Source organism: Urocampus carinirostris, chromosome 4 (genome assembly GCF_059441175.1).
Source record: "Urocampus carinirostris isolate Australia breed hairy pipefish chromosome 4, RoL_Ucar_1.0, whole genome shotgun sequence".
Classification (NCBI taxonomy): domain Eukaryota; kingdom Metazoa; phylum Chordata; class Actinopteri; order Syngnathiformes; family Syngnathidae; genus Urocampus; species Urocampus carinirostris.
This window is the reverse complement of record NC_142352.1, coordinates 545,548-660,931: the sequence shown is the minus strand read 5'-3', so window position 1 is coordinate 660,931 and position 115,384 is coordinate 545,548. Positions and strand designations below refer to the sequence as shown.

Here is a 115,384-nt window from a genome sequence, read left to right as displayed (position 1 = left end):
AGGGGAAAGATAGGAGTGGGTTTAAATAGGGACAGGGAGCCAATCGGAGTCTGAGGCAGTTGCTGTTAAAGGAGGGCACAGGTGAATCATATCGGTAATCATGACATATGGCTTTTTTAAAATGCGTTCCCTTCCTTTCTTTTCTTTTCTCTCTTCCCCTTTTCCTCTTTTTATTCTCCTTTTGTTTCTGAGCGTTTTACTTTCTTTTTTATTTTCGTATTCTTTTTCTTTTTACTCCGTCCTGCCACTTTTTTTTAAAAGTCATTTTCTGCATCGTTTTACGTCGTAGCGAGTACGGATGAGAGCGACGAAAACAATCCGGAGAGCCGTTCGGGAGCCGGCTCTTTCTAGCCCGCGGGGCGGAAAGAGCCGCTTCTGGGAAAACTCGCTGCAACTTCCACATCGACTGCAAAATAGCGCGTTTACGACCCGGCACCTTACCCGGGTCGCGTTAACTTGTTTTGGACGAATTTGATGGCGAACTCGCAACGTTTACGACCTGAGTTTTATGCGCCGGATCGGTTTTCTCGTGCGCCGAGAAGGTCTGGCCGGCGGCCAGGGCGCGCAGCTCGCATCGCCGGCTCCCCCGCTCCACGAAATGACTCGAACTCCGCAGCCGTCGGGATCAAAGACAAAAGTCGAACGGTTTTGAGGAAAGTCAGTCAAAGTAGATCTGCGAAAGACCCACCAGGTAGCAGCCTGCTCCCAAAATGGCATCCACGTGTGGCCACTGTCAAATCACAGGCGAGAAATGACGCCTACGCAGAAACAGAGTGTTAGCCATTAGCCTAAGAGAAAAAGAAGTGAATATGATACTTGGTTAAGATGTGACTTTAAGGTTCTCTCTCTAGCATACAAATGTTTGCATACCCCCTCCTGTTCCTGCACGGGGCCTCCGGTCTACTCGTGATCCCAAGAGCCAAGAAGAAATCCGACAGTGTTTTCCATTGGGGGCCTTGGTGCTGTGGAACGCTCTTCCCCCTGAGATGGGATCTGCAACCTCAGTGGAAAGGTTTCAATCTAGACTTAAGACGTCTATTCAAAAGCTTATGATTGATGCCCACCTCATATTTTGTATTGTCCTGTCTTTTTCCGACCGCCTGGCTGGAGGTGGGACGAAGGAGAAGGACAATTTGAGACGAGTCGGCGAAACAGGAGAACCCAATAGCGTGACGTACTCACATGTTATTAGGGAGAGGAGGAATGCGCGCACACTCGATCCGGGGATCGACGGTCGCGGAAGTGGAATGAAATCCAAACAAAGGAGAGGTCAAAATCAAACAAATCGAGCCAAAAAGAAAACAGGATGGAACGCAGGCAAATTCACAGAACTAGGCTTTTCACAGAGTTTAACAGGAGTCTTGCAGAAGTTTTACAGACGCTCAGACAACTAATGGCTCAAAGGACCGCGTTTAAGTACTCCCAAGGAGAAAGCAGTCAAGGCGTCTCAGCCGGTGTCCATGGACGGGGCCAACTGGGCGCCATGGCAACCGTGACAGTTACCTACTGTTTGAGTTTTTCCTTGCCCGCATGTCGGTTTCAGATCAGGGGATGGCGTCAGTGCGATCCTGCGCAATCTATTTTGTGATTAATGGCATCACCAAGAAATGGGACTCGTGATCTCCCACCTCCAGTGTCATTTTCAGTGATATTTTCCTAGTGGGAGCTTGAGGAATGCGCCAAGGTGTCCTAGGTCAGGTGAGGTGTTCGGGGAAGGCTCCGCCCCCCAAGCCCAGAAAAACAATGGCGAGCTCGCTCGTCCACGCGCACTGCCGGGACTTTGATGTGGTCCCGTCTGAACTTTTAGTTTGTTTTTCTTAGCCCCGTTTGTGGCGCTTGACCAGAACCGCCCACCCAAGGTCGCTTTGACCCAGAAATGCCGACATCTTTTCCGACGCCGTCTTTCGAAATTCGGGTGTAGGTAGGTGGACGGCAAAAGGGCGGCACGACGTGAAGGAGATGGTTCGCCGCGAGAGAGCCGTGACGTTCACCGGTGACTCTGACGGGCCAGGTGACAGAGAAAGGGCCGGAAAGTTGAAGTCTCGGTGAGACCCTGGCCGAGGACGCTTCGTCTTATCGGTTCCATGCGGTGTGTGACGGTCAAGCCGAGCTGGGTTTCCCAAGGGTAAGGGCCTTCCCCCGTCCTCGCCCCCTTCCTTCCCCCTTCTTTCCCTGTCCGGCAATCATGCCCTCGTACCCGGTCGTCCTACCCGGGACCTTTTTGGGCTCTTTTGGTTCTCGAGCCGTTTCCCGCGAATGCGTCTCCCGAACAAAAGCCGCGTTTGTTTTGAACCAGGGGACAGGACAACAACCGGGAAGGGGGAAGGGGAGAGGGGGGCTCCGGCGCACGTGCGCTCATTTCCCAGAACAGGCAGTTCCCAAAAGTCCATTTTCTTCACGCTCGTAAACGCTTCAAGCCGTGGGCCGCACAGGAACGCGACGCGGAAGCGGGGTTAGGGTCGGCTGGCGGAACATCCCGTCCGGGACGGGCCCTCGTCCAGGAACACTTTCAGGTCTCCCCTTTGATAATCTCCAACCGTCCGTTCTCGGGTTTTCCAGCTCCGGACCGTCCAGGGGATTCCATTTAACTATGAACACACGCTTCAGAGGTCCAAACTCAAGATAGGATGACTGTTTGGAAATGTACGCATAGCAGAAACATGGGTCTGCAACGAGATACCCGAAACTAAAAACCCGGGCTAGCTCACCAAAGACGTGGTCTTGCAGCCGTCACGTTCCATGACCGTAGGCGACCGTGGCCTCCAACCTCCTCGTATGCGTGAGAGTCTATTGAATTCGAGTCTGTCCAACACGCCATAATGCCCACTGATAAAAAAAATCCGCCTAAAAGCATGACTGCATCGATAGATGTTCCTCATAGCAGTCTGTCAATTTCACCCCATAATTCCCTTTTACAAGTAAACGGATTCTTAAAATCATTTCAATACAGCGGTTAGCCTCTCAACCAATAGCAGGCTTTATTTCACGGACATCGCCTCCTTTAAATATCTCTAGCCGGTAGTGATTGAAACATTGGTTAGCCAATGAAATCCCCCAAATGAATGCATACTGATTTTTGACGAGTATTCAGATCAGAGCAGAAAATAAACGTGCTTAACGCCACTCGTGAATCATTTCTATGAGCCGTTATGAGGCGCAAGTGTGCGCCGCCTGGAAAGAGAAGTCAAACATTTACAACTCTTTCATCATATCTTAGAATTGGCTGAAGTAAAATACACATTTTGCAAATGTTTTAGTGTTGTAAACCGGTCGTCTTCATACGGCCACTTTTGGAAACGCCCCAAGCTGCAATCTGCAATCTGACGGAGTGCTATTTGACACGGAGGCCACCCGCTGGCTTGTGTCATCATTGCAGCTTCAGTTGTGATGCGCGTGCAAGTACGTGCATTTCTAAAATGCGCTTAAAAAAACGTCCCATTTTTGGGGGTTTTCGGGAACAGATCTTTTTCACGATGGGCTCACTGCAAAGATGGGCATAAAGTAAACTGGACCTGACTTAAAGGATACGCCGATCATTTTATGACAAAAAAAGAGGATCCTCCCTGGGGGGTGTGGTTGTCAAAGAACAGCAACCCGATTGGCCCATCGTGACGATGATGTCCAGGCTTCGTAAGAGTCCAAATCCCACGCCGTCTCCTCAGACTTCGTTCAATATTTGAAAGAGACCGACTCGGTTCGGCGGTCCGAAGCGGACATTTCTCGGACGAGAGGGGGCGTGGCCCTGCGAAAAGGGGGCGTGGCCTCAGCACGGCTCACCCGACCGAATCCGGCGAGCGGCGGGTCCTTCCGACGAGCGCAAAACGACCATACTTGGTTTTCCTCGCCGCATCCCCGGTCATTCCAGGGATTGGCCCCAAAAACCCTGATAAGGCCCCGCGGACGCTTTGGGACGGACACAAAAGGGGCAACGTAACCGCTATTCCCCCAACAATCCGCATGGACAAACCGTCCTCATGACACAGCAAGGACAATTAGCCGTTTGTTGAGGAGACCGACGAAAAGTTTCTTGTTTGAAGACAGAGAGAGAGAGAGAGAGAGAGAGAGAGAGAGAGAGAGAGAGAGAAAAAAGAGACACAGAAAGAGAAAGACAAAAGAGGGAGAGAGAAAGACAAAATGAAAATGAAATAGCAATAGAAAGAAGGACAGACAAAAATCTAGAAGAAGAATTGAGAGACAGAAAGACAGAAGAGGGAAAGAATAAGAGAAAATGGAATCCCTGGGGGGGGCTGGCAAAGAGTTGGATCCAAATTTGGAGACCCCCAAAAAGTACTCTTTTCACGTATCTCATATATAAGTCGCAATATCATGAGTCAAGGGTGTGCGACTACTTAGAGTCGCCAGGGGGCGCTGCATCAGGTTCCAAATATAGACCCACGGGCCCAAGCTTAAAGACCGATCCCCTATTTTCCTTCAGGAAGAAGTCTCCACGATTCCTTTCATCAAATGGCAATTCAAGCAAATATCATATGCTTTAAGTACTTCAATCATCGTGGACTTTTGTAGTATTACTGTAGTTCTATGTTTTTCAAGTAGTTTTTGGAATCGTTCTGCAGTCGTATTTTGTAGTATCTCCATAGTGGCGTTTTGGTATTTTTTCTTGCAGTATTTATGAAGAATTAGTTGTATTTCCATACAAGTATTTTTCAAGTATTTCCACAGTAGTATGTTTTTAGTACATCTGTAGTAGTTTTGTAGTATTTCTGAAGTAAAATTTCTTTAGTAGTATCTTTTTATTATTGTGGTACTGTAGTGGTAGTTCTGTTGTATTTTTGTATAATTATTTTTGAAGTCAGGGGTGTCAAACTCATTTAAGCTCGGGGGCCACACGAAAGAACAAACATTCTCTCAGGGGCCGGACTAGTTGATTAGAGAGAAGGAAATAAGAGAAAGATAGGGAGAGAAAGATAAAGAGGGTGGGACAAAAAAGAGAAAGAGAGAGAGAGAGCGTGAGAAACAAGAGATAAAAACAGAAATGGTAAGAGAGGGGGAAAGAAAGAGGAAGAATTAAATCCAAAGAGAAATAGAAAGAGAGAAAAAGAGGAGCGAAGGAGAGAAAGGGAGAAAGGGGAAAGACAGAAGGGGAAAGCAAGAGAGAAAGAGAAAAGAGAGAAAAGGAAAAAATGAAGAGAGAGCAAAAGAAGGTAAAAGACATAGAGAGAAAGAGCCAAAAAGGAACAAAGAAAGAGAAAAATAAACAGAAAGAGTGAAAGAGAGAGATAAAGAGAGTGAGAGAAAAATGGAGGAAGAGAGAGAGAAAGAGAGATTAGAGAGAGAGAAATACAAGTGCAGCGTTTGTGAGAGGCACAGCAAGTGGACCTATTTCAACCGACAGCTCTCTTTCTCTTGCGCTTCTCCGAGCGTCATCTCGCGGGCCGGATCCAATCCCTTAGTGGGCCCGATCCGGCCCGCGGGCCGCCTGTTTCACACCTGTGTTCTAGGTAGAGATTACAAATTTATCCACCTATCAAAATGAACATTTCTAAAATATTTTTTTTTACTGAATGAAAGTTCTTGGCACCACGAGGAGGCCCTGAATATGACACACTGTCCCTTTAACCACTATGCCCCGTCCGCCTCCTTTAGTGTGTCAGCGTTGCCACGGCAACCCTCCCCCCCTTTCTTAACCCCTACCCCCGAGTGACCTGGGAAATCCCCGTCCCACTGACCTCAATCGGCGACTAATTGGACCGGCCGGGGCTTGCGTGCCGACACTTTCGAGACGTTTTGTCCCGGCTGCCGTCACGGCTGCCGGAGGGCAGGACGGGGCGGGGACGGGACGGGGACAGGACAGATACCAGAAAATAGAGAGCTGCCGGCCAGCTGGCCCTAAGCGGATCACTTCCTGCTACTCTAGTAATCTCTAGCCCCGCCTCCATGGCGTCCAACAGCCAATGGAGCGACACGAGGAAACGCCCATCCGTTCGCAATAAGGAAGTGAGCCTCGCGTGCGGGCCGAGACATGTATATTCGCGGGAAGTGCCGCGGTCCACTTCCTGTTTGGCGGGAAGTCAACACGACGAGAAAGGAAGTGAGCCCGACCGGCGTCGCGTCCGCTCAAACTGCGTGTCGGTCACCGCGTCGAGACGCGCTAACGAGCTAAATCGTCGCGAAGATGATGTCAGCGTCCCCGTGAGCGAGAGGCGGGGCTCTCATTAGCGAACGGTGGCCGCAATCATATCTGGCAGCGCTAACTGCCGCTAACGGGCCATTGTCTGAAACCGGCGGCCTCGTTAGCGTCATGCGGCCTGGCCGCGGGCCAAAACCTGTCCGTCACGCAAAAAGCAGCGGGAAACATCCCCCCCGTCCACTTCCCGTTTGGCAGGAAGTCAAAACGGCAAGATAGGTAGTGAGCCCGACCCGCGTGGCACCCGGTGCGTCGGTTAGCGATCCGAGTTGCGCTAAAGGACTAATTCCACGCAGGGACGACGTTAGCGTGCCGACGAGCGAGGAACCGTCTCTCGTTAGCGGCCGGCGTGCCAAAACAATGGCTACGTAGCGGCGCTAAGAGGCCTTTGGCGAGCCGGGCGGCTCGGTGAGTGAGTGTCATGCGGCGCGGTTCACGACGCCTTTCGAGCGCCGTCCGTTACGGGGGAAGTGGAAAGGAACAACTTCCTGTTTAAGAGGAAGTCAAAACGGCAAGACAGGAAGTGAGCCTAACGTGCGGGCTGAGGGCTCTCTCTCACGCAGGAAGTGGCAGGCAACATCCTGCCGTCCACTTCCTGTTTAGCGGGAAGTCAAAACGGCAAGACGGGAAGTGAGCCTAACGTGCGGGCCGAGAGCTTTCTGTCTCGCAGGAAGTGGCAGAGAACAATTTCCTGTTAGGCAGGAAGTACAAATGGCAACGGGACGGAGCTCTCGTGGTCGCAGCCTCCCAATTTCCCCAGGAAACGCCACGAGTCGGCCTTCGCGCGTTGCCGGGACGTCTCCGCGTATTCCGGATCGGACTCTTGCCAATCCCTGCCGTTTTGCAACGTCGGCCGGCCCGGAAGTCGGAAAGTGTGACGGGCCGCGTCACGGCAAACTGACATTTTGACTAGCGTCAGCAGCGTAGCGAAACCGATTCTTCCCGCGCCCTGTAATCGTCGAAGCATTAGGAACGCCGTCCCGTCACGAGACGAGCGTTGTCCTCCCCCCGGGGCCGAAAGGAGCAAGCCGTGCCGCGTGTTGAAGTCCCCTCCCCCCACGTGGATTCCGTTTTCGGCAGCAAAGGCAGACGCTTGCTCGATTGCACTGATCTAAACTTTGCCGGTGCCGGTCTGAGCGCCCGCCCGCCTGCCCGCCCAAAACATAGCACCAACGACGAACAAACAAACAAACAAAAGCTGCCGTTAATTCTGGGGTTTGGTGCGCTCCATTTCTTGTCGGTTACACGTGCGCGCGTACTCGTGGACACGGCGCCTACTTCTAGACATTGTTACGTACGTGAAGAGCGCGGCACACGTGCGCCGTCACGTGACCGCCAGCCCGTCGTCTCCGTCGACGGCGGCCATCGAAAAGGACGGCCGGCGTGAAGGTCGGCCACTTTCTGAGACGGGTCCGTGCAAACTGCCGCAGGATGTTTGATAACCACGCAAACTGCCACAGGATGTCTACTAGGCATGCGAATCGTTTCAGTATATCCGCTCACCGTACAAACAGCAAACGGGCCTCGAAACGGAAGTTCCGGACACCCATCCGCCCGGACAGACGCTGAGGGGTCAGAAGACAAGATGGCTGAAGGGGGAATCGCTTCAGATGAGATTCATTTAGCTTACGATCGAATTCGGCGGTTACGGAGACGATCGGTGATTTGGATCGCGATTGATCAATCCGAAGGAAAAATAGATATACGCGCAAATAAATAACGCGACGTGCTTTGATTTGAAACAAACTACGATTTATTTACACTGCGCACACTCGAAACGCAACCGCGACGTTCTCCGATTCAAAGAATCTCCGATTCGTGACTTTCGTCCTACGAGCACACTTTGAGTTCAGCGGTCCGCAAACAATAATCCGATTCCTACCGCAACCTTGATGCGGAGCTCCATGATGAAGCGCATCCTCGCAAAATTCCCGACCCGGGTTATTTCACAAAATTTCTCGATCTGTCGTTCGCGGCGAACAAAGATCAAAAGCGTACCGACGCCGGGGTGTCGATTGTTGAAGCTCGGCGGCCATTTTGTAGGGAAAAACTATCCCACGAGCCAGGTTAGTATAACAAGCAGAAGAGAAAGAAGGAAAGAGAGAAAAGAAGACAGAGAGTGAGAGAGAGAGGAAGAAGAAGAGAGAGAAAGGAGACAAAATAAAAACAGAAAAAGAGTAAAGAGAGAGAGAAAGACAGAGAGTGAGAGTGAAAGAGTGCGACAGAGTTAGGTTTTTTTCCTTTTTTCTTGGGTTTTTCTCTCGTCTTTTTTTGGCCTTTTTTGTATTTTTTGATCCTTTTTTTCCCTGACTTTCTTCTCTTATTTCCCTTCTTTTCAAAAGTAACAAGGTGTGTTCTTTTGCAATTTCTGCTTTTAGCACTCGTTTCTGGCGACCTCCGGTGGGCAAGTAATACCCTTTCGCTTTCACGCGAAGGCGGGGGGCCTCGACCGCCATCGGTCCCCGGGCCGCCGGTTCGAGACCCCCGTTGGACGGGAGTCTCATCGGCGCCGATTTTCCCTATTAGCCGAGGCCGCTAGCGTAGCCGCGACCTTTTCGCCCGCCCCCCCCCCCCCACGACCTTGTGCAAGACGTCCCGAAAAGACAGAAAACAGACGGCGTTCCGTCAACGGTCGGAACGTCCCGAACTCCAGAGAGCGCGATGCCTTCGGGCATCCTCCTAAAAATCAGCTTTATGAGCCTCGCGCCGAGGGACCTCCGACACGTCTCCTCCAAATCGCCGACCTGGGAATCGGGCGCGTCCGGGGAGGGGGAAGCGCACGGTCGTCGTCTCCTCATTTTCCTCTTTGTTTTTTTCAGGCTTCAAAGGGACAGTGTGTAAACCAAAGGCAAATGACAAATCCTTAAAATCGTGTATAGATTTTTTTAACCATAGACTAGAGCCCCAGGATACAGTCGTCCCAGGATACAGCCACCCCAGGGGGCAGCCACCCTGGGATACAGCTGCCCCGGGATACGGCCACCCTGGGATCATGTCACCCCTGGAGACAGTCGCCCCGGGATGCAACCACCTCAGGATACGGCCACCCGGGGAGACGGCCACCCCGGGATACAGTCGTACCAGGATACGGCCACCCTGGGAGACAGCCACTTCGGGATACAGTCAGCCCAGGATATGGCCACCTCAGGATACAGCCACCCAGGGAGACAGCCACCCCGGGATACAGTCGCACCAGGATACGGCCACCCTGGGATCATGTCACCCCAGGAGACAGTCGCCCCGGGATGCGCCCACCTCCGGATACAGCCACCCAGGGAGACGGCCACCCCAGGATACAGTCGCACCTGGATACAGCCATTCTGGGATCAGGCCACCCCAGGAGACACCCGCCCCGGGATACAGTCGCCCACAAGATACAGACACTCGGGGAGACAGCCACCCCAAGATACGGCAGCCCCGGGATACAGTCGCTCCAGGATACAGTCGCCCCGTGATACAGTCACCCCGGGATACGGCCACCCAAAGATACGGCCGCCCCAGGATACAGTCGCCCCAGGATACGTCCACCACAGGATACGGCCACTCGGGAAGACGGCCACCCCGAGATACGGCTGCCCCGAGATACAGTGGCCCCAGGATACGGCCACCCAAAGATACGGCCGCCCTGGGATACAGTCGCCCCAGGATACAGCCACTCTGGGATCAGGCCACCCCAGGAGACAGCCGCCCCAGGATACAGTCGCCCAAGGATACGTCCACCACCACAAGATACAGACACTCGGGGAGACGGCCACCCCAAGATACGGCAACCCCGGGATACAGTCGCTCCAGGATACAGTCGCCCCGTGATACAGTCACCCCGGGATACGGCCACCCAAAGATACGGCCGCCCCGGGATACAGTCACCCCAGGATACGTCCACCACAGGATACGGCCACTCGGGAAGACGGCCACCACAGGATACGGCCGCTCCAGTAAACGAGCACCCAGGGGTACAGTCGACCCGGGAAACGGCCGCCCGGGGATAGCCACCCCGCCTTGCCACATTTCCACTTAAGGGTGTCTTTTGGCCCCCTCTTTACGCCATTTCCCCCACTTGACCACAAACTACTTTTCTAGCAAAAGAAATCCTGTCTATAGGAAGCCCGTCTACTGTCGGTCCAGCTCACATCAGACGCCGACCCGCCATCGGTCGTGTCGGGAAAAGGCCTATACGGCCGAAGTACCTCCCACAATGCCTTTCCCTTTGTTCATTCACCGGAGGATCTCGTGCGCACGGCAACACAATATTGTATCTGTTGTACGTTTTTATTGGCCGCGGTCCCGAGACTCGCGCTCATGCTAAAGCCAGATGCAAAATCACGATAACCGTGGAAACGCGAACGGCCGTGACCGAGGAATAAGAAGATCCGGGTAGTGTGGCCGGAACCCGTTCGCCGTGAAGATGATTCTTGAAATCGAAATGCGAGTTAAAGCCGGGAAAACATCCTCACGAGCGGAAGCTGAAAAATCTGTTTTCGTTGAAATGTACCGTCGCCTTGCCCTTTTTGCATCCGCTCGTTACTTCGCTGTACCAGTCCCTTCACACCAAAGGTAAATCAAATGTCTCTTTTCCTTTCCATGAGCTTCATTATTTTGAGGGACTTCATCCAATCATAACTTGTTTTATCTTAATACACCGTCACCCCCTCCTTCTGCATCAATCTGTTACTCTACTGTACCAGGTCAAGTCCCTTCACACCAAAGGTAAATCAAATGTCTTTTTTCCTTTTTATGACACGATCCCTTCGGAATCCACCGTCTCCTCCGACCTATGCATCCGCCCACTACTCCGCCTCACCGGCTCAAGTCAAGTCACATCGAAGGCCAATCGAATGCTACCTTTTCTTGACGCGCAAAATCGTGTCATTTGTTTTCTTGACACAAGTTCCATTTTTTTCAGGACCGCATCCATCCAGAACATCTTTAAATGGAATCGACTATTTCCTACCCCTCTGCATTCACCCGCTACTCCACTTGACCAGCTCAATGGAAGTGACACCCGAGGTAAATCGATTGTCACTTTTCCTTCGCACGGGTTCCATTTGTTTCAGACCTTATCCATTCCAATCTTGAATAAAAAGTCAACCCCGCCCCCATTCTACATCCACCTGTTACTCTAACATACCAGCTCAAGTGAAAACACACTGAAAGTAAATCAAAAGTCATTTTTTTGTCTTGACACGCGTCCCGTTTTCTTTTCTTTTTTTGAGGGCTGCAATTGCCCCCCAGGCTGCAAGTTTCAGACCCCTGACGACTTTCGGAAAACAAACCCAAACAAAAAAGACCTCATTGCGCCTTATAATCGTCCACAAAGTGCACGACAAGCGCACACGCGCATTCCCAAAACAGGCATGGTACATGACGAGCGCGCACACGTGTGGTCACGGGCGGGCGCGTGCACCCACGGTGACATGGATTGGAGGGAATGCGCGCGACCGATTGGCGCACATTCACGCCGACGCGCACGCGCAAAGTCAAATGAGCGCAAGAGCGCACACACTTTGCCTTGGATTGGAGGCGTACACGCGCACCCGCGCACTACCACTTCAGGGGGCGCGCACGCGTGCTCACGAGCGTGACAAGAAGTGAGCGCTTGGCGTCGGGTGCGCGCATTTGGCCGTGCGCACGCGGCCTATATAAGGGGCGTGAGCGCGTCCACACTGACAGTCCGGCAAAGGAAAGAGGACGCCCAGGAACGGAACTAGAAGCAATACCTGAACCAGGACCAGAACCAGGACCAGGAGGAGGTCCGAGATGGAGGCCCGGGCGCTGGCATGGATGGCGGCGGCCCTGGGGCCCTTGGGGGCCCTGGCGGCCTTGGCAGCCTCGGCAGCGGCCTCGGCGGCGGCCTCCTTGGCGGCCTCCTTGGCGGCCTTGGCGCGGAGCGTCCTCGGCCTCGGCCGCACGCCCCCCCGGGGTCCGAAAGCGCGCGACCCCCGGCTACTTCCCGCCGGCGGGAAAGCCGTCGTCATTACAGGTGAGAATTACGCGCGTGCCCAAACTTTGGACTTTCCTTCGCTCTTCTTGGACACGGTTTAGTGCGCAACCAATTCAAGATTGGATGACATTTCCAAAGTCAAGAAAAGAGAAAAATGACGTCCGAGGGGGTCGTTTGTGGTCATTTGTCATGGAAATGACGCTACTTTTTAGGAAACTGGCTCTTTTAGCCTGATTCACTCATAAAAGTCGGAGCCCAAACGGCTCTTCGAGTTTTTTGAGGGGATACTTTCATACATATATTACCATTAATAATGAGACATTGTGCAGATATTTAAATATTTGTGCAGAAAATTGAACTACACCCTCTTTACAACGAGTGACTCAAAAATCGTTTTTTTTTGGCTCGGCTCACTAAAAAGAGTCATCTCTTTTAGTCACGGTCGGTATGTTACCAATAATAATGCAACATGATGCAAAACATGAAAAAATATCTTGAAAAGAATGTATTATACATTTGCACAGCGAGTAATGGGAATTAAAACTCATTTTAGTGTCCTGGCTCTTTTGGCTTGGCTCGTTCGAAAGACTCAGCTTTTCACATTTTTATTGATACTTCAACATTGTAACGTTTATTTAGTTCGTCGTTTTAAAAAACTAGACGACGCGATCTCCACAATGAGGGAGGGGATTTCCAGCTGGCTCGGCTCACTTAAAAGACTCGTCTTAGTTTTGATCTGTATATTGCAAATGATAATGTCACATTTTTCCTTAAATGGAATCATAATATTACAATTGGATTACACAATATCCACGATTTGTAATGGGAATTGTAACTCTTTGTAAGGTATTGGCTCTTTTGTCTTGACATACTAAAAAGAATCTTCAGATTTGTGTTGTTACTTTATTAAATATATTACCGATAATAACGTATCGTTATTTAAGTCATCGTTTTAAGAAATATTCGACAAAATCTCAACAATTAGCGATAGGAACTGTAGCTTTTTTAGACAATGGGCTCTTTCGGCTCAACATACATCGGTACATCTACTTCCGTAACGAATCGGCTCCGGGAGTTGCTTTGTAACCTGAAACATTTGTAAGTAGAGACGCCTTTCCGACGTAAATTTGTTCCGAGCCCCGCAAAAGTGTGTTCTTTTTTTAAATAAATCATCAAAGTGCATCAGAACATGAAACAAATACGTATTCAAATGAGATGACTGCACAATAAACATGAAAGGGGGCATATCAAAAACAGAAAATCCAAATATTCAGGTACCTTTTAACCTGTCTCCTTGTTTACTGGTCCTCAGCAGTGTTTTTTGCCTGTCCTTTTTTGAAAAACGGATCCAATGACATCCGCTCTTTTGACAATCCACGGGAAATCGTAATGAGCGATAACCCGATCCGCCAACACTATTCTGGGTGCTTCCTCTCCAAAAATTCCGAGACTTTTTTTGCCAAAACGTCTTAAAGACGTCTGAGTCTTCCTCCTTGTCCACACACACACACGCTTCCATTTTTCACACCTGGCTTTGTTTGGATGGCCAGAAAAAGTCTCTTCCTCTTCTTTTCGACATTTCTCATATGGCGTCTGTTGTGAATGAAAACTCCCGGTAGCGCTACTACCCGGTAGAGTATTCACGTAGCATTCCGGGATTTCCGCGTGTGCACCGGGTAGAACTCCGGTAACAGGCCTTGTATCCTGCAACCACTTTGTAACTAGAGGCAATATTTTCCGGTTCAGGTATTTTTTCACCCGAAACTTTTGTTTGTAAGTAGAGGTCCCGCCGTACTAAGAAGAGTCGTCTTTTGATACTTGAATAAAAAGACGACCGAAATATGAAGACGTTTTCCTTTTCATTTAAAAAAAAAATGGACTAGACGATCTCCACAACTAGGGATGGGATTTCCAGCTCTTTTTTCAGGGACGGTCTCTTTTCGAAACGAGACGTTTTCTAAATGGTTCTTGTTTTGTGTTGGGCGTACGAGCGATAAGAAGGTGGCATTAAAGGCGAAAGGAAAAAAACGATTTGGGGAAAGTTCTTCTTTTGTCCTCGTTTGACCGACGGACGTGCGCGTGCGGGGGCGCCTATCTTTACTGCCGCCGGGATCGTTTCCTCTTCGCGCTCTTAAAAAGCTTTCAATTATTAAACCGTCCCTGCAAAAGTACTACGGGTCGAGCCACGCGCCACCATGCCACGCGCCTTCGGGAACATTGTCGATATTCGTTTTAATAAGAAGCAAAAAAAATGAAAGTCACGTTGACACGCTAGCTACATCCAATTCAACATAGATCTCAGTGAACAAAACTTTTCTGTTGCAGGACCTTGACACACTACATCAGGGGTCAGGAACCTTTTCGAGCCAAAGAGCCATAAAAGCAAAACATGTTTCAAAAAGAAATGGAGAGAGCCACATCATATCTTTTCAGACAAAATTGAAAAAACTGCCAAACACGCTCTCTAGACAAAAGCAGATTTGATTTCACTGTGTGTCATTTAATGATTTCATCAAATGTATGAAATGATAATCATGCCAAATCCTGTGTCCCAAATCAATGTCCATATGCCATTTACAATTTGCCACCTTCAGTTAAGAGTGTTGATGCAAATTTTTGCCATCAAAATTGTTCTTTAACAGTTTCAAAACAGTGTGCATGCAAAGTTCTTTGGTAAAAATGTCACAAATGACTGCAAACGATAAGCACATGGTCATATTCACTTGCACTTAGCGAGAGAGAGAGAGAGAGAAGGAAGTGCCTTGCACTGTGTGCAGGGATCCGCCCACCCGTACTGCTCACCCAATCAAAGTCAGCGTTTTTATTGATCAGTTTAATGGTTTCTTATCAAACTCCTCCATTATATGGAGCAAAATGGGGATGAAATCACTTGACTTTGGAACGCCACAGAGAGATGTGCAATAGTTGCATTTTATTTCGGAGCCATACGTACTCATGAAAAGAGCCATGTATGGCTCCCGAGCCATAGGTTCCCTACCCCTGCACTACATAGAAGTGAACAAAACATGACAGTAAGACGCAATATTCCCGGTAAGCCACTAACCCGATCTCATTGATGAAAAACACAAGACCCAACATCCTTTCTTCTTTAGCTTGAAACACTATTTACATCTAAACCAACAAAACATGAAAAGAGGTGCAACGTCCCTGACCGCTACAACACTATCTAGATCTAAATCCACAAAACATGAAAGGAAGGCTAACCATCTGTGTTGACATGCTAACTAGCTCCAATTGAACAAAATATAAAAGAAAGATGCGACACACCCTCTACACCAATAACTTCATCTAAACAAACATAACATGAAAACACGAATCATCCCTCTTAAATCACGTACAGAAAGTAGATTTTACTGAACAAAACCTGAAAGGGAGACGCGGCATCCCTAAAAAAATAGATTGTCATACTATCTAGATCTAACTGAACCAAACATGAAAGGAACCTAATTCCCCTGCTAAATGTGACTCTCGGTGAGGTCATCAGATGTTTACAACATGAAAGAGCAAGATGAGCGTGTAAGGGGAATGACCTCATGTGTGGTCCCTTCTTTAAGGTTTCTGAGGTTTTTCCTTGCCCTCATGTAGGTTGCAGATCAGGTGATAGTGTCATAATAGTCCGTGGTCCTTGCAGCCCTTTGAGACTCCTTGTGATTAGGTGCTATCCAAATAAGCATGACTTGACCTGGGCCCCGCCCCCTTTTCTTTTCTTCTTTATGTAACGGAACCAAACCTGAAAGTTAGACCCAACACCTCGCTTAATCTGAAACGACTCGCCATATGTTTAGAACACGAAAGAGCAAGCCCGAGCGCGTCTTGCCCCCCCTTTCTTCCTTTTCTTCCCTTTTTTTCCTTTTCCTCCTTAGGCTGCGATTCCGGTTTCGGCCTAGCGACGGCGCTGCACTTGGACGGTTTGGGCTTCCGCGTGTTCGCTACGGTCCTCCGCCAGGAAGGAGAAGGGGCGCAAGAACTCAGGCGGAAATGCTCGCCCGCCATGACGGTCCTGCAGGTGGGTGGGCTCTCTCTTTCTTTCATGTCCTTGTTCTTTTCTTTCGTCCTCCCTCAGAAAAAAAGTCCTTTTGACGCTTTGCGCAGGTGGACATCACGCAGCCGGCTCAGGTGCGCCGAGCGGTGGAGGACGTGACCTGCGCCCTCGGCACGCAAGGTAGGACCCGCCCACCGGGCCACGCCCACCCACGCTCACTCAACGTAAAAAGAACGAGCTCCAAATAGACAATTACAGTATTTCTGTACCCTAGTATCACTCAGGTCGGGTTTTTTTTTGTATTTCTGTGGTATAACCTAAGCAGTATTTGTTGCAAGAAGTATTTCTGTAGTAGTAGTAGTAGTAGTATAGGGTATTCCTCCGGTATACAATGTAAGCGCGACCTTTTCTACTGGCTTGGCAAGCGCCTCAGATTGCCTGGTGCGCATGCGCAGCAGTAAACAAACCAAAAGACGTCCTTCCAGTATGTAGTGAATGTGCGGCCTCTAGCGGTTCTTATCGGGATTATACCACCAATTTGAGATAGAGAGATGGAAAGAGAGAGAGATAGAGAAATAGAGACAGATAGAGATAGAGATGGATAAAGTAATAGAGATAGAGAGAGATGTCCTTCAAGTATGTAATGAAGGTGCAGCCTGTAGCGGTTTTTATCGGGATTATACCACCAACTTTAGATAGATAGATGGAGAGAGATGGAAAGAGATAGAGATATATAGACAACTAGAGATGGAGAGAGATAGAGAGAAATAAAGATAAAGAGATGGAGATAGTGAGAGATAGAAATAGAGATATATAGAAATAGAGTGAGATAGAGATTCATAGAGAGAGATAGAGAAATAGAGAGAGATAGAAAAAAATAAAGAGAGAAAAATAGAGAGGGATAGAGATAAAGAGATAGAAATAGAAAAAAATAGAGATAGAGAGAAAGAGAGAGAGAGAAATAGAGATAGAGAGAGATGTCCTTTCAGTATAGTGAAGATGCGGCCTCTAGCGGTTCCAATCGGGATTATACCACAAACTTTGTCGATTTTTATTGCTTATTGCAAATCGAAAAACATACTGGATTCCAATTTTTCGAGAAAACAAAGTGCTGGAAGAATACAGAGAAAAAAGACGAATGTGTAAAGGAATACAAGGGGGAGATTCTCAAGTATATTCGAAATCCCTTGGACAGCCAGAGTCTCCATCAAACTTATTTTCCTGGAAAAGCAGACCCTCTCCGAGCGCCCCAGACCCCCAAATGCATAAAACGCATATTTTAAATAGTGTAAATAGACTATTGACACGAAAACGGCGTCTATTGATTGCAAATTGTGAAGAGAAGAGCCATATCGAATAATAACCGCACTCCGGATGACGTCATCATATCACGACAAGAAAACGTTTCCGGGTTTTCTCGATCCCGAAAGGCGGATAAAAACGGGATCCGCCATTTTTATCGTTTGCGCTGTTGGGAGAACACAAGGCCTCGTTTTATGTAGGGCCATTGCGCCCCCTGCCGTCGAAGGCGTCCTTTTCGCTCACCAGTCCGGGATGCGGTCGCGGGTGTCCACCGGGGGGCGCTAAAGTCTGCTTGTCGCCGTCAGCTCTGTGGGCCTTGGTGAACAACGCGGGGGTCTGCGTCAATTTCGGGGAGGTGGAGTTGTGCCCCCTGGACGACTTCCGGGGCTGCATGGAGGTCAACTTCTTCGGGACCCTCCACGTCACCACCGCCTTCCTGCCCCTCCTCAGGCGACACCGGGGGAGACTCGTCGCCGTCTCCAGTCCCGCCGGTAAGGAAAAGGGGGAGAGGGAGGGAAAGGGACTGAAAAAGAAAGAAAGAGCGGAAAAAAGAGAGAGGGAAAGAGACAAAAAGAATGAGACAGTAAAGAGAGAAAGAAAGAGATAAGAGAAAGAAAGAAAGAGAAAAAAAGTGTGATGGTAAAGAGAGAAAGAGCGATAAAGGGAGAGGGAAAGAGACTAAAAGAAGGGGAGAAAAAAAAGACTCATGGTAAAGAGAAAGAAAGAGAGAGAGAACAAAAAAAGAAAGATAGAAAAAAAACTTTCATGGTAAAGAGAGAAAGAAAGAGAACAAAAAAAGAAAGAAATTAAGAGAGAAAAAAAGTGTCATGGTAAAGAGAGAAAGAAAGAAAGAGAAAGAAAGAAAGAGAAAAAAGTGTGATGGTAAAGAGAGAAAGAGAGAAAGAAAGAGCGATAAAAGGAGAGGGAAAGAGACTAAAAGAAGGGGAGAAAAAAAAGACTCATGGTAAAGAGAAAGAAAGAGAGAACAAAAAAAGAAAGATAGGAAAAAAAACTTTCATGGTAAAGAGAGAAAGAAAGAGAACAAAAAGAAAAATAAGAGAGAAAAAAAAAGTGTCATGGTAAAGAGAGAAAGAAAGAGCGATAAAGAGAGAGGGAAAGAGACTAAAATAATAGGAGAAAAAAGTGTCGTTGTAAAGAGAGAAAGAGAAAGAAAAAAAGGAAAAGAGAGAAAAAAAGACTGCCATGGTAAAGAGAGAAAGAGAGAAAAAAAAGAAAGAGACGGAAAGAAAGAGAAAAAAGGAAGGAAGAAAGAAAGAGAGAGAGGAAGCATGTGAAAAAAAGAAAGTGAGAGAAAGACAGAAAAGGAAGCTCCTCAGCGGGTCCACCCCAAAGCTGCTCCTTCGCCGAAACGCCCGATCGGAAACCCGAGCTTTTGATTGAGGGGTGACGGAGGAGGGAAAAAGGCCTTTTTTTTCCAGGTCCTTAAAGGGACAGTGCGTAATATTCGACCACTAGCTGTCATACGGAGTGCTAGAAAGCAGGAGGAAGCTCTTTTTGAGTAAGCCCCGCCCCCCTGTCCTCAGGCGACCAACCGTTTCCCTGCTTGGCGGCCTACGGGGCCTCAAAGGCGGCCCTCAACCTCTGCATGGAGACTCTGAGACACGAATTGGCCCCCTGGGGCGTCCACGTCTCCACCGTACTGCCGTCCTCCTACAAAACAGGTAAGACTAAACCGGGGCTGTTCAATAAGGGCCCGGGGGCCGTCGCGAGATCAAACGGGCCGCCTTTCATATGCGCTCTGTACCGCCGGCGGTCGGAAATCGGCGCCGACGCCGCAACGACCCAGGTCCGATTCCTGTTGCCTCGGGAAGCCGCGTTTATTTTCAGAATAGACGATTAAAGCCATTATATCTCAAAATAATTCGGGTGGGCCCGGTGAAACCCTGGAACCCTTATCTCTTTTCATTTAAAGCGGGGGTGTCCAACTCGTTTGAACTCGGGGGCCACACCATAGAACAAACGTTCTGTCAGGGAGCCGGACGAGTAGATGAGAAAGAAAAAGAGAAAAGAAGAGAGAGGGTGGGACAAAGAACAAAAAAGAGAGAGAGGGAGAGAGTGTGAGAAACAAAAGAAAACAAGTTGTGAGAGAGGGGGAAAAGAAAGGGAGAGGAAGAAAGAAATCCAAAGACAGGAGGAGAGAAAAGAGAAAAGAAAGGGCAAAGGGTAGGAAGAGAGAAAGAGAAAAGAAAAAAATGAAGTTACAGCAAAAGAGGTTAAAAGACACAGAGAGAGAAAGAGACAAAGAGCAACAAAGGAAGAGAAAAAGAGAGACACAGAGAGTGAGAGAGACAAAGACAGAGCGGGAGAAAAGGGGTGGAAAAGAGAGAGAAAGATAACGAGAGAGAGAGAGAAAACGAGAGACAGGGAGAGAGAGATAACGGGAGACAGAGAGAGAGAGAGAGAAAACAAGAGAGAGGTAACGAGAGAGAGAGAAAGAGAGAGAGAGAGAGATAACCAGAGAGAGAGAGGTAAACTACGTCATTTAAATGAGTCGATGGTTTTCGCTGCGCACCTTGATTAAATCCTGACTGAGAAAAAGCGAGAGATGCCAAAGAGTAAATGCTAACAGCTGCATGCTAACAAACACACGTTAATGAGTAGATGCTAAGGACCACACGCTAATGACTTCATGCTAACGAGCCACGCTAACAGCCACATGCCAACGAACACACGCTAACGAGTAGATGCTAAGGACCACACGCTAACAACTACATGCTAACGAGCCAAGCTAACAGCCACATGCTAACAAACACACGCTAACGAGTAGACGCTAGCGAGTCACACTAACGTGCCACATGCTAACAAACACACGCTAACGAGTAGATGCTAAGGACCACACGCTAACAACTGCATGCTAACGAGCCACGCTAACAGCCACATGCTAACAAACACACGCTAACAACTACATGCTAATGAGCCACGTGCTAACAAACACATGCTAACGAGTAGATGCTAAGGACCACACGCTGACGTTTCTACGCCCACCTCCCCCGAAGGAATAATAGAAAGCCCCAACCGGAACAATGTTGTCGTTTCTTCCGGTCCACATTTGGCCCCGGGGGCTAACCCCCTTTCTTTTTTGTGTTTTTTTTGGGGGGGGGTCGGAGCAGCTCACTGCAGCGACACGGCCTACTGGGAAGCTCAGCACCGGCGTCTTTTGGAGTGGCTCCCTCCGACGCTCCTGGAGGATTTCGGCCAGGACTACGTGGCGGAGAGCCGGGCCCTCTTCCGGGACTTTGCCCGTCGCGCCGAGCCGGACCTGGGCCCGGTGGTGGCCACCCTGGAGCGGGCCCTGCGCGAGCCCCGGCCCCGCAAACGCTATTTCGCCGGACCCGGCGTGGGCCTCATGTACCTGGTGAGCGGCTACGCCCCCGACGCCGTCCGGGACCGCTTCCTGCAGAGTCTCTTCATCAAAAACCGCTCGGCGCCCCGGGCCCTCCGGGGAGGGGGCATGGTCCGACACGGCCACGCCGAAGAGGGCCCGCCCTGCCCCCGCCCCGCCCCTCCTCGCCAAGACGACAACAACAACGACCGGGACAAAGTCGAGTGACGGGAACGTCCCGTTCCTGGACGTTTTTCCCATCCGTTTTGAGGGGCGGGCGGGCGGTCGAGGGCGGGGCGCGCTACCCAGAATGCAAAGCGGTGCCGGCCGACGACAAAGGCCTCGCGTCCCATTGGTTGTGAAATCCTTCAAGCCGCGGCGTGTCCTATTTAAGATTTTCACGGGTAAAGGCGGACGCTTAGCGATGGAAAGAACGGGAGCCTAAACTCTAGCCCCGACAGAATTCGGGGACCCTCAAACCCGAGCTCCCGACCCATTTTGGAACCCTACATTCACTTCAGAACCCCAATATGGAACTCAAACCCTAGTTCCTAAGCCTACACCGAACTCCAGCCCCAACCCCATTTCAAAAACCTATATTCAGTTTAATACCCTAATAAGGGGCTTAGACCTTAGTCTCCAACCCTAACCCTACCGTGGAACTATGAAATAAGTTAAACCCTTATTCAAAGCTCAAACCCAAACCCCTAACCTAAGAAACATGGCAACGATTTCAAGAATTGACAAGTTCGAGCACAAACTTTGCAAACCCCACATTCCAATTCAAGCTTTTTTTAAGGATACCAAGCACCCGTACGAACCCTGTCGACGGCACCGTCGTCTCATGCGAAGGAAGGGCCGTGCCACAGAGCACAGTGTAGCAGCAAGATGACAGACTTCTAGAGAATTCACATTTCTCCACCTATGCTTTTTTTATGATCAATCTTAACACTAGTACGATGGTTTGTGTATTTTTGCCTAGTTGATTTTTTTTTCCACGAAATGAAAGTTTTGTTTTGTACCACTAGGAGGCGCTCAAGATTAGACACTGTCCCTTTAAGAGGACAGTTCTGTCGTGTTCTGCAAACGGAACTTTTTCTTCTTCAAAATAAAAAGTACCTAAAAAATAAGCAGCTATTTAAATGTTGGCCTTTAGCACAGAAGACATTGAAGGGGCAGTGTGTGTTTTATTTGACCACTAGATGGAGCCGTATGGTGCAGTGCAACTGAAAGCCAAGCGCTAAAAAGCCCAAGGAAGAGTACAAACTACGGAAGCTCAAGGTGACCAAAAGGTATTTTTGGCCCGGTCTTTTTGAGGCGTTTGGGTACCCGGAGCAGCAAGACGGCGGACAATGATTTCAGCTCCTCGTGTATAAAAGAAATGCTTATTTCTCAACTGAAGTGTATATAAAAGTATTTTGATAAGTATTTTTGTTGATTATTGAAATCAATATCACACTGTCCCTTTGATGCTTTATGAAAAGCATATTTTCCGTTTAAAGCCGAGGTGGGCAAACTACGGCCCGAGGGGCCACGTGCGGCCCCCCTCAGGGCTGCCGAACCAAAACGGTCAAATTCTAAGGACAATTTATATGATAGTAAATGAAGTACAACAAATGAAAACGTTTTTTTTTGCCAATTTGGTCTGGATTGTCAAGAACAAAAATACTACTACAGAAATACTACAAAATAGTCTATAACTAAATATCAAATTTAGTGCCTAAAACAGAGAACCATATATATATATATATATATATATAGTATATATGAATATCTATTTTGCTTTCATTCTGAAAAGAAAAAAAATACCATAGAAATACTACAAAAATACTACTTGCAGTAATACTGATACAAAAATACTACTACCGAAATACTACAAAATAGTCTAAAAATAAATATCAAAATGCGGTGCCTAAAACAGGGAACCATCTCTCTCTCTCTCTCTCTTTCTGCTATTATTTTGAAAAGAAAAACAAATACTATAAAAATACTACAAGAATACTACTTGCACTAATACGGATTCAAAAGTACTACTACAGAAATACTACCAAATAGTCTAAAACTAAATATCAATTTTAGTGCCTAAAACAGGGAACCATATATATATTTTTTGCTTTCATTCTGAAAATAAAAATAACTAAAGAAATACTACAAAAATACTGATAGAAAAATAAGACTACCGAAATGCTACAGTAATACTTTCATTGAAAAATATGACGACAGAAACAAAAATACAACAGATGTACCGGAAAAATTATTCTGTGGAAAAACTTGAAAAATACTACAATCTTACTAGAAAAACACAACAAAAATTCTCAAATCCAAGCACAGTAATACTAGAAAAGTTAAGATATTGAAAGGGAGAAAGCCAGACAAAGGGAGAGAGAAGGAGAAAAAAACAGGAAAAATGAGTGAGGGTGAGACACTGAAAGAGAGAGAGAAAGAAAAAGAGTGCGGAAGAGAGAAGGTGAAAAAAAAGACATGGCGGAAGAGAGAGGGAGAGAGAAAAAAAAGAAAGTGAAAGTGAGGAAAAAAATAGTGCAAAAGAGAGAAATAAAAAGAGAGGGTGAGAAAGAAAGAAGAGAATGAAAGCAAAGCAAGAAAAAGAGAGATAGAAAGAGGGAGTGAAAAGTGAGAAGAAGATAAGAGAGCGTGAGAAAGAAAATGAGAGGAAGAAAGAGGCCGCTCCAGTTGTTTTGTGAGTGGCACCTGGCTTTGGCGACATCAAGTGGCCATATTTCAAACTTCAACTCATTGTTCTATTGTGCTTCATTTTGGAATGTCTCACGGGCCAGATTCAAAACCTTGGCGGGCCCGATCCGGCCCGCGGGCCACATGTTTGACACCCGTGCGTTCGTAGAAGCTAGCCTCACCGCGCAAACTGTGATTCTATTCTCGCTCACTATGTGATCAAAAATAAACTTTTGAAAAACCAGGTTTTTTCGGCACGCATTGCAAAATCGAGTCCGGAATACTTTGGATGCGGGGGTGTCGGAGGACCAAGAACCGCTGTGAGAAACTTACTCGGGTCTTTGCGAAAAACAGAACTCGGACCGGTTCCCGGATTCGAAAGCTGACCGTCGAAAACGGTGCAACGTTTCCCGCTTAATCCATCATTGACTCAAATACGGCACCTTTATGATCCGGTCGCCGTTGTTTTGGGATGAGACCGCAGTTTCGAGGGCGTTTTCCATTCGTGTCCTAGTGCTGTGGAACCTTCTGGCCTCTGAGATTCCAAGTCTTTCAATCTGGGCCAGGGGTGTTCAACTCGGGGGGCCACACCATAGAACAAACATTCTGTCGGGGGCCGGACTAGTCGATTCAAGAGAAAGAAAAAGAGAGAAAGAGGGAGGGAAGGGACAGAGGGCGGGACAAAGAATGAAAAAGAGAGAAAGAGGGAGAGAGCGTGAGAAACAAATGCTAAAAAGTCGTGAGAGAGGGGGAAAAGAAAGGGAGAAGAATGAAATCCAAAGAGAAATAGAAAGACACAGAGGGAGAGAAAAGAGCCCGAAGGGTCGGAAGAGAAAGAGAAGAGAGAAAAGGAAAAAAGGAAGTTAGAGCAAAAGAAGACAGAGAGAAAGAAAAAGAGCAACAAAGGAAGATAAAAAGAGAGACACAGAGAGTGAAAGAGACAGAGAATGGGAGAAAAGGGGTTGAAGAGAGAGAGAGAGAGAAATAAATAGAAGTCCAGTGTCTTTGTTGGAGGCACCTGGCTTTGGCAACATACAGTTGCCATATTTCAACCCGCAACTTGTTTTTCTCTCGTGTTGTTGTTTCGGTGGCCGGATTCAATCCCTCGGCGGGCCTGAACTGGCTCTGGAGTTTGACACCCCAGCGTTAAGCGCACAGGCGGGTCGGGGCAGCGTTTCCTGTGTTGCATCTTGGGCAAGTACAGCCTGGTGGCGCCCATCCAGAAAAGTGCAACATCAACAAACAAGTGTGAACAAATGAAATGGCAGGAAACGAATCGACGGACGCGATTGAAGGCCCGGCGGCATTTCTTCTTTTCCTTGCGAGCGTTCCTTCACTCCTTGCACCCGTTTACTCTTCAACATAACGCACTCCTAGATGAATCGTGTCCATCCCGGTTTCAATGAGAGATAACGAGGAGTCCCAGAGCGCGTCGAAAATGAAGAATCGATTTCGGCTTCTCGACGCGCTCTTCGTGCGATCTCGAAGGAAGCGCGTCCCGTCCGTCACCAGGAAAAGAAGGTTTGGGTTCGACTCCGCAGACGCCGGTTCAAACTCGAGCACTTTTTGTTGCCCGATCTCGGTTTCCTCCGTTTCTTTTCCTAGGTCGCTTTAAACACAATTTGGCAATTGGATTTCGGTCTTCTTACCGGAGTCATTCAAAAGTCATCCGGAGTCATCGACTTCCACGACTTTCAAACGAGAGTATCGGGAAGACGTTACCCGCGATGTTTTTCAGCATATCGGACGCCGTTTGAAAAGTCGTCCTCTTCGCCCCGGCCGCGGGCAGGCGGGCCTAAAACCTGCGTCTGCTCCGAAAGGCCCGACCGAGAGCGCATGTTGCAGATCGGCGAATTCTTCAAAATGTTACAAAATCTTTTGACTTCAAACACGTCCATCCATCCACCCGTCCATGATCTGCACCACTTAACGTCTATGTCTATCTTATGGTTAAGTTTACCTTGTTACCTTATTTATTATTTTAGAAGGTTTTTTACGGGCAATACTGGGAATTTTGGTATCGGCCCGATCCAAGTAAACACAAAGTAATAAAGATCTTTAACGATAGTTATTGCTTAGAAATGTCATGATCATTCAATATGTGAACCCCGCTCCCCCTTGAGTCAGTTTATAATTTTGATCGAAACAGTACAAAGACTTGCACTAAAAAAAAAAAAAGTTCTGTTTTTGATTAAATAACTTCATTAAGTTTAAACTTGTGTCGACATTTAAAACGAGAAGAGAAGACATTAATGGATGTTGAACTTGCTAGGAGGGCTGTGAGAGAAGCCTTCAGATAAGAGAATTCCATCCCTGCTCTCCCTGAGCCATCTTCCATCCATTATCTGCACCGCTTATCCTCAGTAGGGTCGCGGGGGTGCCGGAGCCCATCCCAGCTCTCTTCGGGCAGGGGACACCTAGAGACAATTTGGTTAGGCCAATTCACCTGACATGCATGTTTTTGGAATGTGGGAGGAAAGCAGAGTGCCCGGAGGAAACCCACGCAAGCACGGGGAGAACGTGCAAACTCCACACAGGAAGGTTTGATCTCATCACCTTGAAACTGTGCCGCACACGCGCTAACCACTGTGCCACCGCGCTGCCCACTTCAAACACGTACCATTCTTATTCACAGGTTTAAGACTTTGGAAAATCGGATCGAAGATATTTGGATCGAGTCCTTATTTCTACAATCACGAATTCAATGCCTTTGGAGACTTTTCAAGGATCCGCCGGAATCCTGACATCAACCCGGAAAATCGTGGATCGGTCTGTTTCTCACCCTGTTTTGGAGGCACGTTTAGTCAAATCGGAATGACTCCACCTACAAGTGGTAAAAAATGCACCTTCGGATGAGAACTTGTGTATTTTATTTTTGCTTATTCTTCTTTTTACCACTAAGAGGCGCTAAATAACACACAATGACTTTTTAGAATAAAGTGTTCTGGTTTGCCCGCGTCCCTGCGTCCTAGACGCGTCATTTTTGCAGGGGACGCATCGTCGCAAATCAACGTGCGTCCCCAGGACGCAACTTTTTTGACACAAAATTGTCATTATTACCCGATTACTTTTTTTGTTTTTGTTTTTTTTAAACACAGATTTACCTACCGCACTCCAAACTTTTCGTCAGGCAGATCCGCCATTGTTGTTTTGATCTCGCGCCGATCTCGGCCAACGAGAACTCGTTGCTTCGAGATGACGTCATTGTTGTGGTGGTTGTCGTTGAGTGAAAGATAAGTATGCCTCCGTAAAAACAGTTGGTATTAAGTGCAAATCAACAAAAAAATTGTCATTTCTTCAGTGTCGGTAATAAGTCGAAACATAACACAGAAAGTGGTAACAACGGCAATATTTCCGGCACGAAAAAACGGCAGAGAAATTCTTCAGAAGACCGCGAAGGCAAGGAAAACACGTGTTTTGAAGCCAACGATTCCACGAAAGATAAACAAAAGAATACTCCTCGCAAGAAATGGACTTTTCTGCCAAAATGGACTCAATTATATTCCTGGTGACGCTATGAGGAGGATGATAATGGAAGCTACATGTTCAGTGATGCGTGCACCCAGCGTGACAAAAAAACTGGATCGCATAAATCATTTCGCAATACGAACTTTCAGAAAAGCACAACAACGACAATGAAAAGCACAAATTAGCTATGGAAATTCCCTTGCTGCAATTGGACCTTGAGAAGGCATTACAACTGTGGCGGGACAGCAAACCACCAAGAATGTATGAACTGAAAAAGTGATTGAAACTGCATGAATATATAGACTAATATTTCAGCAATGTTATTTTGAATAATGTACAATATTTTTGTGGACTGAAAAATTTGAAGTGATAACTGCTTAGTATTACCAATTGAGTGCGATGATTAAAAGTGAATGAATATATAGGTTTATATTATATATTTGTCGCCGATTTACAATTTCAACCTCGCTAACGCTAAATTTTGGGGAGCCGTAAATCTCTGTCGGGACCCGTAGATTTTTGAGCACGCGAGTCCCCGAGACCCATCGCTTTTCACAGGTAAAATGAACACTGATAAAGCCCCGGTCAAAAGTCCGATTTTTCTTTTAGTCATACTCGGAACCATCAAAAATGTGATAACGCGTTTTATCGTTTTCTAAAATTGTGATCCATTTATTGCGGGGATTGGGTTTGCACGTGTGACTCTCCAAAAAGTACAATTGATTTTGGGAGAAAAATGTGAGTCTTTTGAGTTTCCCGAGAAAGAAAAATAAAAGTCGCTTGGAAAAAGGTGGAAAAAAGTCACCTCGTCCTGCTGACAAATCCAAGCTGTAAATGGCGCCAGAGCTTTCCTTATTTGGGGGCGTCGGCGAAGACGAAGGGGCGGGGTCACCGAGGCTCCGGGGGGCGGGGTCACCGAGGCTCCGGGGGGGCGGGTCAACGAGGCTCGGGAGGGCGGCGTCACCGAACGTCGGGGGGCCGCGAGCCCTTCAACCTGGACAGAAAGCACCTATGTCAAAGGGGTGGCACGGGGGCTGGAAATGGCCCGCGGGAAAATTTTCTACGGCTTCTGAAACGATCTCGATCTGGGGTGGGCAACTCGTCGGGGGCCTCATCGGGTTCCAAAAAGGGCCCGGGAGACCTATAGCATTTTTTCTTGTATCGAAATATACAAGCAGAACTCTACATGGTATATATTTAGATTTATTTTGGAATAGATGAGTTTCGAAATGCACACAAAGCAAAATCGAAAATCAGGTCCCGGTTTTAAGCACTACACGAGATATTTAGTTGTGTACGATAACTGAAGTTGTTTTTTTTTTTTTTGCTTTTTGATTTTTTGTAGTATTTTTGACCTAGTATTTTTGTATCATTTGCATAGTCGTCATTTTGTAGTATTTCTGTAGTACACTTGAAGTATTTTCATAGTTTTTTGTAGTATTACTGTAGTTGTATTTCTGAAGAGGTTTGTCGTATTTCTGTAGTATTTTGTAGCATGAATGTAGTTGTATTTTTGTAATATTTGCATGTTGGTAACCTTGTAGTAAGCATTAAAATATATTCGCTTTTTGTAGTAACTTAGTACAGACGCTGCCCAACTTATGGATGATCGTCTGGAACCGAACTCGTTCGTAAGTTGAATTTGTTGGTAAGCTGCTCCGGTGCTATATTTTGTATGTTTAAGGTTTATAGAAGTATGTTTAAGGCTTGTACAAGTAACCTGTATTGTTTTGTACTCAAAAATAAACATTTCATCAAATAATATGCTTTATAAAGATACATAAAGTTAAGTTTAACTTACTTTTGGAAGATGGGCCTCAAGAGGTCCTCCTCCGTGGTAAAAAGTGGCCAAAGAAAAGCGCTCCGACCATTTTCTCAACCGCATCAAGCTTTCTTATTCCACTTTCATTTCAAATGAAACGCTTTGCCTCTTATATCACTTTACACCAACCATATCGAATGGTTGCACCAGATATTGAACAATAAATATGTCAAAGTTCATAGCACACTGGAGATACAGTATAGAATGTTTACAAACGAACTAGGAAGTAGAAGGCGGATTTCTTCTTCGTGGTGGATGCTTGGTGAGCTTTCACAGCGCCACACGCCGGTAGTGGCAGAAAGAAGCACTGCAGTAATGTCCTGTACTCGGAAAAAGGTGCACACGATACAAAATCGAATTGACAGCAATGTCCTGATACTCTTCGACATGTTCATATCTGCCGTTTTACGTAAGTCGAATGTTTGCGAGTAGAGGAGCGTCAGTCGTACTTTATTCCCTTTTATTCCTACGCTCATTAAATGCCCGCTGGCCATATGTTGACATAGCCCTCAGCTTGAAAAAGGTCGGGGTATTATGTCGTGTATTTCTGTCTCTAACCTCTTGATCAACTCTTCTGTGGTCCTGGCCTCGTCTTCCTCTTCTTCGCTCTCCTCCGACGTGTCCTCTTGCTTTTTCTTCTTCTTCTCTTTTTTTTTCTTGCTTTTCTTCTTCTGTCCCCCCAAAACACCAAGCAAACGATGCATCACCGTCGTTTTTTGGTGTGTGTTGTTTTGTACCTTTTTGTCTTTCCTGGCTTTGTGCTGCTTCTTGTTCTTGTGCTTCCTGACGCGCGGAGGCGAGGCGGCGCCCCCCGAGGCTGCGTCGGGAATCGCAGCGGCCAATGAGGACGGAGCGCAAAAGAGGAGGCGGGGCTACGATAACTTACCCGGAAGTGGCCAGGGGGGAGGAAGTCTGGGACCGAACTCAGCAGCTTCCTGGGAAGGCGGCGCAGCTGCGGAGAGAGGAAAAAGAAGAAAAGCAAATAAAGCTGGCCATCTATCAAGGTATGGAAGGGAAAACCTGCATGAGGTAGAAATAAACGTGCAAATCAAGATTGCTACAAATATATTGCTTTTGTTGTAAGTTTACGTTTTGTAGCGTCATCAGTTTTGTTAGCTTCTTTTGAATCTGTCTTCTGGGGCTGAGGTTTTGGCTTGATTCCTAACCACTTCTCCATTTTTCTTGCGTTTTCTGTGCGTCTTCTTTGGAAAATGATATGCAAATGAACAACTTTATAACGCTCGGGAAAGTCCGGAAACACGAAGTTATTCGATGTCTTCTGATCGGCTGCCGAGTATGCAAATTGCTAAACGAACCGAACACATAGATAACTGATGTTATTCCTCAAGTAAATATATGACATAAATTAATTTATATCTTCATGCATTTTGTCATTTTTTTTGTTGCGCATCGTGTCGTTTTATTTATTTATGTATTTTTGGGGGGTCATTTATTTTGTCGTGTGTATTGTCTTGTAATTTGTTGTCTAATTTGTATTTAGTCTTTTTTCCATGTATTTGGTCATTTATTATTATTTTGATGTGTATTCTGTCAGAAATAATGTCATATATATTGTCACGAGAAAATGTTCAAATGAGGGGGCGTGTCAAACTGGCTGAGCATTTCACCTATCGGTTGATTGCGACAATACACGATAAAGTACACTTTAAAATACACGACAAAACATATGACACGTGGAGACCCGAAGGAGGGGCCTGGTTGGCCTTTGCCCCCTTGGAAAATGGGAGACAAAGATGGCCGAGAGCCACAGCCTCTGCCCCTCCACGAGGAGGCCTGGCGCACTTCAGTCACGACGCGGGGTATGCCCGTTTCTTTCTCTCTCGATTGACTGAAAAAGTCAAGATGAAGTCGACAAAGGGATGGAGAGGTTTTTTTTTTGCGGAGGGGAGGGCGGCAAGCAAACCCCCCCAGCCCCCTTTCGTGAGGCTCCATCTGACCAAGGTACGCAACAAAAGAAATTTGCAACAAACTGTCTTGGTGCTGGGTATAAATATCAATCTGACACGCTGTGAAGTCATTTCTGATCATGTCTAGTCATATTTATTTGCCACGCCCTTCATCACAAGAAGTCTCAAAGGGCTGTACAGACAACAGACTATTATGATACCATCCCCTGATCTAAAACCTACATGAGGGCAAGGAAAAACTCCAAAACGTCAGCATATGAAAATGAATAAACCTTAAGGGGAAATGAAGAAACCCTAAGAGTTGAGGCTTATGGATCAGTACTTTTAACCCCTACAAAGCCCCGCCCCCTTCCCCTCTAACACTTCGAGTTCTTTATCAACTATGTCCTGTTCTTTTTTTTGTATTTGACTTCGCTTGCAATGTAAATAAATCAAAGTTTGTTTAGAATCAAAGCACCTTATTTATTCGTGCGTGTATCTATTTTTCCTTTGGACCCATCGTGATTATCGACATCCATGAACTGCAAAATCGATCGTTCGGAGTTCAAATGTTTGGAGGATTGCTTCTTTTGGAAAAGAACGAGACTGTGTTTTGGGGACTCGTTCGGGTGGGGAATCGTGAGCGCCCTCTGCAGGTCCACTCTGTAACCAGCGAATTAGATTCCAAACCCTCGATGATAAATGAGAAAATGCATAAATATATCAATAGATTGCGTTGATTTCTTTCTATTGCATATATTTGTAGCTCTTTATTTAAGGACATAAATGTCAGAAGTCACCTGACGGTTGGGAGGAAGTAGCGATTGGAGGAGGAGGAACAGGAGGAACAGGAGGAGCGGGGATGTCGAAGAGCTTTTTTGGCTGGGCCCCCTCCTCCATTTCCGCGTCCTCCTCGTCGTTTTCCGACTCGTCGTCCTGGTCGGAGGAGGCGAAGATGGCCTTGAAGACGTCCATGGGAGGTCGCACCTCCTCCTCCACCTCCTCATCTTCATCACTGTCGTCGTCTTCATCATCTTCTTCCTCTTTGGTCTGGGGGAGGTCCGCTTGGGCTTCCGCAGCGTTCTGGAGATGGAAAAAAAGAGGACTGTTTCATGTTGCAGGGGGACCCCTTTTCATGTCACGCACGCTACCCGCAGCATTGTCAGGGTCAAAGCCAGATTCAGATAGAGATAGATAGATCTTTAGTTAGATATAGATAGAGAGAGAAATAGATAGATCTTTAGTTAGATAGAGATAGATATCTAGATAGATGTCTAGATAGATAGATGGATAGATACTTTATTCATCCCCGTGGGGAAATTCACACTTTCAGCAGTATCCTTGTGTTGATTGTTAACAGGATGGCCTCGGGGTGCCTTGTTGTAGTTTAACAACAGCGGAGTGGATGAGGTCACACGCTAGGCCAAAAGTTGGACGTCCCTGCGGCAGATGGAAATTTTTGTGCCCAGGGTTACACCGCCTCATGTTCACGTAGATAGCGAGTCCACCTCCTTTCTTCTTCCCACAGGCTTTTGTGTCTCTGTCTAACAGCACTGAAGCCGGGTAGCTCCGGGTAGCTCCACGTTAGCGTCCAGTATGCTAGACGTGAGCCACGTTTCCACGGCAAACTGCACTCTCTGTACGCTTTGATGTTTTTCACCGGCACAGCCAGTTCGTCAAAGCCAACTCAACAATTTCTTATAAAAGAAATTGTGTATTTTGCAGATCCGTGAAAAGATCTGCCATTTACCAATGCCGTTTTTAATCTTGCGTGTGCGATTACCGAGACGTATCGTTTTCAGATCTTGGGTACATCGCCTATTTATTGGTGTCAATATTTTTGAGACGGATCTCTCTCTCTTTGTCGGTGTTGAGTAAATAGCTCCCATTTTGAGATTCAGGAAGTTCTTCCCTTTCCGATCCGTCACTGGGAAACGCTACCTTCCTTACTTGCACGGCCCAAAATGAATGTCCAGAACCGAGACGTAATCTTGCAAATTTCATAGTGACCTGTTTAGTTTCAGCGACCCGTAGGAGGCGATGACGTTTCATAGGCGAATGCCGTACAAACTCATGCCAACTGCCGTTATCCAACAAGACGAAATGCAACGATAAAGCCACCGTAGTCATTTTTAAAGAGATGTGTTGTGAAACACGGCATCAAATTCAAAGGCTTTTCAATCCTGGGAACACACAAACTTTAAAATTCAAACATTTTTGAGTTAATAAAGTAAAGTATCGCATGAATAAATCAAGTCATCTATAAATAGATATTTTTTCCAAACAATATAGACGTAGACAGTGAGGATTTTAGTCTCAGTCTGTTTTATCTTTGGCTCTTTCATTGTTAGATGCCGGTGACCCCGCAAAAAGGGAAACGCCTACGAAAAATGCTTCAGCCGTTTCTTGATCTAGACTGGTTCGGACTTCTTAAACGCCTTTTGAAATCAAATTTAAGACCGAGCCGACAAAGGAAAAACGCCATCGGGAGAATACCCCAAACCGCAATCCACGGGGCCTCCTACACCAGAGCCAAAAACATGAAATGTCCGCTTGGACAGAAAGGTCCGAAGTAAAGGTCGCTATTGAGACACGCGTCCGACCGAAAGCGCGTCGCCGTTTTGATAGTTTGGTCTTTGTGGTCACGCCGTGCCGTCAATCTGCCAATTTTCAAAAAGACGATCGATAAACGCGTTTTGAAGACTTTTGCAAGTTGGATTTGAGGATAATGAAGGCCTTGTTTTTACAATCATAAAGTCATGCCTTTTGTTGGAATAATGTACACAAGTTATTCAACTTTACTATAATCTATGCGTGTTATATGTTTGCTTAAAATATTGTGCTTCCAAAATAGGATGATTCTCATAGCAAAAGTTTTCCACTGCACCCTGGCAAGAACTAATGGTGTGAATCAGATACAGATTTGATTGCAGGCCAAGGTTCTTTCCTGAAGATAGCGTGAAGAGAGTTAATCGGTCACATTTCAAATAACAAGTTGTTGTGCAAGAACTGGTTTCAACTGGAACATTTAACCTTCAAACCGCACCCCTTCCGTTTAGCAGTCGAAACCACCTTGTAACTCGGGCGTTCCTGTCTAAATAAAAAGGCAAGCAGAGGGAAGACTGCTTGAGAGTGCGAGGAGGATTGTATGAAGCAGCCTTCCTGTCACTTTCCTTGCAAGAAAACCATACACAATTCTCTGTGTCTTTTTTGTATGCAGGTTTTTGTTACAAGTGCTGGGTTGAACCTGACACCTTTTAAGACTTTTCAAGGATCTGTGGTTCTGTAGTCGATATTTGGAGTATGACTGTAGTATAAGTATGAGTTGAAGCTTTCCAGTGATATGTGCGAGTGACCGGCGACAGCGTTAAAGAACGAGTCGGCTTTATCGATGAGTCGTCGCGGCCCCACTCAGAAGCCTCGTTACCTCGGAAGCCTTTCGGGCCGACTCCGAAGAAGAGGGTTCGGCGTCGCTCTCGGTCGGTTCCGTCTCCCGGTCTGGCTCCGCCTCCCGGTCGGGCTCCGCCGCCTGGTCCCACCTGGACTTCTTGACGGCGGGGGCTGAAGGGAACGGGAAATTGAGGGTCAGGGCAACGGGAGAACAAGACGAGCGCCGCGTCGGGGACGGACGGTGTCGGGCGACGGACGGTGTCGGGCGACCTGCTGGCGGGGCGCCGGGCGAGGCGCCGGGCGGGACGGTCAGGAAATTGAAGACGGAAAACTTGTCCCGCTTGACTTTGGGGACGCCCACCGTGGAGGACCTAGGGTGAGACGAGAGGCAGGTAAAAGCGGGCAGGGTTTAGCAGGGCGGGGTTAGCGGCGCGAGCGTACCCCGGGTAAGGGTGCGGCACGTTGAAGCGCCGGCAGAGGACTTTGTCGGGATGCCACTGGAAGGTCTCCCGGGTCAGTTGGCCGAACATTTTCATCTTGACCGCCGCTTCCTTGTCCGCCGCGTCGCCCTGACCACACAAAATGTACCGGAGTTCAACCGCGTGGACCTTAAAGGGACACCGTGTCATATTCAGGGCCTCTTGGTGGATTAGAATACGAGGCCAAAATACACGTACCCATAAAACACATGACTAAAATTTGGAATCCCCATCTAGACGTGGCCAGGCATCTCGCTGCTACGCTGTGCTCTGTGGCACTGCTTTTCCTTCCGATGAGACAATATAGTGCCACCTAGTGGCCATATATCACACAATGTACCGTAATACAAGTTCTTTGCCACTAGCGGGCACAAAATAATACACAGTGATATTTGATATTTACTTATGTAGCCATTTTGTAGTATTTTTGTTGAAGACACACAAAGGGACGAGGAGGACTCATTTGGAATAGTAGAACTTGACTTTACGTTTTCTATATTGTCATTATATTTGGACCGTTTCCAAAATCAAAGCAAAATCATACATTAGAATGTTGTAGTATATCTGTAGTACAGTATACCTGTAGTATTTCCAAAGTAGATTTATTTGTAGCTTATCTGTAATATTTTTTGAAGTATTACTGTAGTTTTTGTATTATTTATGTAGTAGTATTTTTATAGTATTACTTTCATAATATTCATGTAGTAGTATTGTTGTATCATATCATGACTGTAATGGGATTTTTGGGTAATATTTTTGCAGTAATATTTTGTATTCTAGGATGACTGTCGTCGTATAGTGTAGTATTTCTTTAGACAAACTTTTGAGATATTTCCATTTCAGTATTTTTGCATTATTTCGGGTAGTATTTCCACAGTCCTATTTTTGTAGTATTTCTTTTGTATATTTGTTATAATACCGTAGTTGTAGTTTTGTGTGGAAATATTTTTGTAGAAGCATTTTTGTATTGTAGTATTACAGTAGTCGTATTTCTGTCGTATTTTGAAAGTTTAATCATATAAGAGGTCCGTGTACCTGAGTACTAAACTTTATATTTAGTTTTGTTGTCATTTTGTAGTATTCCTGTAGTAACCTTTTGTAGTACACACACAAAGAGATTGACGCCACGGACAAAGTCGGCAAGCGTAAAAAGCAGGTTTATTTCGATCGGTAGTAATCGACTTCCTACAATAGATTCGCTCGTGATACTTTGAGGATTTTGCGGGCTGGACGTAAAAGCCCAGCGGGCCGCGTGTGGCCCGCGCTCCGTAGTTTGAAAGTGTGGCCGCGATCGCCAAGAAAACCACGACGCTAAATTCGAACCACCGTCGTTCCCGGACTAGAAAGGCCACCGAAAAAGCCCCGAATTGGCCAGAAATTCTAACTTCAGACTGGAAATCGGATGGGAAGACGTAGAAGAAGAAGACGCTCATTTCAGCGTAGAAGAAGAAGACGTTCTTTCTCAGCGAAGAAGGAGAAGAAGACGCTCTTTCTCAGCGAAGAAGAAGAAAAAGAAGAAGACGCTCTTTCTCAGCGAAGAAGAAGACGCTCTTTCTCAGCGAAGAAGTAGAAAAAGAAGATTAAGAAGATGAAGAAGGCAAAGAAGACACTCTTTCTCAGAGAAGAAGAAGAAAAAGAAGATGAAGGTGAAGATGAAGGTGAAGATGAAGGTGAAGATGAAGAAGAGGATGAAAAAGATGAAGAAGATGAAGAGGATGAAGTAGATGAAGAGGATGAAAAAGATGAAGACGAAGAAGATTAAAAAGATGAAGATGAAGATGAAAAAGAAGATGATGAAGAAGATGATGAAGAAAACGCTCTTTCTCAGCGAAGAAGATGACGCTCTGTTTTAGCGAAGAAGAAGTAGTAAAGAAGGAGAAGATGAAGCAGATGAAGAAGAAGACGCTCTTTTTTAGCAAAGAAGAAGGAGTAAAGAAGGAGATGAAAAAGCTGAAGATGAAGAAGAAGATGATGAAGAAGATGAAGATGATGATGAAAATGGGGTTGGTTTACCACATACAACAAAACAACACTCGTTTGGGTTTGCGCTCGAATTCCAAGCTGTTTTTTCTCCCAATTTCAGAGGTCCTTTTTGGGGCTTTTCCTGTCCCGTCTCCAATCCCTTTCCATCCTTTACATTTTTGTGTGTTTTTTCGGGGCGTCGTTTCGGTTTGTGTCTTTCGGGGGACATTTTCGTGTGTTTTTTCCTCCCTGTGAGTATAAGCTGCACCCCGATTCATGAAAAGAAAAAAAAACGGGAAAAACCTCGTTACCTCCCGCCGCTCGGGCACTTCCACGCTCGTCTCGTCGTCATCTTGCTGCTCCGCGCGGGTGAAGCGGCAGGCGAGGACGGAGGAGGTGGGCCGGTAGAGCAGCGAAGCCCGGACAAACTCTTCCTTTTCTCGGCCGCGCTCCCACTCCGTCATGCCGGGGTCCAAAACCGCCTCCAGGGCGTCTGCCGGACAAAGAAAACGTAGGCAATACGCGTCACGCGGCCCAGAAACGGACACCTTCTACTCCTTTCGGACCCCTTAACGTCCAACGGGCCTCAAATCCCCAGTCCATTGAATGCTCTTCTTCAACTCTTTGGAGAATACGATCCCTTTCTGTCTCTTTACAAAGGAAAGACTCTCGACGTTTGGTTCTAAGACATTGCGAAAGAGTTGTAAATGTTTGACTTCTCTTTCCGGAAGTCAATCAGTTGCACGGGTGGCGTTATGCACGTCTATTTTCGCCTCTGATTTCAATGCGCATTGAAAACCCGTAAACATTTATTTTGGGAATTTTATTGGCGAATTGACGTGTCAATCGTCCTTTGAATCGGTCAATACTGACTAACGATATTGAAAGCTGAAGGAGGCGATGTCCGTTTATCGATATATACGAAACGATTTTAAGAGTCCGTTTACTTGTAAAAAGGAATGATGGGGCGAAACAGACGGATAGCACCAAGGAACGTCTAACGATGCAGAGATGCTTTTAGGCGGATTTTTTTCCCCTGTCTGTGGGCATTCTGGTGCGTTTTGGATTCTATATTTGACACATTTGCATTCACGGGACTCGTGTGGATGTAACGATACCGTGTTTTGTTTACGGACACGGATTTGAGTCTTAAGAGTTGAACGTTAAGGGGTGAATAAGATTAGTTTCGTCAAATTGATTTGGGGACACTCACAGTTAAAGTAATATATTACGTCCATGTTTTTAGGCACTCAATTTGATAAGTTAATTTGGTAGTATTTCATACTTTGTCACGTTATTCCAGTATGACATAGTAGTATTTTTGTACCATTTCTGCAGTATTTCTACTCATATTTCTGCATAAGTTACTTTGTAACGTTTTTCTAGTATTACTAAGAAATGTTTTTTTTAGTATTTCTGTCGTATTTCTATAGTAGATTACTATAGTATTTCTGTATCATCGTATTTCTGTAGTCGATTTTTGTAATATTTCTGCATATGTTCATGCATACGTTTTTCTAGTATTACTTAGTAGTATGTTTCGAGTATTTCTGTAGTATTTCTATACTATAGCATTTCTGTAGTAGATATTTGCAGTATCTTGTTGGATTTATTTCTGTAGTATTTAAATAGTAAGATTTTTGCAGTAATGCTGTAGTAGATTTTGGATTAATTTGTGGTATTTCTGTATTCATTTGTGACGTATTATTTTGTTGTATTTTATAGTATTTTGTGGTATTTCTACATTATAGTGTTTCTAAAGTAGATATTTGCAGTATGTTTTTGGATTTATTTCTGTAGTATTTCTATAGTAGGATTTTTGCTGTATTTCTGTAGTAGATTTTGGATTTATTTCTGTGGTATTTCTGTATTATTTCGTTGTATTTTATAGTATTTTGTGGTATTTCTACATTTTTATCGTATTAGTAATATATTTTGAGTATTTCTAGATCATAGTATTTCTGAAGTAGATATTTGCAGTATATTTGTGGTATCTTTGTTGATTTATTTCTGTAGTATTTCTATATAGTAGGATTTTTGCTGTATTTCTGTAGTAGATTTTGGATTTATTTCTGTGGTATTGTATTCATTGGTGACGTTTTTCTAGTATTATTTTGTTGTATTTTATAATATTTTTGTGGTATTTCTACATGACAGTGTTTCTGAAGTAGATATTTGCAGTATCTTTGTGGATTTATTTCTGTAGTATTTCTATAGTAGGATTTTTGCAGTATTTGTGTAGTGGTATTTTTGTTGTAGGTTTTCGAGCTTGTATTTTTGGATGATTTGCACTTTAAACGATTGAAAAATATGGCACTACTTTCAGGAGAGTCACCGGATTACTTTGGAGATACCTTTCTCTCCGAGTCGCAGTCGTCCCAAGAAAGCTTCGTATCTGGCTTGTTTGCCGGCGTTTTTCTGGAAGGGTTTGAACCCGTGCGGCTCGGCGCGGCGCCCCCTCCACGCCGCCGCCGCCGCCTCCTCCTGCCGGCGTTGCAAAACGGACGTCCCCTCCTGCCGCTCTCGCAAAACCGCCGCCGCCGCGTCGGAGGAGGAAGACGGCGGCGCCGAACCGGAGGAGGAAGCCCGCAGGCCCTGCAGTCGGAGGCGGTCCTCGGGGCGGAGCAACTCCATCACGGAGGCGGGGCCTAAACAGGAAGCGGCAGAGACAAACAGGAAACAGGAAAGACATTATTATTATTATCATTATTCAGCTGCTCAGTGTCAGAGAAAATCTTAATTCAGATTCAAAGTGACCGAAAAGCAAGATTTTTCTTTAAGGGACAGTGTGTATTATTTGACCACTAGATGGCGTTGTTCTGTGTGCAAACAAAAACGAGTGCTACAAAGCACAAGGAAGAATACAATGTAAGGAGAATCAGGGAGACCAAACAGTAACATTTAAAATATCGTTTTTGTACGGCCTTTTGTGAAGGCGAAGAGAAAAAAGAATTACCTAGAGAGAACCAATAAAAAAGGAAAGAAAAAAAGAAAAATGAGAAGAAGGAAAACAATGAATAAGAAAACGAAAAAGAGAGATTAAAAAAAAAACAATAAAAACGGGAAAAAGAATAAGAAATAGAAAAGGAAAACAAAAGAAATAGAAGAGGAAAAAGAGAAACGGAGGAAAAAAACAGACAAAAGAAAGAATGAAGGAAAACAGAAAAACAAAAAATGGACAGGAAAATGCATGAAAAGGATTCAAAAATAAAATAAAGAACAAAGAGAAAGTATAACAGAAAAAGAAATAGAAAAGGAAAACAACACACAAAAAAAAAGAAATACAAGAAAAGGACCAGAAAAAGAAAAAAAAAGGAAGGAAGAAAAAGGGAAAAAGAAAAAATGATTTCAAGAAGAAAAAAAAGAGAAATAGACAAATGCTACCTTTAAGAGCGTCCTCCCCCAGCAGCGCCCCCCTCTGGTCAGAGGCCATGTTGTGGCGCCCGGCGGCGGCGGGAGCCTGGTCCTTTTGCTGCCCCCGGGACGAGCTCAGGGCCCGGGCCAGGGCGGCGCTCACGCCCGAAACGTGCGAAACGGCCACCGGGGGGCGGAAGTGGTGCACCGGACGGAAGTCGGACGGCAGCCGCGGAGGGCCAAAAATCTAGGGAAATCGTTTTCAGGAAGGGGCGGAGCCGAAACCTCCCGTTTATCCTCACCACAACGTCACTCACCGTTTTCTCGTGTTCGGCGTTCCGCGCCAAGGTGAAACCTTCCAGGATTTTGCCCAGGTAAGACGCTTCTTTCTCGTCTGAGAAAGGGAAAAATACATCAGAGTATGGAGGAATCAGGAAAAATGCCATCGAAATTTCAAAAATTACGTCATACCAAAACATATGACACACGTGCAATGTATTGACGGATATCCGGCCGCAACAACTCATCGATAAAATTACAATCGATGATGAAAAGCGTCGGCGACCAATTAGCTCCTCGATTGGTTATTTTCCGAGCCACAAAGTCGATGCAAATAAGAGTGCGCACAATTCCGTTGTGACGCTGAGAGTTTTAGTACCAATTTGGTCCGGTAGAGGGCGCCGAGACCGGTTTGATAAAAAAGTCACTTCCATTTTTTTTCTTGAACGTAAATTGGCTTTATTGTTTTAACTTGCGTTTGACGGTTTCACCATAAAACAAAGGAACAGAAAGTAAAACAAACACAAAAATGAGTCAACATGATAAACTAAAAAGAAAAATAAGAATTATGACATGTTTAACTCCACACAGGGGGCAGATTCTTAAGCATATTCAAATATCGTTTACATAATTGAAAGTTTCATAATATTCATCGACAACATTTTTTTTGTGGCTGAAAAATGTTTCTACGCATAAAATGAAACATTTTTTCAATTTTGTATGATAAGTCTGAATATAACATCATGTTTCGATAAGGTGCAAGAAGAAATAAAAATCCAATTTATCAATTAGCTTAACGCGAACATTTTCTTCCACTATGGTGCGGTGCCCCGTTTGTGGGATAAAGCGGCAGACTAGAGACCATCTCAGTGGCCTTAGAGTGGGGCGCATGCCTCGAGACCGGGAGGTCATCGGTCCGAGCCCCGGCCGAGTAGACTTACGACGTTTTGGGGCGAGATGACGTCTTTTTGTCACGTCCTTAGCACGTTTGACTAAATGTGATTCGGATGCCTTCTCCTGTGGAAACACCACGGGTCAACTCACGCGAAATTTGCGGAATCACTCATGGATGCGGAGGATATGGCGCATCTAGCTATTCGAAAGTGATTGTTATCGCCTCTGTGCGTTCGTTTCATGAAACGGTGTCATTTCCGTATCCGGACCAGGACTACGGCGGGGCAGGAAGTAAAAAAAGAATGGATCGTCCACGCTTGGGCAAAGGTGCCTGCCGGGACTTTTGTTCCAGCTTTCGCAAAGTGACTCTCTCTTCTGGTCCGAAACATTACCGAAAAAAAAGGAAGTGAGCACCAAACTCTGCCCATTTTCCCCAAAAATATTGTTTTATCGGTGTTTTTATTTGTCATCGATCCTTTAATAGACCGCAACCAAACTCCCGATTCAGCGATTATTAAAATACAAGGGTACCTCTACTTACCGATGTTTCAGGTGACAAAACACCCGAACGAGACAATATCGCCTGGAGTTACAAAACCCTTTCAGGATACGAAGAAGAAAAAACAGTCCGGGATGCCCCCTAGAGTCCTACCTGGCAAATGGGTGCGTCCTCGCGAATCCCGGCACGCTCAACTTTACGGTAGCGCTTCGAAGAGCTAGCGTTTGCGACCAGACGCAGAAAAGAGGAAGACACTTTTGTCTGGTCATCGAAATGAAGAAATCAGAAAAAACGCAAGCGTGCGTGTGGAAAAGGAGGCGACGCTGCCATCGATTTCAAGAGAAATAAAAAGTCCGAAAGACTGTCGACGGGTCGGGCCGTCGCTCGTTATGCCTGGCGCATTTCCGGCGGATTGTTAAAAGCCTGCGGAAGCAGACGTCATTGGAACAGTTTTTCGAGAAACAATGCTGAGTACCGGTAAACAAAGAGGCCAGTTCCAAAGGGATTTGGATCCCTTCGTGCCTCTCGTTTTCATACGTCCTTAACTTCTTTTATGATTTGTTAAAAGAATATCATCAATTCGCGGGGCTCGGACGGATAAGAGCATCGACCTTCGACTTACAAATGTTTCAGGTGACGAAGCACCCGAACGAGAAAATATCGCCTCGAGTTACAAAAGCCTTTCAGGATACAAAGACCAAAATACAGTACGGGACGCGTTGCCATATGTCGCCCCCTAGAGTCTTACCTGGTAAATGGCCGCGCTTTACTCTATGGTAGCGCTTCGAAGAGCTAACGTTCGCGACGGACCCCACCAAAGAGATGCAGAAAAGTGGCGGAAGAGGAAGAGACTTTTGTCCGGTCATCGAAATGAAGCGAGAAAATCAGAAAAAACGCAAGTATGAGTGTGGAACGCTGCCGTCAAATCAAGGAGATTCAGGCAAAAAATCTATCGCTCATAAAGACAAGGTCTGCCTGGCGCATTTCCGGAGGATTGTCAAAAGCCTGCAGAAGCAGGCGTCGTTGGATCAGTTTTCCAAGAAACAATGTTGAGTACCGGTAAACAAAGAGGCCAGTTCCAAAGGGATTTGGATCCTTTTACGCCTCTTGTTTTATGTTTATTGTGCGGTCATCTCGTTTTCATACGTTTTGATCTTTTACGATTTTTAGAAGAATATCAGACATTCGCGGGGTTTCCGGTCACGTGACTACTCCCAGAACAAATGAAATCGCTAAGTAGAGGTACCGGTGTCACCGTTGGTGGCAGCCATTTCTTCAAGATGGCTACCTCGTCCTCCAAAACCCTCCCCAAATATCTTACGGGTCTTCTTTTTGCCGCGGTCGGGCGCCGTCCATCCGTAAAGTCCGTCGCCGGTCTCGTCCTCCAGCACGGTGTCGTACTTGGACATGGCGTCTCGGTGGTAAACGTCTTCGTCGTCGTCCTCTAGCGCCCCCACGCCGAACGCCTGCCGAAGATAGGACACTGGCGTTTTACTCTTGGTTTTCGGGGCAAAAATGAAGAAATCGTTGACCGACTGGGTGGGCACATGACGCCCCGGGGGCCACGTGCGGCCCGTACGGCTTTTTCATCCCACCCGTCAATATAATGACGTTAGAAACGACAGAAATAAATCAAATTTAGTGCTTCAACACAGCTACCTCTTATCTTATTTTGCTTTCCTTCCAAAAAGAAAAACAATACGATAGAAATACGAGCGCCGCCGTATTTCTATCATACAAAAATACCACTAAAAAAGAAATACTGGAAAAATACAGCGCCGGTAATATTACAAAAATACAAAAGAAATACTAGATGAAAATAAGACTTGAGAAAAATTCTACGACTAGAATACGACCAAAATGCTACCATGGTAATTGTAGAAAAATGTTTGGTTGGTTGGATCCCTTAAGCACAGGGGTGGTAGACAGGCACCACTTCCTGCAAGAACAGCCTGGGGGCGCCCATCTCTCTCCAGGCCAGCATACGTTTCTACCTGGCCTTACCGTAGTTTTAGTTTTGGGGGATTTCTGCAGTAGTATACTTTTTGTTGCCTAGCCGTAGTTACATTTTTGTAGAATTTGTACTGTAGAATTGTTGTCGTATCGGTTGGATCGACTCGTAAAGTGCTATACCAGTGTCGGGCCAGCTTTTTTTTTTTCTTTAACTTTATTGGGATGTAAATATGTACATATCGTGTAAATGACTTTGAGTGCATCTGGAAAGTGTCCAGAAGATGGCTTTTTATACCTCTCACATGCAAACGTTTTTGCATCTTTTACTTTCAAAATGTCTCCGCCCAGGTGGAACAACACTTTCAAAGAATTTTTTTTTTTTTTTTTTTAAATGAAACGTTTGCTTTATTCCGATGTTGAAATCTTCGTTCAGTTTGGAAATTTCGGTTAGTTTGGCAATTTGGATACTCGGCAGCAAATCAGAAGCCTGCATCGAAATAACTTCCGGACCTTATAAGTTCGCCCATTTATACAGTGGGACCTCGGTTATCGTGGTTAATGGGGACCAAAATCACCCGCAATAAGTGAAAATCTGCGAAGTAGCGACGCCCCTTCAAAAATGCTTATATATATATTTTTTTTTTTTAATTATTTTATTTTATTATTATTCATTTTTAGACCTGCGAAGCTCTGAACCCGTGAACGTGGAACCACGAAGTAGCGACACCCCTTCAAAAATGCTTAAATAATAATAATAATAATAATTTAATAATTTTTTGATTTTTACTTTATTAGGCCCGCGAAGCTCTGAAACCGCGAACGTCGAAGCGCGAAGTAGCGAGATCCCACTGTATATCATTTTCCAAAGTAGACGCACAGAGAACGCAAGAAAAATGGGATAAGTGGTTAGGAATCAAGCCAAAACCTCAGCCCCGGAAGAAAGATTTAGAAGAAGCGAACCAAAAGGATGACGCTACAAAACGTAAAGGTACATTTAAAAGCATTGTGAAAAGAGGAGTTCACGTGGCTTGTAGCAGACGAGGCAACGCAAAAATTGCACGAATGAAGATGAGTCAATACAGGGACATACTGATGACAGATGGAAAACATACATGCAATGAATGTTAGAAGTAGATCAATAATAAACTTCATTTTAAAGTGTTGTCCTGTTATATATTCTGATGATCAATCCTTAATACTTTGCAACAATGTTTTTTTGCGATGAGTCGTCTTATTGTGTTTGAAGTTGTGGCAACTTTATGGGTGGGGAGGCAACTTTTCAGAGTGGTCTGCCCCCTGCTGTCCGCTCACTTTTTCTCACGACTTTCAGACACTGGCTATGTAAATGCAGACCATTTACATTTTCCATTTTGAAACTCCTCACGATTACAAATAAACAGGACTTGACTATTTCAAAACAAAAAGAAATCGAACGTGTAGATGTCCGCATGGATATTTATTCATGAACGAAAAAACGGGATCGGCCTTTAAGCTTGGGTCCGCGGGCTGAATTTTGGAGTCCGACGCGTCTCCAAATAGTCGGCCACACCTGCCCTAGGAGATAGCGACGCGTCCTTGGCGAACGTAACGGCTTTATGAACCGGCTCTTTAAAGTCAATCGCGGGAGTCGGCTCCCAACCCACCGGAAGCCGGTTTTGAGACGGCGCAAATGATCGGTGGCGATGCGCCGTTAGTAAACATAACGGCTCTATGAGCCAATTCTTTGAGGTGAATGAGTAGCAGCGAGACGTCAGACAAACATGGCTGCGACTTTTAGGTAGGGATCCCGCCATGTCAAAGAAATAAAAACGTATCCACCTAGGATTTCTTTTTTTATAAAATGGACATTGCATTTATAAATCACATATTTTGGACTAGTATTCCGAGTATGACCGAATGAAAGATTTTTCTATCACTGAGGGGAACTAAATAGTACACACTGTTGTCCCGCCCAGTCAAGGAAGGGGAGCGTCAAACTCACCTGCCCGGCCACGCCCCCTCCCCTGCGCCATCCCCGGGGCGCTTCCCCGAACAGCCTGCTGGTGGCGTCCGAGTGGGGCGAGAACAAGTCCACGTGGCCGTCGCCTCGTCCCCGAAGCGCCAGTCCCGGGTCCAGACCGCTATAGCCCAGACCCTGAAGCCCCGGCCTCGCGCTGAAGTCCACCGCCACCACGTCTTTGGGCGCAAAAGTCACGTTCTCCGGGGCGAACTCGCCGTCGTCCTCCTCCTGAAAACACGCCGCTCGCGCTGTTAGCATCCTGGAGCTAACGTTATCGCTGTCCTGGCGGCCGCCGCTAACGTCATTAGCGTCGACGCGGTCCGCACAAATCGATAATTCGAATTTCCCGTTTATGCCACAGGGTGAGGCATCTGACACGACCGAAACAGCGTCTCTTTTTCGAGCGCTAACGAGAACATACGCAAACGGCGGCATTCGCATCAGCCTACCAGAACTTGTCACGTTTAGAGCATTTTAGTCTTGGTATACCTGATAAAAAGTCGACTTTTTCTGGATTAGAAATCGCACCAGCCAAAAAATTGTATCACTAAGAAAAAACAAATATATTGCGCACTGGAGTATAAGTCGCATTTTTGGGGGAAACGTATTCGATAAAAGCCAACACCGAAAAACAAACATGTTATCTTGAAAGGTAATCTATAATAGTATATTAAGGTTTGGCGTCGAACGTGCGAACACCGGACAAGCTCGTCGGTAACGAAAAAAACATCTAAGGAGTTATTAGGATAACTCGAGTTTGAGAACTACTGGTTTCACTCCGAATCCCAAAGGTGAGAACCACCGGGAAAAGTATGTGTGTGTCTGTGTGCGGAGTCAAACTTTGGAACAATTTACAGATCAAACGATGTCAAACTATTCCCGTGTTCAAATTTAAATACAAAAAAACATGACTGGCGGAATAGAGATGAAGAGAATGGGGTAGATTGGGAATAGTGCGTCTAGAACTATGGTTAATTTTGTGTTATTGTTGCTATTGTTATATCATAACCGTTATTATTAATATTATTACTATTGTTGTTATTATCATTGGTGTATTTCATAGGGAAGATGAAGGGAATATAAGCATCTGCTTTTTACTACCCCTTTTCGAACATATTATGCGACATTATTTTGTTGTTGAGTTATTGTTTTAATTTGAATGTTCGAAATAAAGATTCAAAAAAAATCCAACGAAATATTCATCCTTCTGTGTCACGTGAACCGGTTAACAACTCCCGGTAGGTCACAGAAGTAGACCGCGTGCCGGCTTCCGCTTTACGCTTTGACGTCCGGGTTAAAATGATCAACACGGGGTTAGGGTTAACCCTCCGACTTATAGCCTGGGAAATACATTACTGGCAAAGTTTGCATAGCAGATCTTGCATATTACGGCAGTAGCTTGGTCAAGAAAGGTTTAAAGCGAAAAAACCAAAGGGAGTCTGACTCGCCTCGGTAGGATTCCGATACGCTTTCGACGACGCGCCTTCAATGTTTTATACGCGTATTATTTCACTACAAAAGAGAGCTAAAGCGTTATGCCGGACCGTGCCTGACAAACGGCAGTCCGTAGATGAGAAATTGTTAAAACCTTCAAAAGTTCAGCGATTAAAGGCGTTTCTTGAGAATCGTTGGGTTCTTTTGTGACAGACTTTGCAGCTGACCACCGAACGTACTCGACGAAATCGTCTTCGGTTTGTTTAATGTCGTACTGCTGCGAACGAGCCCGTTCTTGGTTTAGAGGAGAACAAAATGGCGACTTGATTTTTGTTTGCCTTTCCCTAGAAAATAGACTGACACTTATTAATGGTTTCATTTCTATACCTGGCGAGCAGTCGAGCACTGTGCCGAATCGGTTTTGGTATTTTGTTTTCTATTTGGTATCGATCCGCGGCATGTTCGATAAAAGATGTCGTTTCGCTGTACCGCTTTGTTCTCGTCTTTCCTAACATTTGCCACATCATTCAATCGACTTGATGCTAAGATTTAAGAAAAAAATTGTTCGACGAATCGTTTCAATCGCGGGTGACTATTAAAGCAGTCAATAGCCCTATTAGCATCCTGACTAACGCCATTAAGGTCATGAGCGTTTTGCCGACCGCCGCTAGCGACATTAGCATCCCGGCGAGCGCCGAACTCCACCCACCTCCGAGCCCTCCGAACCAGCAGGGGGCGGGGCACAGCCGAAAGCGCGGGCGCCGCCGTCCGCTGCGAAGAAAAAGCCAACGGCGTTAATGCTTACTGTCGAAAAAAGTGTCGTCCGCGCCAACTTACGTGAGCGCCGTCGGCGGGCCCGCCTCTTGACACGAGGCCCCACCCCCTGACCCGCCTTCCAGCCCATCCGAGTGAGGAGCTCCACGCCGATGCACGACCTGACGAAAACCAAAAAAAAACAAGTGAACTCTTTCAGACTGATTGACAGGCGGCAAGCGTCCCAGACGCGGGCAACAAATTGAGTATTGTCATCTGAGATCAATTTAAAAAGAACTAGTGTGTAATTTCTAGAGCTCTCGGAATGCTCTTGAACCTGTGGATTTCTTCTTGGCTCTTGGAATCACTAGAAGTGTGCAGGGACACACTAGTCCAGGGGTAGGGAAGCTATGGCTCGGGAGCCATATATGGCTCTTTTCATGAGTACGTATGGCTCCGAAATAAAATGTTACTATTGCACATCTCTCTGTGGCGTTCCAAAGTCAAGCGATTTCATTCTGATTTTGGTTAGAAAGCCGAAGCAACTTCATGCAGAAGTTCCATAAGAAACCATTTCAACTGATAAATAACGACTTTGATTGGGTGAGCAGTACAGGTGGGCGGATCCCTGCACACCTCGCTCTCTCTCTCTCGCTTTCTCTCTCTCTCTCTCCCGCTTTCTCTCTCTCTCGCCCTGTCTCCCTCTCCCTCTTTCTGTCTCCCTTCTCTCTCCCACCTCACTTCCTTTCTCTTTTTATGTCTCTATTTTTCTGTCTCCCGCTTTTCTTTTCTCTTACACTCTATTTCCCTTTCACATTCTCTCTATTTTTCTCTCTCTCTGTCTCTTTTCTTCTATATACCCCTCTCTTCCTTTCTCCCCCTTTCTCTTTATCTCCCGTTCACATTCTGTTCTCTTTGTCTTTCTTATTCTTTCTCTCTCTTGCTCTTCTTTTATCTATCTTTTGGTCTCCCTTCACATTCGATCTCTCTCTCTTTGTCTTTCCGTCTCTCTCTCTCTCTAGTCTACACCCAAAGTGAATATGACCATATGCTTATCGTTTGCGACATTTTTACAAAAGAACTTTTCACGCACATTGTTTTGAAAACGTTATTAAGGAAAATGTCATGGAAGAAAATGGCCTCAACACTCTTAACTGAAGGTGGAGGACAAATTGTAAATGGCATATTGACATTGATTTGGGAGACAGGATTTGGCATGATTATCATTTCATACATTTGATGAAATCATCAAATGACACACAGTGAAATCAAATGTGCTTTCATCTAGAGAGCGTGTTTGGCAGTTTTTTCCAATTTTGTCTGAAAATATATAATAATAATAATAATAATTTCCTTGTATTGTCATTCTGTGTAACAATGTACACAGAACGAAATGTCGATTGCACCTGACCCGTTGTAGCAAGCCGATGCAGCCGCAGCCAACAGAGGGCGCCGCCGACCACTTTTTAAGTCTTAGGAATGACTCGGCCGGGGCGCGAACCACCGACCTCCCAGTCTCAAAGCGGGCGCCTTACCATCTAGGCTACTGAGCTATAATGTGGCTCTCTCAATTTCTTTTGAAAACTTTTTTTTGCTTTTATGGCTCTTTGGCTCAAAAAGGTTCCTGACCCCTGCACTAGTCTGACGTGATCATTTGATAAATGCGCTGCAGGAATAGCCCAATTTTGTCTTTGCAAACAAAAGAACATGTTAATTATTTTTCCTGGTGATCAAGTAACTGTAACTTTCATCCATATCAGTAGGTGGCAACACGTTACATTTATTCTTTTTGTATACTAATGATTTCCTATGGATGTAGTACAGGGACACATATTTCATCATTTCTTTTGTTTAATCGCCTGTCAAAGAAAAAAAGATATGGACTCAATTAAAAAAATAGTGCAGAATATTTTAATGATTATTTTACTACGCATAAAAATAGAGCTAGTCCACGCAAAATTTTGTATGTTACCAAAAGATCTTTAAAATCACAATTTTATCTGACCGGGAATCCATGGAGCTCAGCTAAAATCGAGTTGATGGAATCAAACTTTCTCTTCCTGGTTAAAAGCCCGGCTGCAGCATTTTGCACAGGCGGCAGCCTTTTGATGCAAGTTCACAGGAGACCGGAGAGTAGGGCATTACACTCATCGAGACGGAAGGTAACGAACGTATACGTTATAATCTCAGCAACAGACCGGGACAGCATTTGTGCCGCAACTACCGATTGTTTTCAGAACAGACCAACGGGTCCATGATTTTTTTCGATGAACCGGACGGTACGACTCACTGCGTCGCAACGGAATTATGTGCACTCTTATATGCATTGATCGAACTTACTTAGAGCTCATAAATCACGTGATGCAACAAGTTGATGATATGGTGCACGGGTGTCAAACAGGCGGCCCGCGGGCCGGATCAGGCTCGCTAGGGGATTGGATCCGGCCCGCAAGACAACGCTCAGAGAAGCGCAAGAGAAAGAGAGCTGTAGGTTAAAATAGGTCCACTTGATGTGCCTCTCACAAACGCTGCACTTGTATTTCTCTCTCTCTAATCTCTCTTCCTCCATTTTTCTCTCACTCTCTCTATCTCTCACTCTTTTTCCTCTTTCTTTGTTCCTTTTTGTCTCTTTCTCTCTATGTCTTTTTACCGTCTTTTGCTCTCTTCATTTTTCCCTTTACTCTCTTCCTGTCTCTCTTGCTTTCCCCTTCTCTCTTTCCCCTTTCTCTTTCCTTTTTCTCTCTTTCTATTTCTCTTTGGATTTCATTCTTTCTCTTTCTGTCCCCCTCTCTCACTATTTCTGTTTTTATCTCTTGTTTCTCACGCTCTCTCTCTTTCTCTTTTTGTCCCACCCTCTCTACCTTTCTCTCCCTCTTATTTCTTTCTCTCTTTTTTTCTTTCTCTCTAATCTACTAAACCGGTCCCCGAGAGAATATTTGTTTTATAGTGTGGCCCCCGAGCTTAAATGAGTTTGACACCCCTGATCTAGTGAGTCGCCAACACTTTTAATCATCTATTGTCATCGATATTATCGATTAGTTTTTGCAGCCCTAGACAGCATAGGGCGAATTTTTTTGCAAAGATGAAGACAAAATGGTTCAGTCATATTCTTAGGGTCCAATAGGACACCTTGATTTTTGAGCCAGTCACCCTGGGTGATATTCCGTTTGTCAAGGTTCAGAGCAGCGTTTGAGAACGAGTCACGATATCGGAAATTTTTCGTTCCCAAATTTTTTGTCTTTGTATAGATAAATCTTTTTTTAGTTTTGTGTTAGACGCAACGTTTGAGGTCTCCCGACCTGTTGGGGGCGATCTCGTGGTAAAATATCACACACTGTCCATTTAAATGTATCGTTACTTTTCTTTGTATTCCTCATTTCGACAGAATCGAAAAGGATTTTTGAGTCCTTGCGTGACAAAATCCTCTTGTTCGTTTTGCGTTCACGGCGCCGTTTGCGGCCTCCCCACCTGTTGGGGGCGATGAGTTCCTGCAGGATGTTGTCTCCGGGGATGACGGCGTTCTGAGAGCGAATGGCCTTGGCGGCGTCCCACGTGGTCGCGGACGGCGCCGCCCGAGGGCCGAAAGGCTGCGTGGTGCTGATGCGAGACGGGGCGATGCCGTGCTCGCCCACGTCCTGGAAACCCACACCACAAAGTCAGCCCTTTTCAAGGGAAGAGAAAGAGCTGCCGAAATACAGACGAGTACTAACTAAAGTAATAACCATGAGGTTTTCATCCCAACACTGGGGGCATCCTATTAAGCATATAGTTTATTATTTGCACATTCAAAGATTTACCCCCAAAAACGAATCGTTTGATATTTTTGGACGGATGAAAAATGTTGCTCCACACAAATTTTGATTCATTGCCAAGTCTCAATGTGATATGATATTTGGGAAAAACATATCTGATACATCTTTATGTATTTTTGTTTATTGTTATTTGTCAAACAATTTGTATTGTTTTATATAATAGAATATTCTGTTTTGGTATAACTATTTTTCCATCTGACCAAAAGATAGATATTTGAAAAGAGGAGAATATCGAAACAGTTTTTGAAAAATCGGATTGGAATGATGGAACGAATAATGGACCTATTCATCAACGATTAAAATAATTGTGAGTTGCAGCCCTGGGTAGAGTCCTCCCTCGCTGTATGCCATTTACTTATGAATGGTTTTCTGCATTCTGATCGGTCTAAACTCTCATCGAATATCAAACAGCTCGAGAAAGGCGCCGATCTTTTTCAATTTTTGGCGGTATGCTGGGAGCACATCAGCGGACAAGAAAAAAATGGACCTAGAGCAATCAACACGGCCCAAAAGATCATCGACCGCGAGACAGCTTATTCCCTGGGCTCCATCACCACCCCAAACGAGCAGGCAAAACTGTGAAAAGATATCTTTTACCCTTCTTTCTCCAACCCAGAGTGGTGTCAGGGGTTATATTTGAAATCATTTTCCAAATCTCTTTTGTTCCATCAAACGGGAATGACGGGGCGAAACAAGGATTGACAAACGAAGTAGGAACGTTTTAAGGCGGGTTCGTTTCATCGGTCGGCATTATGCCGTGTTTTGAATTCAATATTTGACAGGGTTGTATTCTCTGGACTCTCCTTGATGTAACAAGACTACCATCGCGTGTAATCGTTTCGTGGGTGGTCGACTACGGCACTTTTGGGTGAGTTAAGGTTTTGAGGTGTCTTGTTTAAGACCGATGGTGATGTTTCTGTGATGAGTGCGTTTTGAAATGGTCACCCGAATCCCAAGACTTGAAGCTGTCCGATAACACGCTATATTCTTTGTGTCCGCGTCTAACGGGAGTATTCGACTTGTCGGGTTTTGACTATCGGGGGTCTCTGTCAGAATGCGAAAAACGAAAGGCGAGCCTACCTCGTCGTCCATAAAGTCTCTGGGCGTGGCCTGTTGTTTCTCCGCCTTCTGTTGCCGCGACGACACAAACGTAGACGGCGTCCATCCTGCCCGACCAGACGAACGAGATGAATCATCGCCACGCCGACAGGAAGCGATGCCGTCGATCGCCGCGGCGACCGCGACCGATGTCGTCCGTCCCCGCGGCGACCGCGACCGATGTCGTCCGTCCCCGCGGCGACCGCGACAAGAAGCCATGTGGCCGATCGGCACGGCGACGGGAGGCGACAGGACTCACCTTCCTTGGATCCGACGGTGTTAAAATATCCCGCCGAGAAGCCGCCCGTGAAGGCGCCGTGAAACCTTTGGTACCGCCCCTTTTCGTCACGGACCGTCTGCTCGTGGAGGGGGAGGGGCTTGCGGGGGGTCTCGTCTGAATCGAAAAAAATACACGAAAAATTTGATATGAAATATATGCCATCAAAAGAAATCGACGCATCAATAATTCAGGTAACACGTAAATATATGACATCAATGTAATTCTTTTATATATGTGTCTGGTCATTCCTTGTATTCATTTTGTTTTGTGTTTTGCACGTATTTCTTATCGTGTACTTGTTGTACTACGTCATATATTTCTTTGGGAATTTGTCACGACGAAATATTATCGAAAAGAGGGCGGTTCAAAGCGGCTGAGCTGTTCACCCATTGGCTGATCACTGCGGAAACAAATGGGCTACGGGTGAAAAGCTCAGCGGGTTTGACCCGCCCCCTCATTTGAATAACATTTTGTTGTGACCACAAGTTGACACCAAAAATCCACAAGAAAATAACTAGCTGAATAAACAAATAAAAGACAAAGTGCATTAACAGAGCAACAAATTGCATTGATATCATATATTTAGCTATGACATGGTCTATTTATCGGTCCGTTTATTGATTATGGCATATTTTGTTTGTTTGTTTGTACATGATTCAAATTGAATCTTTTCTTCCGGCGCCGTCACGAATGGCAGCCACTCCAGCAGCTCCCGTGTTATTTTCGATTGTTTTGTTCTCGATTGTTCTCAGCTCAGGGATGCTGCTGGAAATGTCAATTTCCCTTCGGGGATGAACAAAGTATCTATCTATCTATCTATCTATATTTAAAGCTATTTATTCATTTCTATATTCCTTGTAGGTATTTATATATTTACACATTTATTTCTACATACGGCAGGATGGATCCTCCGTATACTGGACACAAACTGAAAAGTAGTTTCTACCTGACAGCAGTAATCTAATAGATTTCCTATCTATCTCTCTCTATACATATCTTTCTATTTCTTTTTATTTCTCTCATGCCATTTGTTTCTATTTCTCTCTTCGTTTCTCTCTTTCTTTCTTTATATTTCTATTACTTCATATTTCCCTCCCTCTTTCTTTCCATTTTCTCTCTCCCCTTTTCTCTTTTTTTACATTACTCTATCTCTATTTCTTTTTACCTTCTCTCTGTCTTTTCATTTCCCCCTCTCTCTACCTCTTTCTATCAATTTCCTTCCCCTTCTCTCCCTCTCTCGATTTCCTTTTCTTTCTATTTATCTCTCTCTCATTTTTATTTCTAAGAATACAAAAAAAAAAAAAAAAAAAAAAAGCAACCATCCTTTACACAAGACGGGGATTGTGCAATAGTAATACTTCAGGCTTTTATTTGGATTAACTTTCATATTTGAGCCTTATTATCACTGCTGTTAAACTGTCTTCAGCACTACTTTATCTTCTCTTCTCTTGCACTTGAGGATGACGTGTTTTCATTTCTTTGTGTATTCAACACATAGGCCACGAGAGAGGTAAGCGGGCGCTTAGGGCCCAGTAATCACTAGGGGAACTCCAAAAGCCGTTAACTTCTATTTCATTAAAACATTTGTTGGGTGTTGGTGATGATTACTCTACAACAAAAGTACTTGTACAGAAATACAACAAAATAACTTACAGAACTAAATATCAAATACAGTTCTTAAAAACAGGTACCTCGTGTATTATTTTGCTTACATTTTGAAATAAAAACATAAAATCAAATAGTGTAGGAATAGAAAAATACCCCATAAAAGCATTACTATCATACAAAATACTACTACCAGAAATACTACAAAAATACAACTACAGTAATATTACAAAATACTACAAAAATACTACTCTGGAATTACTTCACAAATACCTCTACAGAAATACTACATAATACTATTGTACAAAACCCTAAATATTACTCTATAAATACATCTACTAAAAGTCTGACAACACAGATACTACAAAAATCTACTATGAAAACTGCCTAAATAAATAATAATAATAATAATTTCCTTGTATTGTCATTCTGTGTAACAATGTACACAGAACGAAATGTCGATTGCACCTGACCCGTTGTAGCGAGCCGATGCAGCCGCAGCCAACAGAGGGCGCCGCCGACCACTTTTTAAGTCTTAGGAATGACTCGGCCGGGGCGCGAACCACCGACCTCCCAGTCTCAAAGCGGGCGCCTTACCATCTAGGCTACTGAGAACTACAGTAACATAAGAATTCTACAGAAAAAAATAGATATACAACAAAGCAACAAGGAAACACTACAACACACAACAGAAATAGCACAAAAAAGGAATACTACAAACCTAAAACTACAAATAAATAATACAGATAAACAACAACAAAAAACAACTATGCAAATACAACAAAAATACTACAGAAAAACTAAGAAAATACTACTATTGAAATACTACGAAAATAACGACAATAATAAAACAAAAATACAACAGAACTCAGCCAAAAAACTGCAATTTTTTTTTAAAAAAGATACTAAACAAAGTACAACTACAACTCTAATACTAAATATCAAATAGATTGCTCAAAACAAGAACTTAATATAATGTTTTGCTTTAAATTCGAAACCAATTTGATGAGATTCATCTCATTAGGAAAAAATATGACATGTCTGCATGGATATCTATCTGTACAGTATATGAATGAAAAAACTGGTACTGGTCTCCAGGATGCGCCTCATGGCGACTCCAAAGAGTGGGCCACCCCTGGAGTAGAGCGTGGGACGAGTTGTAATAAACCGTAAAGGATCAAGGTATAGGGGGACCCCATTTTTCTTAGGGTCCCAAGAAGGCGCAGGCTCACAATGATAATAAATGAAAGAGTGATGTCATCAGAGTGCGACTTAGCCATTCTTGACTTCCTGGGCAGAAAAGCGATGTATATTGTGAAGATTCGTCTTTTGAATGAAACGTAAAAATCCTATTCAGCATTTGACTTTTATCGACACGTTTCCAATACAAAATACCTCTAAATAATGTGAAGAACGCGAGCTAGTGCGGCGAGCGCGCGCTCACAGAAGTAGCAAGAGCACAGCGCAACAGTTTGCGGTTTTTTGGGGAGAAGAAAAACATCTTTAAAAGAAAAAGTAAGCTGAATACGAATGAAACGCGACCTTCGTCGAGAGGCTCGAGCGGTGTTCCGTAAGTCACAAAGTCCGTCGGCTTGGGTTCGTTGAGGTTGAGGTTCAGGTCTTCGTCCGGGCTGTCGTCCTCCATCTTGCTCCAGTGACGTCAGCTACGGTGGCCGAAAAGGGAAAACGGAGGGAGTATAGCCTGCTCAGAGCCCCCTAGCGGCGGACCTTGTTACATCCATCCATCCATCGATTACCTGCGCCGCTTATCCTCAGTAGGGTCGCAGGGGTGCTGGAGCCCATCCCAGCTATCTTGGAGCAGTGGACCACCTCAACGGCTTGCCAGCCAGTCACAAAGATTGACAACCCACTGGCTGATTCCCACCTAGGGACAATTTGAAGCGGCAGAGAGAGAGACAGAGAGAGAGAGAGAGACTATTACATTTGAACAATTTCATGCTAACGACTACATGCTAACGATTAAATGCTAACGAGTAGATGCTAAAGTCGAATTGTGTTTCTTGGTTCGTCCCTCGAAGGCAACCCGTTCCAAAGGGCTGCACAGACCACCGTTAACCCATCCCCTGATCTGAAACAGATAAGCTAACGAGTGGATGCTAACGATGACATGCTAACGAGTAAATGCTAACGAGTAGCTACTAAAGTCACGTTGTGTTTCTTGGTTCACCCCTTAAGTTTCAAAGGGCTGCACAGACCACCATTACAACATCCCCTGATTTGAAACTGACAAGCTAACGATGACATGCTAACGAGTAAATGCTAACAAGTAGCTACTAAAGTCACGTCGTGTTTCTCGGTTCGGCCCTGAAGTCTCAAAGGGCTGCACAGACCACCATCACAGCATCCCAATTACAGCATGCTCCTTCATGTGAGCATCATTAGCGGTTCCTCAAATGTTCTCGGGTTGATAAATGGTAGTCGGCAAACAGAGCTGTAGCACATGTCGTTTATATTCGTGCGTTATTTGCTGTTTTTTTTTTACATCCTGTATTTGTCATTTATGTCGTGTATTCTATCATGTATTTGCTGTGTATTTTCTCATTTATTTTGTATTTTGTTGTTTATTTTGCCACATATTATTCATTTATTATTTTTTCATTGATTTTATCTTGTATTTTGTCATGTATTATTTCGTGTGTTGGCAGTTTTTTTTGCCGTGTCATTTTTGTAAATTCCGTGTAGTCTGTCATGTATTTTGTCATGCATTTTATTGTGTATTTTGTTGTGTATTGTTTGGTGTATTGTATTAAATCTTTTGTTTTCTATTTTGTCTCATATTACCTGTTTAGTATGTCGTGTATTTGCCATTTATTATGTCGTGCATTTGGTCATGTACTTTGGCGTTTATTATTTTGTGTATTTTATCATATATTTTGTCTTCTATTTTGGGGTGTATTTGGTTGTTTATTTCGCCCTGTACTTCGTCTTGTATTTTGTCTTATATCTTGTATTTGTCATTCATTATGTCCCATATTTCACCCAGTATTTTGATGTTTGTCATTTTGAGTTTCAGTAGTTCCTATCCTTCCCTGTACCTTGTAGCACTTGATTTTGGTTGTGCCACACAATCCAGAGACATGTAACAGTCAAATATGACACACTGTTCCTTGAGTTGAAAACATTTTAAAGCGCAAAAAAATCTCTCGGAAAAAAAAACAATCACGCCTAACCTGGTAAATCTGAGGAATCAACAGGGGACGGTGTCGTAATACTCTGTGGTTTGCAATAGTCTGTGAAGCCCTTCGAGACTCCTTGGGATTAGGGTCGTCAAAGATGAACATGACTTGAGGTTTTTGAGTTTTTCCTTGCCCTCATGCAGGTTTTAGATCAGGGGATGGTGTCATAATAGTCTGTGGTTTGCAATAATCTGTGGTCTGTGAAGCCCTTTGAATTTCCTTGGGATTAGGGTCGTCAAAGATCAATATGACTTGTGGTTTTTGAGTCTTTCCTTGCCCTTGTGTAGGTTTTAGATCAGGGGATGGTGTCATCATAGTCTGTGGTTTGCAAGTCCTTTAAGTTTACTTGGAATTAGGGTCATCAAAGATGAACATGACTTGACTTGAGGTTTTTGAGTTTTTCCTTGCCCCTTGTGTAGGTTTTAGATCAGGGGATGGCGTCATAATAGTCTGTGGTTTGCAATCATCTGTGGTCTGTGCAGCCCCTTCACAAATATAGATGACTTGACTTGAGAGAAAGGTCACATTTGATAACTTTATTGTACTTCTTTGGATATATATATCTATGTACAGAACAGAAACGCAAAGTTCTCGCACGGAAAGCAGACACCAAGAATGTTTTTCTTCAGTCGCGGTGACGCGGGAGGAGGCGGGAGGTCGGGACAATAGGAAGCGTCGGGCGGGGCGACGCAGGACGAGCCTAGAGGCCGGGTCAATGGGAGGCGTCGGATGGGGTGCGGCGGGAAAAGCCGGGATGCCGGAACGACTCGGGAAGAGCCCGGAGGCCGGGTGGATGGGAAGCGTCGGCCGGGGCGTGGCAGGAGGAGCCCGGAGGCGGCTGCCGGGGCGACGCGGGAGCAGCCGGGCCGACGGGAAGCGGTCACGCTACGAGGTCAGAGCTCTTCGGCCATTTGCAGCAGCGAATTGACGGCGGCGTTTTTGTGGCCTTGCTGGGCTTCCAGGACGCTTCGGATGACTTCCTGCTCCACGTTGGGGAACATGTCCGCCAGGGCCTTCAGGTCCTCCTCCGTTGAGGCCGGACCCACGTCCGGGGCCACGCCCACGCCGGGGGCCACGCCCACACCCGGCTGGTTATACACCGGCGCCACCCCTGTTACAAAAAGACATAGCTGATTCTCACTTTCATATTGAACAATGCAAAAGAAACTTTTATTCCGGTTCCTTATTTGGACTATTATTAGTCGGGCCCGGTGACGCCTCCAAACAGTGCGGTACGCCAGTTTGGGCCAGCAAGTAGATGCCAAGGACTACACGGTAGCGACCGCATGCGAACAAGTAAGTCCTAACGACAACATGTTAACGAGTAGATGCTGGTGACTACATGCTAACGAGAAGGTAGATGCCAACCAACAAATGCTCACCAATGGGTGGATGCTAGTAAGTGGATGCTAATGACTCCATGCTAACGAGTAAATGGATTCTAACGACTACATTCTAACAAGTGTGCGCTAACAGCTACTTGTTAACAAATAGATGCTGACCACTATATGCTAACGAGTAGATAGATGCCAATAAAAACATGCCAACAAACGGGGGGATGCTAGCAAGTAGATGCTAACGACTTCGTACCAACAGGTAGATGCTAACGACTGCATTCCAACAAGTGTGTGCCAACGACTACATGGTAACGTGTAGATAGATGTTAACAAAAACATGGCAACGAACAGTGGGGATGCTAGCAAGTAGAGGCTAACGGTTCTTACTAACAGCTTCAAGCTAACAGGTAGATGCTAACACCTTCGTACTAACAGGTAGATGCTAACACCTTCGTACTAACAGGTAGATGCTAACAAGTAGATGCTAACAAGTAGATGCTAACGACAACATGCTAGCGAGCAAATAGATGCCAACAGTACATTCCGACAAGGGTGTGCTAACGACTACATGGTAACGAGTAGATGCTAAAAAAGATGATAAGCTTTCAGTTGATTCTTGTCAGATTGAAGTATTTTCCTGGTCAATAGTGATTGGTCCATTTATGCTCGTCTTTTGTCACATTTTGGCAGTTGTCTGTTGTATTTTGGTGAAGTTCTTCATTTGTTTGTTTGTTTTTCATTTTGGGGTTATTTGGAAGTCGTTTTTTGCCAATTCATGCTCCCGTTTGTTTTTTGCCCTATTTTAGTCAATGTTTTGGTAAGTTGCTTTGGTCCATTTTTCTGTTGCTTTTTTGTCTTTTATTGATTGTCTTTTGTGTGTGTGTGTTTTTTTTGGCTTTTGTAACTTCGGACGTTTCATAAAAAGTACTTCTCTCCCGGTCCTCCTCGCAAGCTCACAATCGCTTCACGGATTATCTTTCATTTGAGCGTCGTTAGACCATTCAAACAGGACACTGAATATGAGTTTTCCACTCATGTTAGTTTTAAAACTTACACATCACTTTAGTTTGAATGACCTTCATTTTTCTTTTCCTATTTTTGCTTAGGTTTTACTTTTCGTCATTTTTTTGGGTCCTTTTTTCTCGATTCGTTTTTTTCTATTGTCTAAATGAACAAGGGTCGTTCGGGTCACTTCGAGTATTTCGTCATCTTCCGTTGTGCTTTTAGCACTCGTTTTCGGCGGCGCGACCAAATACGGCAACGTCTAGTAGGCAAATAATACACACTGTCCCTTTAGGTTTCACAAGAAGGCAAGGGCCTCAAACCGTCGCCCCGGGGGCCGCGAGTTTGAGAGCCCCGACCAAACGTGCCGCCTTTCGAGTCAGGCCGCCGGGAAACGATTTCGAGCATTCGCAAGCGCTTCGACCAGAATCCGAGCGCTTTCCAAACCTCGAAAACACACGAAATTAAAATAGAAAGGCACTGACCGGCGATGGGCACGTAGCCCACCCCCTGCTGATAGACAGAGGGCATGAGGACCACGGGCTGCGGCACGGCCCCCCCGGCCGGGAAGGACTGCGGGAGGGGGAAGAGAAGAGAGGTGTTAAGCCCCGCCCCCTCACGCCCCGCGACCCCGCCCCCTCACTCACGGAAAAGGACATGACGATGTTGATCATGCCCTCCTTGTGGTCGCCCTGGCGACCGCTCAGCGTCAGCCATTGGTCGGACGTGGCGCCCTGCCGTACCGATTCGGGGATGCTCACGTGGGTCCACGCGATGCGGTCGTCCATGGAGAACGCCCGCTGGGAAAAAGAAACAAAAGCGCAATTCTTGGCCGCCCGCCCGCTGACCCCCGGAAAACAAAGGCAAAAGAAAGCCAAGAAGGACGAGCTGACCTCGTCGAAGATCTCCAGGTAGAAGGAGTCGACGGCAGGGGGCAGCGTGCACTGGATGACTTTGTTCCATCTCGGGTTTTTGGCGCCGTTGTGCGCCGTCGGCGTCTCGTAGACGGCGTAGCCCATTCGCACCCGGCAATACGGGTCCATGCGCGTCATGCCGTAGTTTTTAGCTAGCTTCGCCTGAACAAAAACACACACGGGCCCCGGTCAGTAAAGGGGGGGCAGATCGACCCAAATATTGATCTCATCGGGTCTGCGACGAACCATTATTTTCATCGTCGATAAATCGCTCGATTATTCCTTTGAATCTGATTTTTAATGTCCTGATCTTTATTCAACTAGTGGACAGAATATTCTGTAATATAAAACAATAGAAAATCCGAGTGTTTGTTAAAGAAATTGACAATAAACATGCTAACGAGTAAATAGATATCAACAAAAACATGGCAACGAACAGGGGGGATGCTAGCAAGTAGAGGCTAATGCTTCATACTAACAGGTAGATGCTTACAAGTAGATACTAACGACAACATTCGAACGAGCAATTAGATGCTAACGACTACGCGGTAATGAGTACATGCTGATGAGTACATGCTAACGAGTAGATAGATGCCAACAAATACATGCCAACGAACGGGGGATGCTAGCAAGGAGATGCTAACGGCTTCATACTAACAGGTAGATGCTAACAAGTAGATGCTAACGAAAACATGCTAGAGAGCAAATAGATGCTAACGACTACATTCCAACAAGTGTGTGCTAACGACTACATGGTAACGAGTAGATGCTAATGACTAAATGCTAACGAGTAAATAGATGTCAACAAAAACATGGCGGATAGAAAATCCAAGTGTTTGTCAAAGAAATTGACACAAAATGCTTACAAATACATGTAACAGATCATATGACACGAATACTTATCATACAAAACAAATCATTTTATGTGTAGCAATGTTTTTATCCACAAAAAAAAAATTCTAAAATGTAAATCCACTTTTTTTCTGAATCTTTAAATATGATAAACATTCCCGATATGAAAATGATTAATAATATGCTAAAGAATCTGCCCCTTGTGTCGAGTTCAACATCTCATTGATATTGTTTTTTACTTAATTTTATTGACTTATATTTGGATTTGTTTCATGCAGCACTTTCAGTTCCCCTGAAAATGCTTCACTTTGTTTCACGATAATACAGTCAAACACGACAAAGTTGAAACTTTCACACCAATTTTGTCATGTTTATAACAACGCTATTGGCGCCCCCTTCCGGCTCAAAGTGGTACTGCAACTCTCAGCGTCAGAGCGGAATTGCGTGCGCTCTTATTTGCATAGATTTAAATCACGACCGGCCCCGTTAATCGATGAGTTGCCGCGGCCCCGTCCGGGAAACCCCTGCCGAAGACGAAAGAGCAACGTGACGGCGGCAAAATGTTTCTTTCCTACCTGTACGACGGTGATGCTAAGGCGTCCGCCGTTTCCGATGGCGCCGGCGTACTGGAGTTGGCGCGCCGCGCGCTCGTCCGATAGGACCTGGTGGTCGTGATGGTCGCGGGCGGGCCAAATGCGCAAAAAGTCCTGCGGGAGCTCGCCCACGTAGACCTGCGCACATCGATTCAAATTCCTCACTCTCGACAAGTGGCCATCGCGGCGTGGCTAAGCCCCGCCCTCGAGCGCCGCCAGCACTTTCAGTGTTCTGGTTTGCCGGCGTCCCTGCGTCCTAGACGCATCATTTTTGCTGGGGACGCAGTCTTAAATCAACGTGCGTCATCGGGACGCAACTTTTTGGACACAAAATTGTCATTGTTACCCGATTACATTTTTTTTAGATTTACCGCACTCCAAATCTTTCGTCAGGCAGATCCAGCAGATGTTGTTTTGGTCTCGCGGTCGAGTTTTCGTCTGCACGCCGATCTAGAGTTGTGTGGTGAAAAGTCCGTCTCTTTTTAGAGAACCGTCTTTTTCGGCTCGACTCATTTAAGAGAGCCGGCTCTCCAACGGCTCACTCGCTTGGATGCATTATATTACGAATGATGATGTTGTATAAAGAAGTTAAGAAAAAAAGGAAGTATAAAAGGAGAAAATGAAAAAAATACAGGTTTGTGGTTATCCCTTTAATAACCAACAATAATTTGATGCAGAAAATGGATTAATAATTTGATGATTAAAACTGAATGAATATATAGATTATTATTATATATTTGTCACCAATTTACAATTTCAACCTCGATAACACTAAATTTTGCCCACATTTCTTGTGCAAATATTGTGTAAATTATAACCTTATCTCCTTTGTTCCTTTATCTTCTTTGTTTTTTTTTATCCTCACTGTTATATGTGACACTGGAGTGCCACGCCCAATTTCGTTGTCAATACGTTCAACCCATTTTGTAACAATGACAATAAAGGTAGATTCTATTCTAGTATTTTAGTAGTTAAATTTTTGTGGATTTTTTTTATAGTTTCATATTTTGTCGTAATAGTTGGTAGGAGCCCTCGAGCAGACGGCAGCATTTCCCGTGGCGTGTCTTGGGCAAGTACAGCCTGGTGTCGCCCATCCCTCTCCAGGCCAACAATTCTTTTGACCCGGTCTTGAACCGTATTCTTACAGTATACCTGCCTTGATACTTTTGTAGTCGTCATTTCGAGCATTTTGATGAAATATTTCTGGAGTAATCTTTTTATATTATAGTAACACTGGAGTGGTATTTATTTTGTAATTCTGGAAAATGATTTTTGAAGTATTTCCATAGTTGTATTTATGTAGTACTTCTGTAATATTTCAGCAGTAGTATTTTTGTGGTACTTCCTCTGTAGGAATTTTGTAGTATTTATTGAGTACTCTTGTATACTTCTGCATTAGTATTTTTGTAGGATTCTTTTAGTATTCCTGCAATAGTATTTTTGTAGTAAAGTAGGGTTATTGGAGCAATTCTGTAGGATTCTTGAAGTAGTTTTGCAGTAATACATTTGTTGTATTCTTGTTAGTATTTCAGCAGTAGTATTTTTGTGGTACTTCCTCGGTAGGGGTTTTGTAGTATTTATTGAGTACTCTTGTATATTTATGCATTAGTATTTTTGTCGGATTTTTGTAGTATTTCTGCAATAGTATTTGTGCAGTAAAGTGGGTTTTTTTGTAGCACTTTTGTAGGGTTCTTGAAGTAGTTTTGCAGTAATACATTTGTTGTATTCTTGTAGTACTTCAGCAGTAATATTTTTGTATTATTTCCAAAATAGGATATTTGTAGGATTTCTGTAGTATTCTTGTAGTAGTTCTGCAATAGTATTTGTGCAGTAAAGTGGGTTTTTTTTGTAGCACTTTTGTAGGACTCTGGAAGTAGTTTTGCAGTAATACATTTGTTGTATTCTTGTTAGTATTTCAGCAGTAGTATCTTTGTGATACTTCCTCGGTAGGGGTTTTGTAGTATTTATTGAGTACTCTTGTTTATTTATGCATTAGTATTTTTGTCGGATTTTTGTAGTATTTCTGCAATAGTATTTGTGCAGTAAAGTGGGTTTTTTGTAGCATTTTTGAAGGATTCTTAAAGTAGTTTTGCAGTAATACATTTGTTGTATTCTTGTAGTACTTCAGCAGTCATATTTTTGTATTATTTCCAAAATAGGAGATTTGTAGGATTTCTGTAGTATTCTTGTAGTAGTTCTGCGATAGTATCTTTTGTAGTAACGAATTAAGAAAGAGGCTGAAATAATGGCTTGAGTTTTTTATTTGGAAAAAATAATCTTCGTTTTTATTCGTCTTGGTCTATCTTGCTGTGAGTAAATGGGCGCCGCTTTGTGTTTATGAAGTTTGTGACCGTTTAATAAGGAGATTTATTCAAAGAAGTCATTAGCTGAGCTGCAAAGAAATGCTATTTTGCGACGAGGCTAATAACCACGGCCACTCAAATCTTTTTCATTTCGCTATCACTTCTTTTTCTTACCTGTCCCCGCTGCGTGCTGAGGGTGGTCGCCATCCTTCCTTCTTTTCCTTCTTTTCTTTCTTTTCTTTCCTTTTTTCTGACAACTGTCGGAATGCAGAAGATGCTAACGTCAAAATTAAAAACAAATCTCGAGACTTCCGGATTGGGCGCTGACCCGGAAGTTTAAGCGGAAGTGACGCAGACGGTCCACCCTCCCACATCAACAGTTCAATAAATGCCCTCAAAGAAAATATTTTCACTGGACCTAATATATTATAATTACGAACGAAATACTACAAAAATACTACTACACAATTATCATGACAGAAATATTACAATATAAGTAGTACAAAATACCACTAAGGAAATACTACAAAAGTACTACAGACATGCTACAAAAATACTACAATGGAAACTTTTTTTAAAAAGTCTACTAAAAATGCCACTACAGTAATACTAAAATACAAAAATACTACTAAAGAAACATTAATAAACATTAAGAAATACTACAAATTAGCAACTACAAAAAATCTACTAGGGGAATAATACAACAAAATGAAAGAATTACAACAAAAATACTACAAAAATGCAACTACTGTTAATTACAGAAATAGGAAATGAATACTAAAATATTTTAGTGAAACATTGTAATAATACTACTATGGAAATACTAAATCACAAAAAAACTACGACAAAAATATTACAACAGAAATACTGTGAAATATGACTATACAAATACTACAAAAATGGAAATACTTCAAAATGACTTTGATAGATAGATATACAAAAATATAACTACATTATTAATGTAATACAAAAATACGACAGAAATATTAGGACAAGAAAAACTATAAAAATGCAATGCAATTCCACCAAAATACGACAAAAACAGGACTTTAGAAGACTTCCCAAATTTTCCACAGAAATACTACAAAAATACCTCTCGAGTGACAGTAAAACAATACAACATAAGTATTACTACAGAAATACTGCATAAAGGCAACTACAGTAATACCACAAAAAATATGAGAAAGTACTACCATGGAAATACTATAAAAATACAACTACAGTAACACTACAAAATGAAACATCAAACGGGGTGCTTAAAACTTGGAGCTAATATATATTTTGGCTTTCATTGTGAGTATTTCAAAATAATTTTGATGGAACTATTTTCTTTATAAATATAACATGAGATATTTTCACATTTCATTATTCCTATTTGAAAAAAATGGGATTTATCTCCAGGATGGGCCCCATTTTCGAACCCAATACGGCCTCCTACTCCTAATAGTTGCTCACCCCTGCCCTAAATGCTATTTGATTCATTTCCTATAGCAGAAAAAAACGAATGTTTTAGTCCCATTCCCGTCGCAGTTCAGCGACTGCAGTCCCCCCTTTCTCCGAAAGGCAGCGCTATTTTCCCATTTTCCAGTCTCCTTAACTCCTCTGTCCAATTCGCCAACCTCTGCAATAAATACTCCAGTTTCACAATTGTCGCCGCCGACTCGTCTTCGAAGCTTGCTCGAGACATTCACTTGCCAAGACGACAAGCTACTCTTCCCGAGACTTTTTCCGACGTCCCCAAACCTTCTTCCCCAGGCATTTGCTTCAAAGTACTCCCGTCTCTTTTTTTAAGACTTTCTCCATCCGAAGACCACCTTACCAAGGTTCTCCCTCAAGTCTTCCTCTCAAGTTTTCCCTCCTCAGCCGTCCTGGTTCCACTCTCTTTGGTGAATACCGTTTTTGTTTACGAATCAAGGTTCTATCGCATCCTGTTTTTTTTTTTGGTCTCCTTGGTGTCCTGCATTTGGGTCTGTCTGACATCGTCTGATACAGTTCAAAGGATTTTATACATTTGACTATAAAGGATTTTATACGATTGACTACAAGTTACATGTATTCAGTTTAATGCAATAAAGATATTCACCGACTGTGCTTTAGTTCAATGTACAATAAAAGGTCAGGGCAGGCTGTGTGGAATGCATAAATGGAAGTTGTTTTGTCTAGGACACTTATGAGGCCTGGGTGTGCTGAAACAGGACGACCAGAGATTGTTGGGCACAAAACAACTGCCTTGGCACGCTCATGGGAGGAGCCGACACACCAGCATGCATGGAGAAGATAACCGATAAGAGAAGGCTAAAGTTAGCTGTAGATGACACATAGCCCATAGAGGAATAGTAGGATGTCTTTGCTTTGTTTGTTGAAATGTATAAATGATCCCGGGCAACTCGGAGGGGGGCCGTCTCCTGTTTACACTTAGATCTGCTGTTAGGAATAATAAAAATCCACCCCAGTGTGGTCCTTCCTGGTCATTTCTCTCTCAAGAAACGAGCGCGCATTATTGTTGGATGAATGTAGATCATGTTTGGTAAAACGGTACATTTTGATAGTTCAATTCCAACAAGTTCTACGTCAACTTAAAAAGTAAAAACAAGGTCATTAAAATGAGCGCAACAGGAGTCAGTAACAATATCGATTTCAAACACCGCACAATTTATTCTTTGGGATTTTTATGACGTGACAAATTTAGGACAGCAAATAACGGAGTCTGCCGAGCATCCTGGAATCGGCTCGGGCGACGATGGCGCTTTTCTTTTTTCTTCGTCCCTTTTAACAACTTTTTGGCAATCCCGAACAAAGTCACCGCTGCCGTAAACTTGTACAAAAACTCGCAAGCGCGAGCAGGAAGACAAAAACGACAATAACGAGGTCATTCCCCCCGAAATTGTGAGAGTCGGGGCCGGGCTCCGGCATACAGTCGTTAGCATGTTGTCGTCGGCAACTCCTCGTTAGCATCCAGTTGTTAGCATCTACTTGTTGGCATATAGTGGTTAGCATCTACTCATTAGTTAGCATATACTCGTTAGCATGACTCGTTAGCATGTATAAGTTGGCACGTAGCCGTTGACATCTACTTGCTAGCATGCATTTGTGGTCAGTATAAGGGACAGTCTCAAAATCACAGCTACCGTAATAACAGAGTAGTAACAGTGTTATGACACAGTGTCATAACACAATAAGAACTGAATGACGCTAAAAGGAAAATTGGTCATCATCAAAATACGAACAGGGCTCTCATGTTCTAAACTACTGAAACGGGAGCGATTTAACTCATCTTTTCAAATTGGAAAATTGCATTAAAATATTGAAAGACATCTGTTAAAGGGACAGTGTGTCATGTATGACCACTAGATAGATAGATATATGTGTAGATAGATAGATAGATGTCTAGATAGATGTCTAGATGTCTAGATAGATGTCGAGATAGACAGAGATAGATAGATAAATAGATAGATCTCGAGATAGATAGATGTGTAAATAGATGTATAGATAGATAGATGGATAGATGTCTAGATAGATAGATAGATCGATAGATAGCTAGATAGAAACTTAGACATAGATAGATAGATACTCGATTCATCCCCGTAGGGAAATTCACACTTCTAGCAGTATCCTTGTGTTGAAAAATAAAATAATAAAATAAAGATATGAAATTCAAAAATACCCAATATAACGTTTTGCTATAGAATATTTAGATAGTGCTACAGAAAGTTAATAATATGCAAATGTGGGGTTAGGGTTTAATGTGGGCTTTTACTCCCTCGGGTGGAGTTAAAGAGCCTCATGGCATGAGGGAGAAATGATCTCAGTCTGATCTCAGTGGAACAAGACTGTGATGGCAGTCTGTCGCTGAAGCTGCTCTTCTGTTTGATACTAGACCGTATCGTAACCAAAAGCGAGTGCTACGAAGCACAACAAAGAATACAAACTTCAGAGACTCCAGGTGACCTAAAAAGCAACGGTTTTTCTTATTTTTTTGCCTTTCACGAGGTTTTTAGGTCTTTGGGGTCGCAGCGAAATGGCTGTTAATGATGTCAGCACCCTCCTCATTTTATAGCAAATCTTTGTTTTTTTTTATTGAGACGTATTAAAAAATCTCATCTCTCATCTCATTAGCTACACCGCTTCTCCTCAGTAGGGTCGCGGGGGTGCTGGAGCCCATCCCGGCAATCATCGGGCAGTGGGCAGGGGACACCCTGAACTGGTTGCCAGCCAATCGCAGGGCACACGGGGACAGACAACTCACTCGCTCATTCACACCTAGGGACAATTTGGACCGGCCAATTCACCTGAAATGCATGTTTTTTTTAATTAAAAAATAGTTTTTTAAATTTGTTTTTTGTTTTTTTTGGACGAATTAAATTTTTTTGACCACCAGGAGGCGCTAAATAATACAAAGTATCCCTTTAACATCCTTTTTGGGTTAAAATACAACAGGATTGATTTCCTCCTCAATGCCATTTGAAACAATTTACAGGAGCTAAGAAAAGGAAGAACATTCACAAGGATTTGCTTCCCTCGAGGTCACCTATCCCTTATTTTACGAGAAAATGACATTTCTAAACGCCTTCCGCTCCTCTCAAGTATTATTCAATTTCCACAAATAAGAAGGATATAACGGTGGGCCTTACGTACGGGAAAACTCGCTAAATAACCTCTTAGAGTTGTTGTCGGAAAAATAGGGGACTAGAGTAGGGTTTTAAAGTGTTGGGGCCCGGTATTTGTGGCGATACTCGGGACTTTTTCTACGGCGGTCCGAGGTGGGCCAGGTCCACGAGCGAGGCGGCGGCACGCGGCGCCCCGGTCGTTGGCACCGCCACCGTCTTGTTCTTCTTGTTGACGTTGAGACTTTTGGAGCGAAGCGGCGGAAAATCGAAGAGGGACTCGTCGGCCCCCTCTTGTGGCGCCTCCCCGCCGGGCACGGGACAGGCCGGCTCCGGGTTTCGGTCGGCTTCCGCTTCCGGGGGACGGGGGGGCGTGACGCCCAAAACGGCCATCGGGGCTGCGAGCGTCGACCCTGAGGAAAAAAACCATGAAAGACCACCCAAAATAGGACCCCCAAAAAAACACCCCAAAAGCAATGATTGCCCCAAATAGGACCAAAAAATGACCCCAGAAAATGAGCAAAACCTTCTGATCACGTTCCAAAAGGAACAAAAACATGATCCCATAAACCTTTTCTATTGATTTGTAACTGGCGTTACGTTTAGCGGTCGACTGAGCCTATTTCAACTATCCCTGAAGAAAAACGAAACGTGAATTGGAACACGAATTCCCCCAAAAACGACCCCAAAAATGAAATAGCCCAAAAAACAAAACACCCCAAGCGATCCCAAAAAATGAAAAACAAAAAGGACGGGTAAACTACCCAAAACAAGTGAAAAAAGACCCCAAAAACCACCCAGCAAATGACCAAACAATGGTCAATACACCAACCCAAAAATCAGAAATGATCCCTAAACATCCTGAACACTATAAACGACCCCTCCTGAAAAACAACTGAAAAAACACACAAAATCCTCGAAAAAAAAGGCCCAACAAACATAAAAGACTGAAAAAAAACACCCCAAGATACAGTATAGGAAAAACGACTGAAAGACAAGCAATTTGACGACACCCAAAAACACAGAAAATGATCAAAAAAATCACCCTCAATAAAGCAAAAACTAAAATAAACATTGAATAAACCGTGAGAAACATATGAAAAACAACGTATAATGGTCCAAAAATATGAACCAAAAATGAGCCGAAAACCTAAGAAATGGTGTGGATTTGCTTTGGTTTTTCCCTACAGAGTCATTTTTCAGTAAAAGATTTTGGTTGTTTGACTTGTTATCAGTTGTGATTTTTTGGTTGTGTTTTTGGGGTCTTTTTTTTCCTTTTAGGATTTTTTCTGTTTTCTCTGGTCTTCATTTTTTGGGGTCGTTTTTTTTTTTATGTTTATGTTTTTGTGGCCTTTTTTTCCCCGTTTTCTCTGGTCTCAATTTTTGGGGGTGTTTTTTTTGCCCCGAAACGCGGTCATTTCCGTCTTTCGGTTACCCGCGGGCGTCGCTTCCGCCGCGGGCCGGTCTTTGTCGCGGCACTCCAGGCGAAATCGGTAGAGGCTGGCGCCGTCCCAGCTGGCCGTGCTCCAGCGGCGGGCGGGCGATTCGACGCCCGGCGCCTCGCCGCCTCCCGCCTCGCCGCCCGGGAGGCCCTCGGGTTCGAATCCCGCCATCTTCTCCAAGGCTCGGACCATGCGGGCCGAGAAGTCCTCCAGTTGGGCCAACCGGAGGTCCACCGTCTGCAGCGAGGCCTTCATGGCCTGCTCCCGCTCGTTGACTTCCTCCAGACGCATCCACATGTTCTCCACCCTACCAAAATAAAAGCAAAGTCAGCACGCAAGATGCCATCCCGGGGACTTTCCTTTCTCCAACGGACTGCGTTTCCGTGGCTTTACAATTCATGCGCTTTACAATGTACTTCACACCTTACAGCAGGGGTGTCAAACTCATTTGAACTCGGGGGCCACACGATAGGACAAACATTCTGTCGGGGCCGGACTACTAGATTAAAGAGAAAGAAATAGAGAAATAAAGAAATAAGAGAACGAGGGAGGGAAAAGGAGAGAGGGCGGGACAAAGAAAGAGAGAGTGGGAGAGAGCGTGATAAACAAAAGAGATAAAAAGTCGTGAGAGAGGGGGAAAGAAATGGAGCGGAAGAAAGAAATCCCAAGAGAAATAGAAAGACAGAAGGAGAGAAAAGAGAAAAGAAAGTATGAAGGGTAGGAAGAGAGAAAGAGAAAAGAGAGAAAAGGAAAAAAGGAAGTTGGAGCAAAAGAAGTTAAAAAGACACAGCGATGAAAGAGACAAAGAGCAACAAAGGAAGAGAAAATGAGAGACACAGAGAGTGAAAGAGACAGAGTGGGAGAAAAGAAGAGAGAGAGAGAGAGAGAGAGAGAGAGAGAGAGATACAAGTACAGTGTCTTTGTGAGAGGCACGTGGCTTTTGCAACATCAAGTGGACATATTTCAACCTGCGGCTTGTTTTTCTCTTGCGCTTCTCTGAGTGTTGTCTCGCGGGCTGGTATCAATCCCCTAGCGGGCCTGATCTGGCCCGCGGGCCGCCTGTTTGACACCGGTGCCTTACAGGCTCACACACCGAGAGTAACAGTGGGAAAGAAACAGGAAGAAAAACGACTGAAAAATGACCAAAAGGACAAAAAGGAAAGAACACAAAAGGGATAAAAAGACGAAGAAAAACTTAAAGGTAAAGCAAAAAGCAAGAGAGAATAGAAAAAGGAAGAGCACGAAATATGGAAGAAATGGAAAGAAACAAAAGATAATTAAATCAAATAAGAAAAAAGAGCAGAAGGTAGCAAGATACGGAGAAATGGAAAGAAAAACCACAACAACATAAATGACAAAAAGAAAGAACAAAAGTAAAAAAAAAGAATAAATGAGGAAAGGAGATGAAAAGAAAAAGAAACGGGGTGTTTCCCCACCTCTCCGAAGTGACTTGTATCCTCTGGTCATTGGAGGACTGCTTTCGTTCTTCCCTCTCCCGGAAGTAATCGTCCAGGCATTGCTCCTCGAACTCGTGGAGGCTCTTCAGTTCCTCCGCGTTGAGGAGGAGCTCTGAGAGAAGAAGGGAGGCTCGAGGTCAGAACCGGGTTTTCCCGGGAGTCGGCGCGGGGGACTCACGGAGACCCCGGTCCCGGCGTCGGCGGCGCAGGCAGGGGCAGCAGAGCCTCTCCAGCAAGATGGCGGCGTGGGGCAAGACGATGAAGGGGGGCGGCAAAATGGGACGGTCGTGGAAGGTCATGATCAACTGGTAGCGCTGGAACTTCCACACCTGGTTGGAGATGGACTTCACCTCGAAGAAGGTGTTGCTGAAAGGGGGACCGACGCGCTTAAATCAAGACTTTTGGGGTTGAAGGTCGGGCGACGGCCTCGCTGCACCCATAACCCCGACCCCGCCCCGGCTACGCAGGCTATACGGAGGGAGGAACTGGCAAAGACGGCGTTTGTCCCCCGGGATACCCTTCTCTCTTGGGTACTGGAGAAGCCATGCCCGTGCCTCATCTCTCTTCGCCCTCTCTATAAAAAGTGTAGTTTTGGAGAGGACGTCGTTGGGCGTCGCCCCAAAATATACGCAGAGACAGAGATACGGCCAAAAGGGAACGTCCTTTATTGCGTCCGTTCAACAACACTCATTCACGCCACGTTCGAAGTTCGTCGAAGAAACGCTCGGCTTTATACTGGGCTCAAAAACATCTCGTGATGTTTTTCTCTGAATCGAAAATGTTTTTTTCGGCCCTGACATGCTCAGTCAACAACTTGTGACTTACTGTAACAACATTATCTCATGATTTATGACTCCCGCCAGATGTCTTCACACCACTGTCAGCTCGAAGGCTGTTGAGTTACAGGTAATCCACAACAGTAACGCTTTCAAAATGATGAGACCGGGTTCCACAGAGTGGACATCAAAGGTCCTCCTTCGTTCATCCGATCATAACAACTTCCTTTTAAAAACAAGATAAAACCCTGAACGTGCTAGTGATGATGCAGTACAAGTAAGATCTTAAGCCTCCTCCTCCCAAGTTCTCACAAACATAATATGAAATTTGGGGTTCGCTCGGGGCTCCATCCCTTAAATCGAGTTCCATGGTCGTGTCACGGACCAGGAACGGAGATGGGACCCAATAGCGCTGGTTTTACTCCGTTTTTATTAAGAAAGAGAGCAGTGCTTGCATCCACGATCCGATGATCGTCAATCACGGGTAGCAGATAGCAGGAACGCGGAAAGCAAAGACGGAAACGAGTCCAGAAAAGAGGTCAGCAACAGGTATCAGGCAAGAAACAGGGCAAAAACATGTCAGTGGCTGGTACAAATGAGCAAAACAGAAACAGGTCCAGAATAGAGGTCGGCAACAGGTATCAGGCAGGAAGCAGGGCAAAAACAGGTCGATGGCCGGGGTGGAGGAGCAAAGACGGAAATAGGTCCAAAAGAGAGGTCGGCAACACGTATCAGGCAGGAAACAGGGCAAAAATAGGTCGATGGGCGGGACGGTGGAGCAAAATAGAAACAGGTCCAGAAAAGAGGTCAGCAACAGGTATCAGACAGGAAACAGGGCAGGATAGTGTCGTAGAGTACAAAAGCTTGCCTAGCTGAGAGCATAGGTCTGCAGACCGTCTGACAGGTTCCTTTCGGAAGACGGGAGTTTAAAAAGAGTCCAACAGCCAATCGGGTCCCGTGGCTACCCACTTATGGACAGCAATGAGCGGGTTGATCAGAACTTTTCGGGCCCGTTTCCCTGAACTGGTTTTGCCGTTTCCGTGCTGCCGATCACACTCATCAAACGCATCATAGAAATTCTTGTTTTCCTGCACGTTTTGGTCCATTTCCCTGCAATATCATGTTCTGTTTCCTCACACTTCTTTGGCCCGTGTCCCCGCTCTTTGGGCGCCGTATTCCAACACTATTTGTGCCATTCTGCCTCACTTTTCGGGCCCGTTTCTTCGCACATTTTTTGCCGTATTCCAAAACGATTCGGCCCCTTACCCTGTAACGATATGGCCCGGTTCCGTTCACTTTTTAGCTCGGTTCGCTGCACTTTTTGGCCCGTCTCGCCACACCTTTCGGACCGGTTTCCGCTTACTCTTTCGGGAGCGTTTCGGCCCGTTCGCCTGAACCGTTTCGCTCGTTTCCCCGTCCCCGTTTAGACTCTGTAACGCGAGGCCATCCCGAAAGGTTTTCCCTCTAGGGTAACGACGGGTACTGACTTGAAGACGGCGATGAGCAGGTTGACCAAAAGGATGTTGGCCACCAGCAGGTAGCAGGCCATGATGGCGGGCGTCAACCAGGCGCCGGGGATGCAGGGCGGCAACTTTTTACCGTCCTCGTCGTACATGTTGTCGCCGCAAGGAGCTGGAAAACAAAATGGCCGTCAGGGCCTTTCCCGGACGACGGGCGGAGGCGGCCATGCTTACGGTTGATCTCCATGGCGTAGACTGAAGGCATGAAAAGAAAAGACAATCTGGGTGGGACGTCCGTACAAAGACCAAAGCCAAGATAAAATAGTCGGTCCGGCTTTTTTTTTCGAGAAGCGGCTCTTTCTGCTCGCTTCCCCCCAAAAAGCCGGCTCTTTTGACTGCCAAACGCTGCAAAAAATGTCTTCTTGACTCCTATACTAGAATAACTTTTCACTCGGCAGAGAACCTTGAAATCGTTTGAACTTTTGTATACGAAGTCAAGGAAAATCCCAAATATGTACGTTTTTTAAATACAAGAATCCACTTTTCGTTTTTCATTCAAAGTAAAGGCTCCCTAAAGATCTTCTCGAATGACTTCAAAATCGACAAAAATACCCCAAATCATTGAATTCAAATGTGTAACAAGATAAGATTTCTAAAGTGCCGACCGAGTCGATGACAAAATACAAGACGAAGCACACGATGAAACACGGGACAAGATACCCGACGAATACGCCACAAAAAAACCCCACAGAAATGAATAATACTCGTCGAGTTTCGCTACAAGATAAAGGAAAAATAAATACACAAATGAATACGTGATGAACTACACGACTAAATAGACGACAGGATCCCGGAGAAAATACTGAAAATGAAATGATAGGTATAGTAGCCAAGCCAGTAGAGCGCTCGACTTGGGACCCGGGGGTCGCATGTTCGATTCCAGGCTCCGAGTTAAATGTGGAAGTGACCTTGGGCAAGACCCAGGTAGGGGCCCTGCATGGCTAACTCCGCTGTCTATGCCTGTGTGTGTGTGTGAATGGGTAAGTGTAAAGCACATTGTAAAGCGTTTTGGGAAATCTTTAGTGACTCGAACGGCGCTATATAAATACAGTCCATTTTGGAATGAAATATTATTTACATTTATTTGTCCTCTGTATTGAACACTCTGTCCTCTAGACCAGGGTTGGTCAACCCGCGGCTCACGAGCCCCATGCGGCTCTTGAACTAGTTTCATGCGGCTCTTTAGGAGCTGTAACATGACATGCATCAAAAATGTTAAGCCGGCGCTGTCATTTGCCTTCCCTACAGCTAGATGGCACACCGACAATGTAAGCCTGTTTGAGTGACGTAAAACGAGCGACGAGAAAAGATTTGCTTGACAAAACGTATCGTAGTCAATTTACGTGAAACGACCTCTTGAAGTGGCAGGTAAAAATGCACAGCCAAACGAAAATATGAAGAAGAACACATGACGTTTTTGCCAGAGTGGGAGTTTATATTTTTTTATTCAACGTAACGGCAAGCCGATCCGCCTTATATGTGACGCAGCATTTGATGGATTTAACCTGTAAATAAGTTATTCTACTGTTGCATACTGTGTATATTCTTGCTTAGTGAGCCATTCTCACCTAGTTCAATAGTAGTAATATTGTTGATACGATAACATGTTGTTGTAAGTTTAAACAGGTGTCGATACGATTAGATGTTGTGAAAACAGATCTCAAACTGTTTTTTTGTCACTCCCCCTCCCTTTAGCAGAAGAAACATGTAAACTAGGGCGTTCCTAATACAATAAAAAGGCAAGGACGAAATAGACTGTTTCAGAGTGTCTAGTAAACTGTAATAGGCAGTCTATGGTCATCTCTCCTTGCAAGTAAGTCATATTCATGTCTCTGTGTCTTCTTTGAGTGCAGGTTTTTATTACAAGTGTTGGGGCTAACCTAACAGCATTAGCACATTTCAATGCTTCTAATCTTCAGCGTCACTTCAGCTCACTCCACCCTAACATCGAACAGGAATTTCCAAGAGGGACTGAACTTCGTAAGAAAAAGTTTTTGACTACGAAAAGCAAGGTAGAAAAACACTTGCATATTTTCCAAACAATTATAAAACATTCGCAGACCCTAACGCTTGCATCATATCAGTTAGCTTGGAACCAGGGTTGGGTAGGGTTAATTTAACTGGATAACTTTCAATTACCTTTGTATTACTCCAATACCAAATATGCTAATAAAAGACAAAAGAAAGTAAATAGGAATAAAATGACTACATTTTGTGCAGGCTTGGGGAGTAACGGAATACATGGAACGGCAAAAAGCTGTTTGGATTTATTTTAATTTTGTTTCTGTAGCATTTGATGTTCGTTTTGCCGGAAATCGAAGAGGTAAAAGCCAGGAGAGAAAGCTTACCAGGTGTTGTGAGTCATCATTTTATTCATATTTAGTTTCTTTTGTCGCTTTATGAGCATATTTGGTATTGGAGTCATCCAAAAGTCATTGAAAGTAATCCCGTTAAAGTAACCCTACCCAACCCTGCTTGGAACATAGCACGGGCTAAAAAATGCCTCATTAACGCTTTTGAAATCTTGGCTCCTGGAGACAACATACTAAAACGGAGCAAGGGGATCCGGCTCCTTATCGGCCAGCTCTCGTTAATGACTCCAAAGAGCCCGCCGAAAGAGCCATCCCGTTGGCGAACGGCACACGGCTCCTCTTTGAGTTCCCATCGAAACAATACGACGCGCGAGTGGCATTTAGAGCAGTCCTTCCCGATCGGCTTTCACTCGATCGGACGTAGCGGCGCTTCCTTTTACCCGAGCGTCCTTCCACGGATCGCGTTCGAGCCCCGGTGAGCGACTGCCGCCGTCCCGCCGAGTGGCGCCTTGCTCGAGGAGCCTACCGCGTCTCGCAACCCTCAAAGCTTGTGTACGGACTCCCTCTTTTTTTAAAGTCATGTCAGGGATTCCAATCTTGAAGTATTGGGGAGCAATGCTTTAGAAAACCGAAAAGGAGCGCTGCTGCCACCTGCTGCAACGGAGGCCCAAATGCCAACAGCACGTAGACTCCAACCAATCTGGCGCTCTGACAGAAACCAACGAAAAGAAACTCGTCCGGCGGGCCTCACGACCCGCAAAATACGCTACATTATAATATAATATTTACCGTTTTTATATAAATGTAGCAGGCGGCAGCAGAGTCTCCTGGGCGCGCGAACGACAAGACCGAAGAAGGAGAACGAGGGCGGGGGGAAGCCTTACTATGAATTCTAGTCTTACGGTCTATGGAGTCGGCAAAGACCTCGCCGTAGATCATCCAGTAGGGCATGTAGAAGATGTTGCGCGCCAGGCGCCAGGTGGGCTCCTCGTCCGGGTGCAGGATGGCCTGCCGGGCCACGCCGAAGCTCATCAGGACCACCAGCATGATCACCACAAAGTACAGCATGTCGATCATCTGGACGGAGAAGAAACCCGGACCGTCGTGTCAATAAACGGGAAACTGGACGATCGGTCGAGCGGAAAAGAAATCGAACAATTATGTCATTGGAAAAGAAAACGGATGATCGGGTGAGTAGAGAAGAAACCAGACGATCACCATCTTGCCGATCATCATGACGTAGGGCCCCAGGTACTTGTTGACGCCGAAAATGTCCAGCACGCGGATGTACCAGAAGATGATGTCCACGCAGTAGATGACCCGTCCGTAACCCATGTAGGGCTCGGCCTGCAGTCGCAGGAGAAGGCCCAGTATGAAGACCAAGATGGCCGCCAGGTCCGTCATATTCCAGTAGTCCTCCAGCCAAACGTTCACCTTCTGCTTAAGCTTGCCCGGCTCCGACATCAGGATCTGAGAAGCGACCGAAACAGAAAAAACTTTTAATACCCCCACGCGTCAAAGAGTCCACATCTAAAAAAAAAAGTTCTTGTTTTATCAGCAGATTAGCGGAGGAGGAGGAGGGGAAGTCAATATATGAAGCGGGTACCTGTCGGACCTTCTCCAAGCCTAGCGTGATGATGTAGGAGATGACCATCCACTCCTGGAGCGAGGGCCAGCGCTCCATCTTTACCAGGATGATGTAGTTGTACAGCATCAGGTAGACCAGGTACGAGATCTGGAATAATACGCGACCGGCGTTGACAGGTGATACCCGATACTGGCCGCCAAGTCCAATCCTGTTTCTTTGTTTGGCCTGTGAAGTTGCTTAAGAATGTTCTATATATATATATATATATATATATATATATATATATATATATATATATATATATATATATATATATATATATTTTGTGTATTTCTCTGAACATTTCCCTATTATTCACTGTCTATATATCTTTTGCTGTTTTAGTCTAATGTCCACCCAATGATGTGTCAGTCTAAAGTCCACCATACTTGTACTAAATAAAGCCAGCTGCGGAGGGGAAGAACCAGGAGGACGATTGTGGAGCCGAGAACACATCCCCTGTGTTTCCCCCCGTTTCTCCCCCGCTGCAGCGGAACGAAAATGTATTGTCGTTACCTGAATTCCTTTTTAGATCTGATGAACGGCCACACGGGGTTTGCCCATAATTTGGACCCAACGGGCCCTTCATCCCGAAATGTCTCAAAGGACTGGACAGGCCACATTGACACAATCCCCTAAACTGTTTCTGACGCCTTCACAAGTAGATGCTAACCGCTAGATGCAAAAGTCAAGTCCCATTTCTAGTTTGGTCCTTAATCAAGTCAAGTCAAGTCAAGTCATTTTTATTTGTATAGCCCTTAATCACACAGAGTCTCAAAGGGCTGCACAGGTTATTGCACAGACTATTATTACACAATCCCCTGATCTAAAACCAACATGGGGGCAAGGAAAAACTCAAAAAGCTCAACATGAGGAAAATGAAGAAACTTTGAGAAGGGACCGCACATTAAAATTAGATTATTTAGAAATGCAAATCATTTAGAACCCTAATAAAAAGACATTTTAGTGATTAAGTAGTCGGTTATAATTCAACTTCACATAAGTACAACCTGATAATGACAGTAATAACACAATAATAGCCCTCAGAGCTTCAAGTAATAAAACAGTAGCTCTCAGCTTCAAAACGGTTGGCGACAAAATCCCAAAATGTCTCAAAGGACTGCGCAAGCCACGATGAACCTATCCCACCGATCTAAATCAGACATGCGGGAAAGGAAAAACTCCAAAATCCCACCAACAATGTTTCCTGTAAACTTCCCCGGATTTGAGCAGTCACGCAGTCTTTGAATAAGAACGGTGAGCAAATGATTAGCAAACGTGACCATAACCCGAGATCACTTGACATTCTGCCGGCTCTCTGGCGGCACTCGTTAGTCTTTCCAATTTGGAAGGAATTGTTTAACGTACTATTGGAAAAGTTGCACGGCCCACACACGACACTTGTTTTGTTTGTTTCTATAAAAAAGTATTTCTTGTTACGTAATACGAACATTTTGTGGATTTATGGAATTGGTGGCACAATAGAGTGATCCATGAGAGCCCCATATATTTTTTTTTTTAACTTTTTTCTTCTTTTGTTCTCCAATTTCCTTTTTAATATAATTTGTTAATTCAGTAGCTTTTTACTTCTTATTTCTTTTTTCCTGCTTTTCTCCCTTTTTCTCTTGTTTCCTTCATTGAATTGTGTTATTTGTTTTTCTTGTTCATGTTCTCCTATTTTATGTCATTTTGTGACACGGATAAAAGCGACAAAAACAATTTAAAGAGCCGTTGAGGAGCCGAAAAGGCCAGCTCCTTTTAGCGAGCCGAGCTAAAACAGCCGCTTCCTATAAAGGGACGCGACCTATCGCAGCAACATTGACATAGTCACGTTTGTAGTCTAACTTTGTAGGCGATCATTAAAGTAAACCACACTTAACTCTCTATTTAAAGTCCTACGATTAAAAAAAAACAAAAAACAATAATAATATTTTTTTAAAGCAGACTACTCAGACGACCCTCGCTAGCCTCTCTTTCACAATAACTTGCTTTCATTGACTCAATCTGGTGCCGATATGGACTGGAAAATACCGCGCTTATAACACCGCATTGGGAACCCGCGTTGTTTTGGCCTTCGCGCGCCGGATTAGCTCGCAAATTCATTTCGGAATAACGAGCCCCCGTTTTCGGGCGCGGGATAGATTTTCCAGACAATCTGGCCAGACCTCAGGGGGGGGGGGGGAACATTGCTCGGCAACCCGGCGATACTTGCCGTGTTAAACCAGAACTTGGTGTAGGGCGCGTTGTAGAATTCGTAAATCATCTTGCCGACGGGAACCCTCCTACCACCTTTCTTCTGGTCGTCTTCCTCGTCCCCTTTTTTGGAGGCGGCGTCCATGTTGGAGGGGGCGTCCTGCAGGTAAACAGCGAGTGGTCAAGGCTGGGAAGGAAGCCAATGGCGGCGGCGCTAGTACTTTTCCGTGGTCCTCTTTGGCACTCGCGTTGCCCCTGGACGAGTGGAAGGAGGACTCGTCGCCGAGGCCAAAGTCCAGTAGAAGAATAGCGGGTGGGAAGACGATTCCTAAAATCACCTGGGGGACAAAACAAACACTGACAAATTTGTTGTTGCTGATTTCGAGTATGGTTACTTCATATACTGTTTATCTATATCAATGATTTCCCGAAGGGAGGCGTGGTGCAGCGTGGCACTGCCGGGATAACAATGTCAAGTAAAAAGCCCACCAGGGCTGCGCGATGAACCCGAATCAAATCGATACGGCGGCTTGACCTAGCGCGATTGCGTCATTGTGTTTTTCCAAGGATCTCGAGTTCCAGTTTGTTCATTGAGCGACAGAGTGTTTGGCCAACAAGAATCTCAGGTTTTAATGTCAACAGCCAATAAAGGCCATGCTACCTTCGCGAGAGGTGTGCGCTCGACCGCGATAGGCTGCTAAAGTTGCAGGTCGGTAAAACCGCCGGAAGCACAACTGGCCACCAAAACAAAGGGGACAGCTCGTAGCTTTAGCGGCTCGTTACATTGAAAAGGAATTCATGGATGAAACGGGACTCTGGAGAAAATCAGAAGAGCGTAAGGAAATGCCGATCGCAACCGGTTGTTACTACATCCATGAATCGACTGAGCCGGCGTCGGAAGAGAAAGCTAACAGCTAGGTTAACAATTCTTAAACCACCGCTGCCGAACGCGTCTAGTTACCGACGCCAAATCCATTACCCATGAAATGGACGACTAGGAGCTACTTCTCGTGGGAAACCGCTACATTTGTGACTCTTGCATTTGAATCATCGCAGAGACATTGCAGAAGTTGCGGTGACCCGACGCTAACGTGTAGCTAGACGGCTGCTCTCTAAATGGCTTTCTTACACTGAAAGGAGAAGCCTTCCAATTCTTTTATACATTAATATAATAATAATAATAAAGACCATTTATTCAACTGCAAATCTGTTTTGATGTGGAGATCTATTTTGTTACAGTTGTATACTCTGTGTCTGGAAGCAATGTTCCCTGTCGTTTTCCTTAGGGGTCAGAGCGTTGACACAAAGTGGGTGAGCAACGCTTGAAACAACAGTGAGCAACAGCAACCGCAAGTGTGGCAACTAAATCAATATCAAACATGTCCAAAACTTGACATTACGTTACATTTTGCTGAGTTTCTGGCAATGCAAAATTATTTGTCTCTTTTGAATGAATTGACTCATGTACGATTGCGAAGGTTGCAGGGCCGACACACATCATTTGTTTTTACAACAATTCTTTCACAAGATTTCTTTTATTCCTGGTATCTTTTGTGGCACATTACTAACATTTTTTGGGGGCTTTTTGAGTCGGTTGCACCATACACAACTGTATTTAATCACATTTTTGAGTGGAAGTACAATGTTGGCAACAAGATTGACTTGGTTCTTTTTTCCGTTTTTTCTATTCTTTAAATTCCTTTAAAAAAATCTCATTGTGTTTATTTTATCCGAGCTGTTACTTTTTTCTTTTTGTTCTCTATTTCCTTTTTTTCCTTTGTTTCTTTATTTTTTTTGTTTCTGGCTTTTTTCTGAAGTTTTCCTTCTTTTTTCTCTTCCTTGTGTTTCTTTTTTTTCTCAGCTTTTCACTTTTTTTTCATTTTGGTATTTTCTTCTTTTTTGTTCTATTTCCCCCCCTTCCTTCAAGTCTTTTTGTGCATAATTTTACATAATATTTGGTCATGTTGAGATTAAAGAAGCAAAACAACCAGAAGAGCCGTTTGGGACCCGAAAGAGCCGGGCCTTTTTAGTGAGCCGAGCCGAAGAAGCCGGTTCTCGAAAAACTCTACTGACTTGACTCAACTTCATTCTACTTCGACCTTGACTTCAAAGTACCGAATTTGGAACACAGCGTCTGGGGAACGCGTGTAGTTTTACCTTCACGCACTGTTATCTATCTATCTATCTATCTATCTGTAACTTTGACTTAATTGGCTTCTTAATTAGCAATTTGGAGCCCTGATTTTTGTGAGCTGGCTAGATTTTCTTCTGCGTGGAAAAGCTCTGGGTAGTGCGCAATTGCGCACACGCGCAGCTTAGAGGGAACTTTGTCTGGAAGGGCGTCATCTGGAGGTAAATTTCTATGATTAAGTTCTGGCAAAACTATCACAGAAAATGCACTTTTCTTTTCAAATGATAAATGGACATTGCAATACAGGTCTGAGAAATCATGCAGGCCTAATGCCAACTTTGGACCGTTTCCAGGCGGACAATTTCCACAAACGGACATCAACTATGCTTCTGAATCTTGTCCCGGTTAGGAGACTTTCAAGTCAGATGCATGGCTGACTCTGCAATCGGTGTGTGAGAGTGTGTGTGAACGGGTTAGTGTGAAGCACATTGTAAAGCGTTTTGGGGGTCTTTATTGACTTGAAAAGCGCTCAATAGATGCAGATCAAACGTTGTCCCCTCGCGCCCACCTTGAGGCTGTTGCTCTTCCCGAAGCGCAAGCATCCCATCCACATGTCGGTGAGCAACATCTGGCTGCAGGTGTGCGCGATGAAGTCCCGATGTTTGGCGGCCACGGCCAGCTTCAGGCAGGTGGAGTTGCTCCAGTTCTTCAGTTCGTAGGTCAGCAGCTTCATGGCCACTTGCTCATCGCGCTTGTACGATTGGTCCAGCAGCTCGTAGGCCAGACGCCCGAACTCGCTTGGGAGGATAAAAAAAAGGGACGCGGTCACCATGCCGAGAAGGGAACCCCCCTGCCGGACCTCACCTGGAGTTGTTCTCCAGGTCCTGGTAGATGTCGTCCACCAGCTCGCTCTGCGAAGACTCGTGGGCCATGGCCTTGTAGAGCTTGCAGGCCACCAGCGCTTTGGCCATGGCCTCCTCGCCGCGCTGCCACAGGAAGAGCGCCATCTGCTGGCGCTTCATCAACACGGCCCAAACCATCAGCTCGTGGAAGGGGTACTGGAAGCGGCTGACTTCGGGGTCTTCGGCGTCCACCTCCACTTCCTCCTCCTTCTTCTTGCTCTTCTTGGCCTTGCCTTTGGGCCGGGGCTCGTCGTCCTCCATGCCCAGCAGCTTCAGGGCTTTGGGCTTACCCCAAAAAACAAAGACACCCGTAAACCTCGGACTTTTCTACGTACGATATATATCTCTTAGAGCTGGGGTTGTGGAAGGGCCGACTAGGAAATGGTTGAGGTGTTTTATCAAACAATGTGTGTGTCTCTTTGACCAAATGAGTCATTCATCATCTAATCAAAGAACTGCATATTGATCAAGAAAAGCGTCGCTTCAAAATGATAGGACGTTATCTGGAGTGATTATTTGGGGTCCTCTATCTAAAATAATTGCAATCAAGACTCAGAAGTTCCAACACAATTTCCTTCTTGTGGCAAAATTAAAAACACTATAAATTGTTATATCGGAATCTGCCAATTTTGCTTCTGGTGTTTTGATTGAAAAAGGTTCTTACCCGCTTGAGTCCGTACAAGTTGTTGTAGAGCGCCCTGAAACTCTTCCTGGTGTAGTTGCAGCGGTAGGCCCCGCCCATCAGGAACTCCAGCACCAGGCCGATGTCGATCAAGGTGATCTGGTAGTCGGGCGGCAGGTTCCCCTTCGACGGCGGTCGCAAACGCGCTCGTCAGACCGCAACGCCTTCCTCCCGACCCCCCCACCTATCGAGCAACTCACCTTCTTGACATCGCGGACCACAAAGTGCAGCGTGTTGGCCGGGCCCAGCTTCTGAAGAACCCCGGAAAACGGACGTCAGGAGGCGGGGCCACAAGTGCGGAACGGGCAGACATATGTCTGGGAATTGTTTTTTTGCCGCTTTTTGTTACCGTCTACTCTTTTTACAAGCACTAACCCTGAAATGATTTTGCTACTTTATCCCGGCATAATTTTTTCTAATTTTTCTCTTTTAAGTGTTTATCCACGAGTGCCACGTCTAATATCGTTGCCTACAATTTTTCACTACGCCGTTATCAACAATGATAAAAACAATCGATCCAGTTCAAAATGTCAGTTGCGGTTCCACGGACCCTGATTGGCTCTTGTACTCTTTTTAAACTCCCGCCCTCCTGAAAACACTCGTCGGAGCATCTGTAAACCTACGCTACACGCTAGGCATACTTTTGTGACTCCTCACTCCATCCTGCCCTGATGTTCTGTCTGATTCCCGTTGCCAACCTTTTTTCTGGACCCATTTATGTTTTTGCTCCTCCGTCCCAGCCATCGACCTGTTTTTCCTCGCTCTCGACATTGCCTGCGCTCGACACGGAAGCGTCACTTCCGCGTTACGAGCGATCTGCTACCCGTGACTGACGATTCCCGGATCGTGGGTCCTTCTAAATAAAATTGAGTAAAACAAACGCAATTGGGTCCCGTCTCGGTTCCTGGTACGTGACACCGCAACTCAAATGGTCTACAAGGGATTAAAGATGGAATATCATTCAGTATACGTTTTGCGATAGGTACTTTTACACGTTGGTCTCTGACACTAAACAGGTGAGGAGAGGTTAGCTTGCACTTGAAGTAGTGCTGCACTTAAAAAGCTAAAGATTTGGGCAACGTTTGTGACACTTATGCTAGCTCAAGAACGTTTTACAACCTCTAGCTAAGCCACTGAGAAGAAGCCGCGGTATCCGAGTGCGACTGAATAAGCGTTAGCGTCCGCGATGGCGTGCTCACCGTGTTGTAGAGCTCCTCCAGCCTGGGGATGGTGAGGAAGTGATGGATGTTGACGCCGTTCTCGATCAGGAGCTTGACAAAGTCCACCCGGTCCAAGACCAGAGCGTCCATCATGGCTTGCTCCAGGGAGTTCACCTGCCGAGCGACAAGCGTCGTTAGCCTCTGTTGGCTTCGGTTAGCCGGGTTAGCCTCACCCAGCTGAGCAGTTCCAACTTCCTGGGGTCCGTCTCCTCCGGGGGCTCGGCTTTGGCTTTGCCGGCTTTCCCTTTCTTGCCTCGGGCCGCTTTCCCTTTGGCCTGGGCCGCCGCCGCTGCCGCGCGCTGGGCCGCCGCGGGGCTTCTGGGACCTTCGCGCAAGCTAGCTGGCTGCGCGCAAAGCAATTCATACCTAGTTTAGAAGTCACTTCATTTTTCTGGTTTAGACATTCTACAGGAGGGGCTTCGATTGGCCAGCTGTTCTTTTCCTTGATTTAATAATTCCGCGTGTTTAATAAAGCTTTAACGCGGTCGTCATTTCAAATGTTCGACATCAATTTTGGTTCCGGGAGTAGCCAACGAGTGAACTTAATTCGAGAGATTTGGAGGATAACCGTAAACTGCTCCACTATTCCATTGTAGGCGCTCCGCAGACTCCACGATAGCCCATGTTTCTCGATTCAATGGACAGGTGCCCCCAAAGACCTTAACTCCCAAGTTTTGGTCTAAAACCGATTGAATATCGGAGATTGATTTCCCATATTTTTGGAAATGCTATCTTTCCGTGGCCCCCCTGATGATCTTTCCACAATTGTTATTCAGGATATTCCTTTTGTGGAAGTCTTTAGACTCACCCGCCTTTAAAGCATGGCAGCATGATATGCTTTTTTTGCACCTGCGACTGCCCCGTTGGCGCCAACAGCCCCGGTCGCTGATTGGCTCCCTGACTCTTTTTAAACCCCCGTCTTCCAAGAGGAAGCTGTCAGACCGTCTGCGAACCTATGCTTTCAGCTTGGCAAGCTCGGCACTATCTGACACCTGTTTTCTCCTGCCTGATACCTGTTGCCGACCTGTTTCCGGACCCGTTTCTGCCTTGCTCCTCCGTCCCGGCCATCGACCCGTTTTGCCTCGTTTCCCGCCTGATACCTGTTGCCGATCTCTTTTCTGGACTCGTTACCGCCCTTGCTCCCCCGTCCCGGCAATCGGCCAGCTTTCCTGCCGCCCGCGAATCCCCTCGCTCGACACGGAAGTGCCATTTCCGCGTTCCTGCCATCGGCTACCCGTGACCGACGATCATCGGATCGTGGAAGCGAGCACTCTCTTTCTCCATAAAACCGAGTAAAACTAACGCTATTGGGTCCTGGCTTGTGACATTTTTTTGCTCCAATGGGAAAATAAAAACAAATTTCATCTCATTCTATACTCAATGGAATGCGCCCACCGGACAACATAGTGTAATAGATTTGGACGTCAGGTACTGCTAATTCTAAATTGGCTTTTATTATTACAATTATTATAATCATTATTATCCTTATTGTAGTGTGAATTTCCCTACGGAGATGAATCAAGTATCTATCTATCTAGCTATCTATATTCTTTCACAGGTTTTGAACCTCGTACCAGGGAAAAATTGTTGTATATCAGAAAGTCTTTGACATGAAGAAACTGGAACTATTTTCAGTTTTCAGTTGAAAATGACTTCCATGTTCTTGCGCGACTTTCGGTTCTGGGCTTCTTTGAATTCTTCTTATGAAATAACATCATCCGCGTGTATATTTTGTGTTTATGGGGGCCCGGGATCCCGAAATAACGCTACTCCCGGTTCCGAAGTGGCGAGGGTGCGCGCTCACAGGCCAAAGACGTCCGTGCACGAAGATCTGACTGCGGGCGATGTCCACGCGGTTCCACGCCAAGGCCAAACTCAGCTGGTCGCAGGCCGAAGCGTTGGTGCCTGCCGACGCAGTGGGGTCAGCGGGTGAGCCGGGCGGACCGCGGGGTCCCGGCGCGGCCGACTCTCACCTTTGAGGAGCGCGGTGAGGATGGACATCTCGATGTCCTGCTGGCCTTCGCCGCCCATCCGGAAGACGGTGATCTGAAAGACAGAGGGTCTCTCAATGCTTTTCGTCTCGCCCGGGTGAGATTTCGGGAGCCTTCGCTTCTATCGCGTTACGAACGATATTAGGGAATCCTCCGTAAGGATCCTTGCCCCCCGCCACCTGAAAAGCCAACAGTCGCCACGGAGGCCAGCGACGAAGGACAGCCTGTCGCCGAGCGGCGCATTTGAGCGGCTTGAGAAGGAAACCGTGGAAAATGACGAGCGCCAGACCGGTGACGTTCGTTCGGGGAAGGCGAGTGAGACCAAAGGACAAATCGGGAGCAGCTAAGGAGGATGACGTCGGCTAGCACTAAGCCACAGGCTGCAGCCCATTGGCTAACATGAGTGGCTTGAGCAGGAAACCTTGGAAAAAAAGGGTAAGATGACGAGTGCCAGACCAGTGAGGTTTGTTTTCGTGTGCAGCTGTGAAAGGCGAGTGAGACGAAAGAATAATTCAGGAGCAGCCAACAAGGACGATGCCGGCTAGCGCTAAGCCACAGGCTGCAGCCCAGTGGCTAATATGAGGGAACTAGAGGAGGAAACTGTGGAGAATAAGTATAAGATGACAAACACCAGATTAGTGACGTTAATTTGCATGAGCAGTTGTGGAAGGCGAGTGGGACTAAAGAATAATTCAGGAGCAGCTAACAAGGACAACGGCTACTAGCGCTAAGCCACAGGCTGCAGCCCATTGGCTAACATGAGTGGCTTTAGCAGGAAACCTTGGAAAAAAGGGGAAGATGACAAGCGCCAGACCAGTGAGGGTTGTTTGCGTGAGCGGCTGTGGAAGGTGAGTGGGACTAAAGAATGATTCAGGAGCAGCTAACAAGGACGACGGCTACTAGCGGTAAGCCACAAGCTGCAGTCCAGCGGCTAATATGAGAGACTAGAGAAGGAAACTGTGGAGAAAAAAGTGAAAGATGCCTGTGTCATGTGTCTTGACTGTGGAAGAAGAGTGACACCAAAGAACGAAAGAAAAGCAACCAAGAATAAAACAGCAGTGAGCCATAGCCTGTCACCGAGCGGCGCATGTGAGTGGCTTGAGCAGGAAACCTTAGAAAAAAGTGGAATATAACAAGTGCCAGACCGGTGATATTCGTTTGCGTAAGAAACTGTGAAAGGCAATTGAGACAAAAGAATAATTCAGGAGCAGCTCACAAGAATGACGGCGGCGAGCGGTATTCCCCAGGCTGAAGCCCAGTGGCTAATATGAAGGACTAGAGAAGGAAACTGTGGAGAAAAAAAATAAATGATGCCTGTATCATGCGTCTTGACTGCGGAAGAAGAGTGACACCGAAGAACGAAAGAGGAGCGACTAAGAATAAAACAGCAGTGAGCCATAGCCTCTTGCCGGGCGGCTCGTGCAAGTGGCTAGGGAAGGAAACTGTGGTGAAAAAACACAATTTTGCACACCTACCAGCGCTTTCTTCTTCATGCACTCCATGACCATGAGGAAAATCTGCTGGGCTTGTCCGCGGCCGTAATTGAAGGTCTTCTGGATGGTGACCAGAAGCTGCTCCTTCACGCCGTCGCTCAACGACCTTGAAAATGGCCAACAGAGGTCAGTCGGACCCATTTTTGAAGCGTGCGAAGAGGGAGCAAAATACAAGGACTCATTCAAATGAGTCCAAATAAGACTCTATTTTGTCCCCGTTTTGCAAAGAACCGTTTCCTCTATTTGTTTCTTTTTTAATTCATGTTGGAGACCCCGGTGGAAACCTCGCCAGAGTTTTTCTTCTTCATTGGTTTTTCAGTGGAATCGACAAGATTTATTCTACTAGGAGAAGTGAAAGTAACGGGCCAGCGAGTATAATCAAGATTCTCGGAATGAGTGCAGACCGTCGTGTGTTTGACGTGCGCCCGGTGGTCTTTCTTTTCGTTCCGGTGAATTTTTCCTGCCGGTGTTTTTGTCATGATTACCGATGCGAGGCACCTGTGCCCGCTCCTTTGGCGCCAACCGCCTCGGTCTCTGATTGGCTCCCTGTCACTATTTTAACACACTCCTTTCTGTCACCTGTCGTCAGTCCGTCTGCGAACCTCAGTTTACTCTAGGCGAGCTTTTCAACCCTGGCTCACTCCTGTTTTGGCTCCCGTCTTTTCCCGGCTTCGACCCTTTTTTTGATCTTGACCACGTCTTCTCTCCTCTCCTGGCTTCAACTCGTTGCTGATCCCGACCACGTTTGGACCCATTTCTGGCCCTGACCACGTCTACTCTCCCGTCCCAGCTTTCAACCTCTTTTTGTCCCCGACCACGTCTTCTCTCCTCTCCTGGCTTTCAACCCGTTGCTGATCTCGACCACGTTTTTTTGCTCTCCTGTCCTAGCGACTGACCTGTTTTTTCCACTCCCGCCACAGAAGTGCCACTTCCGCATTCGGAGCGACCTCGTGTGTGCAATCCTTTCCCTTCTTCCTAATAAAACTGTGAGTAACGTTACGCGAGTGGGTCCTGTCTCTATTCTGGTTCTGACACTTTTACCCAAACGGCGTAATGCCACCTTGGCGAAAAAAAACTCTAAGCGGGTAGATTTAAGGTAAAAAGATGGAAAGAAAGAGAACAAGAGAGAGAAACAAAGGGAGAAAAAGAGAAAACAGAAACAAGAACAAAAAAGAGAACAAGGGTGAGTACTAGAGAGAGAGAATAAGAGATGGAGAAAAAAAGAGTGACAAAGAGAGAGAGAGAGAAAACTAGAGAAAAGACTGAGTACTCGAGAGAGAGAGAATAGGAGATGAAGAAAAAAAAGAGTGACAAAGAGAGAGAGAGAAAAAACTAGAGAAAAGACTGAGTACTCGAGAGAGAGAGAATAGGAGATGAAGAAAAAAAAGAGTGACAAAGAGAGAGAGAGAAAACTGGAGAAAAGAGTGAGTACCAGAGAGAGAGACTTAAGGATGGAGAAAAAAAAAGAGAGACAAAGAGAGAGAGAGAGAGAGAGAAAACTAGAGAAAAGAGTGAGTACTCGAAAGAGAGACTAAAGGATGGAGAAAAAAAGAGTGACCAAGAGAGAGAAAACTGAAGAAAAGAGAGCAAGGCATAAAGACAGAGACAAAGACGGAAAGAGACAGCTATACAGAAAAATAACAAGAAAAAGACAAACTGAGAGAGAGAGAAAAGATATGGAAAAAGCGAGGGGAAGAAAGAGCGCCACCTACCCGTCGGGATGGCAATAGCGGTGGGCGAAGGAGATGATGTCGGAGGCCCGCCCGCTGCCGTCGCAGACCACCACCGGGACGGGTGGGTCGTCCCGAAGACTCTCCAGGACCAGCGAGATCATGTTGGGACCCCCCTCCAGGATCAGGCACACCACCGGGACCCCCTGACCCAGACCTGCAAAGGGAAAGGGCGTATTTAAGACCTCATATTAAATACAGTAATACTATCAAATAAAAGTACTACAACGATGGAAATATTGCAAAAATACGACAGAAGAACGAAAAATATACTACGATGGAAATACTACTGCAAAATAATACAAAAATACTGCCAAAATAAAATCCGAAAAGTACTACAAAAATATAACTACGATGGAGATACTTCAAAAACACAACGATGTAAAAACTACAAAAATACGACAGAAATACTAAAAATATACTACAATGGAAATACCACAATAAAATACTACTGCTAAATAATACAAAAATACTGCCAAAATAAAACCCCAGTCGTACTACAAAAATACAACAATCTACGATGGAGATACTCCAAAAACACAACGATGTAAATACTACAAAAATACGACAGAAATACAAAAAATATACTACATTTGAAATACTACAAAAAATTATACTGCAAAATCATACAAAAATACTGCCAAAATAAAATCCCAGTCGTACTACAAAAGTACAACAACCTACTCTGGAGATACTCCAAAAACACAACGATGTAAATACTACAAAAATACGACAGAAATACAAAAAATATACTACGATGAAAATACCACAAAAAAATACTTCTGCAAAATAATACAAAATTACTGCCAAAATAAAACCCCAGTAGTACTATAAAAATGCAACAATCTACTCTGGAGATACTACAAAAACACAACGATGTAAATGCTACAAAAAATACTTTAGAAATACTAAAAATATACTACATTTGAAATACTACAAAAAAATCTACTGCAAAATCATACAAAAATACTGCCAAAATAAAATCCCAGTAGTACTACAAAAGTACAACAACCTACTCTGGAGATACTCCCAAAACACAATGATGTAAATACTACAAAAAATCGACAGAAATACTAAAAATATACTACGATGGAAATATTACAAAAAAATACAACTGCAAGATCATATAAAAATACTGCCAAAATAAAACCCCAGTAGTACTACAAAAATACAACAACCTACTCTGGAGATACTACAAAAACACAACAATGTAAATACTACAAAAATACTACAAAAATACTGCCAAATAAAAGCCCAGTAATACTACAAAAATACAAGGATCTACTATGGAGGTACTACAAAAACACAATGATGTAAATACTACAAAAATACTACAGAAATACTAAAAATAAATGACGATGGAAGTCCTACAAAAACACCACAGCAAAAATTCTACATAATACTGCAAAATCTGACACAAATACAGTTCTATTGTCGCTTGTATTATGTGGTGCAGTTTACTCACGCGTGTTGATCTTTTGCAGCGCCACGTGTTTCTCCAGGTGGCGCCGCAGAGGCACCTCGGCGCCGTACTTGCCGTGGGTGCCGTCGTCGGCCAGGATGAAGTGAGAATGGCTGCCGCTCAAAACCGCCAACTTGCTCAAAGGGTTGCCCATGGTCCCGTACGGCCGAGACACCTGCCGGAAAAAGCCCGCCTGCTTACCTGGCCTCGGGGCTGATCCGACTCATCGATAAGGTATTCCTTCGTAGGTATTCGCCTTTATCCTCGAGTCCGTCGACCGACACTTTGACGTTATCGAGTATTTTGTTGTTCGAAGCGCTCGTTTCATCGTTTTCTTGACTATTTGACGCCCGCAAAGGAGATCGCATAGGACGCCGCTCCTGTATTTGGACTATGACACCGACTGCTGTTCCTTATTTGGACTAGGGGGGCGCTGTTGACATCGCTGTCAATTTCTGTTATTTTTTCTAGCACCTTTTTCCCGGACATATTTGCGTCGTTTCCCGGTTGTTTACTCGCTCGAATTTTCGGGCCGATCAAGGCGCTGTTCTTTGATAGCCGCAACCTCGTGGGCGGCTCTGCTTTTTGTAACCTAGGATATTTCGTTTAAAGGGAGGGCCGCAAGAACGGGTTGGAATTTTTTAACCAAGGTTCCCAGAATTCATTGATGTCTTCTCTCCTGATTGCGTCTACTAAACTATAAACAAAATCAGTCCCTTGAGCCAAATACTGAATACTTTGTGTTTCTTTATACAGTCCTCTCCTGTTTTCCTCGCAAGTTTAAAATTCGTTTACGTTTTCTCCTTATTTTAAGTGCCTGTTAAGCTAACAATTGGTACTTTGAGTTTATAGTGTTCATCTTGTGTTTTTTGTACAGTCCTCTCCTGTTCTCTCTGCAAGTTCAAAATCAATTGATATCTTTTCTTCATTGAAGTGTCTGTTAAAGTATAAACCAAATAATTAAGCCGGAACATCTTGCGTTTTTTTGTACAGTGCTCTCCTGTTTTTGTTGCAAGTTCAAAATGATTTGTAGTCTTCTCTTCCTTTTTGTACAGTCCTATCCTGTTCTCTCTGCAAGTTAAAAATAAATTGATATCTTTCCTTAATTGAAGTGTCTGTTAAACTATAAACCAACTAATTAGACTAGAACATCTTGCGTGTTTTGTACAGTGCTCTCCTGTTTTTGTTGCAAGTTCAAAATGATTTGTAGTCTTCTCTTCCTTTTTGTACAGTCCTATCCTGTTCTCTCTGCAAGTTCAAAATCAACTGATATCTTTTCTTAAGTGAAGTGTCTGTTAAACTATAAACCAAAGAATTAGGCCAATACATCTTGCATTTTTTTGTACAGTACTTTCCTGTTTTTGTTGCAAGTTCAAAATGATTTGTAGTCTTCTCTTCTTTTTTGAAGCGTTTGTTCGACCGTACACCTGACACTTGATCCTTCGGGCTGGATACCGTATACCTTGTTTATCATACAGTCCTCTCCTGTTCTCCCGGTGATGGTGAGTTCATCTTGTGTTTTTTGTACCGTCCTCTTCTGTTCTCTTTGCAACTTAAAAATTATTTGTAGTCTTCTCTTCTTTTTTGAAGCGTTTGATCGACCGCACGCTTGACAATTGATCCTTCGGGCCAGATACCTTTGTTTCTCGTACAGTCCCCTCCTGTTCTCCCAGCGAGTTCAAAACCCATTGACGTCTTCTCTCCTCATTTCGAGTGTCTACTCAGCTCTTGATAAATAAGCCAAACGTGTAATAAAGTAAGTACTCACGTCTCGTCCAATCAGATCTTGCTTGTTGTCCACGATGCCCCAGGGGGCCACGCCCACAGCGCAGACTTTCCCTCGAGATTTGGAGGAATGCTCCTTGAGGGCGTCGCCCACGTGGCGGATCACGCCTGCCGAGCACCAATGGCGGAGGGGGGAGGGGAGGGGCGGAGCTTGAGCGGGGGGGGCGGAGCTTGAGCGAAGCTCAGGCGGCAAGAGACCTACCGGTGTTGACGCCGCCGGTGAAGATCCAGGCCCCGGTGGTGACGGCGGCCTTGATGAGACCCCGTCCGAAGACCTGTCGCAGTTTGGGGGCCAGATGGAAGTTCTGCAGGCCCCCGTGGACCGAGATGAGCAGCGTGGGAAGCTCCAGGCACCATTCCTTCAGCATGAGCTGCAGCAGGAACTCCGGCTTGGAGTCGTACGAGGCCCGGATGTACTGCCGCCCGGTGGAGGAAAAGGACCGTTTCAAAAGAAAAATACTGCTGAACGGCCTGCCCGAGGACACATCTGGGTTGCAATTTGGCACTCTTCTCCACAGTAGGGTTTTCCCGGTGCTGTCGTCAAGATATCCGCTGGGTTTTTGGGGCACGGCAGTAAAAATATATGCTCGTCTTTGTTATCAACATCTGAAACGATCATGTGATCCGAAAGAGTTGGCACCAAATTCCCTGCCAGGCTTAAAACTTAAGAAATGGACACGAGTTAAGTGAACTTTTCTGCCTGCCGCTTCAAAACTGGTGCGGCTATTACAAAATGTGAGTCTGCACTTTGAATCGGGTCAAGTCAAGTCCTGTTTGAAATCCCAAGGAGTCCCTTTGAGACCACAAGCTATTACAAACCACAGACTATTATTACACCATCCCCTGATCTGAAACCTGCATGAGGGCAAGGAAAAACTGGGTCCTCTGTCATTCAGAAATCACAGGACTGTATCTCTGGGGATAACCGTAGCATAGTTGTTAGCCTAGTCTGGAGCTTGTTAGCTTTAAATCACCACAGTAACTGATTCCAGCTAAATTGAACCTGCTTTCGTACAACCGACTAGAGGATAAATGAAGCCAAGATGAACATATTCCGACTTAATCCCTTACGTTAGTTTGTTGCTCACCGAGTCCTTGTCGACATGTCCCCCCGTCCTGTGACCAGGTGACACCGTAAACTTTATAGTAAGTGAGACACACCAAAAGGAACCCACTTTCATGCAACTGACTTGAAGCTAAATTCAACTGAGATTAACAAATCTTATCTTGTTTTTGACGGCACCATGGCTTTTTTGACGTGTAGCCCCTCCTGGAACTCGATGGCGCCATAGGCATTATAGTCACTGAGCCCGGCTAAATTAAACCTGCTTTCGTGCAACCGACTTGAAGCTACTTTGATCCGAGATTAAAATATTTGATCACGTTTTTTTGTCAGTACCATGGCTTTGTTGACGTGTCCCCCCTCCTGGAACTCGATGACGCCGTAGGCATCGGTGGGGGATGTCCGTGTGTGTTTAAGCGGGGTCCAGCGTTCCGGGGGCCCGACGTCCAATCGCAGAAGGGGCACGCCCCCTTCCGTGTCCTCCGGGACGGCCGAGTGCTGCGCCACCGACTGGCCGCAGCCGCATCTGGATCACGAAAAATTCATATTTGACGCAACACCTTTGCACATTTTTGAAAAGAAAGATGGGACATTTGAGGAAAGGTTTCTACTTTTTGACCGGGGCTCATTTCAAAAGTCCAGACTTGCATGACTATACCGTAAGCATTCTTCTCAAGACATTAGCATTAGCGGCTACACTGCTAGCATCAGTACCTCGTTTCTGAAACTCTCATTAGCTACTAAATGAATAAGCATTAATGGCTAAAGTCATGCAGGAGCAGGGTAACTTTTTGTAGTGGTTGGCCACATCGGGTTCCAAAATTTGGTCCAGGGGCCCATCTTGGAGACCGATCCCCTTTTTTTTTTCATTCATGAATATACAGGCCGACGTTTACTTGTTATATTTTGTTATACTCTTATGAAATTGGTTTTGTAACACTCACAATTAAAGCAAAAATAACAATTAGGTCCTTGTTTGAAGTACTTTGTGAAATGATGTCGTTTTTTTAGTATTACTGTAGTTGTCGTTGTTGTTTTTTTTGTATTTTTTGTAGTATTTCTTTAGTTGGATTTCTCTTGTAGGTCTGCAGTCTGTATTATTACTGTAGTTGTATTTTTTTAGTATTTTTGTAGCATTACCATAGTTATGTTTGTAGTATAACTATACTGTTATTTTTTTGGTATTTTTGTCGTATTTTTTTGGAACAGTATTACTAAGTAGTCATATTTTCACAGTACAATTTTTGTAGCACTGCTATAGTAGTATTTGTGAAGTAATATGTCTCTAGTAGTGTTTTGTATTCTAGTAATATGTAGAAACATTTTGGATTCAGAAGCCTGCTGGGCCGCGTGTGGCCTGCGGGCTGTAGTTTGCCCGACCCTGTGCTCGAGGCTCAAGTGCAGCTAGCCACCAAAATTAAGCTAATTGTCAACTCAGTTAGCAGTGGCGTATACTCAAAATATGTGGAAAGAGAAATGCTGGAACACAAAAGAAGAGCTCAACTTTTGGTGCTTGAGCGCCATCTTGACGGCTAAGCTTATGATGCGTCGTTGGAGAACTTAACGGCTCCATGAGCCGACTCTTTGAAGTAACCAACGGGAGCGGGCCCCCTCTAATGATGAGTTTTCCATGAACGTAACAGCTCTGTGAAGCGATCAATAGGGTCTGGCTCCCCACCAATCAGGAGCCAGATCCCTTCGAGGGATGTGTCATGGGCCAGTGTAACGGCTCCACAAGTCGGCTCCCTCTCCTGATTTGTCGTTTGTGAACGAATGTATCTTTAAGATGGCTCTTTCAAGTCAAAACAGGAGAAAAAAACCGATAACTTTTTGAAATGACTGAGGGGAGTCTGCTCACCACCAATCATGTTTGCAAACATAACAGTCCATTGAACCGGCTCTTTGGAGTGAACAACGTGCCGGAATTCCCATTTTTCCTGTCTTTTTAGTGAGCTGAGCCAGAAAGAGCCCGTTGTTTGAAAAGAGCCGGACTTCCACGAGTTGGCTCTTTTTAGTGAGCCGAACTGAAAGAGCCAGTAGGCTAAAAAGATTTCAAGATGGCGACTGCGCATGGATACATGCTTGCGGCGAGCTCTCCAGCTAATCTTCTATTTATTGCCGTTCTCTTGTCTTTTTTGCTTTCACTTTTGGACACATGTGTGGCCAAAAACACTTACAGTAGGGACGAACTTATTCGGTTGGGTGGGCGTCTAAATTTCGATTATTCGGGCACTTTTTATACCGCCCATGATATACCGAGCGAACTTCAAAGAGACCCGGCATCCTTGTGGACAGCTATTCCTCTTAAAAAACGGCGGCGGCGACCCCGTAAAGAAAGAAAACAGAAACGTGGTTGCCGTGCAGGTAGATGTGTGAAGCGTGTGAAGTCCAAGCAGCAAGATGGACGCGAGGATGTAACTAATTCCACCATTCATTCCTCGCCGGACAACCGACGCTTTGAACTCAGCGCTCACGAGCGGCCACAACGCCGGGAGCTTTTGATGATCTCGACAAAGACTACAAAGAGTTCAGCTAAGTCAAATGATTCAGCAAAGCTGAAATATGGTCTTTTGAATGTTAGATCGCTTGCTCCAAAAGCTTTACTTGTTGATAACATTATTCGTGATTATAAACTTAACTGTATGGGTCTTTGTGAAACGTGGTTACGCCCGGATGAGCACTTAGCGCTAAATTATGCCTCTCCCCCAGACTACGAGAGTAGTCATATAGCACGCACGCTGAAAAGAGGTGGTGGTGTTGCGCTAATCTCTGAAAAATCGCTCAAATTTAATACACGTACCTCTAATAATTACAAAACGTTTGAGGCTCTTGTGATGCGGTCCCCTCAATTGTCAATTGATGTAATAACTATCTATCGTGCACCTGGGCCATACACAACTTTCTTAGACGAATTTGCTGAACTTTTGTCTGAACTAGTAACCTATGCAGACAAAATAATAATTATGGGAGACTTTAACATTCATATGAACTCCCCACACAGTTCACTTACTATTGCGTTTAGTTCTCTAATTGATGCATTTGGTTTTACTCAACTGGTTGACTTGCCAACCCATAAAAATGGGAACACGCTAGACTTGATTCTGACTCGAGGAGTTTTAACCTCAAACATTATGGTGCTACCGTGTACTACTGTTATCTCTGATCATTATTTAGTGACATTTGAGGTGCTAACTAAATGTAAAGTTAATAAAGCTGAGGGATCTAGCGGACGCAATATAAGCACTGGCACAGTTTCTGAGCTCTTTGAACTCCTTCCTGGAGCAGTTGCGTCCTTTCCTAAATACAATGGCTCGATTGACTCACTCATGAATGAGTTCAATACCACCCTGACTAGTGTGCTGGATTCAATAGCGCCCATAAAACTAAAATCACGTCCTAAAAGACGCACACCTTGGTTTACTGAGGAAACTAGAACCCTTAAAAAAGAATGCAGGAAATGGGAGAGAAAATGGCGCGCTACCAAGCTTGAGGTTTTCCATCAAACCTGGTGTGACAGCTTGTTAAAGTATAAAGCGGCCCTTGCCTCTGCAAAATCGGCCTACCTTTCGAAGGTGATTGCGTCTCAAAAGAACAACCCCAAAGCCCTTTTTGACACTGTAGCATCGCTTACAAGGCAACAGCCTATCGCAGACAGTTCGACACACTCTGCTCAGGACTTAATGGTCTTCTTCACTAAGAAGATTCAATGCATACAGGAAGAAATTGCAAAAGATATTGTTAGTACCACACGTATTAAAGGACTGAAATTTACAGATGCACGACAGGGTGGCTGCCCTGGGAAAATGGCCGGTTTTAGTGAACTGTCACTTGATGATCTCAAACAAGTGGTGAATGCGGCCAAACCGACAACTTGCCAGTTCGACCCGCTCCCAGGTTCACTTATTAAAAGTCTTTTTAGCGTCCTTGGGCCTTCAGTTCTAAATATTATAAATACATCACTCTCCTCAGGTGTAGTTCCAGCAGCTTTTAAGTCCGCCGTTATTAAACCCACACTGAAACGACCCAACCTTGATCCAGAAATATTAAGTAATTACAGACCTGTGTCAAACCTACCTTTCCTCTCTAAAGTACTCGAAAGAGTAGTGGCACAGCAGCTGAATGCTTTCATATCGGAGAATAACCTTTTTGAATCCATGCAATCAGGATTCAGGGCTAACCACTCTACTGAGACAGCTCTGATCAAGGTAACAAATGATCTCCTAATGTCAATGGATTCTGGCGCTTCATCACTTTTGCTGCTGCTGGATCTTAGTGCTGCTTTTGACACAGTGCGCCACAATATCCTACTAGAACGGTTGGAAAAATGGATTGGTCTCTCAGGAGCTGTCCTCTCGTGGTTCAAATCCTACCTCTCAGATAGGACACACTGTGTTAAATATGGTGAAACGACATCTGAGCCCTTTAATGTTACCTGCGGTGTTCCGCAGGGTTCAGTGCTCGGCCCCCTACTTTTCAACATTTACATGCTTCCGTTAGGTGATATTATTCGCAAGTACAATATCAGCTTCCATTGCTATGCAGACGACACTCAACTATATCTTCCGTTGGAGGAATCTTCCACACTAAACTGTGGAAATTTGGAGGCCTGTCTCACTGAGATAAAAGAGTGGATGTCACTCAACTTCTTGCGTCTTAACTCTGAAAAGACTGAAATGTTAGTCATTGGTCCTTCTAAATGCCGGGACTTATTCTCAAAAACTGCTGTGAACATTGACAAATGTCACATCACACAGAGTGACTCAGTTAAAAATTTAGGTGTCATATTTGACCCTGAACTATCCTTTGAGATGCATGTAAAACAAATTACTAGAACTGCCTTCTTCCATCTTCGCAACATTGCTAAAATCCGTTCAATACTGTCTCAGTCTGATGCGGAAACATTAATTCATGCATTTGTTACCTCCCGTCTCGATTACTGCAATGCACTACTCTCCGGTCTCCCGAAGTCCAGAATCAAGTCTCTTCAGCTAGTACAAAATGCCGCAGCGAGGCTCTTAACCAGGACAAAAAAGTACGATCACATAACACCGATTTTGGCTAACCTGCATTGGCTCCCAGTTAGCCAAAGATGTGACTTCAAAGTTCTCTTAGTATTGTACAAAATCATACATGGACTTGCTCCCTCTTATCTTTCAGATCTGATCTGCCACTATGTCCCGGGCCGAAGCCTACGATCTGAGAGTGCTGGTCTTCTGATGATCCCGAGAGCAAAGAAGTCTTCTGCTGGTTCGAGAGCGTTCTCCATCCGGGCACCGGTGCTGTGGAATGCTCTTCCCCCTGAGATTCGATCTGCAACCTCAGTGGAAATGTTTAAATCTAAACTTAAAACTCACTTCTACTCCATTGCATACGAATAACCTACTCCTCTTGTCGGTTGAAAATAGTTTGTGTAACATAGTATACTAATCTGTGAAGCCCTTTGAGACTCTTCGTGATTTAGGGCTATACAAATAAAAATGACTTGACTTGACTTGACTAAAAAGAGCCGTAGGTCCCATTTTGACGACTAAAGCACATACAATGTACACATTTCCCATTGCCAAGTTCAAGCACTTTAAAGGACTTTCAAGGCCAAGTTTTCAAATGATCCGGGACCATTCTTTGAAGAAATCTGGCGCCATTTGTGTATTTTGCAGAGCCAAATATCTTTATGCCGTTTATACCTGGATTTTCAATCATGCGTGCAAGACACAGGATTTGGAGATCATGAGTTCATGGCATCGATCAATTTTGGGGGGAGAAAAGTCTCTCCCCGTCTAGTTGTTGGGTCAAAATGGAATTTTCCGTTGCAGGGAGTTCTTCCCATTGAGACTTGCTACCCTCATTTTTTTTTCCAGAATGGAGACATAATCATTCCTTGCGCTACTCCGCTTTTCCTAGTTTAGGTGTAGCGTGCCGCATTGGTTCCGTCCTCTTGGAAAGGAAGAAGAAACGCAGTGGCAAAGCCAAGCCACCAGAGGGCAGTGTCGGCCACGATTTCAAGCATTTCACCCCAAATGCGAGCACTTTCACCTCCTTGAAATTCAAGCCATTTTGTGTACCTGGTGGCGTCTTTTCCCGCGATGACGTGAACGCATTCTCTCTTCTGGAAGGTTTTCTCGATCCAGGCTCTCTGCAACTGAAAGAGAAAACGTTCGAGTGACCGGAGGGCGTCGGTTCGCCGACGATCGGGAGCCGGCTCCCTACAAGTGATGCTTCGTGGGCCAACAGAACGGCTTTATGGACCGGCTCTTTGAAGCGAACGGCGAGAGCCGGCTCCCTATTTTCCCTGGCTTCTTTCTTTCGCGTTCACAGCCACAGAGTTCGAGTGCGCGTGGAGCGATCGGCCTAATTATCAGCGGCGGAGCGAAGGCTTCCATTTGGCGATGGTTCCGATCCTCTTCGGCAAATGTCATAAAAAAAGGAAGTAATCCCGCCTGGCTTGGAAATGGCGGTGCCTGCGTGACATTGCACTTTACATAATGGGGGATTAACGTCAAGCCGACTTAAGCCCGGCGTACATTGTTTTATGACAAACGCAAAGTGCCGCCTTCTATACAATAGATGGGCCCCCGGGGAGGGGGTCGACCTTTTCCTAAGCTGGAAAAACCTCCCGGCTCTCGGAGGCTCTTTCCCAAAGGTCGACCGACGTTAGCTCCAAAATGTGATCGGAATGACTTTCCGGTTTCAGAGCAGGTGTTACGAAAGTTCAGCCTGGGGTCTGGTGTCGGCACGCGATCCATTTTTTTTTGGGCCTCTGACCTCCGTCATGGATAATACGTGGCCCAAGGGGTAATAGAATAAAATAGAATCTACCTTTATTGTCATTGTTACAAAATGGGTTGAACATAATGTGACAACGAAATTGGACGTGGCACTCCAGTTTCACATTTGACAGTGAGGATAAAAGAAAACAAAGAAGATAAAGAAACAAGGAAGATAAGGTTATAATAATGTTGACAGCGCTATGAAATACGACTTTTTTCACCATCCGACCAGAGGATGGCGGTAGCCCTTTGGCCACCTCAGTTTCCCATGAGAATTTTTTCCTGCCCGGTTTCTGACACAGTGAAGGAAAGTTGACTGCGAGGGTCTTCTCTCACCCAAATCTAAAACAACTGCGTCTGCCTAACCGACTGTAATATAATACGATCAAGAGAAACTTCCGGGCGAAATACGCAGACGACAACTAGCGAACTGGAAAGGAACACTGCGAAAAAGTGAAGCCACGGAAAAGGGCTTCAACGGCACAGCGGCCCCTTTTGGCGAGACCCGGCCCATCAAATGAAAATGCTACAATGGCGAGCGAGGAGGTGGCACTGCAAACCTTTGACGGAGGGGGAATCCGTGAAAAAAACGCGTCAATACAATTGGTCCTGCGAAGAAGAGGAAGTTTGAATAAAAACGGAATACATTTGTTGACTTATTTTGACTAGCCGTTTTTTTCTGAACTTAGGGTCACGTGGCCTGCTGGTAGTGTATCCCCGCCTTCTTCGATGGAAGGCGGGGTACCCCCAGGGTGAGTCGCCGGTTCATCACAGGGTCAAATAGACCTAGACAACCATCCACTCTTATATTCACACTAACGGACAATTTAGTGTCCAATTAGCTTCTCATGCATGTTTTGCCTGTTAGTATTTTTGTATTGTAGTAGTATGGTAGCGGTCATTTTTGTTGTATTTCTGTAGAAGTATTTTTTTAAGCATTGCCATCGTAGTGTTATTTTAGTATTTTACACCTATTTTCTTCACAGGGTCACTTGGAGGTCTGCTTCAGATTGTTCCTACACTTCATGCTCAATGCTTATACTCTGCAATTTGAAAAGCGTGGAAACCAAATGTCAACAAAACACTTTGCCACTGAGAACGCCGCTGCGCCCTTGCGTAGTGGAGGTGCAATAGCACTTTCTTTTAGGAATGATTAAAAAACATTTAAAAAAGTTTCACCCCTGGAGGGGGGGCTGCCCCACTATTTGAGAATCACTGGTTTACAGGGATAAAACGGTGGCTTGATTGTAATGTATTATTTTTTTTTCCCCGTCCTTAATAAAGGACGAAGGTTTTTCTAAGGACCGAGGGCTGCGCCTCGTCTATTTTAAAAGCATTTGTCTTTCATTTTTGTACGAATCTGCAGTTTGTTTCATAAAAGATCATTTTTATTGTTCCCGGTTTCCTCATTTGCCATATCGTTAAATCAACTTTATGCTCGAAAAAATTGAATCATTGTCATGATTACTGATTTGACTCAGCTGTGCCCGCTCCTTTGGCGTCAACTGCCTCGGACTCTGATTGGCTCCCTGTCACGATTCAAACCCACTCCTTTCTGTCACCTGTTGTCAGTCCGTCTGCGAACCTCAGTGAACACTAGGCAAGCCTTTTTCGACCCAGACTCCTTGTTACCTGTTTTTTGCTCCCGTCTGTCCCCGGCTTCGACACATTTTTGACCCTGACAATATCTACTCTCCTGTCCCGGATTTCAACCTCTTTTTGTCCCCAACCACGTCAACTCTCCTTCCCTGGCTTATGACTTGCTTCTGACCACGTATTTGCACTCCTGTCCCGACTCCTGACCCGTTTTTCCGTCCCGGACACCGCCATCGCTTGCCACGGAAGATCTGCGTCCGCGCCTAGCGAACACCGGATCATGGGCGCAGCCCTTCCTCTTTCCTTTCATAAAACTTAACGCAATCGGGTCCTGTTTCCGTTCTGGTCCTGACAATCATGATCAGATTATTTTTGCTATTAATTGAATCGGGATTCTTGCACATTTTTAATTTCCCTTTTTTTTATTCCAATGTTGAAGTTTTGGATGGATAACAAAATAGTGCACGGAATATTCTGGAATCTAAAAAAAATCCAAGTATTTGTCAATGAACTTGATGAACAAAAATACTTACATATGCCACACACATGCAAATACGTTGTTTTCCTACAACCGTAAGCAAAAACCATATAACATTTGGACTGACCATACTAAACAAAAAAGCAATAAAAGAAATGTTATATGTCGTAAAGCAATTTCTTTTTCTTTTTTTTTTCTTTTTTTTTTTTAAAAAAGGGGTACTACAACTCTCAGCGTCACAACAGTATTGTGTGCACTCTTATTTGAATCGCAGCGACGAACTTGGAGGCTCATAAATCACCCGGTATAACCAATCGATGATCTAACGCAGGGGTGTCAAACTCATTTGAACTCGGGGGCCACACAATAGAACCGGACTAGTAGATTCAAGAGAAAGAAAAAGAGATAAAGGAATAAGAGAAAGAGGGAGGGAAAAGGAGAGAGGGCGGGACAAATAAAGAAAAAGAGACAGAGAGCGAGAGAGCGTGAGAAACAAAAGATAAAAAGTCATGACAGAGGGGAAAAGAAAGGGAGAGGAAGAAAGAAATCCAAAGAGAAATAGAAAGACAGAAGAGAGAAAAGAGAAAAGAAAACGCGAAGGGTATGAAGAGAGAAAGAGAAAAGAGAGAAAAGGAAAAAAGGAAGTTAGGGCAAAAGAAGTTCAAAAGACACAGAGAAAGAGACAAAGAGCAACAAAGGAAGAGAAAAAGAGAGACACGGAGAGTGAAAGAGACAGAGACAGAGAGTGGGAGAAAAGGGGTGGAAAAGAGGGAGAGAGAGAGACAAAGAGAAATAAATACAAGTACAGTGTCTTTGTTCGAGGCACCTTTCTTTGGCAACATCAAGTTATTTCAACCTGCAGCTTGTTTTTCTCTCGCGCTTCTTTGAGTGTTGTCTCGCGGGCCGGATTCAATCCCTTAGCGGGCTTGATCTGGCCCGTGGGCCGCCTGTTTGACACCTGTGATCTAACGCGTCGCCAGCTCTCTCAATAATCGATTATATCGATGAGTTGTTGCAGCCCTAATAGCCGGTGACTTTCAAAATAGTGGTGAGTCGCGGCCCAAATTGTAAGTATAAACGGATGGCCCGAACGTGCCCTATGCCGGATCCAATCGGGACCAGTTCGGTCCCAGGAGAAAAATCGGAGCTGTTTGCAAAAGTCTGTCTTACCCGCTGCGATCCAGAGGAGGCGCTGCGTTTTACCGAGGAGCGCTTGAAGGAGCCGTCCGTCCCCCGTCGACCTCTGCCGTCCATCCCGGTCTACATAGTCCCGGTCTTCCACGTAGACTCCCGGGCGGTCCGGGCCATCCGCGGGACCGTGCGCCGCCGGCGTTTCCTTCGGGCGTCCGCGCGGAGCCGGGACGTCCGAGTTTCCCCGCTAATCCCGACGAGTTGCCTTTAATGCACGACGGGGATTTGCCCAATCCCGATTGCGGGGAAATCCACTTTAGGAGCACAAAAGGCCAAGCGCCGCAGGCGAGCACGGCATTCCTAGATTGGATTTATTGACTCGCTGTTGGATTATACAAATGCGTCACTCAAATGTGATCACGATCGCTTTAGTTTTACAGTTGCATTAGTTTTATCATGACATCATGAGTTGATTTAAATGCATTTATGTTCATCCACATATTCCAATGAAGTATTGACTCGCTGTTTTCGTAGAGTGTTTGAATGTATCCTTTCATAGCAGTACTTTCTTAGCGACAGTCTTCCCACGCGTCAGTCCTTATCTTTTCGTACAACCTCGAAAATGCAAATAGGGACCAAATCTGCCGCAGAGGTCGGACTAAACATCTGCAAAGTAATGCTGGTGTCTATTAAAGGATTTTATACTTTTGACTGTAAAGGATTTTGTACAATCAAAAACAAATGACATGTAAATGCAAAAGATATTCACTGGCTGAGCTGTGGGGCGAGGTCATTGTAACCTTGTGAAGAGGGATGTTTACAGAAGCAACAGGAACTGGGAGAAGGGCTGATACGATAATCAGCACTTCCCGGCGCGAGAGGGGGCCTGGTGACGCAGAGACGCTCGGGGTCCAGACATCGAGGCGAGGGGGCATATCTGTCACGCCCATGGGAGGAGCTGGCACACCAGCTCGGGTCGAGGGAAGAACTTCAGAAGATTGAGAGGATCGAGAGAGAGAGAAGGCTTGACAGAGACTCAAGCGACACTAATTCGTCGAATTCGATGGCGTTCACTTAGTTTAATACTTTAAGAAATGAAATCTGTCCCCGTGTGGAAATGCCGGTCTCTTGTCCGTCACATCGAGAAACGAGCACGCATTGTTAGGTGAATGAAGGTTGTGTGTGGTTAATGGAGTCTGATAAGTCATTGGAACAATTTGGTAAACGCTACATTTTCGATATCGAATTCCTAACACTATGCACAGGTGAATTCATGTCTCAGAATATCCTACCTGCCTATGTCTACGCATATACAGGGAGTGCAGAATTATTAGGCAAATGAGTATTTTGACCACATCATCCTCTTTATGCATGTTGTCTTACTCCAAGCTGTATAGGCTCGAAAGCCTACTACCAATTAAGCATATCAGGTGATGTGCATCTCTGTAATGAGAAGGGGTGTGGTCTAATGACATCAACACCCTATATCAGGTGTGCATAATTATTAGGCAACTTCCTTTCCTTTGGCAAAATGGGTCAGAAGAGGGACTTGACAGGCTCTGAAAAGTCAAAAATAGTGAGATATCTTGCAGAGGGATGCAGCACTCTTAAAATCGCCAAGCTTCTGAAGCGTGATCATCGAACAATCGAGCGTTACATTCAAAATAGTCAACAGGGTCGCAAGAAGCGGGTAGAAAAACCAAGGCGCAAAATAACTGCCCGTGAACTGAGAAAAGTCAAGCGTACAGCTGCCAAGATGCCACTTGCCACCAGTTTTGCCATATTTCAGAGCTGCAACATCACTGGAGTGCCCAAAACCACAAAGTGTGCAATACTCAGAGACATGGCCAAGGTAAGAAAGGCTGAAAAACGACCACCACTGAACAAGACACACAAGCTGAAACGTCCTTGCAAAGAAAGGTGGCTATATTGGTCACTGATTTGTTTTTGTTTTGTTTTTGAATGTCAGAAATGTATATTTGTGACTGTTGAGCTGTTATGTTGGTTTCCCTGATGAAAATAAATCATTGAAATGGGTATACATTTGTTTTTTGTTAAGTTGCCTAATAATTATGCACAGTAATAGTCACCTGCACACACAGATATCCTCCTAAAATAGCTCAAACTAAAAAAGCCCCACTCCAACTTCCAAAATATTCAGCTTTGATATTAATGAGACTTTTGGGTTCATTAAGAACATGGTTGTTGTTCAATAATAAAATTAATCCTCAAAAATACAACTTGCCTAATAATTCTGCACTCCCTGTATATACTCTAAAAGGGTCAATCTGGGGGTCAGAACTTCCTACTGAAGCATACTCTTCCAGGGTGAGTGCAGCTATCAGAAGGTCCTACCGGTTTGTACCAATGTATAAATGTACTCTTAGGAGGTCATTAGACCTGTCAGAAGGGCCTACCTACCTGCATCTACTTGTAAGTATTCTATCGAGGGATTTTGAAGAAGGTTCTACCCGCATGGGTCTCAAAGAAGCAAGCGAGTACTCAGGCTGTCCAATCAGGGTCCGCTAGAAGGTTTTTCGCCAGAGTAGAGCGTTTCAGCGGGACACAATCATGGGGGCATTGGGGCCTCAGTGTCTTGCCGGTGGACATTTAATACGGAGGAGCCGGGAATCCAACCTGCGACCTTTCGGTTCCAGGACGAGCGCTCTACAATGTACTTCACACACCCATAGCGGCGTCAGCCGCGCAAGGCGCCCACCTGCTTATCGGGGGCTTCAGAACGCAAACGCTGACAAATTTTCTTTCCAAGTCGAGTCAAGCATCCGCTCCAATCGGAACGTGAGAACTCCCCCGCTGATAAGCAGCTGCGGGCGGCACGGAAGGTCGCCATTGGTCCAAACGGGACCCTGGCCTCCATAAAAGGGGACGGGGGCGAGCGGTCGGCATCAACGTGGTCTTCGTAGTCATGGCTGTCTTGTGGATCGTCTCAGTCTTCGCTCTCGTCAGCGCCGCCTACGGTCAGAAAAGAGAAAGCCGCCTCCGGCGCTGCGCCCCGATGGGCTACTGAACGCAGGTGTTGTTGTGTCCTATAGGTTGCGGGAAGCCCGAAATCCCGCCCGAGGTGAGCGGCTATGCCCGCATCGTCAACGGCGAGGAGGCCGTCCCGCACTCCTGGCCCTGGCAGGTCTCGCTGCAGGTGAGACACCGCCTCCTTATTTGACCCGGCACCGGTCCGGCTGTCGGGATTCGGCTCTCATACCGGACCCGGGTTCGATTTCCGTTGCGGTCGGAGATATATCGCCGCCGATCAAAGACGGTCATCTACGACTGTAAGATCTCCTGTATGACGCGCACCCAAACTTTGTTTTTTAAACCTAAGAAAGAACTCAATCAAACAAAATGATAAACAAATAAATACCGAACGTCAAAATCGAGGCCCGGGGTCCTGATGCGGGCTGCCAGAAGGTTTTCTGCGGCCCCTGAAATGATTTGGATTCATTATTGCAAGGGTGCCAAAATCAAACGGATGTACGGCCGGATCCAAGATCGGACGACAAGCCTTATGGAAAACTTATGGAAAAAAAGACATGACTTTTTTCCAAATGCCGCACAAAACGGAGTGCGGATGTTTCTCAAGCGGTCCGATTTCAGGCGCGGCCTCCCACCCGAATGACAGGCCGCGACCCGAATCGATACAAAAAATCTGCTCTCAAATGTATTGAATGTCAAAACTCACAGTTCAAACTAGGGCGGCACCATTTAGCAGTCTTCCTTAGAGATGACGACATTACTGACTGAGAGTATGCGGCGGTATCAAAATAACAACTATAAATCAACAAATAAAAACAGAATCGCAGTTCAATAAATAGACTTTAATGTCATTATACGAAACTACAATGAAATTGGTGGGCTCCTTTCAGTGTAAGAAAACCATTTAGAGAGCAGCTGGCGAGCCGCAGGCTAGCATCGGGTTACCGGGACTTCAGCAAGGTCTCCAAATGTCCGGTTCTCCCACAAATAGTAGCTCCAAATTCAAGTTCCTTTCATTGGTAACGGATGTGGCTCCGCGGGGGTAACTTGTGAGGGTTTCTACGTAGCTTAGGTGTAGAAATGCGCCGTACCTGCAGTCTTCTCTCCCGACGCCGCCTCAGTCGATTCACGGACACGATAACAAACCACGGAGCACCCGCTGGTGATCGCCGATTGTATTTGCGCTCTCGCGACTTCTGTCCGAGGGGGATCTAATCTGTGAATTTCTGTTCGACGTCACGAACCGCTAAAAGCGAGCTGTCGCGTTTGACCGACAGCGCACACCGGCCTATGACAGTCACGCGCAGAGTCACGCCCACCCAAAAAACACCTCTGATTGGCCGGCACGGTGACAATTGCGGTTGGCCAAAGACTCCGTCACTCAAACAACAAACTTGAAATCTTGGAAAGAACCGCAGTGTCGTGCGAAGACAATCGCACGACGCCACGCGGAAATATCGATTCCATTTCGGTCAATCGTGCCGCCCTGCCGGCCAGCGTCCTGCCCGAATTACAAGCTGTGACCCAAATCCATCAAAAATTCTTCTCTTACAGATAGCAAGACGTATCCAATCGCAGCTAGTGGGCTGAATTTGATCTGTAGGCGTATGTTCGATACCCCTGCTCTAGTTTTTTCCAAACGTAGGCGCTGAAGGCTAGGTTCAATCCACATAGTCTGAGACGGAAGAACCATTTCCGTCTTATAAGGATCGAGCGTGGTGCTTATGAGGTCTCGGATGACCAAAAATGCTGTCCCGTTTGAGCTCCCGCCGGCTTTCCCCTCCCGGTCCTTTTCGCCATTTTCCCGGTTCCCGCCGCTAAAGTTGTCCTTTTCCGGTCAGCAATCCAACGGCTTCCACTTCTGCGGCGGCTCCCTGATCAACGAGAACTGGGTGGTGACGGCCGCCCACTGCAACGTCAGGTAAGCGCGGTCCTCCGTCGCCCGGCCCGCTTCTCGGCTGACCCCGCCTCTCCTTGCCCCGCCCCCGTCCAGGTCCTACCACCGCGTGGTGGCCGGCGAGCACGATAAGGGTTACGGCTCGGACGAGAAGGTCCAGATCCTGCGCCCCGCCAAGATCATCACGCACCCCGGCTGGAACCCGCGCACCATCAACAACGACATCAGCCTCATCAAGCTGAGCTCGCCCGCCCGCCTGGGCGCCGACGTCTCGCCCGTTTGCCTGGCCCAGACCGCCGACGACTTTGCGGCCGGGACCGCCTGCGTCACCTCCGGATGGGGACTCACCAGATACAACGGTCGGTACCGTGACCCTCTTTCCGGTACGCGCCGCGCTTAAAGTCACGTTCGACGATGGAAACGATAGCATCCCCCGAACCCCGCCGACCTTATCTATCTATTTTAACTACGGAAGCCACCCCCCCCCCTAGTGGGGCTAAAGTCAAGAACATATTCACCAAAAATTCCTTCCCCTTTCTCTTCTCAACCTGAGAGCAAACATGAAGCCATTCTACTATCGCATCTCGGTTCAGGCCCGCTAAGGGATTGGATCCGGCCCGCCAGACAACGTTGAGGGAAGCGCAAGAGAAAAACGAGCTGCAGGTTGAAATATGTCCACTTGATGTCGGCAAAGCCAGGTGCCTCCAACAAATGCTGTACTTGTATTTCTTTCTCTCTCTCTCTCTCTCTCTCTCTCTCTCTCCCCCCCTTTTTCTCTCTCTCCCTCTCTCTCTCATTTCTCTCTCTCTCTCTCTCTCTCTCTTTTTTTTCTTTTTCTTTGTTTCTCTTTCTCTGTGTCTTTTCACCTTCTTTTGCACTCTCTTACTTTTTTCTTTTCTCTCTCTTTCTCTCTTGCTTTCCCTTCTCTCTTTCTCTCGTCTTTCCTCTCCTCTTTCTCTCTTGATTTATTTATTTTTCTTTCTTTCAGAATAGAGATATGAATTGAGAAGGGGGAAATGAATATAGAGAAAAAACGAAAGTGAAAAAAGAGAAAGATTAAAAGAATAAGAGAAGTGAAAGAAAAAGAGTCAGCAGGAGATAAAGAGACAAAGTGAGGTGAGAGAGAGAGGTCGAAAAAGGGAAAGAAAGAAGGTGAGAAAGAAAGAGAAAAATAGAAAGAAAGAGAATTAAAGTGTAAATTAGAGAGAGAAAATAGAAAGAGAGCAAGACAGAGAAAAAGAAAGAGTTAGAGAGTGAGAGAGAAATAGGGAAAAGAGAAAAAGAGAGAAAGAGAGAGTGAACAGGAGAAAGAAAAAGAGGGAGGAATAAATACAAAAGAAGTGAGTCAGAGAGAAATGGAGAAATACGACCACAATTGTTTTGCAAGCGTTAACTGGATTGGGTGACATCTGGGGGAAATATTTAAAACGACAGCTCATTTTCCTCTTGCGCTTCTCTCACGCCGGATTTAAACCATGAGTGGGCCTGATCTGGCCCGCGGGCCGCCTGTTTGACACCTGTGCCTTAAGCTATCCGGTGGTGTCACATGACGTCACACACGCTACGTAAACCTCTCATTTCAAAGACATTTAAGCTAAGACGTCGATGAAGTCTCGAAGCCTCTGAAGCGTACATCACTGTAAAATGTCATGTCAATTTAAAATGTCATACATATATATATGTATTTATATATACGTTAAGGGCCCTCGAGGCCCCCAAGTGGTCGCTGGGCCCTCAGCATAGCCCGCTTATGCCCAGGCCGCCGTGGCTTTCTTTCCGATACTAAATGGACGAACTGTACGGTTTGAACAGCTCCCAGCACTCCCAACAAGCTCCAGCAGGCGGCGCTGCCCCTTCTGTCCAACGAGCAGTGCAAGCGTCACTGGGGAAGCAACATCTCCGGCGTGATGATCTGCGCCGGAGGCGACGGTGCCACTTCTTGCATGGTGAGGACCCCGCTCGACGGGAGACACCTTTATTCCCTTTTCCCGCGTGGATGTCGAACATTTGCCATTTCAAGACATCTCTTCGCTGCTAAATGTTTTGGCACGACGGTTGCGATACACTATTTTTTTCATTGCGCCATTATTCGTCTTTTTGCTTATCTAAGCTGACATTGATCTTATTTTCTCATTCATCTCATTGCATGCAAGGTTTCGCTAGGTTTCATAGACAAAAATGTCTTCAAAACAATGTTTTAGTGGTTGACGGTGATTATTTCGAGCCCACTTCCTATAACTCATCATAATATCCATCCATCCATTCAATTGTCTTCCGCTTATCCAGGGTGGGGTGGCGGGGGCAGCAGCCTTAAAAGGGAAGCCCAGACGTCCCTCTCCCCAGCCACCTCCTCCGGCTCATCTGAAGGGATCCCGGGCTCTATTGACTCACTAATGAATGAGTTTAATGCTACCCTGGCTAGTGTCCTGGATTCAGTAGCGCCTAAACAGCTTAAATCACGACCTAAAAGACTCTCCAGCGCGTCCTGGGTTGTTCCCGGGGCCTCCTGCCAGTGGGACATGCACTGAACAGACGTCCAGGAGGCATCCTTATCGGAAGCCCGAGCCACCTCAACTGGCTCCTCTCAATCTGATAATACTAATAGTAAATATACATTCCATTACATGGTAACAGGTAGGCGCCTTGCACGGCTGCGTGAATGGGTTAAATGTGAAATAGGTTGTAAAGTGCTTCGGGAGGTCTTCAGTGACGGCTTAAATGCAGTCCATAGAGCATTTAACGTCATTCAAATTTTTAGCGCTAATGCTAATTAGGGACAAAAAGTAGCCCCCAGGTTCAAAAAGGTTGGCTAGGCTTTGTACCCGATCTTTCTGGCATCCGGTAGATCGTCTGACATCCTTCTTATTTCTAGTACGGCCGGCATATAGGACGGCTGTGTCCGAAGTCCGCCCGGGGGGCCAGTTTCAGCCTTTGATCCCATTTTTTACTGTCCCGTGGCCTCTGTCACAATGGATCAAATATATTTCTACACAGAAACTAAAATCACCATTTTACCAGGTGATAGCCCTTTGTCAAGTCCTGTTTATTTGTTTTGCCCCTAATCACAAGGTGTCTAAAAGGGCTGCATAGACCACAGACTATTCTGACACCATCCCCTGATCTAAAACCTACATAAGGGCAAGGAAAAAGTCAGAAAAATGAAGAAACCTTGAGAAGGGACCGCACATGAAGCCATCCCCCTTCCAGGATGACCGGGCCAAAATGGATGTTGCGTTAACAAACAATATAATTCAAAATAAAATGTAAAACAAATAAAGTATAATATGCCATATAAAATCAAATCAAAAGGATGACCAGGTTGCGATGGATCTAGCATTAGCGAACAATACACAGACATTGAAATCTAGGTCATCCATAAGCTATAGAGAATAAGTGTGTTTTAAGCCTAGATTGAAACACTTCCATTGAGGTTGCAGATGGAATGTCAAAGGGCGGAGCGTTCCACAGCACCGGGGACAGAATGGAGAACGCTCTCCAACCTGTGGATCTTTTCTCGGCTCTTTTATACCACCTATCCTTGGACTTTCTGTAAAAATTCAAGCCCACCTCATTTCCGACATGGCAACTTCGATGAAAAAAGGAAAGTTGACTGCGAGGGCCGCTGCGTTGAGAACAAGAGGAAGTCTGAAACAACGGCCTAATTTGCTAACCGGAAAGGAACGCTGTGAAAAGCTCATGTGTGTGAATGGGTAAGTATGAAGTCTGTTGTCGGTCTCAGGACCGAGTGGTAGCGGGTTGGATTCCCGGCTCCTCCCGGTGAAATGTAGGAGTGTCCTTGGGCAAGACACTCAACCCCCTAATGCCACCGTGGGCTGCCTTTCAGTGTGTGCGTGCGAACAAGTGAGTGTGAAGCCCATCGTAAAGCATTTGGCCTTTGGTGACCGACGTACCTCCCGTTTTTTGCAGGGCGACTCCGGCGGCCCCCTGGTGTGCGAGAAGGACAACGCCTGGACCCTGGTGGGCATCGTGTCCTGGGGCAGCAGCCGTTGCTCCACCTCCACGCCCGCCGTCTACGCCCGCGTCACCGAGTTCCGCGCTTGGGTGGACCAGACCCTCGCCGCCAACTAAACACCAAACGCAATAAAAAGAAAATGGCATGATTAGCTTGCGTCTCCGCTCTCGTGTGTTTGGCCCGCCAGAATTTTCACTTTTGGGGGTTTAACGGCGTCGGCCGATCGGAAGCAGGGCCGGGAAGCTTTTCGACCGTAAAAGCAAAAATATTTTGATTTTCTGGGAAAATATTGGAAGACAAAATATAACAAAACCAGCAAAGCCGCTCTCCAGACCAAAGCTAATTCTTTAGCATATTTGATTTTTTGATGATCAGATCAAATCTATGAAATAATGCCAGAGCCTGTGTGCCATATCAATATAAAAATAATGATTAAAAGTCCTTAAGAGTGCTAAATGTTGAGTCTTATTTTCATCCTAAATAATGGTTTCAAATAAAGTGCAAGTAAAGTTCTTTTATAAAACCGTCACCAAATACTGCAAACGAGGATCCTCACGTATTTACCTTCCGTGTAGACGACGCCAGGCCAGGGAAAGAGTGCGCGCGCCTTGTGTACAGCTCCGCCCATTCCTACCGCTCACCCAATCAAATGGCTCTAGGTGCTTTGGAAGAGCTTTTGTGTAAAACGTGTGCTTTGGGTTACAGTTTGTTCGGTGGCTTTGTAACGGGACCCAGGTGGATGGGCTAGCTCCAGCTGGTATTACACATTTGTTTTATATATTTTTTTGTTTTTTGTTGTTTGACCTTTTCTGCAAAATAGATGCTAAATGTCAGTCTCACACGACACCATTTCATTGTTGACATTTAGGATCATTTATTGAGCAAGTCTCACTTGATTACATGAGGTCTCTTTAACATTTAAATCCCAAATAACATTTCCATCAATTGGTAGTTTTTAAGAATCAATGAACAAATAACCATAACTGTACCTTCCAAAACGACTCACCTTGTGTTATTTGGTATCAAAATATACAAATGAATATCACAGTACACTTTTAAATTAGTCCAGCATAATATAGCATACCTCACCCAAGGCCCCATTTGTTGCTAATGCTAACGGGTGACTCTTGCTAACCACTCTTACTATTTCACTTTTTGTAAAGTTTACAGACATCACAAACAACCTTTACACACATATTTTCACATATTATCATCCTCACAGTAAGTGTGTTAACAGTATATACATCTCACCTGCAAAATTGATGCTAAATGTCAGTCTCACACAACGCCATTTCATTGTTGACATTAAGGATCATTGATAGAGCAAGTCTCATTAAATCACGTGAGATCCCGTGAGACTTGGCCCAAGCACCCTTCTTTGACCTCTGAGACTTGGCCATCTAGTGGTGATACACTGGTACTTCCCTTACCCTTTCTGCTATACAAAACTCAATACCCTGAAAAATACTAATACACTTCCCCTGACAGTCAAATACGGATTAAAGAACATAAAAATCCCCAAATATATCATTTGAACTCATCAGCACCAC

At 45.2% G+C, this 115,384-nt stretch overlaps 5 protein-coding genes across 5 annotated transcripts; 2 read left to right on the top strand and 3 right to left on the bottom strand.

Annotated features, from left to right (window-relative positions):
- Positions 1 to 11,696: 11,696 nt before the first annotated feature.
- On the top strand, positions 11,697 to 21,103 carry LOC148366594 (11-beta-hydroxysteroid dehydrogenase type 2-like). Its single transcript, XM_088333388.1, has 6 exons — positions 11,697 to 12,125; positions 15,971 to 16,113; positions 16,200 to 16,269; positions 17,697 to 17,882; positions 18,936 to 19,073; positions 20,523 to 21,103. Exons 1-6 carry the CDS (start codon positions 11,903 to 11,905, stop codon positions 20,960 to 20,962), a joined length of 1,200 nt encoding a protein of 399 aa, XP_088189514.1. The 5' UTR covers positions 11,697 to 11,902; the 3' UTR covers positions 20,963 to 21,103.
- Positions 21,104 to 27,536: 6,433 nt separating this feature from the next.
- gpatch1 (G patch domain containing 1) lies at positions 27,537 to 56,156 on the bottom strand. Its single transcript, XM_088333387.1, has 20 exons — positions 55,956 to 56,156; positions 52,788 to 52,922; positions 52,511 to 52,596; positions 51,087 to 51,253; positions 47,703 to 47,800; positions 47,575 to 47,636; positions 45,414 to 45,659; positions 42,801 to 42,945; positions 40,125 to 40,201; positions 39,838 to 40,054; positions 38,808 to 39,101; positions 36,765 to 36,946; positions 34,454 to 34,581; positions 34,283 to 34,383; positions 34,050 to 34,183; positions 31,423 to 31,705; positions 29,602 to 29,667; positions 29,453 to 29,532; positions 29,274 to 29,386; positions 27,537 to 27,887 (listed from the first exon to the last, which is right to left on the bottom strand). The coding sequence occupies exons 1-20, from the start codon at positions 56,056 to 56,058 to the stop codon at positions 27,854 to 27,856; spliced, it is 2,751 nt and encodes a 916-aa protein (XP_088189513.1). The 5' UTR covers positions 56,059 to 56,156; the 3' UTR covers positions 27,537 to 27,853.
- A 1,975-nt stretch (positions 56,157 to 58,131) lies between these two features.
- Positions 58,132 to 64,947, bottom strand: tollip (toll interacting protein). The gene is made up of 6 exons (XM_088333114.1): positions 64,786 to 64,947; positions 62,291 to 62,446; positions 60,843 to 61,025; positions 60,597 to 60,749; positions 60,435 to 60,522; positions 58,132 to 58,721 (listed from the first exon to the last, which is right to left on the bottom strand). Exons 1-6 carry the CDS (start codon positions 64,816 to 64,818, stop codon positions 58,504 to 58,506), a joined length of 831 nt encoding a protein of 276 aa, XP_088189240.1. The 5' UTR covers positions 64,819 to 64,947; the 3' UTR covers positions 58,132 to 58,503.
- A 2,682-nt stretch (positions 64,948 to 67,629) lies between these two features.
- Positions 67,630 to 105,194, bottom strand: trpm1a (transient receptor potential cation channel, subfamily M, member 1a). The gene is made up of 27 exons (XM_088333384.1): positions 105,013 to 105,194; positions 101,064 to 101,140; positions 95,338 to 95,527; positions 94,141 to 94,354; positions 93,922 to 94,046; positions 92,157 to 92,328; positions 90,674 to 90,848; positions 88,944 to 89,067; positions 87,451 to 87,523; positions 87,282 to 87,382; positions 85,651 to 85,821; positions 85,457 to 85,591; positions 84,458 to 84,508; positions 84,240 to 84,380; positions 83,538 to 83,860; positions 83,242 to 83,470; positions 80,764 to 80,880; positions 80,562 to 80,702; positions 78,329 to 78,457; positions 77,941 to 78,192; positions 77,625 to 77,799; positions 74,585 to 74,605; positions 74,378 to 74,522; positions 72,293 to 72,480; positions 72,094 to 72,226; positions 70,651 to 70,964; positions 67,630 to 69,628 (listed from the first exon to the last, which is right to left on the bottom strand). Exons 1-27 carry the CDS (start codon positions 105,094 to 105,096, stop codon positions 69,357 to 69,359), a joined length of 4,272 nt encoding a protein of 1,423 aa, XP_088189510.1. The 5' UTR covers positions 105,097 to 105,194; the 3' UTR covers positions 67,630 to 69,356.
- Positions 105,195 to 107,846: 2,652 nt separating this feature from the next.
- Positions 107,847 to 113,985, top strand: LOC148366590 (chymotrypsin B-like). Its single transcript, XM_088333385.1, has 6 exons — positions 107,847 to 107,951; positions 108,027 to 108,130; positions 109,806 to 109,885; positions 109,958 to 110,220; positions 111,674 to 111,807; positions 113,789 to 113,985. Exons 1-6 carry the CDS (start codon positions 107,900 to 107,902, stop codon positions 113,948 to 113,950), a joined length of 795 nt encoding a protein of 264 aa, XP_088189511.1. The 5' UTR covers positions 107,847 to 107,899; the 3' UTR covers positions 113,951 to 113,985.
- The last annotated feature ends 1,399 nt before the right edge of the window (positions 113,986 to 115,384 follow it).

Excerpts from the sequence above, each read along its gene's own strand:
- LOC148366590 (XM_088333385.1), top strand. The coding sequence starts at position 107,900 with ATGGCTGTCTTGTGGATCGTCTCAGTCTTCGCTCTCGTCAGCGCCGCC. Across the intron at positions 107,952-108,026 it reads TCTCGTCAGCGCCGCCTACG|GTTGCGGGAAGCCCGAAATC; the intron begins GTCAGAAAAGAG and ends TGTGTCCTATAG. Across the intron at positions 108,131-109,805 it reads CCTGGCAGGTCTCGCTGCAG|CAATCCAACGGCTTCCACTT; the intron begins GTGAGACACCGC and ends TTTTCCGGTCAG.
- gpatch1 (XM_088333387.1), bottom strand. The coding sequence starts at position 56,058 with ATGGAGGACGACAGCCCGGACGAAGACCTGAACCTCAACCTCAACGAA. Across the intron at positions 39,102-39,837 it reads GGGGGAGGACGCTCTTAAAG|GCCCCGCCTCCGTGATGGAG; the intron begins GTAGCATTTGTC and ends CTTCCTGTTTAG. Across the intron at positions 34,582-36,764 it reads AAGTGCCCGAGCGGCGGGAG|GGCGACGCGGCGGACAAGGA; the intron begins GTAACGAGGTTT and ends TTGTGTGGTCAG.
- LOC148366594 (XM_088333388.1), top strand. The coding sequence starts at position 11,903 with ATGGAGGCCCGGGCGCTGGCATGGATGGCGGCGGCCCTGGGGCCCTTG. Across the intron at positions 16,114-16,199 it reads CCGCCATGACGGTCCTGCAG|GTGGACATCACGCAGCCGGC; the intron begins GTGGGTGGGCTC and ends CGCTTTGCGCAG. Across the intron at positions 19,074-20,522 it reads GCCGTCCTCCTACAAAACAG|CTCACTGCAGCGACACGGCC; the intron begins GTAAGACTAAAC and ends GGGTCGGAGCAG.
- trpm1a (XM_088333384.1), bottom strand. The coding sequence starts at position 105,096 with ATGGACGGCAGAGGTCGACGGGGGACGGACGGCTCCTTCAAGCGCTCC. Across the intron at positions 77,800-77,940 it reads TCATGATGATCGGCAAGATG|ATGATCGACATGCTGTACTT; the intron begins GTGATCGTCTGG and ends TTCTCCGTCCAG. Across the intron at positions 72,227-72,292 it reads ACGCCGGGACCGGGGTCTCC|AGCTCCTCCTCAACGCGGAG; the intron begins GTGAGTCCCCCG and ends TTCTTCTCTCAG.
- tollip (XM_088333114.1), bottom strand. The coding sequence starts at position 64,818 with ATGGCGACCACCCTCAGCACGCAGCGGGGACAG. Across the intron at positions 62,447-64,785 it reads TCAGCACGCAGCGGGGACAG|GTCTACGTGGGCGAGCTCCC; the intron begins GTAAGAAAAAGA and ends CGATGTGCGCAG. Across the intron at positions 60,523-60,596 it reads ACATCGTCATGTCCTTTTCC|TCCTTCCCGGCCGGGGGGGC; the intron begins GTGAGTGAGGGG and ends CCCCTCCCGCAG.